This window comes from Pipistrellus hanaki (assembly GCF_964339955.1).
Source record: "Pipistrellus hanaki genome assembly, chromosome: X".
NCBI lineage: Eukaryota > Metazoa > Chordata > Mammalia > Chiroptera > Vespertilionidae > Pipistrellus > Pipistrellus hanaki.
Genome location: NC_140524.1, coordinates 35,936,495 through 36,059,181, shown reverse-complemented (window position 1 = coordinate 36,059,181; position 122,687 = coordinate 35,936,495). Strand labels below are relative to the sequence as shown.

Genomic DNA, 122,687 nt, shown 5'->3' with positions numbered 1-122,687 from the left:
GGGCTTCGGCTGGATGTAGCTTTTCATTGGCAGGGCCTATTTGTAATGACTGTCTACCACAGTTCCTGTAAGGACAATAAATATTCGTTGAGTTTGAGGGCCATAAATAAGGACTTTGTTTTGGATGGGTTCAACATTCCCATGCTTTTTTGGGGAGGGTCTGGACTAGGTGTGTATCATCACCATTTTTATTCATTATATATTTTTGCAACAGATTTCAGGTATATACATTGGCTTAATTCAACCAAAATACACCTCAGTTGGTGGGTCTCATCCATCCAGACGTGACTCTTCTTGGGAGCTGGTAACAGAAAATGTTCCCCACCCACCATATCCATGTCCTAATTCTAGACAACTGTGAATCTGTTACCTTACCTGGCAAAAGAGGTGCTGCAGATGTGATTAAATCAGAGGTTGTGAGGTGGGGAGATTTTCATGGATTATCTGGTAGATCCAATTTAATCAAAAAGGTTTTAGAAATGAAAAAGGGAGGCAGAGGGTCAGAGCGTTAGATGATGCAAGAAGGAATGTAGAGGTCTAAGTGGTATAGCAACAAGCCAAGGAATGTGGGCAGTCTCTAGAAGCTGGAAAAGGCAGGAAATAGGTTCTCCCTTAGAACCTCCCAAAGGAAGGCAGCTCTGCCTACACCTTTTTAGCCCAGTGAAACTTCTGACCTCCGGAACTCTAATATAATAAAAATAAAAAACTGTGTTGTTTTAGGTCAGCACATTTGTGGTGATTCATTACAGCAGCAATAGGAAACAAATAAAGGGCTCCAGATCTCCTCTATTCTCAGTTTAAATGGCCCTTGGTCACCCACTTTCTCTATTTAATATGTATCCTTCTGCCTCACTTTCCATCCCCTCAATCCATGCCCCCAGAAAAGAAACACGAAGAAAGTTAGTTGTGGGCTTTTTAAAAATCCAAGTACACAGTATGGCACTGACCCTTATGTTTAGAGCTGTGGTTCACCCCCCACCCCGAATATTATGTATTATTTAAATATACATTTGGCCATTTTCACATAGCCACTCCCACCAAATCCAATCTGAGGTCCTCCAAATCCACCCAGTGAGGTCAGGCTGAGATTACTAATCCTGGACTCACAGTTTAGGAAACAATGGCTCAGAGGCCAAGGATTAGAAGCCAGGTCTCTAAGCTCCCAGGCCAAGCCTCTTTCCCTTAGATGGCCCTGCCCTGGTGCCCAGCAGGGCACAGTCCTTGGGACTGCCCAGGCCCCGATAGTAGGCACGCAAGGGAGACCCGGGCCGTGGCGCGGGGATCGGGACCGGCAGGTGCTCAGGGTGAGCCGGGACGCGGTCCTGGTGATTCCAATTGGCCTGGGGGGACTAAACTCTGAGGGTCTGAGCGCCGCAGTCCTTCGCCCCGCCCCCACCGCGCTCCGGGTTCGGTTTACCTGCGGCCCGTGGGCGGGGCGGCCCTTCCCGTCTGTGCCGGCCCCGGCCTCCAGGGCGGCGGAGCCGGGAAGTGGGAGCCGGAGCTGAGGAGGCGGAGACTGGCGAGGCTGCCGCCGCCCGCCGGGCTCCGGGGCGAGGGGCTGCATGGAGCTACCGGCGCGGCTCTGCGCGCTGTGGGCGCTGCTCCTGAGCGCTGGCGGCGGCGGGGACGCGGCGCCCGCGGGTGAGTGTGGCCCCCGGACCCAGGACGGCGACCGAGGGCGGAGGGGGACGTGGCCGAGAGGCGGGCGAGGGCGCCGCGGGGCCGAGGGTCGCGAAGGGAACGGGTGCCGGGGCCCGTTCCTCGAAGCCCAGCGATCGGCGAAGGCTGCCTCCGGCTTTGGCTTCGAGGCGGGGAGTCCTGGGGCGGCGGGGTTTTCCTGATCCCGGCGGCGACGCCGGAGCGGGAGGACGGAGACTCGCTGCCGCTCTGCCCTCGCGCCGTCGGGAAGAGCCGAGGAGCCAAAACCCGCTTGCGGCGTCAGGAGGCGGCGGTTCCGGACCCGGAATGTAGCCCAGGAGTCCCGAACGGGTCGAGGGGCATGGAACCAGAGGAAATAGAGACCGAGATCCGGGCGAGGCCGGTCCGATGAAGGGGTGGGAGTGAAGGGAACCTCTGAAGGTCCCAGTCCTCTTAGAAAAAGGATGTTCGGATCACGTCCTCCTCTGGCGTTCATGAAATCCGTTGGGAAACCCGGGGCAGCATCCAGGCGGACGCTTTTTTATTATCTTTAATAACCTTTTATGTTTTGGAATAAGTTTTGATTTACAGAAAAGTTGCAAGGGAAGTATACAGAGTTCGCCGATACCCCTCACCCTGTGTGGCAACTTTTATTTAACCCTCAGAATCACGGTGAGAAGTTGGGGGCCAATGACTTCCTCAGGGACAGCTCCTGGCACCAGTGGCCTTCTGGATATTTTGGAAGATAACAGTAGCTCCAAATTTGATAGGTTTTATTTCCACATTGACACAAACCTCACAATTAGCTTATTGTATTTTCACCTTCTTGTTGTGCTTTGAAACCCAAGTTGAAATGCTGATTAGGAAACCTTGAAGTCCTCAATCGATTCAGTCAACAATGAGCAAAACAGATCAAGTCCCCACCCCGTGGAGCTTATCTGCTATTGGAAGAGTCTGAGTGGGTGTCGGATGGTGCTAAGTACTACGTAGAAAAACAAAAGCGGGGTTTGCCATTGTAAAGAGGAGTGGGAAGACCTCATTGAAAAGGTGGCGTTTGAGTAGAGAGAGACCTGAGAGAAGTTTGAAATTTGTCAGTCAGTCATTATTCAAGTGCCTGCCTTGTTTAGTACTCAGCCAGGCTCTGTACATTCACTTAGAACCCGAGGGTGTACGGCATCATCCTGGCCCACAGTGCCTCTAGTTCATTTGGGGGAGATCTGATTCCCATAATTACTTGGGGTCCATTGAAGGGAAGGGACTTGTTTAAGGTCACCCATCGCATTCGTCTCCTGATGTTCACAGTGCTACTTCACCACTCTCCCTCCTACAGACTCCCTCCCACACACACCTGAAACAACAGCTGGCCTTCTAGACAATGCTAGCACCTCCCCTCCCCAAACTTAATCAGTTTTGTCATAGGGGTTCATTGGCAACTTGATTATTTAGAATACAGAAAAATTCCCTCCAATAGAAATATTGATAGAATTGCATTACAATGTGGTGAAGAAAATAAGTCAGGGGACTTGACTTTTAGTGGTCTGACATTTCTCAGCTGTTGGACTCTGGACTAGTCGTTTCCCTTTCATTGTGCAGTGTTTTTCTATGAACTCCGTAAGTTCTAAAGGCTCTTTTTAGCTCTAATCTTGAGGGTTTAGAGAATGATTAGGTCACCAGCTTAGTTTATTCTGTTTAGAATGGTAGCCTACATTGTGACATGAATTATTGTAATAACACCAACTGGCATTTATATAGTGTTTGCTCGATGCCAGGTAGTGTTTTAAGTTTTTTACCCATCCTATTTCATTTAATCTTTACACAAAATTTATACTGCAGGTGCTAGTATCAGTCTCATTTTGTATCTGTGGAAGCTGAGGCACAGTGGGGCTACCAGCCTTGCTTGAACAACAGCTAGTAGAGTGGAGGAGCCAGGCCTCCAACCCCCACAAGCCTGATTTCAGAGGCTTTAACCACTGTATCAGTGCCTATCTGTTTAGAGATGAGGGAGTCCTTGGCTGGGAGAGGAGCAGGGTGTCTCCCAGAGTAGCAGGGTAGGACTAGTTGGGACCCATGAAAGTATGTACAGGCCACTTGTTACGGAGTGACTGTTCCTAGCTTGGAGACCCGATTTGTAATTGCCAGATTGTGTAGTCCAAATAATAAGTACTGTAGGCACTCAGAAGAGGGGAAACTGTGAGGGCTGGTAGTTTCATGGGAGAGGTAAAACTTGAGCTAGACCTTCAGAATGGGTGGAATTTGAATAGGTGGAGAAATTCCATGGGGGGTGGGGGGCAGGATGCATAGCAAGAGCAGATGCCCTGGTGTGAGAGGGTGAGAGTGTTCTTTTGTGCTCAGTGGAGGAGCCCTGCTTGGCAGGAGGGTGCTTTGGCAAAGTCAGTCCAAACAGAAGTGTTTCATTTGCCCCTGAAGGCCCTGAGTGGGGAGCAAAGTGGGAGAATTACACTGGAGGAGAAGCAAGCAGGGAGACTTCACTGGGTGAGGGAGATTGCTGGAGTGTGAAGTTATGCAGGAATCTACGGTCGTAGGTGACCAGTAGAAAGTTGTGTTGTGAACACCTTATGTCCAGGACCATGGACCCAGCAGAGCAAACTAGTGTGATTGAAATCACACAGAGAGAGATGTTGGTGCAAGAAAAAATGGAGACTTAGTTGATGAGTGAGTAGATGTAAGGGAAGGAGATAAATGACTCATATGTGATTATTGTGATTTTCTTAACTTTTCCTAAAATATGCATGCAAAACTATTAGCTAAGCAACATTATAAAGACCATTGATCCCTTTAATTCCTGATTAGAATAGGATATTGTGCTAGATTACCAGACAGATTCACTTGTGGTTTGAAATTTAGTTGGGGGAGCTACTTAAGTCCCTGTCTCCTCTCCCTCACGCTTTGCTTTCTGAAGTGATCCGTCTCTAAGAATTGGATGCATTAGATGCCCAAGGAAAGCTTATTAGGCAGAAGAGAGAGGTTGTGTCTCAAAGACCATAGGCACATATCACCTCCAGAGAAAACCAAAACAATTATTTAGAACTTTTCTTTTAAAAAATATATTTTATTGATTTTTTACAGAGAGGAAGAGAGAGGGATAGTTAGAAACATCAATCAGCTGCCTTTTGCACACCCCTTACTGGGGATGTGTCCGCAACCAAGGTACATGCCCTTGACCGGAATCTAACCTGGGACCTTTCTGTCCTCAGGCTGACGCTCTATCCATTGAGCCAAACCAGTTTCGGCAGAACTTTTTTTTTTTTTTTTTTTGTCTCTTCAAAGAGAAAGAAAGCAGCTAGCTAACATTTATTTAGCACTTGCTTTGTGCCAGGCACTGTTAGGACATTTTATCTGTGTGAAGTTATTTGAACTTTATAATAATAGTTAGGTTTTGATCATCCGCATGTTATATATGAGGAAACTGAGGCATAGAGAGGTTAAGTGACTTAGCAGTTAGTAAGTAGCAGAGCAGGCATATGAACTCAGACAGTCTGGCTCCAGAGACCATGTTCTTAGTCACTCCACTACACTGAAATTTTATTTCCTATTACCTGTGAGCTGTTGTTAGAGACCTTTACAAGAAGTATGATATGTACTTATTTATGTAGATGTCTGGATGTATTATACTCACATACACATGAATTAATATATATCCAAACATTTGGAGATTATATTTAAAGTTTCAGTGTGTGTGTGTGTGTGTGTGTGTGCATATATATATATATATATATATATATATATATATATTTGTGTGTGTGTGCATATATATATATATATATATATATATATATATAGGGTCGGCAGCTAAGTAATTGCGGATTTTTTAAAGAAAATCAAAGACAATTTTTTCATGGAACTAAATAACTTTATTCTGTAATGTATTGCCCATTTTGATCAATGACCTTTTGCCATCTTTCAGGCAGCATCATAATCCCACGTTCAAAAAACTTCTGGTTTTTATTAGCAAAAAACTGAATCAGGTACGATTTGACATCATCATCATTATTGAAATTTTTACCATTCAAGGAGTTTTGTAAAGATCGAAACAAAAAGTAATCAGATGGTGCAAGGTCAGGATTATATGGTGGATGTGGCAAAACATCCCAACCAAGCTCCATTAATTTTTGCCGAGTGACCAAAGATGTGTGTGGCCTTGCATTGTCATGATGGAATACAACACCTTTTCGATTTGTCAATTCGGGCCGCTTTTCTTCAACTGCATTGTTTAATTTCGTTAGTTGTTCAATGTAGACATCAGAATTGATCGTTCGGTTGGGTGGTAAGAGTTCAAAGTAGACAATTCCTTTGTAATCCCACCAAACTGATAACAAAACCTTCTTTTGATGAATATCAGCTTTTGATGTTGTTTGAGTTGGTTCACCTGGCCTGCTCCACGATCTTTTCCGCTTGATATTGTTGTAAACAACCCATTTTTCATTGCCAGTTATCAGTCGTTTTAAAAATGGATCATTTTCATTACGTTTCTTTAGCAAATCACAGCTGCTAATGCGTTGCGTTAACTGTGATTCTTTCAGTTCGTGAGGAACCCATGTATTGAGTTTTTGAACATAGCCAAGTTGTTTTAAGTGATTTTCAATGCATGTATGTGATACATGAAGCTTCTCTGCAATCTCACGTGTTGTACTGTGACAGTCTGAATTGATTATTGCTTTGATTAGGGCGTCATCAACTTCAACTGGACGACCAGAGCGTTTTTCATCTTTGAGTGAAAAATCACCAGAACGAAATTTGGCAAACCAATTTTGACACTGCTGTTCTTTTAAGGCTTCGTCACCATAAACAGCACATAACTTTTTATGAGCTTGCGATGCGTTTTTCCCTTTGAGGAAATAAAAAAGCAAAATATGACGAAAATGTTCCTTTTGATTTTCCATTTTTTAACGAACGCCAAACGAAAACTACAAAACAGATCAAAAAACTTTTTTTACTGATTAACAGCTGAATAGCCAACTATCAAATAACAAAATGTGTTTTACATTTGTACTACGTCTGCAAACCTAAAAATTCAACTGAAGCCATATATGTGTGAAACCCGCAATTACTTAGTTGCCGACCCAATATATTTGTGTGTGTGTGTGTGTGTGTCTTAAATCATAGGAAATAGAAAAATCTCAGGATAAATGGAAGAAATAATTAGGGGGGGGAAAGCGTAGCAGATATTCACAAGTAGCCTAAAATGCAAAAACAATGAAATCTGACTAAAGGACACTTCAAAATAGATGTGTGTGTGTGTGTGTGTGTGTGTGTGTGTGTGCGCGCGCACACGCCCGCGTGTGTTGGGGGGGGAATTCAATCTATTTGTGAGATGGAAATAGTGCAGGATATTATTCTGTTAAAACACTTAGGTTAAAGAAAGATTTTAAAAGGTCTTAAATTACTTGAAAATTGCTGTCCAATGTAATTGAACCATAAATAGGTAATGTTTTTATTATCAGGGCTTTAATTTTTGTATGGGAATGGGAGGTAGGTAGAAAGGTTGTTTTAGTGTAGTTCTGGAATCTGGAAAATAAGACAAATAATCCTAACGTAGTAGATTATTGTCTTCAGTAGGAGCAAGTTTTTATTAGAGGCTCTATATCAGACAAATGATTTGTCTTCAAAACATCATTGGCCCTATCTGGTTTGGCTCAGTGGATAGAGCATAGGCCTGCAGTCTTAAGGTTCCCAGGTTTGATTCCTATCAAGGGCACTGAGCCCCAGGAGGGGAAGTGCAGGAAGCAGCTGATCAATGATTCTCTCTCATCATTGATGTTGCCATTCTCTCTTCCCCTCCCTTTTGGAAATAAACAAACACAAAAACAAACAAATAAACAAACATCATTGATGTGATGTTAGAAGAGCCAAAACGGAATAGCTGTAAACTCCTGTAGTTACTTAAAATCCTGTTGCCTGAGCCATTGGTGCTCTCTGGCACTAGCTGGGTTAGAATGAAGTGCAATAGGAATTCCTTGTTTCCAAAAAGCCTAGCCTGTGGGCTTCTCCTCCCTACATTTGGGCCTCTGGTCTACCTTGCTGAAAGTCTAATGTACTAGAGTCAGGAAAGGGAATGAATATTGAGAGTCAAGGGCCTTTTTGGCTGAGATGTACAAAACTGACCATTGGGGAAATCCCAACTACACAGTGACTGTCCACTTGATATTTTTGGGACAAATGGAATTTTTTTGTTCAGTTAAAGAGCAAAGTAATGCTATACGTATTGCAGATCATGTAAGAGGCCCAATGCACTCCAAAGTGTTGGCATTGGACGGTGGTCAGCAAACTCATTAGTCAACAGAGCCAAATATCAACAGTACAACTATTGAAATTTCTTTTGAGAGCCAAATTTTTTAAACTTAAACTTCTTCTAATGCCACTTCTTCAAAATAGACTCGCCCAGGCTGTGGTATTTTGTGGAAGAGCCACACTCAAGGGGCCAAAGAGCCACATGTGGCTTGCGAGCCGCGGTTTGCTGACCACGGGCATAGGGTATGAAATATAACACTATAGATTGATAAATTAATATAACTGTAGTCCTTAAGTAATTAATAATTATTGTTTGCCACTTTATAGATAATTTGGGTGGTTGTTTTAAAAATTAGTTTAATAAACTTTATTTTGGAATACTTTTTTTCTTAATAAATCTTTATTGTTCAGATTATTGCAATTGTTCCTCTTTTTTCCCCCCATAGCTACCCTCCACCCGGTTCCCACCCCACCCTCTGCCCTTAACCCCCTCCCACCGTCCTCATCCATAGGTGTACAATTTTTGTCCAGTCTCTTCCCGCACCCCCCTATATCCTTTTTCCCCTGAGAATTGCCAGTCCAGTCCATTCCATTTCTATGCCCCTGATTCTATTATATTCACCAGTTTATTCTGTTCATCAGATTTTTTATTCACTTGATTATTAAATTCACTTATTGATAGATATATATTTGTTGTTCATAATTTTTATATTTATCTTTTTCTTCTTCCTCTTCTTACAGAATACCTTCAAGCATTTTATATAATACTGGTTTGGTGGTGATGAACTCCTTTAGCTTTTTCTTATCTGTGAATCTCTTTTTTTAAAAAATATATTTTATTGATTTTTTACAGAGGGGAAGGGAGAGAGATAGAGAGTTAGAAACATCGATGAGAGAGAGTCATCGATCAGCAGCCTCTTGCACACCCCCTACTGGGGATATGCCCGCAACCAAGGTATATGCCCATGCCCGGAATCGAAATCGGGACCCTTCAGTCCCCAAGCCGATGCTCTATACATTGAGCCAAACCGGTTTCGGCTGAATCTCTTTATCTAACCTTAAATTTTGAATGATAGCTTTCCTGGGTAGAGTAATCTTGGTTATAGGTTTTTGCTATTCATCACTTTGAATATTTCTTGGCACTACTGTCTGGCCTGCTTGGTTTCTGTTGAGAAATCAGCTGACAATTGTGTGGGTGCTCCTTTGCAGGTAACTGTTCTTCTCTTGCTGCTTTTAATATTCTCTCTTTGTATTTTGCTCTTGGCATTTTAATTATGATGTGTCTTGGTGTGGTCATATTTGGATTCCTTTTGTTTGGGGTTCTGTGCACTTTCTGGACTTGTAAGTCTATTTCTTTCACCAGGTGGGGGTGTCTTCAGTCATTATTTCTTCAAATAGATTTTCAGTATCTTGCTCTCTCTTCTTCTGGCACCCCCATAATTTGGATGTTGGTACACTTGAAGTTGTCCCAGAGGCTCCTTACACTATCTTCATATTTTGGTATTCTTTTACCTTTTTGCTTTTCAGGTTGGGTGTTTTTTGCTTTTTTGTATTTCAAATCTTTGACTTGATTCTTGTGATCCTCTAGTCTGCTGTTGGATCTCTGTATATTATTTTTTATTTCAGTCAGTGTATGCTTAATTTCTAGTTGGTCCATTTTCATATCCTTGAGGGTCTCGCTAAATTTATCAGCCTTTTCTAGAGAATTCTTGAAAAACCTTATAACCGTGGTTTTGAACTCTATAGCCAGTAGTTTGCTTTTTTCCATTTCTGTCATTTGTGACCTGCTTCTTTGTCTCTGCATTTTGGCTTCTTCCCTTTGTTGATAGAGTGGCTTTGTGTGCTAGGTGTCCAATATGGTCCAGTGGCTCAGCCTCTCCAGTTACCTGAGGTGGACACTCTTGGTGCACCCCTGTATGGGTTGCGTGCCCAGTCTTATTATAGTTAAGCCTCGATTATTGTTGGTATCACTGGGAGGAATTGGCCTCCAGGCCAGTTGGCTGTGAGGATCAGCTGTGTCTACGATGGGAGAACTTCTGTGCTGGAGACACCCATAGGAGGCAGGACTTGCTTCAGTGGGGCTTTGGTGCTCACTGAGTCTGCCCCCTGAGTGTGTCCTTTATGGATCTGAGGAGTTGTAATCTGGATGATCCCACTCTGACCACTGGTACAGTGGCTCTTGCATCTCCAAGGAGGTGCTAATTTAGCCTCTGCCTGAGGCCACCCCGCAGGATCTACGGAGAGATCTGCAGAATCCTCTTCTTTGGGTTTTGGAGGTGCCCAGATGAGGCCCAGCTGTGAAGCAATGCAAGCTGCTGCTGGGCCTTGGGCTTTCTTTGGATGTTCTGGGTCTCACTAACTCAGCTACAGTTTGTTAGGTGAGTTTAGATTTCAAAGGAATAGGCCATTCATATGCAAAAGCCTCTGTACGCAGCTTGGATGGGGCGGAGTCTCGGGGAGCAAACAGCAATGGCTGACTGTCAGCTCTGCCCCAAGAAGCCTGGGTTACAGTGTCCCTCATTAATTGCTGCAAGCACCTCTGAGAGAAAGCCGCCCTCAAGTTCTACCCGCTAGCCAAAATCGGTTTGGCTTAGTGGAAAGAGTGTCGGTTTGAGGACTGAAAGGTCCCAGGTTCAATTCTAGTCAAGGGCATGTACCTTGGTTGAGGGCACATCCCTGGTGGAGTGTGCAGGAGGCAGCTGGTCGATGTTTCTCTCTCATCGATGCTTCTACTAGCTCTCTATCCATCTCCTTCCTCTCTGTAAAAAAAATCAATATAATATGTTAAAAAAAAAAAAGTTCCACCCGCTTCCAGATAGTCCAGTTTCTCCCGGTATGAGCCTGTGTCCTTAGAATCTTGCCTAGAACTGGAGTTCAGAGCAGGTGGGAGTTTGTGTCTCCCTCCTCTGAGTCTCAGTGTGCTTTTCTCCTTCCTTCTAGTTGTAGAATTTCCACTCAGCCAGCCTTACTGTGGTTCTGGATGATGTCTGTTTTGTCTTTTAGTTGTAGTTTTGAAGTTGTGTGAGGCATAAGTTCAGGAGTTTACCTATGCTGCCATCTTGGTTTCTCCTCTTTGGAATAATTTTTGATTTACAGAAAGGTTGTGAAGGTAGAGGTTGTGAAGGTAGGATAAAGCATTCCTGTACCCCAGTATCTGGGGTGATGATTTTGGTAGTCCTGGCCTCAGGGGAAGTTCTCAAGGAAGTTTGAAATTATGTACCCCTGCCCCTATGTATTTCCCTGTATTTGGCAGAAGTAGTAAAATTTCTTTCCCTCATCTTAGAGCTTAGTCTAAAAATAATAGTAAATATTTAGTGTGGAGGCTTTCTCCAAATGAAAAACATTTTTAAGATACTGGTTCACAGTTTCTCCTCTTTTATTTCCTCTTCAGATTAGCTAAAGGTACAGTTCCAACTGTTTAGTGTCAGAACTCAGGGGAACAATAAAGGCTGTTAAATCTCAGTACTTGTTTGTCAGAGTTATAAATAATTGACAGATCATGTTAGCAAGCCGATGAGCCGCTTAAGCTCACTGGCAGAACTGCTGAGATGGAAGTCCCTGTATTGAGGGAGACGTGGATCCTAAGTGTGGGGAACCCAAATTCCTGAGAGACGAAAACTTAGAAATTTAAGAATATACTCTTCTCTGTATAGCAAGTAGTTAAGAAGGTGGCTTTGGAGCCACATGAATTTCTGGGTTTGCACCCAGCTCTGCCATTCACTAGCCTTTGGATATAAGACAAGTGATTCAACTTCTCTGCATCTTAGTTGCCTCATCTTTAAGAACAGGCTGATAGTCCCTGTCTTATAAGGTTGTTGTGAGGATTCAATGAGTGAATATGTGGAGAGTACTTAGAACAGTGCCTGTCTCAATAAATGTTAGATATTTCTACTCAGTTTTTTAAAATACAGTTCTATTGATTTCAAAGAGGAAGGGAGAGGGAGAGAGAGATAAAAATATCAATGATGAGAGAGCATTATTGATTGGCTGCCTCTTGTACACCCCACACTAGTGATTAAGCCCACAACCTGGGCATGTGCCTTGACCTGGAATTGAACATTGACCTCCTGGTTCATAGGTTGATACTCAGCCACTGGACCCTGCTCATTTTTCTTATTCTTGACTTCTAGGCTTCTAGGACTTGGAGGAATGAATTAAATGAACCAACCCAAATAGTGGCTGATATTAATACATTTATTTCTTATGCTTGATTTGAACAGAAATTCAGCCACCAGTGACGAATTTGAGTGTTTCAGTTGAAAACCTCTGCACAGTGATATGGACATGGAATCCTCCAGAGGGAGCCAGCCCGAATTGTAGTCTGTGGTATTTTAGTCATTTTGGCAACAAGCAGGATAAGGTAAGTTTTCTGGAACATATGGCATTAATGAGGTAAAATGAACACTATAAATTGGAGCCAAGAATAAGCCCTATTCTGATCTTACTTCAAGGTGAAAATTTGATTTTGACCTATGTCTAAATTTTAACATAACATTACAGAAACAACTGTTGAGGAAATGGAACATATGAAATGATTTGCTAATTATTTGATAAATACAATTGAGATTCTCTGATAGGAAATACTATGGTAGATATCTTTATTAGGCACTCACTAAGTAAATATGTTAAAATTGGTTCCTACCTAAACCCTTGTATCTATATAACACTTTCAATTTCTCAGGGAATTTTCACATTCACCATCTTGTTAATCACATGCATGGATAGTTATGCAAGAACTATGTAATTCGAAGCAAAGGACTGTATGGGAAGCAAAAACAAATGAGATGTTCCTAGCAGGTGGGGTTGACCAGAAGGTTTTCTGATGTCTGAAGAAAACAGGGGAACTTTCAGCCTTTCCAGTCAGATGTAGTTGACTGATTCAAGTGAATTTTTGATAACAGGATTAGTTCTTTATGATGATTTTATTCAGCAGAATTTTCTCTTGGGCTTTATTGGTTTGTAGCCCCTTCTAATTGATAAGTTCTTCAAAGCGTCATATCATCTATTCAAAGCTCTTTTATATCTTTACTAGAGGCCCAGTGCACCAAATTCATGCACTCAGGTGTGGGAGGCCCTAAGCCCAGCCTGCACCCTCTTGCAGTCTGGGAGCCCTTGGGGAGTGGCATCCTTAGTGCTGCTGTGGAGGTGGGAGAAGCTCCCGCCACCACCACTGTGCTCGCCAGCTGTAAGCACAGCTTCTGGCTGAGCAGTGTTCCCTCTGTGGGAGCTCGTCTGCCCCCTGATGGTAGTGCACATCATAGCAGCCTGTCGTTCTGTCATTCAGACTATTTGCATATTGGCCTTATATAGGTAGAGGCCCAGTGCACGAAATTCGTGCATGGGGGGGTGGAGTCTCCTCAGCCAGCCCGTACCCTCTCCAATCTGGGACCCTTGGGGGATGTCCGCCTGCTGGTTTAGGCCCGATCCCACACACAGGGATTGGGCCTAAACTGGCAGTTGGACATCCCTCTCACAATGCAGGACTCTTGGATCCTAACTGCTCACCTGCCTGCCTGCCTGATTGCTCCTAACTACCTCTGCCTGCTGGCCTGATTGCCTGTAACTGCCCTCCCCTGCTGGCCTGGTCACCCCCAACTGCCCCTTGCTAACAGCCTGGTTGCCCCCAAGTGCCTCCCTCTCCCACTGGCCTGGTCACCCTTAATTGCCCACCCCTCACTGGCCTGGCCAACCCTCACTATCCCCCCCACCAGCCTGGTCACTCCCAACTACCCCCTTCTGCCAGCCTAGTTGCCTCTCACTGCCCCCCCACCCCGCCAGCCTGGTCACTCCCAACTACCCTCCCCCCACTCACTGCCCCTCCACCCCACCAACCTGCCCATGCTGGCCTGGTTGCTCTTCACTGCCCCCCTCTGCCGGCCTGGTTACCCCTCACTGCTCTCTCTGCCAGCCTGGTCCCCCTACATAGCCTGCTGTTCAGTCGTTTGCCCCATGCAGCCTACTGTTTGGTCGTTGCATGAGGGTGTCCTGACCAATATGCATATTTCTCTATTATTAGTATAGATACCTTCTTTCAGTGGGAGTGTGAGGGGATGTTTAGGGTTGACTTTGTCCAGGATTTTGAGGCCACATAATAAGTTGTTATTAGTGACACTATTTTGGAGCTGTGAATTGTGAAATCACCAGTTCAAGCGGGTTGGTGGCAGGACAAGGCTAGGTGCTAGCTGCTGTACCACTTAACAAGGTCAGTGGCCTGGGGTAAATCACTTAACCTGAGCCTCAGTTTCTTGGTGTGTAAAGTGTGACTCTACTCACTTCCCTAATTTTGCTGGGATAAGGAAAATAATTATGTGAAGGCTTAAGAAAGTCAGGAAGTAACAGGTTTTGTCTCTTGAGGGAAATGTGCTAATTTGCCTCCCTCAACCTTTTCTTGCTGAGGTGTTAATTAAGGTTTAGGTGTTAATTGAGGTTAGTCAAAAGTATTTGCATTTTCAAAGAGGTCCTCTAAATGCAGGAGCCTGTAATATTCCTTAATTGTGAAACTTGAGTAGTTAGAGTTCTGCTTTTCACAACATGGCATCCTCTTGTTCCTAAGGAGGGGCTTTAGGCATTGGGAGTCTTTGTAGCAATTTCTGGTAGTTCAATCTTGAGAAATTCCGGAAAAGACACCTAAGTCTCCCCTAAGTATCTAGTTGAAATCCTGAGAGGTCACTTTTTTTCTAACTGTTCCCTATTTGTTAGCTTGTTAACCACATTCACCAGGTGTGAATTGGCCAGGTGAATAAAGTCCTCACTATACTCATAGGACTTTAAACTTAAAAGAAACGAGGAGGCAGTGGAACCAGAATTGGATTTGAAATTTTGTCTTTTCCCCTTTCAACTTGCTGTGTGATCTTGGGCAAGTCACTTAACCTCTCTGAGCCTCCAGTTCCTTGTTTATAAAAAGCTCGTGGGGGAATGAGCTAATAATTGTACAGTTGACCCTTAAATAACAATTTTGAACTGTACAGGTTCACTTATATGTAGATTTTAAAAAATAAATACAGTCAACCCTTAGTATGTTCCTGGTTCAAATTTGTGAGTTCACCCAACTGTGGATCAAATACAGTATTTCTGCATTCCTAACCACTGTTTCCCAGCTTTGTTTCCCAACATTGGATCAGAAATACTGTTTTCAACCTGTGGTTGGTTTAATTTGTGTATTCAAAGGGCCCACTGTAGGCTAAAATTTATATGCGGATTTTAAACTGCTAGAGGGGGTATTGATACCCCACCCTGAGTTGTTCAAGGGTCAACTGTACCTACTTCATATGAAGGGCACGTGTATTAAAAGGAGATGATATTTGTGGGTTTTGGCAGGTTACCTCACTTGGTTAGAGCATAGTCCTGATGTGCCAACGTTGTGGATTTGATCCCCAGTCAGGTCACATACAGGAATCAACCAGTGAATGCATGAGTGGGTGGAGTAGCAGATCAATGTTTCTCTCCCTTCTTTCCTATCTCTCTCAAATCAATCTATATATATAAAAGCCTAAGCGACTGTTAACAAACAGTCATTCCACACATTGACTATCAGGGGGCAGATGCTCAATGCAGGAGCTGCCCCTTTGTGGTCAGTGCACTTCCACAACCTACCTCCCATGGCCAGCCAACATCCTGTGGTCCTTCCCCCTGGCTGGCTGGCTCCAGTGGCCTCAATAGGGACTGGGAGAGATGGCTCTGAAAGGCCCCGATCACCAGCCAGGCCAAGGGACCCCACCCGTGCATGAACTCATGCATCAGGCCTCTAGGAAATAAATAAAAAAGAAAAGAATATGATGCTTTTAATGCACCTGACTACAGAATTAGTGCTCAGTAATTGTTAGCTTTTATCATTATTGCAATTGTTAGGTTGTACCATAAGCAATTTTCATTTTTAAAAATATATATTTTATTGATTTTGTACAGAGAGGAAGGGAGAGAGATAGAGTTAGAAACATGGATGAGAGAGAGTCATCGATCAGCTGCCTCTTGCACACCCCCTACTGGGGATATGCCCGCAACCAAGGTATATGCCCTTGACTGGAATTGAGCCCGGGACCTTTCAGTTCCCAAGCCGACGCTCTATCCATTGAGCCAAACCGGTTTTGGCAGCAATTTTCATTTTTATGGTGTAACCTTATATTATCATTTGATTTTGTTCCTCCCTGAAAAGACCATAAAGGGTGACCTCTGTTTAAAGTAACTTATTTCAGCCATTTGACAGCGTTGGTGGCTATCAATCCCAAATTTGTGATAAATGGATTATGTCTTCAATTAGTGCTGGGGGATTTTCTGTCTGAATCTTTTGAAGGTTATAGTCTTGAGGCTAGGAATAAATGGTGGGAGTAATTTTCCTTTTCTTTTTCTGTCCTTCAGTCCCAGCATTAACATCATCAGACAAAACTAGGGTACAAACATCCTTTGAAGCATATTGAAGAAGTGGTATTATAATCGTTTGCACATGTTAAGGGGCTGATGTGAATGTCCAAAGTTCTCAAATTGCTAAATGAGATAAACCCTGGAGGTCATTTTCAGTCCATTAAGATGAATCAAGTGTTTATAATGATTCTTTTAAAAAATTAGCTTAAGTGGCTGTCCCCCTCCACTCTTTTAGCTATCTAATAGTTTCCCAATCTGGCAAGTGAAAGAAGGATCTGGCATCAGATTTTAGATAGTATCTTTCACCACCAAGAGGTAGAAAAGTCTCACCAGGTGAATAAATGAAAAGATTGTTGTTTTGTCCAGGCATCCAGAGAGGCAGAGCTGAAACTGATACCTTGTTCGTTTTTAGAAAGGAATCTGCAACTGGGAAAGTTTTGATACAGCCAAGTGAACATTGCTCCTAATGGGAGGGATCAATTCAGGACTCTTGCCTTGATTTTTGATAAACTTTCAAAGGAGGACAGATTATTTGAAGGGTGGAGCATAATATCATACAGCAGCTAGCTACCAGTGGAATGAGTCACCATAACTGAAAGTCACATGGGAGCCATCTCACATACCTCATCCAGATCTGCTCCGAGGGCTTTAGTTCATTACCAAGAAGTGTGCTTGACTTGGCGATCACTGACAATGTGGATTCCTACTTTATTCATGCCAATCTAATATTATTTACCTTGAACTTTGAAAGATATTTTTTAAAATGATTCTATCTCCCCCCCCCCCATCTCTTTTTTAAGTCCTTTTATTATTCCTATGCCCAAAACATAAGATTCAGATTTAGATACTAAAGTATTTTTTCAATTAAAAATTCCATTATAATAAAAATATTTGTGTAATAAAACTTCTCAGCCCTCTCCCTGGAACAATATCTAATGTAATAAGAGAACTGAGATTTTCCATGATGATTCTAATTTATGGCATTTGAATGCACATTTTCCCTCTGGTTTCTTCAAGGGCAAATGCAGCTTCTAAATAAGAATTATCAAGGATCCTTGGGTCAGGGTGGCTCCTTCAGGGCTATACAAGAGGTCTTGGGATAATATTGTTTTGTTCAACATCTTTTTGTTATAATATTGATAGGATGCCATAGGAACTCAACTCTTTTATATCAATTAGCTTGTGGTAAAACTAGCTTCGTTATACATCACTGTCACTTCAAAAGTCATAGAACCTACTGATGGCATTAAGTGAGGACTTAGTGTGTAAAACTTGTGCTTAATAAAATTGTGAGCTTGGTGAAATTTGCATTTGGACCTTTCCTGCCACCATTACCAGGATCCTGGAGCGGGCTTTCCACTTCACAGGCTGAGAAACTTCATTTCCTCAGCACACAGTCACCTCTCAAGGGCCACTTCCTTCCTTTGCCATGAAAACTATAAAAGTGAAATATTATAGAAAGCCTTCTGTTGGCCTCACTGATGTGTTCCATCCCTGTTGGCAGCAACTGTATGGAATTCCAAATGATAAGTAGGCTTCTTGGCTAGGAATTAGTTGTGAAAATTTACCCCTCTAAGAATAGCAGGAGGCCCCACTGAGGGTAAGCATAGTTTTGCTGGTAGGACAGAAGTTCTCAATGTCCATGGAGCTAAATCACCCTTTCTTATCTCCCAGCCAGAATTTTCTAACAGACATTTATTTTTATTTTCTTCCAGGGCTGACCAACTAACTCCCTTTTCAGAGGGTTGTCTTGTCCAGGCTTAAGAGCTGTTCAGTCTCTATAAAGTGATTTTCTTTCATCGTTGCTATTCATGAATTCTTGATTTGTTAGCTACCTCTCACATGGCATCCTTTATGTCCTGGTTTTGGGAGTATCTCATATTTGTCCTCATGTTCACTTGGAAGCAGCCCTGTGAAATGGAAGTGTAGAGCAGTGTTTCCCAACCTTCTCTCATGATGAGAATCACCTGGTGGAGTTGTTAAAACACAGATTCCTGAATCCCAACTAAGAAGTGCTAAACTAGAATTTTTGAGAACATATAGGTAAAATTGCATACCTAACTTAGTGCTCTGTATATAAAATCTGTCTTAGAGCACTAGTTAAGTATACAATTTTACCTATATGTTCCCAAAAATTCTAGTTTAGCACTTCTTAGTTGGGATTCAGGAATCTGTGTTTTAACAACTCCACCAGGTGATTCTCATCATGAGAGAAGGTTGGGAAACACTGGTGTAGAGTAGGGGTGTCGAACTCAATCAGAGAAGGGGCCAAAATCTAAAATCCAGCCTAAATCGCGGGCCGAATGGTTTACTAGTCATAAACTGACAATGTCATAAACTGACAGCGGAGTGCAGTGATGACAGCGCGGTGCGGGCCACATTGCAAGGCCTGGCAGGCTGGATTTGGCCCGCGGGCCTTGTGTTTGACACATGTGGTGTAGAGCCTTAGGATGGAAAATAGAGTCAGCTGTGACCAATTTTCCCCTTCGTGGCCATCAGCACGTATATAAAAGGAAATGCTGTCTTCAACTTAAGTCAGAAACTATTGCAAAACAGGAAACTCCTTGGAGCTCTGATTAAAAGCAACTCCATTTTTAATAATTCCAACTCTGTCACCCTGGGAGATATTTTCCTGAGGAACCCTTTAATCTTATTATTCTGAATCATAATAACTAGATTTATGATTTATGTCTGTATGTTATCTTTAAGTTAGCTTTCTGTGGTTTCACAAAACTTATCTACTTTTCAGAATAAGAGTGTGGTATACTCAGTGCATATATCAACCATTAAAATTTCTATGGGTATGTAAGATAATAAAAATGGTCAAACAGTACAGAAAGATGTTTAATGAAAAATTTATCTTTGACCCTGAGGCCCTCTTTCTTTACTTCCCTTCCTCAGATGTGACCAGGATGACTAAGCAATCCTTTTTACCTTGATCTTGATGGCATACTGCATCTGCTTGGAATGGAATTTTGATAATATTATTGTGTTTTCCATAGAATTGCTTTTAGACAGGTAACATTTTAGTATGGTAGGATTTCTAGGTAAATGTCCTAATGTTTATACATTTAAAACATGGAAAATTGTCTTTTATCTATAACAGGGTTTCTTAATGGTGATACCACTGACATTTGGCCTAGGATAATTCTTGTTATAGGGGGAAGGGAAGGCTGTGCAGTGCTTTGTGGGATATTTAGCAGCATCTTTTGCATCTACCCACTCAATGCCAGTAGCAAGTTCCTTCAAGTTATGACAGCTGAAAGTGTTCTTAGACAATTCCAAAGGTCCCCCAGGGTTGGTGGGTGGAGAAAATCACCCCACGTCGAGATGACTTATGTATACCATTGAATAACTTTCCATTTTTTACGCATCTGGCCATGCTAATGTTTTATTACATAAGTGTATTTCTGTGTGTTTGCTGTAGCAATGCCTATTTTTATTTCCTAACCTTAGGAAATTGCTCCAGAAACTCGTCGTTCAAAAGAGGTGCCCCTGAATGAGAGGATTTGTCTGCAAGTGGGGTCCCAGTGTAGCGCCAATGAAAGTGACAATCCTAGCATTTTGGTGGAAAAGTGCATCTCACCCCCTGAAGGTAACAACTTGAAAGCAGTTTCTCTTGGTATATAGAGAATAATCCAAATTATCCATATGCTTATGTTCAGTGTCCATTAATTCATTCAGTTACAAACATTTGCTGAATGTAATAAGTTACAAGCACTTGGACTAGGTGTTAGCAACGCTATGATCAATATGAGGATGTCCCTGCCTTCAAGGTGCTCACCAACACCTTGAATAACAATGCTCAAAGAGTTATGTAGCACTTAATAATTTGGAAAATCACACACACACACACACACACACACACACACACTTTTCTTTTTTAAATATATTTTTATTGATTTCAGAGAGGAAGGGAAAGGGAGAGAGATAGAAACATGAATGATGAGAGAGAATCATTGATTGGCTGTCTCTTGCACACCCAACTCTGGAGATTGAGCCCATAATCCAGGCATGTGCCCTTGACAAGAATCAAACCTGGGACCCTTCAGTCTGAAGGTCAACACTCTATCCAATGAGCCAAACCAGCTAGGGCTACACACACACACACACACACACACACACACACACTTTTCATCAAGCCTCATAAGCTTATCTTGTGAAGTAAGCAAGGCACATATTATCCTTTTCATTTTATGAAGGAACTGAGTGAGTTGCTGTAGGTCTTGAGATTCCAGATCCAGTGCTTTAAAAAACACACAAAACATGTACTATCTTGTTCATTATAGAGAGATTAATTTGATACACATGATGTATTTGGGCAAAGATGTTAGAAAGGCAAACTGCTAGCAAGGCTCCAATTCAACATTAGCCCTAGAAAAAGCTGTCAAGTAGTCATATTGTCCCCCACCTGCCTTTGCACCCACCATCCAATATCCTTTTGGCTTTTATGTTGCAGGCAGGGAGTGCATACTAGTATATACTGCTTAAGAGCAGAGCTACCAGAGCTAAAATGCCCAAGTTTACTACTTAGTTCTGCCTGTTTCTGTGACCATAGGCAGATCACTTGGCCCTTCCTTCATTAAGTTTCCTCATCTGTAAAATGGAGATGATGATAGTACCTACTTACCATGACTGTTGAAAGGATTACCTAACTCAGTATATGTGAGGCACATAGAATAGTGCCTGGCGAAGAGTAAATGCTCTGTATGTATTACCTGTTGCTGTTACGTTGCCCCTTGTCTGTGCAGGGTGCAACTACTACCTCCAAACATTAGCACTGCATGGCATTTCTCCAGACCAGCAGTCACCAACTTTTCAGACCTCCAGACCATGCTGTCTACCTGCCTTGCACTGATGAAAATTATATGAAATAGCCCTAGCTATTGACTCAATGCATAGAACATTGGCCTGCGGACTGAAAGGTCCAGGGTTTGATTCTGGTCAAAGGTATATACCTCAGTTGTAGGCTCTGGCCCTGGCCCTGGTCCAGGTGCATGTGGGAGGCAGCTAATTGATGTGTCTCTCACATCAATATTTCTCTCTGTCTCCCCCCTCCCTTGCACTCTAAAAATCAATGGGAAAATATCCTTGGGTTAGGATTGACAAAAGAATAAGTATATGAAATCCTATATAATAAAGAGGTAATATGCAAATTGACCCCCATACTCTCATAAGATGGCTGCCTAAGACCAGGTCAGCAGGGGGACTAGTGAGGTATGACCAAACAACTGAACAGCAGGCTGTGTGGGGCAATCAGGCCAGTGGGGAGGCAGTTGGGGGCAACCAGGCCAGCAGGGGGGGGGGGTAGTAAGAAGCAACCAGGCTGGCAGGGGGTTAGTTATGAGTGACCAGGTCAGCGGGGGCAGTGCAGTTGGGGGTGACCAGGCTGGCAGCGGGGCTGTTGGGGACAATTAGGCTGGCAGGGGGGGAAGTGAGGGGGACTGGGTCGGTGGTGGGGCAGTTGGGGGTAACCAGGTTGGCAGGGGGGTCTGTTAGGGGTGACCAGGTGGGCAGGGGGGGGCAGTTGGGGGAGACCAGTCTGGCAGGGGGGCCAGTAAGGGGGAACAGGCGGGGGGGGGCAGTTAGGAATGACCAGGTTGGCAGGGAGGGGACAGTTAAGGGTGATCAGGCAGGCAGGCAGCTGAGTGATTAGGAGCCAGTGGTCCAGGATTGTGAGAGGGATGTCCGACTGCCGTTTTAAGCTTGATCCCCAGGATCTGGCCTAAACTGACAGTCAGACACTCCACAAAGGGTCCTGGATTGGAGAGGGTGCAGGCTGGGCTGAGGGGACCCCCCTACCCCTGTGCACGAATTTCATGCACTGGGTATCTAGTAATATTTATAAAATTAAAAAGTTTGGTACTGCTAGGAGGCTGGGAGCATGGTTTTTAAAACAACTTACTTTCCCTATTCTCATTTCTTTAGGAGTTTAATAAATAATCTGAAAAAAAAACCACTTTAAATTGTATTTTGACAGGAAAATGGTTGATGGCTTAGTATAGTACTACTTTAAGAATCCCTGAGGGATAAGAGGTTTGCATTTTAAACAGAGGTATTTAATATAAAGACTTGATGCTTCAACTAAAAAAAAAAAATGTTAACAGTAGAAATCTCAGATCATAAAGATTTTAAGGCTCTTAAAGTCATAACACACAATAGGGAGATACTAAGAATTATGTTATGCATACCTTTCCCTGAATTAGTTCAAGGAGAATGTTTAGTGTTTAAAACAATATGTGTCAGTATTAATCAAAAGATAAGAAGGTAAATTATAACCCAGTAAACTTTTTTTTTGTAAATCCTCACCCAAGGATATTTTTCATTTGACTTTTAAAGAGAGTGTAAGGCAGGGAGGGAATGGGAGATAGAGATAGAGATAGACATAGAGATAGAGATAGAGAGAGAGAGAGAGAGAGAGAGAGAGAGAGAGAGATTGATTTGAGAGAGACACATCTTTGGTTGCCTCCTGGGGTACTTTAACCAGCCAGGGCTAAACTTGTGTGTTTTTTAAAAATATATATATTTTTATTGATTTCAAAGAGGAAGAGAGAGTAGAAGAGAGAATCATTCCTGGCCAGGAATCAAACCATCACCTCCTGGTTCACAGGTCAGTGCTCAACCACTGAGCAATGCTGGCTGAGCTAAACTTATTTATTTTTAAAGATAGATAGTGCTCACTTTGGCAGCACGTGTACTAAAATTGCAATGATACAGAGAAGATTAACATGGCTTCTGCACAAGGATGACACACAAATTCATGACAATAAAAATATTCTAATGATGCTGCTAAGATAAATATATTTTTAATACTCCTTTTTTGGAATTTATCTTGAGAATAGATAACATATTCCTTTGAATAATTTCAGAGAAACTCAGTATTATTTTTTAAAAATGAAACTATTTATAAGAACTAAACAAATTTAATTTTGGATTCAAGTGTGGTAAATAAGTTATATGAAATTAAGCAATTTTGTGCAAAAAGTAAAGAATGTAGATAGGTTGTTTATATTTTCACATTAATTTAGGAATTCTGTAGTCATTTCTTATTATGAAAATATTATGTGACCTTTCCACTCTCCAGTTAGGGATATAAGAGGGCCCCTCAATAATAATAAAGGTATTTTCTTAGTATCGGGAGGTAAGAAAGTTGTAAGCATTTTGGATTTGGGTAAAGCAGCATGCTTCACCCCCACCATTCCCATGACCCATTTTTTTTACATGTGGACGTCTGCTGTTCTGGCACCATTTGTTGAAAAGATATCTTTTGTTTATTGGCTAGTCTGGAAAAGAAAAGAAAAGAAAAGAAAAGTCCTTACAAGGAAAGAAAGGTCCTAAACTCTTGGCTGGGTATTCTAGGCGATCCTGAGTCAGCTGTGACTGAGCTACAATGTGTTTGGCACAACCTGAGCTACATGAAGTGCACTTGGCTCCCAGGAAGGAACACAAGTCCTGACACTAACTATACTCTCTACTACTGGTAAGTATGGACAGGAGACTTATAAGAGAAGGACTGATTGTGATGGTGTTGGGAGCCTTTGGATCTAACTTAGTATTAAAAACAACAAAAAAACAACAGCAACTAATTCTTTTCGGCACACCCCAGGAGATGGGCAGTTTGCTTTACTGAAAAATGCATTTGATTTTGGTGGCTACTTTGAAAAAACTTTAAAAAAATAATTATAGATCCACAGGATGTTGCAAAAATGCACAAAGAGATCCTGCATTTCCTTCACCCAGCTTCTCCCAATGGTAACATCCTGTATAACTAGAGTACGAAATCAAAACCAGAAAATTGGCATCGGTACAAGTCCACTGGACTCATTCAATATTTACCAGTATTAAATGCACTCATGTGAGTGTTCCAGGGGTCCTCAAACTTTTTAAAGTGGGGGCCAGATCACGGTCCCTCAGAGAGCTGGAGGGCCGGACTATATGAACTACTAATTCCTACTGTAACACCTCGGCTGCGCTCACTGCCCAAAAAACCTGGCGGGCCGGATCAGACTCCTCTGCGGGCCGCATGTGGCCCGCGGGCCGTAGTTTGAAGACCCCTGGAAAACCTATGCAATTTTATCACATGTATTGATATAGAACGGTTCCATTACCACAAGGATTCCTTAAGTTTCCCTTTTATAGCCATATCCACCTCCCTTCTGCATCCCCTCCCCCTCTACGCCTTTCCCTCAAGTTTCTAACCTCTGTTCATCTCTATAATTTTGTCATTTTAAGAATGTTACTGGAATGGAATCATACAACATATAACTGTTAGAGGCTTTTAAAAAAAAACACCTAGGCATGGTATCCAAGTTGTTGTGTGTTGTGTGTATTAATAATTCATTTATTCCTTTTTATTGTTGAATAGTAGTGCATGATATGGTTGTACCAGTTGGTTTAAGCATTAATTTACTGGAGGATATCTTGGTTGTTTCTAATTTTTTGGTTATGAATGAAGCTCCTGTGAATATAACATGTCATTCTCTGGAATAAATGCCCAAGAATACAGTTGTTAGGTCCTACAGTAATTGCATATTTAGATTTATAACTATCTGCCAAACTATTTTCTAGAGTATCTGTACTATTTTTCATTCCCACCAGCAATGTATGAGTCTTTGGTGTCTAACTTTAAAAGGGAAAATTATATCATGCCCAGGATTACAAATAATTTAGCTCCCCAAAAAATAACTTATATTTGATATTTATGACTACAGCTACAAAATCTGTTAAATTTCTAAATTCATATTTAATAATTTTCTTTCCCTTAAAAGTTAGAATTATTAGCAACAGGACGAGAAAGAAAGGACCAGGTTAATCAATTTAATTCAATAAGACTTTAATTAGCACACATTGCAGGTAAAGCACTGAATGGGCAGCTGAGATAAGATACATGCCTCTTTGCTCCTATAGCTTAAACTCTTCTTTGTTCTTATCTTAGCTCATTACTTCCTCTCCACAAAGCCTTTCTTGACCTCTGAAGTCTAGCTTTATGTGCCCCATCATAGTTGTATCCCATGGTACCTTGCACTTTCCCATGTCATAGTACTCAGCACATTGTGTTGTAGTTTCCTGTTTACTTAGTGGTAGCCCTCCCCAGACTGCGGTCTCCCTTGAGAAGCAAGGACTGTGTCTTGTGCCTGACACATGGTAGGTGCATGCTCCATATATAAGTTTGAATGTTTGGTAGGAACTAAAGCGAGAGAACATTCGGAACTGGGGGGAGAGTTTAGGAGGGATAAACAACTTAGGAACATTATGGTTCAGGGCTAAAAAGAGGAGGATTGAGTAGATTTGATTCCCTAAAGAATTGCTAGTGAAAGGGCCATAGAACTAAGTCTTAAAAGGAATAGCCTGGCTCTGTTGATGTTGCAGTGAAGTCTGGAGAGAGCTGTTATTACAGGCTTTTAAGAGCTCTCAAGAGTTGGTAACATCCTTTGTTTATTTCGCTATTAACTTCTCTTGCTTTCCCTGGAATCAGTATTGGTATAATCACAGGGAAGATCTTTAAAGAATCTGTGTCTATAGAGGGGTCAGGGAAAGGAATGGGAGCTGCCTTAAAACTATGTTATTCCATAGCAAGACTATCCAGCAAAGTAACCCAGATATAGGAATTGGGGTGACACCGGAGGTAGATGGTGATGTAGTCCTTGGATTTCTTACAAGAAAAATAGGGAAGTGTCTTGGGCAATATACTAGCACAACCACTTCTTAAAGCAAATTGTGAAATGATTGCCCTCCTGGGTGAAAAAATTACAAAAGACTGGAACAACCAATCTTCTTCCAGGTTGATGCATTGTCCTGCCAAAGCTGATAACAGACGGTGCTTGGGTTGCCTTTCAGCCTGCAAACCACAATCTACCATCATTGGATGTGGCTCAAGAAGTCATCCCAAGAGAGTGATGGTTCCTTGCACCCAATGGGGCAGGGATTAGGGATGGCACTTCTTGTCATACACATTCCTGGAGTTGGTCATTAGCATGGACTCTTGTTATAATAAAGACCTGCACTGTCCAACACAGGAGCCACTAGCCTCATGCGATTATTTGCATTTTAATTTAAGTAAAATTAAAGCAAATTAAAATGTCATTGTTTAGTCTTACTAGCCAATTTCACACGTGGCTAGTGGTTCCTGTATTAGATAGTTCAGATATCAAACATTTCCATAACTCCAGAAAATTTTGTTGGCCATTGCTGATACAGATTCTATATCTTCTACCCTCACCATTCCATAACTTATTCTTTTCTGGAGCCACCCTCCCTGGGTTCAAATCTTGGCTCTCTTTCTAACTAGCAAGTGTAATTTGGGGCAAGTGCCTTCTTTCTGAGCCTCAGTTTTGTAAACTGTAAAATGGAAATAGTAATATTAGTACTACTTCTTAAGGTTGTTGTGAGGGTCGCTATTGTATGAAAAGTGTTTAGAGCCATGTCTAACCCCTAACATGTATAGATTAAGCACTCCATATATGATAGCTATATTGTATTTTATTATTCAACCCACTCCCTTGCAGATGTAGCCAGTACACATTGCTGGCCTCTTCCCCCATCTTGAAGGAATAGCACCTACTTCCTCCTCTTCTGCTCTCCCCTAGAGAGATTCTTCCAATCAGAATCACAAAAGAAAGAAACATATGGCTTATTCCTTACCAAGCATTTGAAATTGATTTAGGTATCAGTTTAAATCATGTAAAACTCTCAGACTGTTTCTCTAATCCCCAATCAAAAAATGTAGTGTCATTTTGAAGCCCCAGGGCTGTCACTTGTGACTCTGGAGAGAGAGTCTGGCATTGAAGGAGCCTGACCTTAATTGCTCCAGACTAGCCATGTCAGTGAATTTTAGGGAATTTCTTACCACATTAATCATCTCCAGAGTTGAGGAAATAGTCTTTCATTTGTCCATTCCCTTCGTATGTTTGCAGTGCAAGTCTGTGGAGGATTTCAGTGTGTGAATTTTAAAGATTTTAAAAAATATGTTTTTATTGATTTCAGAGAAAGGAAGGGAGAGGGTGAGAGAGACAGAAATATCAATGAGAAACAAACATTGATCACTTCCTTCATGCCCCCTACCAGGGACCGGACTGTAACCTCCTGGTGCATGGGATGATGCTCAACAACTGAGCCACACAGGCTGGCCAATGTGTGAATTTTTAACATGAAGCAGCTAATGCCTTCTGTCTTAGTTATCATATAATCTTTCACAGGAAGCCCCCCAAAATTGTCTATTAAAAAACAATATTGCCCAGCCAGTGTGGCTCAGTGGTTGAGCATTTACCCATGAACCAAGAGGTCACTGAGTCAATTCCCAGTTGGGGCACATGCCGGGTTTCGAGTTCAATTCCCAGTAGGGGGAGTGTAGGAGGCAGCCAATCAATGTTTTTATTGATGTTTCTATCTGTCCTTCTCCCTTCCTCTCTCTATAAAATCAACAAAAACATTATTTCTCTTTTTCTTATTTTTTCTAAATTACAACAAAAAAATAAATTTTATATATGGGGTCCATGAGAATATGTGAAATACTCAGGGTACAAAACTGAAAAAGGAATCTCAAAGATTACCCATTAGAAGAGTTCCTTTCATTATTTGAAACAAACAAAAAAATAACTTTCTACATAGTTTTCTTTAGTCATGTAACAAAAATGTCATTAGTATCTTGGTTTCTGTTTCTGGCTGTCTGTGGAAAACACTCCAGGGCTGTCTGTTCTAAAAACTAACCAAGGCAGTGAGTTTTTAAAAGACTGTTTTCATTCATGAACCACTGGGGCCTACAATTAGGAGCAAAGCCTTATATACTATTTCTTAAGGGTCAAGAGCATTTTTTATATTGAAGCATTTCTTTGCACAGCCTTTGAAGGATTAAAAATATTAGATCTGAACTTTTCTTTTTTTAAGACCTTATTTTCTTGGAGCAGTTTTAGGTTTACAACAAAATTAAGAGGAAGATACAGAAATTTCCCACATAACCTCTGCCCCTACACATGCACAGACTCCTCTATTATCAACATCCCTGACCAGAGTGGTACATTTGTTACCAATGGTGAACCTACTTTGACACATCATCACCCAAAGTTCATAGTTTATTTTGGGAGTCACTTTTTAAAAAAAAATTCTTTATTGATTATGGTATCACATAATTGTCCTTATCCCCCCATTCCCATCCCAAACCCCTCTCCACGTATGCCCACCCCTTGTTGTCCATGACCACTGGTTAGGCTTATATGCATGCACACAAGTCCTTTGGTTGATCTCTCCCCTTTGCCCCACCCCCTTCCCCTACTTTCAATCTGAGGTTTGACATTCTGATCGCTGCTTCTCTGTCTCGAGGTCTGTTTCTGCTCATCAATTTATGTTGTTCATTATTCCCCCTAGATGCGTTAGATCATGTGATACTAGGAATTCCCTTATAAGAACCAGAACTGAGACAAGCCATAATGGTTATGCTGAGAGGCAAATGATCAGTCTGTAGTGAGTTCCTTTCTGGGCCAACAGTTCTTTGTAGAGGGCTGCCTGGGAAGGCACATGGGCAATTTTTATTTTAAAATTTTCCTAAATAAATAAATAATTGCCCATGTGCCTTCCCAGGCGGCCCTCTACAGTTCTTTTGAATACCAATTTCAATGTCAAACAGTTCCTTATGTGTACATGTCAGCCATGGTATTTCAGATCTGGTTGGTGGACAAATGGTGTTGATGCAGGTCCAACCATCTTTGGTTTGGTCCTGGGCATCCTTCAGCGACACACAGCTGCTGTCTGCTAGTATGGCAAGGCTTGTCAGGGTCTTCCATCTCTGGACTGTTTCTCTTCTGTCTTCATGGAACACTCCTGTCAATTCCTCTCTGTTGCAGTAATCCACATGGTCTCGGAGTTGTTTTCTGAAAATATACAAACATATTCTCAACCAAAAGTTAATAAAGGGATATTTTCTATAAATTTGACTTGGGATCCTTTTTCTTTCTTTCTTTCTTTCTTTCTTTCTTTCTTTCTTTCTTTCTTTCTTTCTTTCTTTCTTCCTTTCCTTTCCTTTCCTTTCCTTCCCTTCCCTTCCCTTCCCTTCCCTTCCCTTCCCTTCCCTTCCCTTCCCTTCCCTTCCCTTCCCTTCCCTTCCCTTCCCTTCCCTTCCCTTCCCTTCCCTTCCCTTCCCTTCCCTTCCCTTCCCTTCCCTTCCCTTCCCTTCCCTTCCCTCCCCTCCCCTCCCCTCCCCTTCCCTTCCCTTCCCTTCCCTTTCCCTTCCCTTTCCCTTCCCTTTCCCTTCCCTTTCCCTTCCCTTTCCCTTCCCCTTCCCCTTCCCCTTCCCTTCCCTTTCCCTTTCCCTTTCCCTTTCCCTTTCCCTTTCCCTTTCCCTTTCCCTTTCCCTTTCCCTTTCCCTTTCCCTTTCCCTTTCCCTTTCCCTTTCCCTTTCCCTTTCCTTTCCTTTCCTTTCCTTTCCTTTCCTTTCCTTTCCTTTCCTTTCCTTTCCCTTTCTTTTCTTTTTTTTCTTTCCCCAAATGATTTTCCTCTGGCTTGTTTTGACACCCTGTAGGTTTTTCACGGGTATCTTGCTGTGAGCATTTCAAATGAAAGTTAATTTTCTAAAGTACAAATTTTCTAGATGTAATTTACTTGCAGGATATTTTTCCTTACATGTTATTTTTCCACTATCTATCACCCCCTTTTTTAATTTAAATATTAGGAGACTTTTGGAAATTTTATAATGTAGTCTTGATAGCTTTTACATTTTAGTTATTTGCTCTAAAATATGACTGCTTTACGTTCATTACATGTTATGCAATTTTACCATGAGATGAGCTGCCAATAAGAATTTTGTTAACACTTTAGGAACAGCTTTTTGTATAGTATAATCAATTTTTCTAGAATATTTGCTTATTTCAATTAACCAATTTAATTATCTCTGAGAAATTGACAACTTTTCAACTATCAAACTCGACACTCCATCAACAATCTTATTTTACCCTGTGTGTATTAGTGGAAAGGATTATTTGCCTTCTTGAGTAGGCCCTGAGCATTCCTGGTACTAGGCTGTCTTAGGGGTCACTCTTGCTGTTATATATGTTATGTGTTTGGATGCATGTACAATAACATGCATCCATGATTATAGTATTATGCAGAGTATTTTCCTTGCCCTAAAATTCTTTATTCTCTGCCTTTTCATCTCTTCCCCCAACCTCTGACAAACACTGATCTTTTTATAGTCTCCATAGTTTTGCCTTTTCCCAGAATGCCATATAGTTAGAGTCATACAGTATCTAGTCTTTTCAGACTGGCTTCTTTTACTTAGTAATATGAATTTAAGGTTCTTCCATGTCTTTTCATGGCTTGATAGCTCATTTCTTTTTAGGGCTAAATAATGTTTCATTTTCTGTGTGTACCACAGTTTATCCATTCACCTACTGAAGGACATTTTGGTTGCTTTCAAACTCTAAAAATGAATGTTATATGCAGAATTTGTGTAGATATAACTTTTCATGTTTTTATTGATTTCAGAGAGATGAAGGGAGAGGAAGAGAGAGATAGAAACATCAATAAGAAACATTGATCATTGCCTCCTGCAGGCCTCTACCAGGGATCAAGCCTGCTACCTTGACATATTAGTAGCTTTCCAACTCTAGCTATGAATGTTGTATGCAAGATTTTATGTGGACATAAGTTTTCAACTTGTTTAAGTACTAGAGTGTGATTGCTGGATTGTATGTTAAGATTATGTTCACTTATTAAAGAAACTTCTAAATTGTCTTCCAAAGTGATCATTTTTGCATTCCCACAAGCAATGAATGAAAGTACCTGTTGCTCCACATTCTTACAAGCATTTGGTGTCATCAGCATTCTGGATTTGGCCATTTTGATAGGTGTTTAGTGTTATATTATTGCTTTAATTTGCATTTCCCTGATGTAGAACATCTTTTCATGTGCTAACTTATCATCTGTACCCTATTTCCCTGAAAATAAGACAGTGTCTTATATTAAATTTTTGCTCCCAAAGATGCGCTAGGTCTTATTTTCAGGGGATGTCTTATTTTTCCATGAAGAAGAATACGGTACACATTTATTGTTAAATTAAAATAAAGGAAATTTATTACCTATATATGGTACGGTAGTATGGTAGTTGTCAACACAAACCAAACTGTGAATCCTACAGTATCAAGAATTTACTAATTTATTCAATGACAATCATGTCATCATCTTCTGGAACATCATCATAACAATCCAATTCCTGAATTTCCTGGTGAATTTCTTGTGACTCCATTTCTTTCAGAATCAGTGGACCAAATCTCTCATGTTTAGCAATAGCACTGTCTTTAAATGAGTACTTCTTGTCAAGGTAGCCTGCTCGCAGTGCATTTGCAATGCAACTTGTCAGTGATTTTCTCCCATGAATTCTTCACCCAAGTCACAACTTGCAGTTTAGGTTTCACAAAGTTTCCACGCTGATTTAACTCCATTTTATTTTCTTTTTCTTTTTTTAAATATATTTTATTCATTTTTTACAAAGAGGAAGGGAGAGAGAGAGCTAGAAACATCGATGAAAGAGAAACATCGACCAGCTGCCTCCCACACACCCCCCACCGGGGATGTGCCCGCAACCAAGGTACATGCCCCTGACAAGAAACGAATCTGGGACCCCCCAGTCCGCAGACCGACGCTCTATCCACTGAGCCAAATGGGTTTCTGCTCTCCATTCTATTTTCAATGTAGTCATTAATTTCCACGCACAAATTGTCTTTGAATGGCTTGTTTATTGCAATATCAAGAGTCTGGAGATAGGCCTTATTTTCGGGGGGATGCCTTATAGTTCAGTCAGAAGGAAACCTGTAAGTAGGTTTTATTTTCGGAGGATGTCTTATTTTCAGGGAAACACGGGTATATCTTTGGTGAGGTGTCTGTGAGTGTCTTTGGCCCATTTTTAGTTGGGTTATTTGTTTTTTGTTGTTGAGTTTTTAGAGTTCTTTGTGTATTTTTTGGATACTCGTCCTTTAACAGATGTGTCTTTTGCAAATATTTTCTTGCATTCTGTGGCTTGTTTTCTTATTTTCTTGATATTGTCTTGCAAAGCAGAAGTTTTTAATTTTAATGAAGTCTAGCTTATTATTTCTTTTATAGATCATACCTTTGGTGTTGTGTCTAAAAAAGTCATTATCATACCTAACTTCATTTAGGTTTTATTCTATGTTATTACATAGAAGTTTTATAGTTGTACATTTTACATTTAAGTCTGTGACCTGTTGTGAGTTTAGTTTTGTGAAGGGCATAAGGTTTGTGACTAGATTTATTTTTTATTTTTATTTTTTGCATGCGGATGTCTCGCTGTTCTGGCACCGTTTGTTGAAAAGACTAGTTTTGCTCCTTGGTATTGCCTTTGCTCCTTTGTTAAAGATCAGTTGACTGTATTTATGGGAGTAGATCTGAGTTTTATAAATCCTGATTTGCAATAGAATCCCCTGGAGAATTTCTGTTAAAATGCTGATCCCTAGGCCCTGGTCAAAGACTTCTAAATAGGATCCTCTGAGAGAGGGTTTGAGAAATCTACATTTTAAATGGCTGCAGATGATTCTGTGATAACAGGTCAAGGGTTTTGGATTCTTCATTCTTAGTCCATTATTTAAACTGCTTCCCTTTTCTGCAGAATCTTTGCACAGCTCCCATTGTGGCTGATGATGTAAAGCCAACTCTCTTCTGCCACTTACTACAAAACAGAATCCTTTGATAGCATAGACGAAAACGTATAGTGAGCACATTCTCTGTGCTTGCATTGTGCTAGGTGCTGATGATCATTGAGGAAAGGTATATGTAGAGGTTTTTGAAATGGGAAGTAATATACCAGCAGTACTCATTATAGAAGGCAGTTAAAGCCACATGGTGAAGTAAGACACTTAGAAAGCCAGTGTATTCTGGAACATAGATCTGGCAGTGATTGGAGGGAACTATTAATAATAATGAAGGTCCCAGAGGTAAGTCTAGAGAAGACGTGAAGCCTGAAGTGGGTAGGACATGAAAGTGGGTGAGGCCAATAGAAATAACACAGGAGAGAATTCAAGCTTTGCAAAGAAAGAAATAACAGAATTTAGTGGTAGAATATAGGGAAAGGAAGGGTAAAACAGAATTTCAAAGGCTGAAATTGAGGAACCCAGAGGAAATGAGCTCAGATGGTGGAAATTTGGAACATTAGAAGGAAAGGCAATTTGTCAGGGGAAAGGGGACATATGTTTTGGTCATTGAATTTGAGGCAAGAGTGGAATACTATTGTAGAATGGAGCATTTGGAAGTCTGGGACTGGATCCAAGGTGAAAGGTTAGGACTAGGCATCCCTAGCATAGAAATTCTAATCAAGGGATGGAAATTATAGGCTTGGGCTGAACAGATGTGGGACTAAGAAATAGAGAGGGATGTGCAGAGGGCTATTAACTGAATGGGAACCCGCTGAGAAGATCAAAAGGGAGAGAACAAGACAAGAAAATAAGGAGGGAGCAGAAAGTGGGACCAGAGGAGAACCATAGAATTCAGCAGATGGGATATTTTCAAGAAGCATAAAACTTTTCAACCTGCCCTCATAACACCTCGTATTCAGAAGAAGAAAAAGAACCAATACTCCTGTAGTTTCCATAGCTATAGGAACATTTGCTCTCTTAGAGTATGAAATGGAGCCAAGTAAAGTATCGTTTTAGAAAAAGCTATCTTGCCATATTGCAAATACTGCTTTTCATGGACATCTTAAGTCATTCAAAACAAAACAAAACCCAACAATGTCTGCCTTTGTTTCTTGAGTTCCTTGTTAAAAATAATGCAGAAGATTGTCTTATTTTACCTTGTAGGCACAGCAGCCTGGGAAAAATTCGTCAATGTGAAAACATCTACAGAGAAAGTCAACACATTACTTGTTCTTTTATTCTGACTACTAAAATAAAGGATCCCAGTTTCGACCAAGACAATGTTCAGGTGATGGTCAAGGATAATGCAGGAAAAATTAGACCATCCTTTCATATAGTGCCTTTAACTTCTCATGGTAAGTTTTCAAAGACCTCTATGACAGCATGGATAAAAGTGTTAATGTCCTTTGAATAGTCAGTATATATAATGGAAACAGATTATCTTTTTAAGATCTTACCAGAAAAAAGACTATGTTTATATATTTCTATTTTATATTTTTTTAAAGAAGCAAGCTTAGAAATTATTTTATTTAGTACCTATGCACATGTTTTCTCCTTGTTCACTTATGAGTACACTGGGACAGACAGCAAGCAGTTAGTTATAGAACCACGATTGGAACCCAGGCTCTCTGACTCTTAAGATCAGTTCTCTTTTACTTATAATACTTGTCAGGGTAGTGCTACAGAATAACTCTGATTGAATATAGTTCCTGAACAATCTATTTTATAGTTTGTTTTTTTTTAAAGCTTAGACTGGAGGTAGAATGATCAGGGGTGATATCCAAATTATCTAACATTCTGGGTCCGGCATTGATCAATGAGAGCAACCAGTGCAGCTGAGTATCAGCCTATTAGAAAGAGCCTCCCACTTGAAAATAAAATATCTGCTTGAGGTGCTAGCTTCTTCACTTTGGAAAAGATATATGTATATACTAGTACATTCTATTAAAGTGTTTCCTCATCTATAAAATGGGTTGCATTGTCCCTCTTGATCTCAAAAAATTGTACATCTGACCCTTGAACAGCATGGATTTGAACTGTATGGGTCCACTTATACGTGTATTTTTTTTTCAATCTGCCCAGTATTATAAATGTATTTTTCTTAGGATTTCCTTAATAATATTTTCTCTAGCTTATTTTATTATAAGAATACGGTATAAAATACATATAAAAATACAAATATGCATTACTCAACTGTATATTATCGGGAAGGCTTCTAGTTAATAGTAGGTTATTAGTTGTTAAGTTTTTAGGGAGTCAAAAGTTATATGCAGATTTTTGACTAGGGGTGACAGTGATTTTCTTAACCCTCTGTTGTTCAAGGGTCAACTGTAGAAGGTTCAAATGAATGTGAAGTGTATAAAAATATTTTGTAAATCTCTAAAGTAGACTACTGTAAGCATTATGTTTGTTTATATCTTGCAATACCCCAACAAGGAGTTCATATACTGGCTAAGTGGTATATAGAAAATGTGTAGGCAAATAATCATAAATTGACAAAAGTGCCGAAGTTTGTGAGCAGAACACTATTTGTTCTTTCAGATACTCAGGGAAGTGAATTCTAATAGTGAACCAAAGGGAGCTTAGTTTGTAGGTCCAGGGAGTGAAGTTGAGGTAACATGCCAAGTGGGATAATCTAAAGCAAAGCCCTTGTTTGTCCTCTTCCTTGCTTGGCAGGTTCTCCTCGATGGACCTTTTAAAGCTCATTTTGCTAGTTTTCTTCCTAGAGATTAGTGGTGACATAAAGGGAGATACGTCTCAGCTAGAAGGTGACATCTTCAGATTTTTTGTTAATTATTCATTCTCTTCTGTTGTGCGGTATGCATAGCTGACTCCCAAAAAACTGAATTGACTAAGCTAATTTTCTTATTTATTTTACATTGTGGTTATAATCACTTAACATTAAATTTATCATCTTAACCATTTCTAAGTGTACTACTGTTCAGCAGTTAAATATATTCACATTGTTGTGCATCAGATCTCAAGAACTTTTATCTTATAAAACTGAAACTCAATGCCCCAAAACAAATTCCCTCTCATCCCCCCCACCTCCTCTCTTGGTGTTACAGAAGACCAGAAAAAAACCAAGCCATGCTTAGAGAAAGGGAATTACATTTTACTAAGGGCAGGGCCAGAGAAAAATATGCCTTTTAAATTCTGCCCCCCCACCCCCATGGAGGAAACCTTTTCTATTTATACTTTTCCTAGTTCTTTTGTCTCCCAAAATTGGAATGAGACTTCTGGGGCTTCTGGGAAAGAAGGCCTACGTGCTGGGAAGGGGCTATGAGACCATATCTCAAGGCCTGGCCTGGTGCCAGCACTGACAACTCTGTCTGGGGCATAGTCCACGGCCTCTCTGGAATGGGAGTAGTCTTGTTTTCCTTATCATTTAAACAAGCAAGTCTTTACAGAAGCCAAAATAGCAGGGTTAAAATTTCAAACAGCAGCCAAAACTAGTTTGGCTCAGTGGATAGAGCATTGGCCTGCAGACTGAAAGGTCTCAGGTTCGATTCTGATCAAGGGCATGTACCTTGGTTGTAGCAGCTGATAGATGTTTCTGACTCTCTCTCTCTTTCTCTCTCTCTCTCTCTCTCTCTCTCTCTCTCTCTCTCTCTCTCTCTCTCTCTCCCCCCCCCCCTTCTCTCTGTAAAAATCAATAAAATATATTTTAAAAATTCAAACTGCAGTTTTTTATGTAAGATGGATGCTTCATTGGTGACCACCTTCTTACTTTCTGTTGCTATGATTATGACTACTTTGGATACTTCCTAAATGGAATCATATAGTAGTTGTTCTTCAGTGATGGGCTTATTTCACTTAGCATAATGTCCATGAGGTTCATCATTGTTGTAGCATGTGTGAAAGACTAAGCTAATGTTTAATTGTGGTCTTTGATTGGCAAAATGGGTAACATCTGGGGAAACTCCTTGCACTTGGTGCCCCTGTTACCCATTAGGTGGAGGCACATCTGGACCAGACAGTTCTTTTCTTTATGATGCAGCTGGATATCCTGATTATACCCTTGCCATATTCTAACCAGATGCATATCAGAGTTCATGCCATCTGCTAGACACCCAAAGATGTTCCTTAAATCAATTACTAGGCAATTTAGCATAACATTCCTTCATTAATCATGGCTAATCAGAAATCTAGAACTGTACTAGTCCCATGATCGACAAACTGTGGCTTGTGAGCCACATGCGGCTCTTTGGCGAGTGTGGCTCTTCCACAAAATACCACGGCCTGGGTAAGTCTATTTTGAAGAAGTGGTGTTAGAAGTAGTTTAAGTTTTAAAAATTTGGCTCTCAAAAGAAATTTCAATCATTGTACTGTTGATATTTGGCTCTGTTGACTAATGAGTTTGCCGACCGCTGTACTAGTATGTCTGATCATGGAAGGCCCTTGAAAGTATCAGCCCTATTTTGATTTAACTTTGTGACTTTTGTTATCAGTTCCCACATAGGTATCTCATCAAAGTAAACTCTGGAAGCTAATTTGTATTCTTCTATTTCTCTTTCAGTGCAACCTGATCCTCCACATATTAAACGGCTCTTCTTTCAACATGGTGACTTATACGTGGTAGGGAAGAATCCACAGCCTTTTTCTAGCGCTTGTTTATCTTATCAAGTAAAAGTCAATAACAGCCAAACTGAGACGCGTTTTAGTTTAACCGTAAGTGTTTTCTAGATTGTGTTTTTATTTGGATATTTTTTTTTCACTTGAATTTCTTATAGTATAACACATTGAAACGTCAATGAAATTTAGCTCTTAGATTTGTCACATAATTATTATGATGATAATTCCTTGTTTGAAATAGGTTGGTGGAAGGTTTGAGGGTTTATGATAGTAGTGACTGCAAGATTCATGCCATATATTAATTCATTTGCTCAAAAAATTTTATTAGCTCTGGTCCATGGCTCAGTTGGTTGAGCATCATCCTGTGCATTGCATTCCTGGTCAGGGCACATGCCCAGGTTGTGGGCTTGAACCTCGTTGGGGTGTGTGCAGCAGGCAGCTGATCAATGTTTCTCCTTCACATCAATGTTTTTCCCTCCCTCTTACTTCCTCACTCTCTAAAAATCAGTAAAAACATATTTCAAAAATTTTATTATCTACTATGTGCCATACACTATTTTTGTGTACATGACACCTGATGCAAAATTATTTTTTATCCATGAAGCTTACCTAATATAAGATAAATATGTAATTGAATAAGCTAATTTCAGGGAATGGATACTATGAAGAAAATTAAATAGGGTGATATAGTAGCGTGATGGGAGGGCCTGAGGGAATAGTAGGTAGGATAATAATTCAAAGTGGTGACATTTGAGATGCGACCAGAATGATGAGCAGGAGCTAGCCATGTGAATATCTGAGGTTGGAGGGGACAGCAAATATAAAGCCTGAGGAAGGAATGAGTGTGGCATGTGTGAAAAATAGAATGAACTCTGGATCAGGTAGATACTTGGAGGCTCTGGTATGGCCATTCAGTTTTCTTAGAGTTTGTGGCAACTAAAGTATTCAAATTTGAGTAGTTAGTATTGGTTGGATTAAATACAGTTTTATTATTCAGAATCTGGTACAAAATATGCTAATTAGAGGTCCCTGTGGGACACTGGGCATAACATCATGCGACATAACCTTAGGGCATTAGTCACAAACTGGGACTCAGACATTTTTGTTTGGGCCACAAAGTGGAGTTTTGTTTGTCTTTTTAACTTTTTATCTAGATTTAAAACTGTGGTGCCTGAAGAGTGTAGTTTCTATTAGGTGGCACCTCAAGACCACAGGGACTCAGTTGTGTGCCACCTGCCCTGGCCCTGTGCATTTGAGTTTTAGAGGTTCGAAACCAAGTTTTTTTGTATTGGCTTTTAAAGGAGCCCAGCACACATGGACAAATTCCTTGGTTCAATTGTTTTAGCTCCTCAGGGGAGTCTCAAAATACAGACTTACCATGGTTTGCCTTACGATGGCACAAAAAAATGATAACACATTTGATAGCAACTGTTCTTCAAAGTTTGAATTTTGATCTTTTCCTGGACTAGTGATATGCAGTACAATACACTCTCATGTGTAATTAATTTTAGTTCAATGCTTCAAACATTCTTCAGGCCCACTGTGCTTTTAACTGTGTACATTAATGACAACTATCCATATATCCATTGTTTTTCACTTTTGGTACAGTATTTAATAAATTATATGAGATATTCAACACTTTATTATAAAACTAGAGGCCAGTGCATGAATTCGTGCACTGGTCAGCCATCCTGCCCTGAGGGGTGGGTGGCTGGGGTGAGGGGTCATGGGCGGGGCTGGTTGGGGAGAAGGGCTGTGGATGGTTTGCTGGCTGGCCCCACACCCCTGAGGGGCCGTGGGCATTCTGGTCATTCCACTGTTCAGTCGATTTGCATAATACCCTTTTATTATATAGGATAGGCTTTTGTTAGATAATTTTGCCCCACTGTAGGTCATGTAAGTGTTCTGAGAATGTTTAATATAGGTTAGGCTAAGCTATGGTGTTCAGTACGTTAGGTGTTTCAAGTGCATTTTTTACTTTGGATATTTTCAACATATGAAGTGTTTATTGGGATGTAACGCCATCATAACTTGAAGAGCATTTCTACTTACTAAAATATGCCAGTGTTGACAGGTTAATAACTCCAAAGGGAATGATCAGGTCCACAGCTGAGCAGAGCTCTTCTGGGCATTTGCAGATGAATCTATTTCTGAAATAAAGTACCCATGATCTGGTATAGAAACTGATGTCCCCATACAATACTGCAAAGGGAAAAAGCAGAGGGCTTCCAAGTGGGGAGAGGGTGCAGCTTGCATTTCCAACTAAGTGACCTACCAGAAAACTGAAATATAATTGCTTTCTCCAGCCTTTACTGCTCTCCTGTCAAATCCAGAATACACTTGTATTCTGCTTGTATTATTCATTTAGCACTGAATTATGTCTTGATAGTTACTCTGATCACCTGTGTAGGCCTGTTCTCTCCACTAAAAATATAAGCTGCTGTAGGGAGGAGTTAGGTGTTGTTTACTTTGTGCTGTTCCTGCTATTAATAGCAGCTAATATGTATTGAGCAATTAATATGCACTAGGTATTTTTATAAGGATTTTATCTGAATTGTCTCATTAAGTCCTCAGAGTAACCCCAAGGATATAGGTCCTGTCCCCCTCTTCATTTTACAGATGAGAAAAATCAGTCTCAGAGGTTACTACTGAGATCACATTTCTAGAAAAAGTGGTAGAGTCAAGATTTCAGCAAAAGTCCAAGTTCTAAGTATTTGTTCTTAAACACTGTGAATCACATCAATACTTTAGCTTAATACTAACAGTCATTAATTATTAAGTGTTTATATGATATGCTACAGATATACTCTTCTGTGTACTTCTCATACAGTGGTTTATAATAATTCATGAAGTAGTTTACATTTTATAGAGAAACTAAGGCTCAGAGAAGTTAAGTAACATATTACAGGCCATACAGTTAATAAGTATGACTTCAAAAGTTGGTCTCCATGTATTAAACTTTGACAAAGAATACTTGGTATAACACCATTTGTGTAATCATCACTTAACACATTTTTGTTGAATTAAATTACTTTATTTTTATGAACTTCTGAAGAGAACACACATATATGGAACTTATTCATCTAAGTCAGATCTATAGTCTATGTGGAATTATAACTCTGTTTATACACTTGAGTGTAATGTACTCTCTCCTAACAGATGGTCAGCAGCTGCTTCCTCTCCTAGAATATCATCAGCTTTTGTGTGCTCTCTGATCTTGAGTTCTGCTGTTTAGACCTTTTTTCTTTTTTTTCTTTTTGCAAGACTTTTTGAGGAATTATTTTGCCTGGTGTTCCAGTTAAGAGGGAAGTAGGCTGGAACATGAATTGTGCCATCACATGAGGGATGTGGTCAGATAGAGGTAGCTCATGGCAGAATCACAAAGTAAGGAATGACTTGTCTTTGGCCACCCCCATCCCTGCAAACTATCTACTTGGTTCTATGTGCCTTTGTTTTTCTTTTCTCATAGAGGTATCTAAGCAGCTGATAAATAACACAAGAGGATTTACATTTGAACAAGAGCCCAAAGCCTTTAATTTACACAATGATTTGCTGGCTTTAGAATATATATACTAATATCTATATATATCCTGTATAATAAAGAGGTTATATGCAAATTGACCCTCATGCCCTCACACAAGATGGCTGCCTCCATGTGGTCAAAGATGGCTGCCACAAGATGGCTGGCAGGGGAGGATAGTTGTGGGTGATCAGGCCAGCAGGGATGGCAGTTAGGGGTGATCAGGCCTACAGGGGAGGGCAGTTGAGGGCAACCAGGCCAGCAGGGGAGGGCAGTTGGGGGCAACCAGGCCAGCAGAGGAGGGCATTTGGGGGCAACTGGGCTAGCAGGGGAGCAGTTAAGCGTAATCAGGCTGGCAGGGGAGTAGTTAGGGGGTAATCAGGCTAGCAGGCAGAAATGGTTAGGGGCAATCAGGCAGCAGGCAGGTGAGTGGTTAGGAGCCAGCAGTTCCAGATTGTGAAAGGGATGCCCAACTGCTGGTTTAGGCCCAATCTTAAACTGGCAGTTGGACATCCCCCGAGGGATCCCAGATTGGAGAGGGTGCAGGCTGGGCTGAGGGACACCCCTCCCTGAGTGCACAAATTTCATGCACCAGGCCTCTAGTATATTTATAAAAATATGTCTGGGAGATGGTCCAAGGAAAGGAGGACATCAGCTTGCAACCTGATCCCTCAAATGGTAGTTGACACTTGGGATTCCCCAAAAGGCCTCTAATTCCAAATGACCAGCAGTAGGGTACAGTAGTCCCTCAGTGGCTTTTTCTTTGCATCTATATGAGGTATTGAAAGAATGACCCTTCATCATTCAGCTGGCCTTTCAGCTCTTCACAAATACTGATAGGAACCATTTTAGTGAATGACATTGAATGCCAAAAATCATAAGTCATAACTATATATGTTCTGTTCTTTGTCCCATGTTTAAATATCTCTGATAGAAGTTGAATATATATATATATATATATATATATATATATATATATATATATATTAATCCTCACCTGAGGATATGTTTTTATTAATTTTAGAGGGAGAGGGAGAAAGAGAGAGAGAGAAACATGCTAAACATCAATCGGCTGCCTCCCATATGTACCCTGGTCCAGATTGAACCCGCACCCCTGAGCATGTGTCCTGATTGGGAATTGAACCTACAAACTTCTGGTGCATAGGATGATGCTCCAACTAACTGGTCCACACTGGCAAGGGAATAAAAATTGAATTATTTTTTTATATAAATGTCTAACCACTATGTTATACACCTGAAACTAATATAACATTGTATGTCAACTGTAATAAAAAATATTTTTAAAAAAGAAGACTATTTTCAAGCTTTACTGAGGTATAATTAACATGTAAAAATTATATATATATATATATATATATGTTGTACAATGTGATTATTTTTAAGGTGTACAACATGATGATTTAATATACATGCACTTTGTGAAATGATATCCACAATTAAGTTAATTAACATCCATCACTTCACAGTTACCTTTTTTGTTTGGTGTAGTGAGAACACTTAAAATCTACTCTCATAGCAAATTTCAAGTATACAATACAGTATTATTAACTACTAGAGGCTCAGTGCATGAAATTGGTGCACAGGGTGTGTGTGTCCCTCAGCCCAGCCTGTACCCTCTCCAATATGGGACATCCCTCTCACAATCCAGAACCTCTGGCTCCCAACCACTCGCCTGCCTGCCAGCCTGGTTGCCCCTAACTACTTCTGCCTGCCAGCCTGATCACCCCCTAACCACTCCCCTGCCAGTCTGATTGATGCTTAACTGCTCCCCTGCTGGCCCGATTGCCCCTAACTGCCCTACCCTGCCAGCCTGATTGACATTTAACTGCTCCCCTGCCTGCCTGATTGCCCCTAACTGCCCTCCCCTGCTGACCTGATCACCCCCTAACTGCCCTCCCCTACTCTCCATCTTGTGGCAGCCATCTTGTGTCCACATTGGGGCAGTCATCTTGTGTGTTGGAGTGATGGTCAATTTGCATATTACTCTTTTATTAGATAGGATAATCACCATGCTACCCATTAGATCTTCAGAACTTATTACTGAAATTTTATACTTTTGATGTACATCTTCCCATTTTTCATATACCCTAGCCTCTGGCAACTAGCATTCTATTCTCTGCTTCTATGAATTTGACTTTTTTAGATCCCACATATAAGTGACAGCATATAGTATTTGTATTTCTCTGTCTTATTCCACTTAGCATAATGCCCTCAAGTTTCATCGAAGTTATCACAAATAGCAGGATATTTTTTTCTCTCATACTATCTAATAAAAGAGTAATATGCAAATTAACCATACACCTGCTACACCCACAAGCCACGCCCATCAGCCAATCAGGAGTGAGTATGCAAATTAACACAACCAAGATGGCTGCCACCGTGAAGCAAGCAGGAGGCTTGGGTTTCCCTGGCAATGGAGGAAGCCAAGCTTCCTGCACACTCTGACTGTTCCTGGACTTCACTCAAGGCTACAACGTTTCAATTACAGAAGATGAATAAATCCCAACAAAATGGCTGCAGCCACAGAACAAGCAGGAAGCTTGGGTTTCCCTGGCGATGGAGGAAGTCAAGCTTTACGCCTGCCTTGGCCTGCCCTGGCCTCCGCTCAAGGCTACAAAATTTCAATTATAGAAGATAAATAAACCCAAGATACCAGGGCCTTTGCATGGGTCACCAGGGAGCATGGCCGGCCTGCAAACCACCACAGGCTCCTCGCCCAGGCCATCCTATGCCCCAAGGAAATCCTAACCCTGATCTGGGACTCCCTTCAGGGAAAACCAGCTGGCCCCCACCCATGCACTAGGCCTCTATCCTATATAATAAAAGAGTAATATGCAAATTGACCGTCACTCAAACACACAAAAAGGCCACCACAAAATGCCCAGCAGAAGAGAGCAGTTGGGAGGGACCAGGTCTGCAAGAGAGGGCAGTTGGGGGCGATTAAGCCTGCAGGGGAGGGCAGTTAGGGGTGACCAGGTTAGCAGAAGCGGGAAGTTGAGGGCAACCGGATTTGTAGGGAAGGGCAGTTGTGGGGGACCATGCCTGCAGGGGAGAGCAGTTGAGGGGGACCAGGCCTGCAGGGGAGGGCAGTTAGGGGTGACCAGGCCTGCAGGGGAGAGAAGTTAGGGGCAATCAGGCTGGCAGGGGAGCAGTTAGGCATCAACCAGGCTGGCAGGGGAGTGGTTAGGGATGATCAGGCTGGCAGGCAGAAGCAGTTAGGGGCAATCAGGAAGGCAGGCAGGCAGGCATTTGGGAACCAGCAATCCTGGATTGTGAGAGGGATGTCCAACTGCCTGTTTAGGCCTGATCCTACCGGTAACGGGCCTAAACGGGCAGTCAGACATCCTTCAAGGGGTCTCAGATTGGAGAGGGTACAGGCTGGTCTGAGGGACACATCTCCCCACTGTGCACGAATTTCATGCACCAAGCCTCTAGTATATGAATAATATTCCATAGGTGCCATTTCTTCTTTATCCAACCATTGATATACTTAGGTTGTTTCCACATCTTGGCTATGATGAATAATGCTGCAGTAAACATGGAGTGCAAATATCTCTTCAAGATCCTGATTTGTTTTTCATTGAGGTCCTGATTTCATTTCCTTTGGATATATTCACAGAAATAAAATTGCTGGATCATATGGTAGTTCTATTTTTAATTTTTTGAGGAACCTCTATACAAAAAAAAAAAAAAAGAAAGAAAAGAAAGATTCTCCTTCCATATGGATATGTAATACTGTATTCCATAGTGGCTATACTAGTTTACATTCTCACCAATAGTGCACAAGTGTCCCCTTTTCTCTATATCCTTGACAACACTTGTTATTTATTGATTTTCTTTTATAATAGCTCTTCTAATAGGTATGAGATGGTATCTCATTGTGCCTTTGTTTTGTATTTCCCAATGATTAGTGATATTGAACATTTTTTTCATGTACCTGTTGGCCAAAAGTAGACAGATTTTCATGTGTTGATTTTTTACTCAGTTTTGAAATATTTGCATTTCAGGAACTGATTATTCTTTTTACATCAGACAGCAAGTGACTTAAATTGTGTGGAGTAAAATTTTATATTATATTTCCTGTAACCTAGTTATTTTTCATACATTATACTGTCAACAAGGGAGAATGATTTCTTTTCCTCTTTTTAAAATTTGTAATTGATGTAGGAGAAAAACTACACAAGTCATTATATGCAGTTAGATGATTTTTCACAAGTGATTTTGCTAATTTCATAACTAGCACTCCAGAAGCCACATCATGACCCCTTTTGGTCACTACCCTCCCAAAGAACAACTATTATCCTGACTTCTAATCTCAGAGATTAGTTTTGTTGACTCTTTTTAAACTTTTTAAAATTGACTATAGTGAATTTATTTTTGTGTGTATCTGCCTTCTTTCACTGTGTTATGTTTATGAGATTGACTGATATTCTTGCCTGTAGTTGTAGATGGTTCATATTCATTGTATTCATTCTATTGTGCCAATATACATTTGATTTATCCCTTCTCCCATTGATGGACATTTCAGTAGTTTCTAGTTTGGAGTTTTATCGCTAGAGTTTTTATGAACATTTTCATACTTGTTTCTTGGTGCACACATGCATACATTTTGATTGGGCATATATAGGTTGTAGGATTACATCTTATTCTATCTAGTAAATAATATCATTTTCTCAAGTAATTTTGCTAATTTACACTACTAAGAGCAGAAATTGAGAGCGCTAGATCCTTTATAGCCTCATCAACAGCGGTGGCAAACTTTTTGGACCTTGCAGGCCACCGGTTGGTGGCAACCACTGCAACCACTTGGTATTTATTGTCTGGTTGGTGTGTGTATTCTTATCTTGTATATTTAATTTGAATTTCCCTGGTAATTAATAAAATTGAGTACTTTTTCATGTTTACTGACAATTTTAATATCTTCTTGTGAAATGCCTGTTCAAGTATTTTGCCAGTTTTTTCATTGACTTGTCTGTTTTTTCCTTATTAATTTGTGGGATGTATGTACATATATGTGTATTATGTATAAATGTAAATACATGTTATATAATACATATATGCAAGTCTTTTGTAAGAAATTACAAATATCTTCTCTCATTCTATGCCTTACCTTTTTATTTCCTTAACTAGAGGCCTAGTGCATGAAATTTGAGCATGGTGGGGGGAGGGCGGTGTCCCTCAGCCTAGCCTGCACCCTCTCCAATCTGGGACATCCCTCTCACAATCCAGGACTGCTGGCTCCCAACCACTTGCCTGCCTGCCTGCCTGATTGCCCTTAGTTGCTTCTGCCTACTAGCCTGATCACCCCCTAACCACTGCCATGCCAGTCTGATCGACACCTAACTGCTCCCTTACCCACCTAATTGCCCCTAACTGCCCTCTCCTGCTGGCCTGGTCACCCCTAACTGCCCTTCTCTGCAGGCCTGGTCATCCCAACTGCCCTCCCCTGCTGGCCTGGTCACTCCTAACTGCCCTTCCCTACAGGCATGGTCACCCCAACTGCCCTCCCCTGCTGGCCTGGTCACCCCCAACTTCCCTCCCTTGCAGGCCTGGTCCCTCCCAACTGCCCTCCCCTGCTGGCCATCTTGTGGCAGCCATCTTGTGTTCACATGGGGATGGCCATCTTTGACCACATAGGGGCAGTCACCTTGTGTGCTGGAATGACATTCAATTTGCATATTAGGCTTTTATTATAGAGGATAGAATATATTTTTAATGTTAATATAGATTTATAAAAAGTGTTTTCTTTATGATTAATATTTTTATCCTATTTAAGACATCTTTTTAAAAAATATTTTTATTGATTTCAGAGAGGAAGGGAGAGAGAGAAATAGAAATATCAATAATGAGAGAGAATAATCAATCATATATGAGACGATACCCAGCCAACTGAGCTATACCAGCCAGGGCAGGTTTTCTTTTAATGGAATAAAGGAAACCTTGTTAGAAATGATTAAATCATGTAAAATGTGATTTTTAAAATATTTTCAATTTACTCATTTTTATTTATTTTTTATTTTCAAGGTTGATGAATCCATATGTACTCATTCAGAGTTTGAGGGAAACACGGAGGTCAGTAAATTCAACTTTAGCTATTTGGACTTAAACACATAAGAGTAGTTGGGGATAGGGCTGGGGGAGCATAGCCTAAATTTGAACTTCTTTGTTCTGTGTATTATTGTCCATTTTTATCCAGGAGTTAAAGTCAGATAATTTGGAGTACAATTCAAGTCTTAATCATATACAGAATTTGTTCGATAATTATATTTAAGATTCAGAAGCAGAGAAAGAGAATAAACTATTAATATACTTGTGTGTTGTTGTTGTTGTTTTTTAATTTTAAGGATGGTACAATTTGTTTCCGGATTCCTGGTGTTCTTCATGATACTTTGAACACAGTCAGAATGAGAGTAAAAACAAATAAGATTTGCTATGCGGATGACAAACTGTGGAGTAATTGGAGTCCAGCGATGATTATAGGTAAGGGAACAGGATTTTATTTAAATTTAAACCACTGATGCATGGAAACTAAGCTGAAGCAGAAAATAGGATGGGAAAAGGGGTGTTCTATATTCTTAATGTCAGCCAGTGAGTATTACAATTGAAATGTATTTTCTGTTTAATTACTGTCAAATCACCCAATTTGCAATATACTAATAAGGCACTTTGAAAATCCATAATGCAAATGGTATTTTTTTCTCTTCTGTCCTGCCTCCATCTTTAGAAGGTAGGCATGATTAGATCTGCAGATTGTACAATGCTAGAGGACTTAACTTATGTGTTGGTGATAGAATCAAGAATAGAACAGTGGCCCTTGATGGCATTTAATAGACATAAACCTGTATCTAGGTTTGAAAAAATCAGTTTCATTTATTGATAGGCTGAACAAGCTATTTGCCAGACTCAAGTATAGGATTGAAATACCTGTGCTTTATGAATGTGTGTGTTGTAGGGTGCATATAGGGTTTTGTTTGACTGTAAACTCAAAGTGACTCAACATTGGGTCCTTAAGTATCCCTAAAGGAACATGCAGTTGTAGGCAGTAGCGACAGTGAAGCACCTAAAACAAAGGAACGTGGGAGGGTGGGGCACAGAGTCCTGTACACATCAGAAGTGTGCTGTATTCATGCTGGGCACCACATTTTTGCGGATGCCTATTCTTGAAAGAGGGTAATCAGGATGTTGAAGAATCTCAAAATTTAGGGAGAAAGACTTGATGAAGTAAGTGTGGGAAGTCATGATTGATGAATTCTAACATTTTAGGTATTTTCAGGTAGAAGAGGGAATAGACTACGTATGTTTTTTGAGGCTCCTTATGGGAAAAAGAGGACCAACTTTAGGACTTTCTAACAGCTATCTAACAGTCAGAGAGACAAGTTGTTAAGGTAGTCAATTCCCTATTATTTGAGTAATTGAACAATCTATGTGTCAAACATGGTTGTATTAGTTATCTATCGTTGCATAACAAATTATGCCAAAATATAGTGGCTTAAAAAAACACATATTTACTAATTCAGTTTTTTTCTGTGTGTCAGGAATCTGTGCACAGGTTAGCTAAGCAACTCTGGCTCAAGTTCTCTCATCAGGTTACAGTCAAGCTACCAGTGTGGACTAGAGCCTCATCTGAAAGCTTGACTGGGGCTAAAGAGTCCACTTCCAAGCTCACTACTAACGTTGTCATTGGAGAGCCTCAATTCCTCTCTGGCTGCTGGAGAGGAGGGGGGTTATAACAGATTGAATTATATCCCCCCAAAAGATGTGTTTCAATCCCAACTCCTGTTACCTATTATTGTGACCTTATTTGGAAATAGAGATTTGCAGATGTATTCAAATTGAAATGAGGTCATACTGGATTAGATTAAGTGCTAAAACCAATGACTAGTATTATAAGTAGAAGAGAGGATACACAAAAACACAGAGAGACACACATAGCAAAGACCATGTGAACATGGAGACAGAAATTGGAGTGCTACAGCTGCAAACCAATAAATGCCAAGGATTCTGGGACCCACCAAAATCTAGGAACAGGCAAAGAGGGATTATTCTCTAGAGCCTTCAGAGGGAGCATGTCCTTGTTGATACCTTCATTTTGGATTTTTAGCTTCCCGAACTGTTAGAGAATATATCCCTGTTGTTTTAAGCCAACCAGTGTGTAGTGATTTGCTAAAGTAATTCTAGAATATCAATACAGAGGCTTCCCTCAGTTCCTTGCTATATGGATCTCCCCATAGGGCTACATAGTATCAGCTGGCTTCCCCAATTGAGTGATTTAAGAAAGAAAGACTATATAAGAGAATACCCAGTGTGGAAACCACAGTCTTTTATAACCTGATCTTGGAAATAATATTCCATCACTGTTGCTGTTCAGTTTTTTACAAATGTGTCAATTAGTTCAGCCCATCCTCAAGGGGAGGGGTTAAATAAGGGTGTGAATACCAGGAGGCAGGGATCATTTGGGGTCATCTTAGAGGCTGCCTAAAACAATGATGCTATCTATGCCTTGATGCTTTCTAAATGTTCATGTCTTAGTGGAAAAGATAATTGAATAAATAGACATATAGTTCACGAGTTAGGTGTAACAATTAAAGACTTTGGATTTGGACAGTGCTGGATTTGAGGCTTGACTCCATCACTTACTAAACCCTTAGAGACAATCTAGTAAACTGCTCTGAACCTTGCTCTTCTCATCTGTGTAAATGGGAGACAGTATTATCTACCTCTGTAGCATAGATATACACATATAGAAGCACGTAGTATGGCATCACACATATAGTAGGTGCTCAATTAAGAACAGTAGTAGTGCTAGTTGTTGTTAGGATTATTTTAGGTATTCTAATAGTATTAAGTAACCAATACGAAAATATAGTCACTGTTAATGAGATGATGCATTTAAAAGATATAACATCTTTGTTAATAGTGTCTGAAACCTGTTGAGATATCTTGGCTTTATATAATTTGTTTTTATTTTATTTTAATCTTTAAATTCTTTGTGGATTAAGGTATTACATATGTGTCCTCATCCCCCCATAAACCCCCAAATCCCCCCCCCCAATCATGCCCTCACCTCCCTGTTGTCTATGCCCATTGGTTGGGCTTATATACATGCATACAAGTCCTTTGGTTGATCTCTCCCCCTTACTCCCACCTTCCCCTACCTTCCCTCTGAGGTTTGACAGTCTGATAGCTGCTTCTCTGTCACTGGATCTGTTTTTGTTTATCAGTTTATGTTGTTCATTATATTGCATAAATGAGTGAAATCATGTGGTATTTATCTTTCTCTGACTGGCATGTTTCACTTGGCATAATGCTCTCCAAGTCCATCCATGCTGTTGCAAATGGTAAGAATTCCTCCTTTTTTACTGCAGCACAGTATTCCATTGCATAGATATACCACAGTTTTTTAATCCACTCATCTGCTGACAGATACTTAGGCTGTTTCCAAATCTTAGCTTTGATAAATTATGCTATTATGAACAAAGGGGTGCATATATCCTATCTGATTGGTGTTTCTAGCTTCTTGGAATATATTCTTAGAAGTGGGATCACTGAGTCAAATGGGAGTTCCATTTTGTTTTTTGAGGAAACTCCATACTGTTCTCCACAGTGGCTGCATCAGTCTGCATTCCCACCAGCAGGGAAAAGAGTTCCTGTTTCTCCGCATCCTCGCCAACACTTGTCACTTGTTGATTTGTTGATGATAGCCATTCTGACAGGTGTGAGATGGTACTGCATTGTCATTTTGATTTGCATCTCTCATATAGTTAGTGACTTTGAGCATGTTTTCATAGGTCTCTTGGCCTTCCTTTTGTCTTCTTTTGAAAAGTATCTATTTAGGTCCATTGCCTGTTTTTTAATTGGGTTGTTTATCTTCCTTTTATTAAGCTGTATGAGTTCCCTGTAAATGTTGGAAATTAAACCCTTATCGGTGATAACATTGGCAAATATGTTCTCCCATACAGTGGGCTTTCTTGTTGTTTTGTTGATGGTTTCTTTTGCTGTGCAATAGCTTTTTATTTTGATGTAGTCCCATTTGTTTATTTTCTCTTTAGTTTCCATTGCTCTAGGAGCAGTATCAGTGAAGAAATTGCTTTGGCATATGTCTGAGATTTCGCTGCCTGTGGATTCCTCTAGTATTTTTATGGTTTCTCATCTTATGTTTAAGTCCTTTACCCATTTTGAGTTTATTTTTGTGTATGGTGTAAGTTGGTTGTCTAATTTCATCTTTTTGCATCTATCTGTCCAATTTTCCCAACACCATTTATTGAAGAGACCGTCTTGACTCCATTGTATGCTCTTGCCTCCTTCGTCGAATATTAATTGGGCATAGTGGTTTGGGTTGATTTCTGAGTTCTCTATTCTATTCCATTGATCTATATGTCTGTTCTTATGCCAGTACCAGGCTGTTTTAATAACAGTGGCTTTGTAATACAGCTTGAATTCTGGTATTGAGATCCCACCTACTTTGTTCTTCTTTCTTAGGATTGCTGCTGCTATTTGGGATCTTTTTTAAAATTCCAGACGAATTATTGGAATGTTTGTTCTAGGTCTGTGAAATATGCTGTTGGTATTTTAATGGGGATTGCATGGAATCTATAGATTGCTTTGGGTAGTATGGACATTTTAATGATGTTAATTGTACCAGTCCATGAACATGGTATGTTCTTCCATCTGCTTGTCTTCCTCTATCTCTTTATTCAGTGTCCTGTAGTTTTTTGCATATAGGTCTTTAACCTCTTTAATTAATTCCTATGTATCTTAATTTTTTTGGTACAATGGTACATGGGACTGCTTTTTTAGTTTCTCTTTCTATAAGTTCACTATTGGTATAAAGAAATGCCATAGATTTCTTGGCGTTAAGTTTGTATTCTGCTACATTGCCAGATTCACTTATTAAGTCTGATAACTTTTTGATGGAGTCCTTAGGGTTTTCTATGTACAGTATCATGTCATCTGGGAATAAGGAGTTTTACTTCTTTTCCAATTTGGATGCCTTTTATTTATTTATTCTTCTTGTCTGATCGCTATGGTTAGTACTTCCAGTACTATGTCAAACAGGAGTGGTGAGAGTGGGCATCCCTGTCTTGTTCCTGTTCTTAGGGAAAATGGTTTTAGTTTTTGCCCATTGAGTATGATGTTGGCTGTGGATTTGTCATATATGGCTTTTATTATGCTGAGGTATGATCCTGCTATTCCTACCTTGCTGAGAGTTTTTATCAAGAAAGGATGTTGGATTTTATCAAATGCTTTTTCTGCATCCTTAGATATGACTATGTGATTTTTATCTCTCAATTTGTTTATGTGATGTATAACATTTATTGATTTGCAGATATTGTACCATCCTTGCATCCCCGAGATAAATCCTGCTTGGTCATGATGTATGATCTTTCTGATGTATTGCTGGAATCTGATTTGCTACAATTTTGTTGAGGATTTTGGCATCTATGTTCATCAGGGATATTGGCCTATAATTCTCTTTCATTGTGTTGTCTTTATCTGGTTTTGGTATTAGGTTAATGCTGGATTCATAGAATGACCTTAGAAGTGTTCCTTCCTCTTGAATTTTTTGGAATAGTCTGAGGATAGATTTTTAGTTCTTCCTTGAATGTTTGGTAAAATTCCCTTGGGAAGCCATCTGGCCCCGGGCTTTTGTTTACTGGTGTCTTTTTGATGACTGCTTCAATTTCTTCCATAGTTATCAAGCTACTGAGATTTTTAGAATCTTCCTGAATGAGTTTTGGAAGGTTGTATTTTTCTAGAAATATATCCATTTCATCCAGGTTGTCTAGTTTGTTGGAGTACAGTTGTTCATATTATTTTCTAACAATCCTTTGTATACAGGGCTCCGCCATCTAAGACTGCCCGGTTTGTCAGCCCCGTGGAAGACCTGCAGAATCTAAGTGTCCCTAGCTCATACACACACACACACACACACACACACACACACACACACACACCGCACACATCCACATACTCCTCTATCACTCCCTCATTCTCTCACACTCTACCTTTCTGCTGGTTGCCATCTTTGCAACATTGAGAGTCAGTTTTAGATAATTTTAAGGTGTTTATTCATTCATTCATGGAATTTAGGCACTAGAGCAAGACTTCCCCCCACTATTAAGATAACAGAGGATAATTTAATTGAAGGGTTTTGGAAAATAGTTTGGGGCAGAGGGCAGAAATATATGTGACCTCACTGCTCTAACAGAGCTGTTGCTTGATTTATTTCTAAAAGAATTTTTTATTTCTCATATCTTTCTGTTTGCTTTCCATTTTCCAGGTAAGAAGACCAATCCAACACTCTATATCACCATGTTACTCATAATTCCAATCATTGTTGCAGGTGCAATCATAGTCCTTCTGCTTTATCTAAAAAGGTAAGGCAACTGCCCAGGCAGGCTTGACAGTTTCTGCTAGCCTGGTTGCTATGGTTATTACTCTGTGTGGGTGTTTGATATTTGCCTAGTGTATTAAAAGCATTTGGATTATAACTGACTTTTGGCAAAGAGGTATTATTATGTACATTTTATGGTGAGGGAAGTGTTAGTTGAGTTTCCCAGGGCTCTTCTCAGGCACTGCTTTCTTTGCATGTGTTTAGAATTGTTGCTAGGACTTTTGTTCATTCTACTCTTCCAAATGTCTAATTTATTGACAGTTAGTTGGTAACTGTTGGAGTGAAGTTTTAAAAATGGAAACTATTGTTCATTAAATGACTTGTCTGGTATGAATGGGAAGCATGCTGCTACTTAATGCTGTAGGAAGGAGCTTCACCAAGTTGAATGTAATATATGGTATTCATTCCTTGAGAATGTTTTCCCTTCTCTATCTAACTATAGGGACTAGTCTGGTGTCATTATTTGCTCTTTTAGTAAATACCTATGGTTGAAATAAGGTTATTAAGCTGAATCTAAACCAATATTTTATCATCATGTCAATATTCATCCACTGTACATTTATTGAGTGCCTATTTATGTGCCAGTCACTGTCCTCATTGCTGGCATTATAGCAGTGAACAGGACAAAGTCCCTATCTACATTCTAGGAGGATGGATATATAAATGGTGTCCCAAAAATGTATACACACTTTAAACAATTGTAAAGGCAGTGTTTATTAAAATACATTTCTTTTTCAAACATGAGCTATCAGCTGGTAAAGTATGTACGCATTTTGGGGGATTTGAGGGGATACCCTGTATAAAACAAATTATATATATTTTGAGAGAGAGAGAGAGAGAGAGAGAGAGAGAGAGAGAGAGAGAGAATAGATAGATAGATAGATAGATAGATAGATAGATAGATAGATAGATAACAAATCATAAATACTATGATTTCACATAGTGAGTAGTAAAGTTATGGGGGTGATGTGGAGAAAGGCTAGATATTCAGAGAAAGAGTATTCCAGGACAAGGGAATAATAAGTGCAAAGGCTCCAAGGCTGGGATGAGCTTTGTGTGTCTTATTGGAGTAGAGTGAGCAAGGGAGAGAGAGACAGGAGATGAGGCTGGAGAGGTAGCAGGGCTAGATCATGCAGGCCATGGCAAGAAATTAAAGTTTATCTTAAGCATAAGGGGGAAACATTAGAGAGTTTTAAGCAGGGGAGGGATGTGATCTGATTTACTGTCACAAAAGATCACTATAGTTGCTGAGTGAAGAATGGGCAAGCATGGAAGCAGCAGATTAGAAGATATGGCAGGATTTGAGGGGAACGGTGAGGGTGGCCTCGGCTATGTGTTGGCAGTGGAAATAGTAAGAACTGGTCTGATGTGAGATATATTTTGAAGATAGAATGGATAGCACTAGCTGATGATGCTTCTCTGTGGAGATGTGGGAGAAATTGAAAATTCAAACATAACTCTTAAGATTTTTGGCTTCAGCCAACTAAGTGAATGCTGGAGCCATTTACTCTGTACGTGATAGAGAAATTTATGAGGAGAGCTGGCTTTAATGTAAAGGTGAGAACTTCAGTTTTGAACATAAGTTTGAGATGCCTACTAGATGTCCAAGTAGAGGTGTTAAATAAGTAGTTGTATACATGAATCTGGAGTTTAAGAGAAGTCTGGGCTGGAGATAGAATTTTGGGAGTCCTTGGCATGTGAATGAATTTAAAGCACTAAGATGTAAAGAAAGTGCTCATAAGGTGAGGGAGATAAAGAGGACAAAAGGCTGAACGCTGTGGCACACCAATGTGTAGAGACCTCAGAGATGAGGTAATCCACCATCTCTGTGTAAAAATAGAGCAGAGAAGTAAGAAAGAGACAGAAAAAGAGGCATTTACCCTGTTTTAGGAATATGATATTATGTTTTCCAAAATTATTAATAGCAAGCTCCCATCTAATCTATGATGACTAAAGCATTATTATTAAATTATAGGGTATCACATGCACAATCATAACCATGTGAGGTGATGAATGTTAATTAGATTGATTGTAGTGCTCATTTCACAATGTATACATATATTAAAGCATCGCATTGTACATACACCTTAAATATATACAATTATTTGTCAAGTATATCGCAATAAAGCTTAAAATTTTTAAAATGGTAGGGTATGAGTAAGTCTGCCTATCCTGAAAGTCCCCTAACTCCACACATACTTGATCCTATTTGCACGTTGATTTCTCAGCTTGTTTTAGAAATTTCTTAACAACTGCTCTATCACTACAGATCATTTGCATACCATGCCTTCAGTCCAAGCCTTCTTCTTAAAAAAAAAATAATGATAAAATATATATATAAATATATATTTCTGAGAGAGGAAGGGAAAAGGAGAGATGGATAGAAACATCAATGATGAGAGAGAATCATGGATCGGCTGGCTCCTGCATGCCCCCTACTGGGGACTGAGTGTGCAACCCAGGCATGTACCCTGATGGGGATGGAACCATGACCTCCTGATTCATGGTTTGATGCTTAACCATCGAGCCACACCGGCCAGGCTGTCCAAGTCTTCTTTTAATATGCTGTATTTAAGTATGATGTTCTCATAGGGTGAAGATTTGGTAAAAAAATAAATAAATAAATAAAATAAATGTCTGTTTTTTGTTTTTTTAAAAGGCTCAAGATCATTATATTCCCTCCAATTCCTGATCCTGGCAAGATTTTTAAAGAAATGTTTGGAGACCAAAATGATGACACCCTGGTAAGCTCTGACTCCATGAGATTCAAAACAGGTGTTTTTTTGTTTTGTTTTGTTTTTGTTTGTTTGTTTGTTTTGTTTGAGGCTGTGGGATTTGTTTGAACTCTGAGATAAAATTTACCATTTTCACCATTTTTAAGTGTACGGTTCAATGGCATTAAGTACATTAATAAGTTATGCAACCATCATCACTATGTCCAGAACTTTTTCATCATCCCAAACAGAAACTGTGCTCATTAAACCATAACTCACCATTTCCCCCAGCCCCTGGTAACCTCTATTCTACTTTCTGTGTTTCTGAATTTGCCTATTCTAGATACCTCATATAAGCAGAATCCTTCATTATGTGCCCTTTTGTGTCTGGCTTCTTCCACTTAGCGTGTTTTCAAGGTTCATCCATGTCGTAGCATGTGTCAGAATTACATTTCTTTTTAAAAATATATTTTATTGCTTTTTAGAAAGAGAGGAAGGGAAAGGGATAGAGAGATAGAAGCATCGATTAGAAAGAAACATCATCGATTGGCTGCCTCCTGCATGCCCCCCACTGGGGACCAAGTTTGAAACCCAGGCATATGCCCTGACTGGAAATCAAACCAGCAACCTCTTGGTTCATGGGTCAATGCTCAACCAGTGAGCTGCACCAGCTGGGCCAGAATTACATTTCAAAATTGGTTATTTGAAATTAGATTTTGTCTAAAATATTAATGAAGAGCTTATTAAAAATGTATCTCAGTCCACACATAGCATTTAAGAAGTCTCCAGAACACTCTGTCTGTCTTATATCACTTGGCCTCATTCTCTTTCTGGGGTAGGGGACATATTTTATACAAGCCTGTGGGGGGAAGAACCTTTGTTATGCAACTAGCCTAATAAGCAAGGCTCTGACTCCTGGATAATTTTTACAGCTTGATTTGTGGAAATAGAAAAATAGGGTAAACAATTAAAATAGATTTTGCTCATGCTGTTGTCTGGAAACCTGGCCTCTGCATGGAAATACAGCAAACCACCCCAACTGTTATAGTTAGTTTGCTGCAAACTCTCATGTTATCATTTGTGGCTAAAAAACATAAGACCTTATGGGATCAAAGAGCTTTGAAGTTCCTCTGATAAATACATTCACCCAAATAAAATAATGAAGACATTAAATGAAAGAAATATCAATATTATATTATCATGTGCATCTTAAATTAGTAATATCAGGGATAAAGCAGTTAATTTGGGGAAGCAGTTTAGCATAGTAGATAATGGCCTACCCTCTGGAGTCAGATTGTCTGGATTCAAATCTCTGCTGTGGCATTTACCATCTACTTGACCTTAGGTAACTTTCTTAACTTCTCTGTGCCTTGGTTTTCCCATTTATAAACAGGAGGTAATGATACCACCTGCCTCATGGCATTGTTATGTGGATTAAATTAATTTAATACATAAAGACCACTTAGTGTGCCTGGCACATTATAGATGCTTAGTAAGTATTACTGATAATATTTTCATAATACTTTGCATTTATCTTTAGCCCCAAACAACTTTTGTAATGAGTGATTGACAGTGGCAGATAAGATATGTGGCTAGGGAAGGAAGGGCAGGGAGACTGACATGCTAGCTGAGGACAATTCATTTGGATCACTTTTCCACCAAGTCATGGTCATAGATGGTGGGTAACTCTGCCAGACCCTGGGGGACAGAGCACCACTAGGCAGGTAGGTCCAGAGTCAGCTACCTGAGAAGGAGATTGTACACTGTAATTGAGGTGAATATGTCAACCAATGGTTCTTCAACTTCAGTCGAGTCCCAATCAACTAGAACTAGTAACAACATAGAATCCTAGGCCCTAGTTCTATAAATTCTGATTCAGCAGGTCTGGGATGGGGCCCAGGAGTTTGTATATTTGATAGGAGCCCACAGATAATTTCTATCGTGGCAAGATAGTCTGTGTACTAGACTTTGAAAATCCCTGTTACCATTTATTATGTGCCTGGTCGTGTTCTGTGTGCTTTGCATACATTTCCTTATGAATGCTCATAACAACCCTGTGGTGTAGGTGCTGTTAGTACCATTTCACAGATGAGGAAATGGAGCTTCAGAAAGGTTAAGTAGCTTTACTGAGGTCGCACAGCTAGTAGGTAAAGGTTAGGTGGGATTTGACACAGGACTATCTCATTCCAGAGTCCTCTCTTTCCACTGTGCTGCATTGCCTCTTGTAAGATAGAATCTTTGTCCTCAAGAACATCACCCTCTTCAAAGAGTTCTCTATGATAGAAATAGAAGGTTGTGATAGGGGAGTTCTGAGTAAAAGATGTTGAGTCACATTATGGCTGGCCTTATATGGGAAGGTATTAGGAATGCCATTCTGACAATAGTCAGGAGGGAATGGATTAAAGAGGGGAGGCACGAGCATGTTAGCAAACTGGGAACCTAGTCCTAAATTTGCCCCATAGATGTTTTGTTTGACCAGCGTGGTGTATATTATTTTTTTTCAATTTGGAATCTTAAGCAGGGTACACACTCTCCAATTTATCTTGGGCCCTACTATTCCTAATTCCCACTGTGGTTTCACACGATGACCTCAACATGCCAAATCCCTAAAAGGCATTTGAGTTTGCTACCCCTGCTATCAGAATGAAGACCAGTCCAAAGTGCTATAACACAAATGCCCAATATCTGTGAAAACATGTTTGGACTCACTAATACACACAAGTCATGCCAACCAAAGCATAGATGAGATATAAATTTCCAGCCTAATAAATTTCTAAAAAGTGATAATAGCCAGTGTTAAACAAGAGGGTGGGGACCTGGACTTTTAATGCACTTTTGGGGATACTGTAAAATAGAATATATAATCCTTCTGGAGAACAACTTGGTAAATTGTAACAAGAATCTTTGATCTTGTAATTATACTTTTAAGAATCTATTTTAAGGAAATTATCCAGCAATGGCCAAGGAGTGTCAATGCAGCATTTGTTTCTAACATGAAAAATTAGAAATGAATAAAACATCAGCAATTGAAATTTGTTTTTATAAGTTAGGCTTTCAAAGCATTTAATGTCATAGTAAAATATTTATGATATAAAAGAAACATAAATGTGTAGTGTATTATAATCCTAATTTTAAAAAAATCTGTGAATATATACATAGAACAATGAGTGGTTAGAAATGGGTCAAAATGATCAACTCTGGCAAAGTTATTGTGGATAATATCATTCTCTCTACCTTTCTGAAATTTCCAAATTGCCTGAAATGAACATGTATTGCTTTTATGATAAAAAGAGACCCTGCATAAGTTATTAAGGCAATAGAGAGTATTGTAGTCATCCAGGTTTGAGAGATAATAGGGACTTGAACCAGAGTGGTAGCAGAGGAAATTGATGCAAGAGACATTAAAGGAAACTCATTAGACTTGGTGACTCTATGTAGGTGATGAAAGGCAGGAGAGAGTAAAAAATAATTTCAAGATCTCAAGCCTGGGTGGTAGAGTGAATGATAATAACATTAACAACAAAATCAGATCAATTATCTTTCTCAGAAATGGGAAAATTGTTTGTTTGTTTTTTCAATTTGCTGTCTAGAGGATAATATGTTGTCCCAATGAGTCAGATAATGCTGTAATTTAGTGAAGTGGATGCACTGGCAAGATGGATCACTTAAAGCATATGATTTTTTTTTTTTTTTGTGATGGTTGCAGACCATTAAATAAAATCCGTCTTTAAAATTAATAAAAATGCCAGACTTGGGATAGGGTAATAGAACAAATTTTCATGTTTCCTGTTTAACCAAATGAATAATCTTCTTTCTGTACATAGCAGTAATCTTCCCAAAGTGAACTGCATATCTAACAGAAGTACTGATTTTTTTATTTCCAGAATCATTGAATTCTAGAATGAATGTGGCCCTAGAGCTCACCTAATGAGTTAGATGTTTACATGGTTAATTATATTTCTTTAATTATAAAATTTTAAAACTCTAGATTCTAATCCTCTTCACTTGAGAGATGGGGACATTGGAGGATACAGAGAAATTTCTCAAGGATTAGTACATAGATAATTGCAGAACCTGAATGAGAAGCCATTATAACTTCAATTACTGAGTCATAATCCAAAGAAATATTCCATGCCCTTTCTAAATATGTTTTTCTCCCATACTACACCATCAATAGTCCTTAAAAAAAAAAAAAAAAAAAAAAAAAAAAAAAACTCATTTAGGCCCTACCGGGTTTGGCTCAGTGGAAAGAGCATCAGCTTGTAGACTAAAAGGTCCTGGGTTTGATTCCAGTAAGGGCACATGCCTGGGTTGCAGGCTCCATCCCCAGTAGGGGGCGTGCAGGAGGCAGCCAATCAATAATTCTATCATCATTGTTTTTATCTCTCCCTCTCCCTATCTCTCTGAAATCAATAAAAATATATTTAAAAAAAAAAACTAACATTGCTGATGATAGTTTATTTTTTAAAAAAAGTCATCTAGGTGTGGCCACAAATAAATTAAATCTGTGTCGTTTTCCTTAAGGGTTCTAGTGTTTTGATAATGTTTTGTTCATCACTGTAGTAACATTTTGGCCAACAGCATTTCTTCCTGTTCATTGCTGTTTGTCTTTTCTCTGTAACTAATTGGGCTGCTGGCCATATTGTGAGGATACACACAGGGGATTGATTGCTTCTCCTTTGCATCTTTTTCATCCATAAAAAATCATCTATTCTTCCCCTACTTTTTGGAAACCAATGATGTTTTCAGTATTGTGCCAGTTTTGCATTCCTAACTGGAAAGCAGCTTTTTAACTTGGGAGTTGACTTCAGAATAGTGCTGATTTTTTTAAAACCTCAGTATATATCTTTAAAAACTAAAAATATTATCCTGTACTAGCGGCCCTATGCACGAAATTTGTGCATTGGGCAGGGGGAGGGGTCTTCTCAGCCCAGCCTGCACCCTATATAATAAATGGCTAATATGCAAATTGACCAAATATCGGACAGAAGGGTCGCTATATTGTCCCCTGGTGATCAGTGTGCTTTCACGGGGGGAATGCAGCTCAGCCAGAGGCCTCCGTGGCAGTGCTAAGGATGTCCTGCTGCCAGCTTAGGCCCACTCCCTGCAGAGACATTTCCTTAGGGCTCCCGGACAACTTTCTATTGTGAATGTTGATCCAAAGAAGATTAGGGCATGTAATTGCTTGATTTATATACAAAAGGCCCGTGTTTGGCTTGGTGTTTAGGTGTGTGAAACCCCGCATCCGTCCCTCCCAGGCTTTCACCATAGCACTGTCTGCGTCCATGGCCATGCATATAAGCATGTAAGTTCCCTGGTTAATTTAAAAATTAGACTGACATAATTTACAGAATTAAAGAATAAGTCAAAGCCTTTCCATTTGGTCCTTTTACTATACATGGCCATAGTCATAGAAACACTGCTCAGGAAAAGGCCATGATGCTAATGTTGGGTGAAAATGAGAGTACTAAAGTTTCAGAAATGAAAACAGGTAATTGAAAAAATAAGTGGTTCCTTAGAAGCCTTTTCTGCTACGTTGTTTACCTCACTGAAACAGATTGCTTTATTCCTGTCCAATACAGCTAAGCATTGGGTCTCGTGACCAAAAACCAATGAAAGTATAATGTTCAGGGCACATTTTAAAAAATTAAAATGATTTCTTTTAAAACAATATATATGTATTATAGAGAAATTAGAAATATAGATTATCAAAAGAGAAAAATAAAATCACTCTTAATCCTAGCACCCATACATAACTGTATTTAATGTTATGTGAACAACATAGAGAAATGAAAATTTATTGGTAAATGGAATAATGGCAATACCAACAATGTAATAGTTCATGCTTATTGAACTTTTACTGTGTATCAGATACTTTTTGAGGTACCTCACTCATTAATTTATCCCCATGTACAATACCTATTATCTCCATTATACAGATGACGAAAATGAGGCATCAGGGGTATTACGTGTAACTTGCTCAAGGTTATACTGCTAGTACACAGCAGAGATAGGATACAAGTTTAACCAACTAGTATTAGAGCTGGGATCTGAACCCAGGCATTCTGATTCTCCACTCTGCACTTTTAACTAATCATATAATATGTTTTAATAAAGTGCTCATATTTCATTTTATTTGAATTTGCAGATGGGAAAGAAATAGGTGAACCTAAAGGAATTTCTGAACTTTTGACAAGTAATAATTTTTAATGATTATTGAAAGAACAATTTTTCCATGTTCTCCCCATTCTCTCTCAGCTGTCCAATGTGTAAGGCCATTATATACTATACTAGAGGTCTAGTGCATGACATTCATGCATTGGGAGGAAGGGGTCCCTCAGCCTGGCCTGCACCCTCTCACAGTCTTGGACCCCTTGGAATGTCCCCAGGGAACTGACCTTAGCTGGCAGGTGGACATTCCCCAAGGGGTCCTTAGCACTGCCGCAGAGGCTGGAGAGGCTCCCATCACCGCTGCTGCGCTCACCCATCGTGAGCCTGGCTTCTGGCTGAGCAGCGCTCCCCCTGTGGTAGCACACTGACCACCAGGGGGGCAGCTCCTGCACTGAGTATCTGCCCCCTGGTGGTCAGTGTGCATCATAGTGACTGGTCCTTCCCTTGTTCAATTTGCATATTAGTATTTTATTATATAGGATTGTCTCTCTTATAGCCCTCATCTGTGTGGGTATGTATTTGATGGTCACTACCATTCTTTATGTGTCTCCACTCATTTTGCTTGTTTAAAGCTCTAAAAGTTTTATCAGGAAGGATTTGTGGGACCAACATTCCCTAAAATACACATTGATGGAGTTTGCTGCATTAATAATTAAAAATCATTTTAGCTACATATAAAATCTATTGCTCATACATTCTTGCCATGGGTATCTTAAATGTGTCATACATTTTCTTCTGGCATAAAATGTTGCCAAAGTCTGCTGACAGTATAAGGGGGTTTTAGATGGCTTTGAAAGTTCCAGGAAGCTCCTGGCTGTACCATGCACTCCTTGCACTCAGTCACTCTTTAAAGGTACATATCCCTGTTAGTCTTAGTTGTTCATAAATTAGCTTGCTGAGGTTTGAGTGAGTTATTTCACAGTTCTCACATCTGTCAGATGCCCTGCTGATTCTTGCTGCAGACTCTTCCATAACTGTTAACATTTATCTCTTGTAGTTATCTCTAATTTGTCCCTGTCTACTCATAGTTCAGGGTTCACGGGGGAATAATTTTCATCTCATTTTGTTGTAGATTATGTCCATGGATTTTGGTTTCGCTTTCCTACTTAACTTTCTAATTTGTGGTTTTTATGGTGGCATTTAAAGATTTTAAAAACCCTGCTGCCTGGCTGGAGTGACTCAGCGGTTGAGCAATGAATCATGAGCCAGGAGGTCATGGTTCAATTCCCAGTCAGTGCACATTCCCCAGGGTGGGACGTGCAGAAGGCAGTTGTTCAATGATCCCCTCTCATAATTGATGTTTCTATCCTCCTTTCTCCTTCTCCCTTCCTGTATCTGAAATCAATGAAAACATAAAAATAAAAAAACCCCACACACACCCTGCTGCCAACCACCACTTTTATGCAAGGATTTCTCTCTAAATGATACACCACAGGCCAAATGTTGCCTGCCAGTTATTTGTGTACAGTCTGCAAACTAAGAATGCTATTATACTTTTAAACATTTGAGAAAAAATCTAAAGAAGAATCCTATCATGACACTTGAAAATGATATGAAATTGAAAATTTCAGTGTCTATAAGTAAAGTTTTGTTGGATCACAGTCACACCTATTCATTTATATGTTATCTATGACTGCATTCATGCTATGACAGCAGAGTTGAGTTACTGGGTCAGAACTATATGGCCTTCAAATCTGAAAATATTTATTATCTGGTCACTTACAGAAAAAGTTTGCCAACCCTGGTTCTATATCATACTCTTTATTGGCTAAATAGCATTCCATTGTGTAAATATGTTATAATGTACTTAACCAAGTTTCCATTATTGGGCATTAAGATGAATTCTAAATTTCATTATTATAGGCATCATTTCACAGCTAATATTAACATATATATTTTATTACATTCTTGGAATATATTGTTACAAGTAAGATTGCTGGATCAAGGAAGATTATTTGATTGATATTGACAAATTGTCATACAAAGAGTATATACAGGTTAATTATCTTTTAAGGATACTGTTTAGATGCATTACGGTGCATTTGTGTAATGAAATATTATGCAGAGATTAAAGAAGATGAAGTGGATGTATTTTACTGATGTATAAAAATATAGAATATATGCTATTAGACACTCTGGTTACATATGTAGGGAGTGATTCCTTCATAGTAAAGAAATGAGGGAACTAGAATACACATATTTAAACTTTTCATAAGAAGTATAGGTTACAACTAGGCTGTACCAGTTTATATACCTACCAGTAGTATGTCTGAATGGTTGTTTTGACATGCTTTTGCCTAAATATAATTTTTTAAAGGTCTTGCTAATTTGATAGCTGAGGAAAAGGCATCTTGTTTTAATTTTACATATCCACTTTTATATTTTTCATGTTCTTTAGCTTGAATTGATTCCTTTGTGCAGTTCTTGTTTATTGTCCATTTTCCCTGAAATATTCATCTTTTCTTTGGTGATTTGTAAAGCTTTTTTTATATATCAGATATTAATCCTTTGGCCTGTCATTTGTATCTGCTTTTGTCATTAATAATGTACAAATTTCTTTCTTTTTTATGCAATCAAATCTTTATTTTTTATGTGTAGAAATGCCTTTCCTACCTCAGATTTATATAATTGTTTTTAAATATATTTTTCTATTACTTATTTGATTTGGATTTTTATATTTCAGTCTTAAAAGTCTTGAATCCATAGGGAATTTATCCATGTAGGCTGTGAGGTAGGATTTAGCTTTATTTTTCAAATGCTTAGCCAGTTGTCTTAGTGCCATTTATTAAATAAGCCATTATTTCAAGGTTATATAATTTTTTTTAGATTTTTATTAGAAATCTGTGTATTTCTCATTTTTAAAAAAATCAGGTTTGTTGATGTGATTTGCATACAATAAAACTTACTTTTTTGATGTTTATAGTTGGAAGAGTTTTAGGAAATATATACAGTTTTATAATCATTACTATAATCAAGATATAGGACATTTCCATCATCCCCCCAGAAGCTCCCTTTTGCCCCTTTGCAGTCAATCCTCAATCCCTGACCCTATGCTCTTGCAATCACTAATCTTTTTTCTGCCCAAAAGTTTTACCTTTTTCAGAATGTGATATAAATGGAATCATGCAGTACGTAGTTTTCGAGTCTGCCTTTTTAATTACGCATTTAAGAGACATCCACATTGTTATGTGTAGCAATAGTTTATTTCTTCTTTTAAATTTTATTTTACTGTTTAAAGTATTATACATTGTAGTACTCAGAAAGGATATATGCACCCCTATGTTCATAGTTTATTTCTTTTTATTACTGAACAGTATTCCATGATATGGCTGTATCACCATTTATTTAACCATTCTCTTATTCAAGGACATTTGGGGTTGTCTTCAGTTTTTGGTTTTCATTAATAAAGCTGCTATAAACATTTTTGTAAAGATCTTTATGTGGACATATTTCTCTTGGTTAGACACGAGGGGTTGGGATTTCTGAGTCACGCAGTAAGCATATGTTTTGCTTTATAAGAAACATTCAGACTGTTCTTCATAGTGGCTGTACTATTTTACATTTCCACCAACAATGTATAAAAGATTCAGTTATCCTTGTCAGTACTTGGAATTGTCAGTATTTCTTATTTCCACCATTCTATTAGGAGTATCAGGGATAAATAATTTGTTTAGACTAATTGGGATATTTTAAGCACTGTTTCCCAACTTACCCCTCCATAGGCTTTCTATGACTGGGTGGTTTGTACTTGCTCAGTCCATCCCCAGTTGCTCAACCTGAGGTAGCTAAATGGCCATTGTTGCTGTTGTTTCTGTTTTTCTTCTTTCCATTTCCTTTCTGAGGGTTGTAGAACCATAAAACATAAAATAAGAAAAAGAGCCTAGAAATAATCTAGGGTAATGGTTGGCAAGCTATTTATTTCAAGGACCAGATAGTACAGTTGTCCATGGAGGATTGGTTCCAGGGCTCCCCCCCCCCCGCCCCCAGGTACCAAAATCTGGGATGCACAAGTTCCTTATATAAGATAGCGTAAAGCAATGCATTGGCCCTCTACATGCATGGATTATCAACCTTGGGTTGGAAATACTGTTTTTGATCCTGAATTGGTTAAATCTGTGGATGTGAAACCTGTGGATAAAGAGGGTTGAGTAAAAATATTTTGGACTTAGCAAGCCAGTTTGTCTCTGTCACAGCAACTCAACTCTGCTGTTGTAGCATGAAAGCAGACACAGACAATACAGAAGAAGTAGGTGTGGCTGTGTTCCAATAAACTTTAATAAAACCAAGTGACCTACTGGCTTTGGCTTTTAGATCATAGTTTGCTGAGCCTTGGTTTAGTCTAACAACTTTCTTTTACAGATGAAGGGACTGAGCTTAGGTTTTACCCTTTTCCTTGATTTACATGTAAAGATGGCAAGGACCAGGATATTGGTTCTCACCATAGGAGAAACACTTAAATTGAGTTCAAGATGAGCTTAACTTAGGCATAATTCCCTGCTCTAGCAGATGGTGTTACATGGAACTATTAATATAAGGTCTTTCAAAAGTTTTAACTGCATTGAAACTTTTGGGACAATTAATATTGCCATTTACTAAAATACTAGTTGACTTTTGAACCTAATATGTCTCTGGAGCAATAGTCAAATTTGAGTGTTAAGAAAATGAAGGTTAAAACACTTTAAGTAATAAAAGTATACCACCCTTTTATTCTTCTTCTTTTTAAAAAAATATATTTTATTGACTTTACACAGAGAGGAATTGAGAGGGACAGAGAGTTAGAAACGTCGATGAGAGAGAAACATCGACCAGCTGCCTCTTGCACACCCACCACTGGGGATGTGCCCGCAACCAAGGTACATGCCCTTGACCAGAATCAAACCCGGAACCTTTCAGTCCACAGGCCGACACTCTATCCACTCAGCCAAACCGGTCCCGGCCCTTTTATTCTTCTTTTAAAAAAAAACAAAAAACTTGGTTTTTAATTTTGGATATGTCTAAATTTGTTTATCTTTTAAGATGGCCATTCAATATCACATAACAACCCCATGCTTTCTTCTTTCTTTAAAGTTAATTCCTGATTGTTTTGTTTCGTTAATTGCTCAAATAGATGAAGATTCTTAGGTCAAAAAAGAAAAAAACAACACATAACAGGAAACACACACTCATGGTTCCATGCACGAAAAGCTAAAAATAAGCATTGGCTAAGAGTACTCAGGGAAAGAACATTATTTAGAAGTCATCATGTCTGTGTTCTTTCCTTTCTTCTAGCACTGGAAGAAGTATGACATCTATGAGAAGCAAACCAAAGAAGAAACCGATTCTGTCGTGCTGATAGAAAACCTGAAGAGAACCTCTCAGTGATGGGAATCACTTATTTGAACATTCAATCTGAGAACTTGTTAAATGGAAACTGAAACTACTGGACAATTTAAAAACAGGCAGCTCATAAGAGCCATACGCTTTTATGTTGAGTCATGCACCGAAAAACTAAAAATAATGGGCCCTTTGGAAAAGAGAGGGGAATTATTCTCATTCAATTGTACAAGCAGGCATCTTGTGAAGTTTTCAAACTAGGGGGCAAAGCAAAAATCGATGATACCAATAGAGTTATCAAGAGCTGAGACAACTTTCTGAGGGTTCTATGCCTGTTTTGTACTCATTTTGTCAAATGATACCAACAAATTTTATTTGTGGGGGCTTTAATTTTTTGGTGCAAATGCTAATGCCAAACTTGAGTCACAGAGACCATTTAGCAAACAAAATTGAAAAAAATATATATGTTGTTTGGTATCCCATTAAGTAATGCTTGTGGCTATCCAGAATCATCATCCCTTCAGCAGCATTTTTCTCTACTTTGAAAGGCCCAGACATTAGTGTTGGCCACGATGATGACAACTACAGAAAAAGCAGTGTCAGCTTCTTTCACCAGTACCTTTCAAAGCCATTGCAGGCTTTTAAGGGCATCAGAGACAGAAAGACTTACTGGGTATTAGTATTTGAACCACTGCATTCTCCAATGATATACTGGTTTTTCTTCACCTCTACTACTAAAATCAAGTATTTGCTATGTGTCCAGTTTGTGCTAGGCTCCTCTGTCGAAGGGTTGACAATCTGGTTGCCACTTCTCAGTTCTTAACACTTTCTTTTTCTCCACCAGTCATTTTTCAGACCTTTTAATTCCCCGTTCCCACACCTGATTTCCCCTTTTGTATTTTTCCTCATTGTAGTCTTTCACCTTTCATTGGATATTAGAATATAAATCTGCTCAGAATACCTGGAGGAGCAGGGAGTGATTTGTAAATTGTGAGTTGACTGAGAAACAATGATAAGTTTTTGCATATTTTGTAAGTTCCGTATGGGTCTGCATTTATTTGATGGTTTTCAGCATTTACTATTTCTCTATATAGTTTCTAAACAGAAAGGAGATATAATCTTCACTTAGAACTTTGCTATTTGCTTGATAAAAAGAATTAGCTGTGTTTCCCTCTTTTCCCTTTTTGCCACAAATAGTTATTAGGTTTTGTGTCTTGTACAGCTAGCCAGCATCCAAGGCTCCAATGTTTGTATGCAATTTTTGCATATGCTAGGGTTCCATTCTCACCCATCCCCACAACATATATTCCCCCGACCCCTACTTCCTCCAAATTTAAAGTATGGAAATGATATTGCCCTCCTAGTGTTTCTCTCTTTACAAAGATAGGGTTAGATTACTAGTGAGAATTTGAGAAGTTTGTATCACCAGTTCTCCAAACATCCATCCATTGGTATTAACCAGATGGTGCTACTTGTAATTCCTGCTGTTAGGGGAAGGGAGATCAGAGATCCCTGCTCTTCACAGGTTTGGGGGAAAGTAGCAACTTGCTTGCACTGCAGAAGAGGAGCACTGTGTCCCCAGCTTTTCTGAGGAAATTGGGGTTCAGAGCAATAGTATAATAGATGCCAAGCTATTGCCTCCCTGCACTTTTATTTTTGAGGTCAGATTGAGCCTGGAAGACAGGCATGGATGTTCCACTGTGTTCTACTGTTTTCTACAAAACAAAAACAAAAAACAAACAAAAAAACCCCAACACCTTGGCTTTCCTTTGTAGAAATGAAATTATATCCTAGCCAGGTCTTTTATAATTCTGGGAGGCAGAACACTGAAATGCATCACCCAAAGCCATTTTTCCTCTTACTCTATGTAGATGGCAATGCGGTGAGGGTGTGCTTTGATACTGTTTACCCAAGGAGCTAGTTATACTGATAGTCATGCATCTTGGGAGTGGGGAAATTGTATTTTTCATTCTCATTTGTTAGCAGTAAAATAGTATTATTTTGGGAGGGGTAGCAAAATAGTTGAGGGAAAAGGGGACAATGAGTATGGGATTAGCTAGCTATAGCTGTTTTTTAATTATTGAAGAGTGATCCCCAGGTCTTGGGAGCTTTTGGAGAATTTAATACAGGGTGGGGCAAAAGTAGGTTTACAGTTGTTCATATGAAAATAATATAATAATAATAATAATAATAATACAAAAATAAACTATGTTTTGTGTACTCACAACTGTAAATGTACTTTTGCACCATCCTGTACATCAGTGGGATTCTCATCACCTGGAGGAAACTAGTAGGTTCATTACTGTTTTATGTCTGACCTATATGTATCTCCCCCCCCCCACTTCCGCATACTTAAGTAAATCTACTGTAAGAATGTACATTCTTATTCTTTCATTCAGGTAAGTGTTTTCTTCATCTGGGCACTAAAGGGATATGTGAAACAATGTTAACATTTTTTGTAATGCCTTCAACTAGGGGTCATTGTGTTTAACTTCTTATAGGAAAGTTTGAATAAAATAAAGATTGTCTTTTTATATGTCACTCAAATGTTTTCCTTTGGTATTATTTTGGGGAAAGAATTATGAATAGTGGGTGGCAGAAAAAAATGGAGTTAAATGAATAAATGTGAAAATTTCTCAGCTATTTTATCTTACAATCATTTATCATAAGCTTCCCTGCTGTTCTCAGTATGGCTGTGTTTTCTGATAAGGCCATGCACTTAGTTTAATATTAGTACAGCCTTTGAAAGCAGTACCTAAAGGGATGTATTTGATAATGATGGTTGTGATAATTAAGGGAAATAGAAAACTGATCTTTTCTAATATGAAGCTTAAAATAGAATACAATATACTTAAGGAAGCTGTCATGGTACACATGAAGGCGGGGGACCCCCTAGTTACAAATTAATCACATTAGCAGATTAGATTTGAGACTAAGAAAATCAGTTCTCAATAGCTGTGTTCTTAAGATATGGTGATGTAGTTTCATGTTTTCTATAAATACAGTAAAAATGGTTTGAATGTTACAGAGGATTTTTTTCTCATTTATGTTGATCTCTAGGGGTGGGTCTTGAGCCAGACCACAGTGTGTTAATTACACTGAATTTCCATAGAATCCCAACCAAAGGATGTGTGTAGGGGATACTGATCTTAGTCAGGTTAGTTCTATTATCTAGGATGCTCCAAGAAGATTCTAGAAATCTACTTCCAGATTGGCATAGCTTTGTTTTTAACAGAAAGCCTCCTTTTAATTCTTAGTATACCAAAACACGGAGTACTATGATAGAAAACATTGAACTATAAAGATCCTTGTATATATGAGATCCATGGAAACAAATTACTCTAGGCACAAACACAGTCACCTTATCTCAGAGGGAAAGGAGCCAAAAATGAGCTAAGCACATTGATTTCCAAAGTCTCTTTCCTTTTATTAATTTATTTTTTGAAATATATTTTACTGATTTTTCACAGAGAGGTAGGGAGAGGGATAGAGAGAAACATCGATGAGGGAGAAACATCCATCAGCTGCCTCCTGCACACTCCTTACTGGGAATGTGCTTGCAACCAAGGTACATGCCACTGACTGGAATCAAACCTGGGATCCCTCAGTCCTTGAGCCTACGCTTTATCCACTGAGCCAAACCGCCAGGGCAGTCTCTTTCCTTTTAAACCCTAATTATATCAGCAACAGCTATTTTTTTAAAAATACTGTAGCTAAACCTTGGCATGATTTTACTTCAAGGGAGGAGTTTTACTGACATTGGATGTGCTAGCTGTTTTTTATATCAGTCCCCAAGATGATTTCTTCCAGAAGGTTCTTTGGCCCCTTTCCTAATGGCCACTCTTTTCATTTACTAGCAATAGCAATAGGAACATATTACACTCCTAGTTTACTACATTTATTAGGTAAACCATTATATAAAAAGAGAAAATTAATAGTTATTGAGTGGCTGCTGTGTGCCAAGTTACATGTATTATTTTACTAAATCTTCATGTGAGTCCCATGAGATAGATTGCATTATTATCTTCATTTTATAGATGAAGAAGCAGAGAAACTGATTGATGTATGAGTGCAAGATCACACAGCTAGTAACTGATTGAAATGGAATTGGAAAATGTCAGCCCAGATTTTGACATTTTGACTTATATAATACGGCCCTATCTCTCATCATTGATTTTTTTCTCTCTCTTCCCTTCCTCTCTGAAATCAATAAAAATATATATTTTAAAAAATATTATGCAAGTAAAAAACAACAAAACCTTCTTAATAAAAAATGATTAATTTGTGCATTCATTCTTCTATGACCCAGGCAATGCGTTAGGTACTAGGAACTTAGTGAATAAGATTCAGCTTAGTATCAGGTGGTTAGCCAGGAAGGTGCTACTTTGTTCAGGGGAAATCTAGATTAGAATTTAGGAGTTCCAAATGACCTTAGACAGGTATTTCTTCCTGTCTGCATCTGCTTTCCCACCTATAAAATTCAGAGGCCATAAGTTGTGGAGCTCATTTAGAAGTGAGGATCTTTCTGTACAATGGGCAGGTTCCTTCCTCTCTCTGGGGGCATCTGTCGAAAATAAGGTTGGACTAGATTAGCTCTATTTTTGACATCCAGCAAAAATTAAGGTGACTTCTGTTTTACACATCAAGACAATACATACATAGTCATCTCCTACTCTTGCTGCATGAAGGAGCTAGCTATTAGCAGTAAACTGCCAAAAATAAGCAGAGTAGGTCCTTTGATAAGGGTAATTGATACATTGGATGAGTGCTGTGGTCCATCCAAATCAGAATCTCCAAAAGAACCCAGCCATGGTTGTGCCTAACCAATATTTCTTAAGCTTTCTGGATCTTAGGTCATTTTGCCTAGAAACACAAAAATTGCTTTTGTATAATATAGATTGCTTGTTTAATGACTAAATTTGATACATTACCTAAAATACAGTCCATTTGATCTTAATACTTGTAAATTTGGTCATTGAATTTACTTGTTTTTATTTGATCAAAACAAAACATACATAGTTTAAAAAGTCAGATTACTACAGTGCTTATAGAAAAACAGCAATCTTGCCCAACCAGCATAGCTCCGTGGTTGAGAATTGACCTATGAACCAAGAGGTAGGTAATGGTTTGATTCCCAGTCAGGCCACATGCCCGGGTTGCAGACTCGAGCCCCAGTGTGGGGTATGCAGGAGGCACCTGATCAATGATTCTCTTTCATCATTGATGTTTCTATCTCTCCTTTCCTCTCCAAAATCAGTTATATATATTTTACAGGTTTGAATGTGTGTTTTTTTTAATTTCTTTTTTTTAATTTCTTTATTGATTAAGGTATCATCACATAATTGTCCTCATCCCCCCCATTCCCATCTCAAACCCCTCCCCATGCATGCCTCCACCCCCCTGTTATCCATGACCTCTGGTTAGGCTTATATGCATGCATACAAGTCCTTTGGTAGATTTCTCCCCCTTATCCCCAACCTCCCCTACCTTCTCTCTGAGGTTTGACAGTCTGATTGATCCTTCCCTGCCTCCAGGTCTGTTTTTGTTCATCAGTTTATGTTGTTCATTATTTCCCCTAAATGAGTGAGATCATGTGATACTAGAAATACACTTATAAGAACCAAAAATGAGACAAGCAATAATGGTTATGCTGAGAGGCAAATTAATCAATCTGTAGTGAGTTTCTTTCTGGGCCAACAGTTCTTTTGAGTCCCAATTTCAATGTCAAGCAGTTCCTTATGTGTACATGTCAGCAATGATATTTCAGTTCTGGATGGTGGACAAATGGTGGTAAAGCAGGTCCGACCCTCTCTGGTTTGGTCCTGGGCAACCTGCAGCAACACAAACCTGCTGATTGCTAACATCACAAGGGGTTGTCAGCTTAATTTCTTTATTGATTAAGGTATTACATATGTGTCCTTATTCCCCCATTTTACCCCCCACTCCCATTTATGCACCTACCCCTCTGTTGTCTGTATCCATTGATTAGGCTTATATGCATGCATAAGTCCCTTGGTTGATATCTCCCTCTTACCCCCACCGTTCCCTATCTTCCCTGAGATTTGATGTTCTGATTGATGTTTCTCTGTCTCTGGATCTGTTTTTGTTCATCAGTTTATGTTGTTCATTATAAAAATATATTTAAATTAAAAAAATAAAAAAAGCATTCCCCTGCCCCACCTATCCTTAGTTCTGATCCTTGATTCCAGAAAAAATGTCCATGCCCAGAAAAAAATTGCCAGGATCTGTAAAAATGTTACTTTAATGGAAAATGGGACTTTGCAAATGTGATTAAGATTGCAGACCTTGCCGGGAGTGGCCAGGCCCAGAGCAGCTGGGCACAGAGCATCCGGGCCTGGAACAGCCAGGTCGGGAGCAGCCAGGCCCGAAGTGGCAGCATCCAGGCCCGGAGCGGCAGCAACCGGGCCCCAGGCAGCAGCGGCCAGACCCGGAGCAGCTGGTTGTGGAGCGGACCGGAGCAACAGAGGCCAGGCCCGGAGCAGCCCGGCCCGAAACAGCTCGCTCCTCACCTGCCCATGCCCAGGGCTGCTTCTCAGACATGGCTGGAAACTTTTGGGGGAACTTGAGGGTCTGCTGAATCAAGTGATGAAGGCTTAGATCTGGATGTGTTGAGTTGTTGTAGCGCTTGGTGTTGATCTGTGAGTGCCTTGTGTGGGGTCTGGATGAGGTTGGTTGATCTATTTGGAAGTGTCTTTTGTGTGAAGTGTATCTTTGGGCATGTGGAGGTATTATTGATTTGAGAAAATGCTAAGTAACTGATTTACTACCTGAAAAATTTAAAGTTCTGAGAGTTTAAGGTCTCTTGCCAAAAAGAGGTTTTAAAGCTAACACCTTAATTTTAATGGAGAAAGGGGAGGACAAGCCCTTCCCACACAGAACAGGTAATCGAATTCCAGCCAGCAGCTATCTTTAAACAATGTGTTCATTTACATTTGAATGGCTATGCCTTTTGATAGCCTAAGGGCAAGTTTACATGTAAACAAGTTTGCTTCTCAGTTCCCAGGGCAGAAAAAACAAGGTTTAAAATTATTAGATTTTAAAATTTATTCTCAAAAATATAAAAGTTTATTAATTAAAAAAAAACAAGGAAATTAAAAAACATGATGAACAATATTAACTTGATTATAATAGAATCAGAGATACGGGAGGGAGTAGACTGACAATTCTCTGGGAAAAGGAGAGTGGTGGATGTGGGAAAAGTCTGAACATAAACTGTGCACCTATGGATGAGGACAATAGCGGGTGGGGAAAAGGCAGAGAGTGGGGTGGGAACGTGGTGGAGGGGGGAAGAAATGAGGAACCTTTGTAATAATATGAACAATAAAGATTGATTTAAAAAAAAAGATTGCAGACCTTGAAATGGAGAGATTATCCTGGGTTATTTAGGTGAACCCAATTTAATCACTTGAACTCATAAAAGCAGAGAAATTTCTCTGACTTGAAGCAGAAAAGGATGAGAGATTCAAAGTATTGAAAAGACTCATTGGTGATTCTGAAGATGGCAACTGGCAGGAAGGTAGGGAGGGAGAGAATATGAGAAAATGAGGGAGCAATAGAAGAATGTGTGGATGTGTGTGGTGTGTGTGTGTGTATGAGCTAAGGACAGTTAGATCCTATAGGTCTTCCAAGGGGCTGGCAAACCAAGCAGTCTTAGACTGCAGAGTCCTGCTACCACTGCAGACACTCTGGTGGAGGGGTGTGGGCAGCGTGGGCACAGAGACCAGGCCATTTTGAAAAAACAGAGCTTCTTGAGACTAGGATACTGGCTTTAGCACCACCCAGTCTGGTCTCAGATCCAAACCAGGACCCTGGAATTAGTGAGTTAGAAGATAAGATAGAGAAACAAGCTCAATCTGAACAGCAACTAGAGAAAAAAAAAATTAAAAAGCAGGAGGGGAACCTAAGGGAGCTTTGGGACAACATGAAATGAAGTAACATACATATAATAGGGCTGCCAGAAGGACAAAAAGAGCAGCAAGGATTAGAAAATCTATTTGAAGAAATAATGACAGAAAACTTCCTGGATATGAGGAAGAAAAAAAGTTACACAAGTACAGGGAGTCCCAAGCAAGATGAATCTCAAGAGACCCACACCAAGACACATAATAATTACAAGGGCAAATGTTAATGACAAAGAGAGAATCTTAAAGGCTGCAAGAGATCCCCCATCAGACTACCAAATGATTTCTCAACAGAAACAAATCAAGCTAGAAGGGAATGGAAGGAGATATGCAAAGTGATGCAAAGCAAAGGACTGAATCCAAGAATATTCTATCAAGCAAGACTATAAATCAAAATTGAAGAAGAAATCAGGAGATTTGCAGAGAGAAAAAAAAGGCTAAGGGAGTTTACTACTATCAAGCCAGCAATGTAAGAAATGCTAAAAGGAATGCTTTAAAAAGAAGAAATAGAAAGGGAAGAAGGAACACAGGCATAAAGTACAGAAATGGCTAGAAAGTAATACCTATCAATAATAACATTAAACGTAAATGGATTAAATGTTCCAATCAAAAGACATCAAGTGATTGAATGGATAAGAAAACATGACTCATATATATGCTGTCTATAGGAGACCCACCTCAGAACAAGGGACTCATACAGACTGAAAATGAAGGGATGGAAAAATACCTATCAGGCAGATAGAAATGAAAAATAAAAAAGCTGGGGTAGCAATACTTATATCTGACAAAAATAGACCTCAAAGTGAAGACCGTAACGAGATAATAAAGGCCACTTTATTATAATTACTATAATAATTCTAAAGGGATGGCTAAAGAAGAGGATATCACTCTGGTAAACATTTATGCACCCAATGCAGGAGCACCCAAATACATAAAACAACCTCTGGAAGATATCAGGGGAGATATTGACAGCAACACAATCATAGTAGGAGATTTCAATACCCCATTAATATCACTGGATAAATCCTCTAGAGTCTAGACAAAAAATTAGCAAAGAAACGTCAATCTTAAATGACTCACTAGATCAGACGGACTTAATTGACATCTTTGGAACAATCTTCCCCAAAACTACAGAATATACATTCTTCTTAATAGTATATGAGACTTTTATAAAGATAGACCACAAATTGGGACACAGGCAAAGTCTCTCCAAATTCAAGAGGATTGAAATCATATCGAGCATCTTCTCAGATCACAATGGCATAAAATTAGAAATCAATTACAATAAAAACAATCAAAAAAAATTCAAACACTTGGAGGCTGAATAGCACACTATTAAACAATGAGTGGTTTACCAAAGAGATCAAAGAAGAAATAAAACACATCTGGAAAATGAAAACACAACAATCCAAAATCTTTGTGACACAGTGAAAGCAGTCCTAAGAGGGAAGTTCATAGCATTACAGGCCTACATTAAAAAAAAATGTTAAGAGGAATCAGATCCTGCCAATAACCAGAATGAGCCTGGATGCCGAGTCTGTCCCAGTGCCTCCAGGTAGGAGCCTAGGCTTATCAACTCCCTAGGTTTGGCAGAAAACTCAGTCATTTATTTTTTTCTTAATTGAATTTTTATTGGCGAGATTGAGAAGATAAAATCTATTTGAAAAAAATGCATGCAAAATATTATGTGCACAAACTTAATATTTTAATATTTTTTTGCATTGACTACATTAGTATATATATATATATATATATATATATATATATATATATATATATATAAATACATTTAAATATATTTTTTATTGATTTCAGAGAGAAAGGGTGAGAGCGTGAGAGATAGAAACATCAATGATGAGAGAGAATCATGGATTGGCTGTCTCCTACACACTCAATTCTGGAGATCAAGCCAGCAACCCTGGGCATGAACTGTGACTTCCTGGTTCTTACACTCAACCACTGAGCAACACCGGCTGGGCTGCAATTGTATATATTGGGTCGGCAACTAGGTAATTGCGGATTTTTTAAAGAAAATCAAAGACAATTTTTTCATGGAACTAAATAACTTTATTCTGTAATGTATTGCCCATTTTGATCAATGACCTTTTGCCATCTTTCAGGCAGCATCATAATCCCACGTTCAAAAAACTTCTGGTTTTTATTAGCAAAAAACTGAATCAGGTACGATTTGACATCATCATCATTATTGAAATTTTTACCATTCAAGGAGTTTTGTAAAGATCGAAACAAAAAGTAATCAGATGGTGCAAGGTCAGGACTATATGGTGGATGTGGCAAAACATCCCAACCAAGCTCCATTAATTTTTGCCGAGTGACCAAAGATGTGTGTGGCCTTGCATTGTCATGATGGAATACAACACCTTTTCGATTTGTCAATTCGGGCCACTTTTCTTCAACTGCATTGTTTAATTTCGTTAGTTGTTCAATGTAGACATCAGAATTGATCGTTCGGTTGGGTGGTAAGAGTTCAAAGTAGACAATTCCTTTGTAATCCCACCAAACTGATAACAAAACCTTCTTTTGATGAATATCAGCTTTTGATGTTGTTTGAGTTGGTTCACCTGGCCTGCTCCACGATCTTTTCCGCTTGATATTGTTGTAAACAACCCATTTTTCATCGCCAGTTATCAGTCGTTTTAAAAATGGATCATTTTCATTACGTTTCTTTAGCAAATCGCAGCTGCTAATGCGTTGCGTTAACTGTGATTCTTTCAGTTCGTGAGGAACCCATGTATCGAGTTTTTGAACATAGCCAAGTTGTTTTAAGTGATTTTCAATGCATGTATGTGATACATGAAGCTTCTCTGCAATCTCACGTGTTGTACTGTGACAGTCTGAATTGATTATTGCTTTGATTAGGGCGTCATCAACTTCAACTGGACGACCAGAGCGTTTTTCATCTTTGAGTGAAAAATCACCAGAACGAAATTTGGCAAACCAATTTTGACACTGCCGTTCTTTTAAGGCTTCGTCACCATAAACAGCACATAACTTTTTATGAGCTTGCGATGCGTTTTCCCTTTGCGGAAATAAAAAAGCAAAATATGACGAAAATGTTCCTTTTGATTTTCCATTTTTCAATGAACGCCAAAAGAAAACTACAAAACAGATCAAAAAACTTTTTTTACTGATTAACAGCTGAATAGCCAACTATCAAATAACAAAATGTGTTTTACATTTGTACTACGTCTGCAAACCTAAAAATTCAACTGAAGCCATATATGTGTGAAACCCGCAATTACTTAGCTGCCGATCCAATATTTAGTATCTGAGCAAAGAAGCAGTATTTGGTATGGTTTTATAAAGTGAAAATAGCATTTGATTTGACCACATCTATGTTAGGTGAGAAATGTGAAAGAGTGAGAAATGAATAATCTATTTACAAAAGCATCTTTATTAGTGTGGAAAGAAATGCAATTTGGATTGGGCTGGATTTCTGACAGCACAGAAATGTGAGATAATACATTTGTGTTATTTTAAACTACTTTTAAACCTTTTTAGCTGTTTTCTTTAGTATATTACTCTTTACTTCTCAATAACACCGTTATACTTAATGATATTTTTATTTAGGACTATAAAAGATGAGGAACTAGCTTTCTTATCCAACACACACACACATACACACACACACACCACATGAATTCACACTTCTCTTCCACAAACACAAAACTCTTGGTTAAAATATTCAATATTTGCATTATACCATATAATTATTGCTCACAGTTGATTCTGTAGAGGGCCATTAATTATATTTATTTTCCGCAAATTGTCTATTTTTTGGTTTGATTTGTTCTTCTATGTACTTGTCATGACTTCAGTCCCAAACTTTTGACAGAATCATAAAACTCCATTCAGTATGGTCAAATATATTAGGTAATCTAGAGTTCCATTTCTTTATTTTGGAGGCAAACCTCACCCTCCTGATTCATTCTGGAATGTTTGCCCTTTAGACTTGCCATCCGGCTGTCATCCTGGGAATTCCCCTTTGCTCCTCTTCTGTGTTAGATTCTCTTTCCTAGATCTCAGGTTGTCCTCTTTCTTGTTTTAATGTCTTAGTTTTGCTGAACAACACTCTGAACTAATTTCCTTAGAAAAATTGCATGAAAAGTAATTTTAATAAAACCCTCTGAATGCATATATTTTCACATGTGGCTAACATTTTCACTAGGTGAAGAATTCCTAATTATAAACAATTTCCTTTCAGAATTTTGAAAGCATTATTCCAATATGTTCTTGCTTCCAGTGTTGCTTTTTGAGAAGGATGATTCCCTATTGATTTCTAGTTTTCTGTGTGTAACTCTTTTTTTCTGCAATATTCAAAATTCTTTTGGTCTATAGTGTTTTAAAATCTAACAATGATATGCCTTCTTGTGCATCTTCTTTAACTTACTGTGTTGAGCTTGTGAGCCCTTTCAATCTAAAAACTCATCCTTTATTTTTGAGACATTATCTTATATTATCCTATCTAATAAAGAGGGACTATGCTAATTGACCATCACTTCATCACAAAGATGGCTGTACCCACAGCTGAGGCCAAGTTCCCATAAGGAGCCTTAATGAGCAATCAGCAGGGACCTGAGGCTATGCCCTCCCCCACTCCCATGGGGCTTGACAGGGGACCTCAAGGTACACCCCCAGTGCTGGGTCGGGGGAACTCAGGCTACACCCCTGCCCAGCGGGGCTTGACAGGGAATTTAGGTCATGTCCCCCACCTGGTGGGGCTTGATGGAGGACCTCAAGGCACACATCCTCACCTCGGTCTGAGCTGAGGGACCTCAGGCCATGCCCCCTTTCCTGGAACTGGGCCAGAGGACCTGAGACTATGCCCCCTGCCCGGCGGGGCCTGACAAGGGCCGGGTCTGGATCTAGCTCAATGAGAGGGGGCCGGTTGGATCTGGGTCTCAAGTGATTTTGAGGTGCATGTGGATGGGCGGGGATTTGACTCTGGGTCCTGCGACATGCCCCAGACTCTGACACGAGGGAGATTTTCATATACATTTTACTAATTTTCTTTCATCTCTGACACTTCTATTATAGAGAAAGGGAAAATAGCAATAGTAAATTATTTCCTCTAATTAATCCCCTTTTAATGTGCATGAATTTTCTGCACAAGGTCATTAGTTTCTTATACAACATTAGCCTTTCTATTTTCTCTCATTTTCAAATTCCTATTAGCTGGATATTGGATGTTCTGAACTTATTCTCTAATTTTCGCATCTTTCTCTTAAGTTCCATTTAATCGTCTTTTGATTCTATTTTTTGGGAGGGTTCCTTTCCTTAATCTTAACTTTCCTTAATTTGAGCCTCAGTTTTCATCTGTAAAATGGTAATAACAGGACCTTCCTCATAGGGTTATTACATGATATCATTGAAATAAACCATGTAAAGTGAATGTAAAGTAATGTAAACCATGTAAAGTAAATGGTAGCTATGATTGCACACTGTTATTTTAGCACCATTTCCTTTTTCCTTCTTCTGTGAAAATGACAATCTTTGTGGCAGCAATATATCTACCTTTTACAATATTATACTATTAACCTTTTTTGAACTGACGTTGTAATGAAATATTATTTTCCAATTGCACTGTTTTTAGGAGGCAAGTTTTATTGTATAAATCTATTTAGCGGTATTAGAATGTTAGAATTTGAATCTCAACTTTTTCATGCGTCTAAAAACAAAATAAAAAAATAAAAGTAGTTTTTCCCCCCTTCTATTTTTTAAAATTTCTCAGGGAACAAAAAGATTCACTCTCTCCCCCCACCCTAGGGTAGATAAAAACTGGAAAAATAATGCTAGAAAGCTGCTCTTGACAGTACCAGTAAAATAGCTGCTTTGAAGCCCAAACTAACCATTTTCTCTGGATGGGAGAGCAGTGCACACCTTTAATGTATGAGGACTAATGTACATTCTGCTATGCGGCCCAAAATAAGGCTGAGCAGTACTTAGGGCCACTGAGGAGGCTAACAGCCTAATTGATAAATCTCAGTCCCAAGAGGAGGCCTGGATTAGCTGTGAACTTCACAGCCAAGAGCTGCTATGCCTGCACATAGGGCCCCATGGAAACCAGAACTAAAATTACAGATGAGGAAGGTTTCTATTTATTTGTTTGTTCATATTTCAGTATGAAAATGAGCACTATTTGTTCATTTTTTTTCAACCAGGGATGATATTAAAACTATACAACATGGGTGTCAACCAATCAGATCTGATGTTAGCTGTAATTTCTTGGTGAGGATCATACTAGTATGTATCAATCCAGGATTCAACAGGTAGTTAAGTGCCTACCCTGTGCCTTCACTGTACAATGCTGGGCAAGTCCACTTCTTTCTCTTAGTTTTAGTTTTCTCACTTGTGGAAAAAGGAGTACATGCTCTACAGGGGCCCCTTCAGGTCTAACAATCAATAAAATAGTATTTTTTTTTTTTTTTTTTTAGAAATTGAAGCAGATATTGAAAAAGAGCTGCTGACACAAAACTTGTAGATTTGAAAATATGGGGGGGAGAAAATGATTTATGAATTATAGTTTGATTTGAGAATTGGACTAAAAATACTATCTAATAAAAGAGTAATATGCAAATTAACCATTATTCTGTGACACCAACAAGCCTATCAGGAGCATGTATGCAAATTAACCCAAGATGGCTGCCGCCACAGAGAGAGCAGGAGGAAGCCAAGCGTTCCGCACACCCTGACTGGCCTAAGCTTCTGCTTAAGGCTATAAAGTTTCAATTGTAGAAGATAAATAAATCCCAGATACCAGAGCCTCCACTTGGGTCACCAGGGGGTGTGGCTGGCCTGCAAATCACCTCACCCAGGCCGCCTCTTGCCCCAAGGGAACCCCTACCCTGATCTGGGACACCCTTTAGGGCAAACTAGCTGGCCCCCACCGATGCACAAGGCCTCTATCCTATCTAATAAAAGAGTAATATGCAGATTGACCATCACTCCAACACACAAGATGGCTGCCCCCATGTGGTCAAAGATCTTGCCCCCATGTGGACACAAGATGGCCACCACAAAATGGCCAGCAGGGAATGGCAGTTGGGAGGGACCAGGCCTGCAAGGGAGGGTAGTTGGGGGCGATCAAGCCTGCAGGGGAAGGCAGTTAGGGGTGACCAGGCTGGCAAAGGAGGGAAGTTGGGGGTGACCGGGCCTGCAGAGGAGGGTAATTAGGGGTGACCAGGACTGCAGGGGAGGGCAGTTTGGGGTGACCAGGCCTGCAGGGAAGGGCAGTTAGGGGTAAACAGGTTGGCAGGGGAGCAGTTAGGAATCAATCAGGCTGGCAGGGGAGTGGTTAGGAGGTGATCAGGCTGGCAGGCAGAAGCACTTAGGGGCAATCAGGAAGGCAGGCAGGCGAGCAGTTGGGAGCCAGCAGTCCTCTATTGTGAGAGGGATGTCCGACTGCCCAAAACAGGCAGTTGGAGATCCTTTGAGGGGTCCCAGATTGGAGAGGGTGCAGGCTGGGCTGAAGGACACCCCCTTCCCGTGCATGAATTTCATGCACTGGGACTCTAGTGAATTATAAATATCTCCTCTCCTTGATGTTTTACAGCTTTGCCATTCAAACTGCACCCCAGCAACTCCACCAACATGAATACAAAATATGCCTTCCCCCTTCCTGATCTATTACTATCTTTTAGCAGCTACTTTAAGTGGTGTGTCCATTCTGGCAAGAGTCCATGTTCTAGGACTTTCTGAACTTCCTCTGTTCTCAGTCTTGTTCTGACTCATCTCTTCTTCCTTTTTTCCTCTGCCTTCTTATAATACATTTGGTCAGTTCATCCTTGCTAATGTAGTCAAGGAAGGCTAAGATGTTTGTGGGTTATTATTCCTGGATAAGGTTCATATTACAAGGAGCCTCCCAAACCATGCTACCAATTTCATGATGGATTTTGGAAAATCTTTTATTATGGAACAGTTCAAACATAAAAGTAGAGAGACTGTTACAGTGAATGACCACATATCCATCATCTAGCTTCAACAATAATCAGTATGTTCAATCTTGTTTCATTTATATTTCCACCCATTTTTTACCTCCCAATAAATGATTTTGAAGCAAATCCCAGACATCATTTCATCTGTAAATATGTCTATAAACATTTGTAGAAACTAAGGACCCCCTTTTATTAAAAAACTAGAGGGTCAGTGCATAAAATTCGTACATAGATAGGGTCCCTAGGCCTGGTCAATGATCGGGGCTGATCAGGGCCTTCCGACTGCTGGCCAGAGCCTTCCTTTGTTCTGTGCTGCCTCCTGATGGTCAGCACATGTCATAGTGACTATTGAACTCCCAGTCTCCTGGTCAAAGTCTCGAGGGGGCAATTTGCATACTAGGCTTTTATAGATAGATAGATAGATAGATAGATAGATAGATAGATAATTGCAATACCTTATTACACTTAAAAAAAAAAATCTTGCCCAACCCTGTTTGGCTCAGTGGATAGCCATTGGGTCCCAGGTTCGATTCCTGCTCAAAGGCACATATCTCATACATTGGTTGCAAACTCAATCCCAGCACTTGGTTGGGGCATGTATGAGAAGCAACCAATTGATGTGTTTCTCTCACATCAATGTTTCTCTCTCAGTCTGTCCCCCTCCCTTCCATTTTCTTTAAAAATCGATGAGAAAATATCCTCAGATGAGGATTAACAAAAATCTTCATTGTTTTTTGTTTTTAATCTTTATTGTTGAAAGTATTACATATGTCCCCTTTCCTCCCATTGTCCTCTTCTAGCCCGCCTTCACCCTCCACCTCCTCCCCCACCCCAGGCCTTCATCACCCTATTGTCTGTGTCCATGGGTTATACATATATGCATACAAGTTCTTTAGTTGATTTCTTCTGACCCATCCACCCTCCCCACCTTCCCTCTGAAATTTGACAGTTTGTTCCATTCTTCTATGTCTCTGGGTCTATTTTGTTCATCAGTTTATGTTGGTCAGTAGACTCCACGTATTAGTGAGATCACGTGATGCTTGCCTTTCTCTGACTGACTTATTTCACTTAGCATAATACTCTTTTTTTTAATGAGAAGGTAATGTTTTGTGCATGTGTGAGATATATATATATATATATATATATATATATATATATATATATATATATTCTATAGATTTTTTTAACAGAGAGGAAGGGAAAAGAATAGAGAATCAGAAACATCAATGAGAGAGAAATATCAATCAGCTGCTTCCTACACATGGCCCACTGGGGATGTGCCCTTAACAAAGGTCCATGCCCTTGACTGGAATCGAAGCCGGGACCCCTCAGTCCACAGGCAGATGCTCTATCCACTGAGCCAAACCAGTCAGGACAGCATAATACTCTTTTAAAAATTCACAGTAATTGCTTAATATTATAAAACTAGTGACCCAATGCACGAAATTCGTGCACATTAAAAGGGGATTAATTAGAGGAAATAATTCAATATTGCTATTTGCCCTTTCTCTATAATAGAAGCGTCAGAGATGAAAGAAAATTAGTAAAATGTATATGAAAACCTCCTTCCTGTCAGAGTCTGGGGCTCACCATGGGACCCAGAGTCAAGTCCCTGCCCACCTGCATGCACCTCAAAATCGCGTTAGACCCAGTCCTGGTGTGCCCCCACCTCAATGGGCTTGATCCAGACCCAGCCAGTGCCACCCTTGTCAAGCTTCACTGGACAGGGTACGTAGCCTCAGGTCCCCTGGCCTGGCTCCAGGATGGGGAGCGTGGCCTGAGGTCCCCAGTCCAGACTGGGTTGGGGGGGCATGCCTTAAGGTCCTCCATCAAGCCCCACCAGGTGGGGGACACAGCCTCAGGTCTCCCATCAAGCCCCACTAGGCAGGGGAGGGGGGTGTAGCCTCAGGTCTCCCGGCCCAGCACTGGGAGGAGGGCGCAGCCTCAGGTCCCCCAATGTGATATTGAAAGAGCACTTCAACATAGGTTAAGACCAAAATGTTGCAAATTCTTTATGACATTTTTCAATATATTGAAAATTGGAAATCAGGATGGAAAAGCAGGCTTATGACTAAATGTTAGATTGAGAAAAATTATGGGTGGTTAGACATGTGCTCTTTAAACCTGCTGAGTATATACTTAGTCATGTAGCTTTTGGTAAGTTGCTGCCTTGAATACCATTGGGAAATATTGATTTACACCATGTGAGTATCACCAACCAGATATAGTGGATATATTGGAGCCAGTAGCAGCATTCCTGCTTATTCTACTTTACTTTTTAATTTATTCATTCAAGAAGGCTTTAAACGAGTATAGATTGTGTGCAAGATGCTGTAATGGATTAAAGAAGACTAAGACATGTTTTCTGACTTATTGTTTCTTATAGTCCATGGCAGGGATGAAAATTTTGTTTCATCTTGTGGATCAGATCTGCCCGGGGTACTGTTTTGAGAATGATCTTGAGATTGAGTTTGTGTTTAGTAGGAAGACAGCTAAGATTTATTAGTGATGTCTCTTATTGGGTGCTTATAGGGCAGAGGTTCCCAAACTTGTTTGTGCCGTAGACCCCTTGCCATGTTTTTCGGTTTGGGATAGACCCCCTACTTACCTGATATTGATTTTTTTGTAAATTTCTAACTGTAGTGAAGTTTAGTGTTAAAAACTTGAAATAAAAACACATGTTAAGTTTTATACATTTATTTATTGAATTTAAATTAAAACTACTCAAAATAAAATTTTGTATCTGTTATATAAAATATACGTAACATAAAATTTAATAAAAAATAATGTACCTACTTTTCTCCGGCATTCTCAAACAAAATAACACTGATTCACTATAATTTGTATGATAAACTACCAGTTTATATTTTTTTAAATGTTTTCTCAGCACTTTCCTATTCAAGATTCAGGAAACGAATGAACGTATTTTTCTCACATTCATATTTATAGAGTGATGAATTGAACACGTCGGTGCAAGTTCGCGAAGCTTTGAGACAAAAATTGGCAAGAATGTTTACTGCGCGTATGCTTGTAACAAGATGATACTGGTATATCATTATGTGCAGGTTTTTATCCTACAACTTACACAATTTTATAAACATATATAATAAATTTTTTACTTCATAGGTACTTTTATAAATAATTTATATGTTTTTATATTATAAGATAATATGATGTAAGTAAATAGGTACTATCAGTGTAAGTTGAGATCCACTATTGTGGACCCCCATTTTCATTTCATGGACCCCCAAATTTTTTTTCGCTGACGTAGACCCCTTGCAGGTTGTCATAGACCCCTGAGGGTCGATATAGACCACTTTGGGAATCACTGTTATAGGGGGATGACTTGAAGCATTTGTTTCACAGGTTGCCATCCTGGGCTAAGGAATGGAGGGAGATATTCATGCATACAAATCATAATCTGCAAGGCAGAATGTTAAAAATTAGAGCTGTGCCCTAGCTGGGTTGGCTCAGTGGGTATAGCATCAGCCTATGGGCTAAAGGGTCCCGAGTTTGATTCTGCTCGAGGACACATGCCCCAGTTTAGGGCTTGATCCCCAGTGGGGGGCATGCAGGAGGCAGCTGATCAATGACTCTCACCGATGTTTCTGTCTCTCTCTCCCTTCTTCTCTGAAATCAATAAAAAAATATTTTAAAAATATATAGCTATAAAAGAGATCCAAATAAAGTGTTGTAGATAGGCAGTATAAAGAATGATGGGGGCTGTCACGGCTGGGAGGAGACCCATAAAAAATTCTTGAAGGTGCTAGTTGATCTGTTCCTTGAATTATAAATACAATCTAACTAGATTTACAAAAGGAGACATTCTTATCATTGGAGGAGTTTGAGTAAAAGCATAGATTGTGGTGGCAAGATGGATTCTGAGAGAAAGATGATGGAGATAAGCAGATGAGTTAGGAGCTTTGTCAGGAACTGGTGAGTATCTGCTGTACCAGACAAATTGGAGAGAAGGGTGTAGATCTGGAATATTTTCGAGGTGACTTCACCATGTATAAGAGATGAATGGATAGGAAATGTTCAAGATGATGTTGAGAAGCAAAGGCTTTAGGGGGGTGAGGATGAAGTAGATGAAAAATATGAATTCTGTTTTGGACATGTTGACTATGGATTGTTTGAGGGGGCTATTGGGTCATGATTTCCAACAGGGTTGGGAGGTACTCCCAATGAGAGGAGAGCAACTATAAGAGTCAGCTACCAGGAAAGACATATGAAATCACTCCCAGAAGAAGACACATTACAAAGCCTTCTCATAACAGGATGAAGAAAACCCAAATCCAAGCGTGCTATGGGGCAGTTATGGGATGGCAAGCAAGACATTGTCAAGGCAAAGCACTTATTAGGAACTTGTAGCTTAAGAGTAACACACTGCTGCCACCTAGGGGCTGCATGTAAAAATGCAACGGCAACATTGTGAAACCCCTTCTCTCAAAAGCCTTTTATAATTTTCCCTTGAACTCTTTTTAGCCTAGCTCTATTTTTCTGTCCCCAGTGAAACCATGGAGGCATGTGTTTTGTAGTATCCTTTCTTTGTAGAAAGAAGGATTTAAACCTTAACACCAGACTACTTCCCGTCAGCTATGCATGGTTAAACTGAATTGAGATCTTTCATGCTGCCCTACTGCCCTTCAGCTACTGAGCAAGGGTCTGACCTGGAGCACAACTCCATGCTGGATGCACCAAACCCCTGGTTTTGATTTCACTGGCTGTCTCTGACTTTTGATACTAGAATATCCTACTTTCTACCTTTGGAGGCACCACTTATTCATTGATGTTTTCTTGGTCAACCTCCTTTTCTGGAGTGGAACTGAATATTCATATTTTTGTTCAGTCATTCAACAAACGTTTATTGAATGTGCTAAGTACTGAGGTTACATTGGAGAGCAAAAACAAGGGTAGCAAAAACTTCTGAGAATGTGACATGTAAGTTGAAATTTGAAGGGTTCGTAGGAATTCGCTAGGAATGAACTTCTCTAAAAAAAAAAAAAAAAAGGCATGCAATCCACAAGGCCAGGAAATGAAGAAGCCACCCTTCAGGTTTCTCTGTCTTCTAGGCTGATAGTGCAGTAGAGAATTTCAACAGTTTACACAGACAGTTTATAAGAGAATCCTTGTTTGTTTGTTTGTTTGTTTTAATTTTTAAAATGTATTGATTTTTTTAGAGGGTGGGAGAGAGAGAGAAACATCAATTTGTTGTTCACTTATTTATGCATTCAATCTTGGTGTATCAGCACAGTGCTCTAACGAACTGAGCTATCTGGTCAGGGCCAGGCCAATCCTTAATCCTGAGTTGGAATGTCCATTAAAGTGAAAGGTGTGTGTGTTAAATAAAAATAATAATACAACAACAACAATAAAAAGTCAGGATACATAGATATAGAGAACCAAAAAAAAAAAAATAACTCCAGATTAGACTGCTTCTTTTGGAAAGGAATAAATATTAATAAATGGAAATACTAGTTTTCTTGAAGTCTTGAAATCTGTGTTTTTGGTTTCTTTTTTCTTTTTTTTTCTAAGAATTGAATTAATTTTTACAATCTTCATATACATTCATTTCATCTGGAAAGTAATGTTTTAAATATCCTAACAACTTGAACCTGAACCAAATCAACATATCAAAATCTATCTGAACTTCAGATTCCTCATTGAAAAAATAGAAATAATAACAGCTATATCCTGGTGCTTTTGGAGACATAATGAGTTAACACTTGCAAAGCACTTAAACCAGTTCCTGGTCCATAATAAGCACATAATGTATGTTAATATTGTTATTTCAGGGCTGATATGATTATAAAACATATCAGGGCAAATACAGGCTGATGGAATATCTTCAATGCCATGGAAAAGGCTGGTTACTCCAACTACACAAAGGACAAACCCTTACACTAGAAATGGTAAGTGATAAAAAGAAACCCAGTACACTGCATGGAAGTTACCTGGTTTGCAGAAGTACACAAAGAGAGAAGCTTATTATATAGCTCATGCTCATAAGGGACCTCCTCTTCCTTCATTCCTAACAGGTAATCTAGTCTCTACCCAAATACTTCCAGAAACAGGGGGTTTCCTATTTTTGGAGAAAGGTAATTTCATTTATTGGTAGATAATTCTAATTTCCAGATCAATCTTTACATTGGATAGTCCAAAATCATTTTCCTCATATGTACACTTCTTAATCTTCCTTCTGCCCTGAGGAACCAAACAGAACCAAAAATCTTCCCTCACAATTGGAAAAATTGGAATAAGGACTATAGGCTGCACTAGTGTATCACTGTCAAGCTTTCTGAATTTGATAACTGTACTGTGGTTATCCATGAGAATGTCTTTGTCCTGGGAAATTATGCTGTGAATATTAAGGAGAAAAGTGCCATGATGTATGCAACATACCTTCAAATAGTTCAGGAAAAAGAGAACATTAATGTATCAGTAGTGACAAAGAGAGTGATAGAAATAGAGAACCAAAAAACAACTTATAGATAAGACAAATGACACAATATTTAAAATTGGTGGGATCTGGATAGATGGTATATGAAAATTATTTGTAATATTCTCTTTTTTCCTTTCTTTGTAGTATTTTTGCAACTATTCTGTAACTGAAATTATTTCAAAATAAAAAGTTAATTTAAAAATCCCCCCTCTTTCATAAGACAGTTCTCCAAAAGCTTGAGAAAACAATTACCAATTTTTATTATATTTTTCTCCCTTCCTTCCTTCCTTCCTTCCTTCCTTCCTTCCTTCCTTCCTTCCTTCCTTCCTTCCTTCCTTCCTTCCTCAACAAATATTGATTGAGCATCTGCTTTGTGCCATCTGTTTTTGTGGAAATTAGGGGCACTTAGGGAAGACCAAATGTAATCAAATTATTACACAAATAGTTCTATTCTTTCTTTGATAAAATTACAATGGAAGAATGGGGTGAGTAGTGTGAGAAAACCTACCATAAGTTCCTAAACCTAACAATTGGCCGTAGCCTAAGGTTGTAAGGATGCAAAGGGGAGTGAGCCAGACAGATTAGCACTCCTTTATGAAAAATCTGTTGGCTAAGGGAAAGGATTTGTGGGCCCAGGTGAGCAGCTTTGGACAAGCAGTTGACAAGTTGTTCCATCTGCTCCCTTAAAAGTCACAGAGTGTTGAAAAGAGATTACCTGGATTTGAATGACAGCTGCTGTGTCCCAGCGATGTAATTGTGAAACACATAGAAGAGCTTCAGTGCCTGGTGCAGTTTGGAATCAATCAAGGGTAAGAGTCCTTAGCTGACTTCTCAGAATGTTTTGGATTTCCTTAGGAACCAGGCCCCAGGTTCTCCTCTGCCAGTGCTCCTGACCCCATCAATCACAGCCACGCCTGACGGCACAGCTATGGCAGCTGGGCCCCTTGGCACAAATTTCAAACTTGGGTTTGTGTTGGACTAGAAGAGTCCTGGGGACAGAAATTCTAATAGGAGCCATGCCAGTTTCTGCAGCAGGATTTGCCTTACAGCCTAGATGAGAAAACTTAAGCTTCAGAGCCATCAACATGTACTTTTTTCTGAGAAAAATAGCCCATTAAATATTTGAAGAGCAAGCTGAGGGTGTGCATGTAAAGCCAAGTGCTGAGAATATAAGTCCTTAATGAACAGCAGTCATCCTTGTCATGATTGGTGCCAAATGGGCCCGGTAAGGGAAAATGGTAGCATGAAGATGTTGGATATTTAATACCTACAGGGCACCTCTCTGTCAAAGGACAAGGGGAAGAGCTCCAGGTGGAAAGATACAATTTACTTTTGCCTGTCTCATAGTTTTGCTTTTATCACATGCACCTAGTATTCTAAAAGCCAGTACTCAAAATCTAGTACACAGTTTATTCATTCATCCAATGAATGAATTGAGTACTTGCTATGTACCAGACACTATTCCAAATGCCAGGGATATTCACATAAAGGAAATAAGTAAATACAAACCTCACATTTCTATAAACCATGAGAGATTTCTCAGAGCTTTCATATACATGAGTTAATTTGATTCTCATGACAATCAAATGAGATAGACACTACTGTGATTTATCTCCATTTTATAGATGAGGAAAATAATATACTCAGAGATTAATGAATTGTTCCAAGAGTGGCAGAGCTGACATTTGAGCCCAGGCCTCCAGGCTGCATGTTAGTGCTTCCTTCATTGCACAGGTAGCCGCCAACCTTATCTACTCTCCAGTCTCCCTTTTCCAGTTGGGCACCCAGGGTTTCCCAGCCTGCCTTCTGCCTCTGCACTCCACCATCCTCCCTCTCATGTTCTAGATCTGGTTTATGCTGCAGCAATCCAGTCCGTCAGTCAGTCAGCAAGGATTTTTCCAAGTACTCAGCACTGTTACTTCACAGTAAATAGATTCCAAAGGACCACTTGGGCCTCAATCACCTCAGCGGATCAAGACAAGCTGGGAGGGGCTAGTCTCTCTTTCCTGGCGCAGCAATTGTGCAAATGTGGTTGGACATTTAGCTGGGTCCCTCTGTGGTGGTGATCTGGCGGGGGGAGGGGGCAAGCACTCTCCTATGTTCAGAGACCTGGGGCAGAGCGAGAAGAACTTGTCAAATAACATTTTTGGATGTCAGGGCCCTCATCAGAAGTTTGGCACTGGGCTCCCTCAGATTTGGTGGCCTGTGCTCTCCTATAGTTAAAACACCACCACCACCACCCCCACCTCCGGAAATCCTACCACTGTTTCAGGTTTTAGCCAGATTGCTAGATTGTTGCAATTAAAGCAACTTCTAGGGTCACCTATTTTGCAGAACAGAAGATATTTAGGTCTGCTCTGAAATGATACACTTGCACTGTATGAACTCCAGAATACAAAGCACTCAGGCTTTGGACAGATATTCATATTAAGACATATAAATAACTCAACAAAGCAGTGTTGTTGTTTTTTTTCAAAATTATTTGAATCTTGCCGAAACCGGTTTGGCTCAATGGATAGAGCGTCGGCTTGGGGACTGAAGGGCCCCGGGTTCGATTCCGGTCAAGGGCATGTACCTTGTTTGTGGGCATATCCCCGGTAAGGGGTGTGCAAGAGGTAGCTGATCGATGATTCTCTCTCATAGATGTTTCTAGCTCTCTATCTCTCTCCCTTCCTCTCTATACAAAATCAATAAAATATAAAAAAAAATATATTTGAATCCCTTGTAGATTAATGGTCTGGTCAACTCCATGCCAATACAGTGCTGGGGGAAGTGCAAGGGCTTAAAGTAGATGGACCTTTTTCCAAAAAATGACCTCACCTCTTCTAGGCTGAGCAATTTAAGGCTTCATACTTCACCTCTCTGAGTCTCAATTTCTATTAAATGTAACAATCCATAGGATAGGTTTGAGAACTGAGGGAGTTGGCATATGTAAAGCACCTGACACAATACCTAGCACATTGGAATATTCAATAAATATTTATTCCTTTCAACCTCTTTTTGGGCTAATTGAAGAGGCAGAACCAGTCTGAAAGACTGAGAAGTAAAAAATGTAGTTGTTTAAAAATGCAATTTTAATATTTTCATGTATCTACACAAATAGAAAATAAAACAATAGCAGATATACAAGAGGAACTCAGAATTAATTTAATATATCTTATAAAGAGCTGTAGAAAGAAGTAATAACAGATGATAGTTATTAAGCAGTTATCTGTCAAAAACCAAGACTTTACAAGGACTATCCCCTTTAATTTTCACAATAACAGTTGAGCTAGTGTGATTATAAACTTTGTTCACAGATGTGGAAACTGAGGCACAGGAGGATTAAGAACCTAAGAACTAAGTGGCAGATGCAGAATTCAAACCGAGTTTGTTGGGGGGCTGAGCTTGTGTACTTCACCACTATTACCCCATCTTTTTAAAAAAATTTCTTTATTGATTAAGGTATCACATATTTGTCCTCAACCCCCCATTCCAATCCTCCACCCCCCCCACTCATGCCTCACCCCCTTATTGTCCTCTACCACTGGTTAGGCTCATATGTATGCAAATAAGTCCTTTGGTTGGTCTCTCCCTTTTATCCCCATCTTTTTAAATATATATATTTTTATTGATTTCAAAGAGGAAGAGAGAGGGAGAGATAAATAAAAACATCAATGATGAGAATCATTGATCGGTTGGCTCCTGCACGCCCCCCACTGGGGATTGAGCCTGGAACCTGGGCATGTGCCCTGACCAGGAACCAAATCCTGGCCTCCAGGTTCACAGGTCAATGCTCAACCACTGAGGCACACTGGCCAGGCTGCCCCATCTTTTTTTAAAGTATAAAACAAACACAGCCTTTAATTATAGTATGCATCATTTTCCCTTAAGTCTAATGAATGCAATACTGCGTCAGAAAAAAGTGTCAACTATAATTTTGTCCAGGGATCCAACATTTATTCTTTATCTCTCCCAGAAAGTCAAAGTATGAATACATATTATCAAATAGTCAAATACAGATGAAACATATGGAAGCGGTTACTCTTAATATTGGTTTGCAGGGCCAGATAATTGAACATACTTTATGAATGTATAATCGGTGAAAAAGGTCATATAAATATTTTTAAAGAAATTAATTAAGGGTAACAAAACATTCAGTGAACAACTACATACAATCTTACACACTACTCCAATATTTTACAAAGAGATTTTTAATGAAATATACAAATTGGATGAATTATTTTATTATTTTATTTTTTTTCTATTTTTTATTAAGGTATTATATGTGTACATATCTTATCATTGCCCCCCCACTCCCATACATGCCCTCACCCTCCAGTGTTTTGTGTCCATTGGTTATGCTTATATGCATACATACAAGCCCACCTCTCCCTAACCTTCCCGCATGAAACAAACTGGATGAATTATTTTAATTATAATTATTTAAAAAACAATTTTTGTTAAGTGATACCATTTTGGATCTCAATGGTAAGGTCTCACTGAATAATCATAGTGTTTAAAATAATATAACTATACATTAAATGCTTTCAACCACAACCTTTTAATTTAATACAAGGAATACTACACTGATACAAAGTATTTATATTTCTCCTTATTCTCATAATATACTATTGTTGAAAGTAAATTTTTCTTACTCAATAGAAAGAATGCAAAAAAAAGTATTATAACCTGATATTGGTTACTACTATTACTATTACCTCATCTTTAGTGCTTAGCTAAACCAACCCAAATAAGCACTTCTTTTAGAAAGTCGAACCTTCTACCCAGCCCCCTCTACTATACTCCTTCTCCACCCCTACTCTCTCTTTTAATCTCATGGACACTATTTTAGCAACCCTTTTCTGTAAATATCTGAAATAACTAGCTTGGCTCAGTCCAACATTTTAACAAGTCCACCTAAACTTATGTGACTGAGTTTAATTTTATTGTTTTGTTGAAAATAGAACATACGTGTTGCCAAAACCGGTTTGGCTCAATGGATAGAGCGTCGGCTTGGGGACTGGAAGGTCCTGGGTTCGATTCCGGTCAAGGGCATGTAGCTTGGTTGCGGGCATATCCCCAGTAGGGGGTGTGCAAGAGGCAGTTGATCGATGACTCTCTCCCATTGATGTTTCTAACTCTCTATCTCTCTCCCTTCCTCTCTGTACAAAATCAATAAAATATATTTTAAAAAAATAGAACATATGTGCATAAAGCATGCATGTACATTTTAACACAAGTTGAAAACCCAACCATGTAACCATTAATCAAGATCAGAAATAAAACATTAGGGCATTACAAAAGCCTTGTGTAGGTCTCTTTTCAATCAAAACTCCTCCCTCACCAGCAGGGTAACCACTCTCCTGACTTTATGGTAATAATTTCTTGCTTTGTTTTAACTTCATCATCTCTGTATGCATGTCTGAACAATGTAGTTTAGTCTCACCTGTGTTTGATCTTTATATAAATGGATCCATATCAGAAGTATTCTTTTTTATAAAAGAGCTTTATTGTGATACTAGAAGCCTGATTCATGAAATTCGTGCAAGGGGCTCGGCCCTCACAGCCCTGGCTGACTTGGCCAACCCTCACAGCCTCACCCGGCCCTCACAGCCCCTCGCAGCCTCTGTGGCTTGCCTTGGTCTCACAGCCCCGACTTTGTCCAGAGGTCATCCGGAAGGACGTCAGGAAGGTTGTTCAGCTGTCTGGTCTAATTAGCATACTACTCTTTTATTATTATAGATAGTGCACTTTCATAAAATTCATCATTTTTTTACATATAAACATTTTATTTTGGAAAAGTTTTATTTTTTAATTTTATTTTTTAATTATAGTTTACATTCAATATTATTTTAGATTAGTTTCAGGTGTATAACACAGTGATTAGACAATTATATAATTTACAAAGAGATCCCTCTGATAATTCAGGTATGCACCTGGCACCTTACATAATTACTACTCTACATCCCATGACTATTTTGTAGCTATGCAATTGTACTTTTTCCTTAAATTTTTATTTTTTTGTTGAAGTTATTGGAGTGACATTGGCTAATAAAACCGTACACATTTCAAATGCACAACTCTATAACACATTATCTGCTTACTGCATTGTGTGATTATTATCCACAGTCAAGTCTCTTTCTGCTACCATTCATCCCCTCTTTGCCCTCTTCCACCTCCCTTCACTCCCCTTTCCTTCTGGCAATCTGTGTCTTTTATCTCCCCCCTCTTAATCTCTTTACCTTGACTCTTACGGTAGATACTGAGAACAGACGGACAGTATCCGGGAGAGGGGTTGCGGGTTTGGGCAAGACCGGTGAAGGGATTTTGGAATAGTTTTAGATTTACAGGAACATTGTAACAGAAGTACAGAGAAATTTCTGATGTAGGAGTCTTGCATTTCTTTTAAAAATTTCATTCATAAATATTTTATTTGTGATGCTCTTATAAAGTGGAATTGTTTTTAAATTACATTTTGGATTGTTCATTGCTAGTGTATAGAAATACAACTGAACTTTTATATATTAATCTTGTATCTTATAATCATGCTGAACTAATTTATTCATTCCAGCAGTTTTTTAGTGATTTCCTTAGGAATTTCAACATGTAAAATCATACCATCTCCAGAGAAAATCTTACTTCTTTCTTTCCAATCTGGATGCCATTTACTTACTTTTCATGTCTAATTTCTGTCTAATGTTGAAAAGAAATGTCAAAAGAGAAAATTCTCAACTTATTTTTTATTGCTCTCTATGTCATTTCTGTTCCTACCTTTATGATTTGGTTTTCCTAATTTTTTGTGCTTATCTTGTTTTCTTATATCTTGAGGTGAATGCTAAATTCACAAAATTTTGGCCTTTCATCATTGATAAGAGATACTTTTTCCTTCTAAGCACTGCTTTAGCTGCATTCCCAAGTGTTGATATGAGCATTTTCATTATTGTTCTGCCACAAATATTTTCAATTCCACTATCATTTTTCTTCGACACCTTAGTTCCTTCAGTGTGTCTTGATTTTGAGATATACAGGTATTATCCAGTTATCTTTTAGGTATTAATTTATAAATTATTTGAATTTTTTATTTCAATTTATTTTAAATATATTTTTTTGATTTCAGAGAGGAATGGAGATGGAGAGAGAGATAACATCAATGATGAGAATCATTGATTGGCTGCCTCCTGCATGCTCCACACTGGGGATTGAGCCTGCAATCTGGACATATGCCCTGACTTGGAATTGAATCGTGACCTCCTAGTTCATAGGTAGACACTCAACTACTGAACCATGCCAGCCAAGCCAGATTTAATTTTTTAAAAATGTGTTGAAACTTGCTATTTGGCATAGTACGTGCTCAAATTTTATAAGCATTTGTATGTATATTCCATAGTTGTTGGTTAGTTCAAGTTATTAATCATATTGTTCAAAAATTCTATATTCTTAGAGACTTTTTTTGCCTCCTTGATCAGCTCCTCCTAGAAGTATGGTAAGACCTCTCTATATATAATGAAATATATACTCTGATTACATATTTATTTCTCCCTTTAGTAAGTTAATTTTTACTTTATATATTTATAAGTACAAGGTCATTCCTGGTGAATTGAACCATTTATCATCTATACTACTAAAAGAGGAAGATACAAATTGACTGTACCTTCACGATGCCCACCAGCCAATCAGGAGTGAGTATGCAAAGATGGAAGGTTAATTTGCATATTCAGGCGCCCAGCTGCTGAGGTTGGGCAGCATGCTTGCATCGTCATGGTGATGATGCAAGTGTTCCACACTGCCCCAGCAGCTCCAGGCGTCTGGGAAGCATGGGAAGGCAAAAAGGTGGCTCTGGGCTGGAGCAAAGGCAGAAAGGCAGCTCCTGGCCAGAGGAAAGGCAGTGCCAGCAGCCAGGGGAAGGAAGGCCCATTCTTGCACAAATCTTTGTGCATCAGGCCTCTAGTTGTGAAATGTGTCTCTAATAATGCTTTGCTTTTAAGTGTATTTTGTCTGATATGAATACAGCTATACAAGTTTTCTGTCACATATATTATTTGTATGATTTATCAACCTATCTGTATTCTTATATTTTGGATTTGTCTCTCTTAAATAGGGGTGCATTTATTGATCTTACTAGACAATATTTGTTTTTTTAATCTGATCATGTACCTCATAAACATCTAATAAAATTATTGATATATTTGAGACTCAAGCTATAATTTTATTTTGTGCTTATATTGGTCCAACCTCTATTTCTTTCACCTCTTCTTGAATTTTTTTTTTTTATTGAGAATTAAAAAAAATTTTTTCCCAATTATTTTCCCTCTCTACTAGTTTGGAGATTTATACCCTGTTACTATTATTTTAATAGTTAATACTATTAATTCCTACATACAAAATTGCCTTATCAAAGTGTACATTTAATAAATACTCAGATCACTTCCGTTATGATACAAGGCCCTTAGAAAAGTTCAACTCCATTTATGTCCTTCCTAACATCTTTTCTTATTGTACAATACTTCATTTATTTTTTTAAAAAAAAAACCAGAATAAACTATGGCTGGTTTGGCTCAGTGGATAGAGCATTGACCTGGGGCTCAAAGAGTCCCAGGTTCAATTCTGGTCAAGGGCACATACCTTGCTTGTAGGCTCCTCCCTGGCCAGGGCCCTGGTTGGAGTTCGTGTGGGAGGCAACCAGTTGATGTGTTTCTCTTACATTGATACTTCTCTGTCTTTCCCTCTCTCTTCCACTCTCTCTAAAAATCAATGGAAAAATATCCTCGGGTGAGGATTAAAAAATAACAATAAAGAAAAAGTTACTAAAAACAAAACAAAAAACCCAGAATAGATGTTTTTATAAATCCTTCTTCAGTCAACATTCACTTACATTGCCCATGCATTCTTACTTTCCTTGTTCTTTTTTTTAATTTTTTTTTATTTTATTGATTTTTTTTTTTACAGAGAGGAAGGGAGAGAGATAGAGAGTTAGAAACATTGATGAGAGAGAAACATCGACCAGCTGCCTCCTGCACACCCCCTACCGGGGATATGCCCGCAACCAAGATACATGCCCTTGACCGGAATCGAACCCGGGACCTTTCAGTCTGCAGACCGACACTCTACCACTGAGCCAAACCAGTTTCGGCTACTTTCTTTGTTCTTTATTCCTTCTAGGTTTTCATTCTTCTAAGATCATTTTCCTCCTGAAGTACATCCTTTAGAATTTCCATTAGTTCAGTCTATTGGTGATAAACTCTTTTAGATTTGTCTAAAATTATATTTCTAATGAACAACATAAACTGATGAACAAAAAAAAAAAATCAGAGATAGAGAAGCATCAATCCAACCATCAAACCTCAAAGGGAAGACAGGGAAGAGTGGGAGGGAAGGGGATAAATCAACCAAAGGACTTGTATGCATGCATATAAGCCTAACCAATTGACACAGGCACTAGGGGTAAAGGCACAAGTGGGAGGGGCAATGGGGGGATAAGGGCACATGTGTAATACCTTAATGCAGTGGTCGGCAAACTGCAGCTCGCGAGCCACATGAGGCTCTTTGGCCCCTTGAGTGTGGTTCTTCCACAAAATACCTTGGCCTGGGCGAGTTTATTTTGAAGAAGTGGTATTAGAAGAAGTTTAAATTTTAAAATTTTGGCTCTCAAAAGAAATTTCTATCGTTGAACTGTTGATATTTGGCTCTGTTGATTAATGAGTTTGCTGACCACTGCTTTAATAAATAAAGAGAAAAAGTGTGGTGATTACAGGGGTATGGGTGGAGGTGGTATAGGGCATAGAGCGGATAAAAGGTGATGAAAAAAATTTAATTTAAAATTTGAAAAAAGTGTATTTGTTTCACTCTCTTGTTGAATATTTTAATGAAAGATGCTGTCCTTGGGTTATGAGGTTAGTGTGGCCAGGATCTCCCATAAGTATCCCCATCTGGGTTCTGGCTTCCAATGAGCCTAAGCCCTAGTGTGAAGAGCCTGCATGGCCTCAGCTCCTTCAGTCAGAGAACAATTTCTATCTCATTAGGGTTGCCAGAGATGCTTAAAAGAGATAACGGATGGAAAATTCCTGGCACAGAGGAGTAAGGCAACCAAAGCTAGCTATTTGTATTTCAACTGAAAGCTATAATTTCTAAACTTCAGATTTTTAAGGTGACTAAGTGAAAATGAGGAGGTTAGGTGGGTTCTAATCCAGTCTGACTGGGGTGCTTATAAGAAGAGGAAATTTAGACATCAAGAGTGGGCACACAGAGGAAAGACCTTGTAAAGAGACAGCAAGAGGGTGGCCATCTGCAAACCAAGGAGAGATGCCCCAGAAGAAACCAATCCTGTAGGCAACTTTAACTGGATACTAGCCTCCAGAACTTCAAAAAAAGTAATTCCTATTGTTTAAGCCCCACAGTCTATGGTACTTTGTCATGGCAGCCCGACCTAAGACATGGAGCCACATGGCCCATTCACCCCAGACAACTCTGCGTAGTGTTTTCATTGAGTTGTTCCTTGTCTGGGTCTATTAATGCCAAGTCCAGCACAGGCAAAGTTTTTTAAGAGCTCAACGAATAACCACCTAGAAACTTATCCTTGAACCAGTAAATGGAAGACCTGTATTATGGCAGAAAACTGTAGTTCAGAGCTCTAGTAAAACTGTGTTTAATTTCTCAAACTCTTTCCTCAAGTACAAATTGAAGGAGGAATATACTAATGAAGAAATATCACAGGGGATTGGTTTTTAACAATTATTGAGCCACTGACCCATTTTAAAATTGACAAAGCTATGGATTCAGAAAAATGCAATTTGCATTAGTTTCCTTTTGCTGCAGTGACAAATTACCACAAACTTGGTGTCTGGAAAGAAGAGACATTTGTTTTTTCATAGTTCTGGAGACCAGAAGTTAAATATCAGTTCCTCTGTACTGAATTGAAGGTGTGGGCAGAGTTGTACTTTGCTCCTTGCCTCTTATGGTTTCTGGTGGTTGTCAGCATTCCTTTGCTTGTGGCCACACCGCTCCATTCTCTGCCTCTGTCTTCACATCCCTTTCTCCTTTTCTGTGTGTCAGCTCTCTTGTACTCTTTATAACGACACCTGTGATTGCATTTAGGGCCCATTCAGATAATCCAGGACAATCTCTCCACGTCCAAATCCTCAGTCACATCTGCCAAGGCTCTTTTACTTTATAAGGTGACATTTACAGGCTCCAGGGATTAGGACTTGATATATTTAGGTGGCCATTATTCAGCCTCCTACAGATTCCAAATTCTTCCCATACAACTTCAGGAAGATCATGGACACAGGTAAGAACATATGTTCTAGAGATGCATTTCACCACAGATATACTATGAACATTGGAGACAGGTGCATTTACTTACCATCTTCTATACACCTCAGGATCAACTACAGTGGTGGTTAAAAACCTAAAATCTAAAATCATACCCCATTCCTTTGCATCCCCTCATCTCATCAGAATCCCCCAGAAGCCAGATCCAGTAATCTACACTTCTAACAAGCTCCCCCAAATTATTCTGTTGCAGTCAGCCTTGTACCCATAGTTTAGTGAGTAATTGGTTAACAGCTTGGGTGCCTAAGTCTTCTCGCTGTTAACTGGATATATAGCCACATCCTTCACAGTAAAAGATGTCTGTGCAAGCCTATTTGCATTAAGAAAACTCTAGTGTTCTTACAGTTACCCCCCTTCCCACCACACAAAGGTGAAGTACTTCTATTATTTATTTGTTTTCGATTCCACATTGTGTTTAATGCACTTGCCCTCAAGACACGGAATTTAGTCAAGGGAGAAAGAGGGAGAAAGGAAGAGTAGCAAATTTGCAGTCCATGCAACTAAACTGCACTTGAAGCCCAGCAGACTTGTGGCCCAGTGCCTTGTAACCACCCCCACCCCCACCCCCACTCCCTGCTCCGGTATAATTTGCCTAGGATGGAGGTTGTGCTGGGAGTCGTACAGCCCACCAACACACACACACACACACACACACACACACACACACACACACACACACACACACACACGCTTCTTTGATTGGCCGCTCCAGCCCGCGCGTCACGCTCTTTTGTCTCAGAGGACTGAGGATAAAAGCAGCTGCTGCTGCCCTGGGAACCATGCTGACCGAAATCTACTCCCCCTAGCCGGGTGGCAGTGCAGAACAGTTCAGTTCCAGCAGCCCCGAGTAGCTTAGCGGCCCAAGAAGCGTCCATCCTTTCCCACTGCAGGGCCACAGAGGCCAAAGCCTACATCCAGAGCTGTCTGGCCGCTGCCCACCCGCGGAACATAGGTAAATAAAGGGGGCGCGATTGACAGGAGGGGAAAGAGGAGGGAAAGTCACACTGGGAATGGGCGGCTCCCCGCCTGGAAAATCCAGATTTAGGAGGCTGGGCAAGGAACATTCAAGGCCTGACTGCGCTGAGGGGGGAGGTGGGGTGCCACGGAATGCTATTAGTGGGTAGGGTTTGCCTGGATTGAGAAGGGGGAGTTTTCAGAGAGGTTGGGGAGGCAAGGGAAGAGAATCGCAAGCTGTCTATCTTGCATCTCCTCATCTCATCCTGGTGAGGGATATATGGGTGTCCCTGTGCATGTCCAACTCCTATTCCCTTTCTCGGTGGCAGGCCATCTAAGAGGAATCTGGACTTGAATTCTGTGCGGCTGATTGCAGAGCTGGTAGGCCGAAGACTTACAAGGGGAACTGTAATTGGAAGGGGCAGGGTCGCTTTGGCTTGTATTCAAATGGCCAGCTTGGCTACAGTGGAGGGAGCAAAAGGGTGTGGGACGAGAAGGGAGGGAGCAGGATGAGGGATGGGGCTGTTTCTGACCCTTCCTTTCCCTGCCCTTCCTGACGAAGGCTCAGTCTTGAGGCCCAGAAGTCCGGGATCAAGGACCCCCAGTGGACAAAGATCGACTGTACCTGGAGACAAGCTTTCTCATGGAGGCCACCAGTTGCAGAGGCTGATAGTGAAATAAAGGCACACGCTTGTTCCTGAGCTCCTGTAAGAATCTGAGAGATAAAGGGTGGGGCGAGAGGCACTTTGAGAGGGAATGTGGTTGAGACCTGAGACCATGAGGTAAATGAGATCTGACCACTGTGCTCTATTTTGAGAGCCCAACATCAGCTCCATACACGATTACACTTAGAATTAGAAGCAACAGTTGCTGTTGCTCTTGAAAGACTGGAGGAATGGATGTGGCTGTCCAAAGCTCCCCGCTAACAGGGAGACACCGGCTGGCTCCCTGAGGTTGTAACTGCCAGTCTCCTGGAGGATATTTTTAGGACAGCAGGCAGATGGCAGATATAAAATGTACTGAGGATATTCAGGAAGGGAGAGAAAACAGCTGCAGCCCTATTAATCTCCTCTTACACATCCCTCCTGGTTTTTTTTTTTTTTCTTTTTTTTTCTTCTTCTTCTTTTTTACAGGGGGAAGGCAGAGGCTCCCGACACGCCTGCAGATTAGTCTCTTCCAAAAAGCCCAAACATCTTGATAATATTCAGATACCCGATCATCATCTGTCATGGCTAGCATCATTTCACACATGGGTAATAGCCGGCGGCAGAACACACGCTTGCCGCCTTGGGCCCATTCTATGCTGAGGTCCCTGGGTAGGAGTCTTGGTCCTTTAATGGCCAACTTGGCAGAAAGAAACATGAAGTTGTTCTCAGGGAGGGGGGTGCCAGCCCAGGGGGAAGAAACCTTTGAAAACTGGCTAATCCAAGTCAATGGGGTCCTGCCAGAGTGGAATATGTCTGAAGAAGAAAAGCTCAAGCGCCTGATGAAAACCCTTAGGGGCCCTGCCCGGGAGGTCATGCATTTGCTCCAGGCAGCCAACCCCAACCTAAGTGTGGCAGATTTCTTGCACGCAATGAAATTGGTGTTTGGGGAGACTGAAACCAATGTGAGTGCCCATGGTAAATTTTTTAACACCGTGCAGGCCCAAGGGGAGAAAGCCTCCCTGTATGTGATCCGTTTAGAGGTGCAGCTCCAGAATGCTATTCAGGCAGGGATCATAGCTGCGAAAGATGCAAACCAGACTCGCCTGCACCAGCTCCTTTTAGGGGCTGAGCTGAATGGGGACCTGCGCTACAGGCTGAAGCATCTTCTCAGGATGTATGCAAATGAGCAGGAGCGTCTTCCCAATTTTCTGGAGTTAATCAAGATGATAAGGGAGGAGGAGGATTGGGATGACACTTTTATTAATTGGAAGCGGGCCAGGAGATCTGAGTCAATGGTGGAGAGGGCAACCAGTCCAGTGGCATTTCAGGGGTCCCTACGGATAGTAATCGGCAGTGCTGACTGCAACGTGATAGAGATAGATGACACCCTGGATGACTCAGATGAAGATGTGATCCTGGTGGAATCTCAGGACCCTCCACTTTCATCCTCTGGTTCTCCTCCCCCCAAAAGCAGAACCAGACCCCAGGATCAAGTGGTAGTCATTGATTCCCCCAATAGTTCCCAGGCTCAATCTCCTTCCACCAGTGGGGGTTCTGGAGATAAAAATGATGGTCCTGGGAATATTTGTAGAGCCAGGAAGCGAAAATACACAACCCATTCTTCATATTGTGGCAAGGAGGACCACTCAAAGGAAACATGTGACAAGAGCAACAAGGCTGAGATGTTTGAAAATCTGGTCATGACCCTGCAGGAGCTGACACATACAAAGGAGGAGGGGTCAAGAGAGGCTCCTGACCAATCTGATGACCCTTCTGAGCTATAGTGAGGTGCTAGCCTTCAGCCTTAAATGAACCGTTAAGCTATATTCAGAGCCTAGTGATAGGAAAACTGAGGGAGGGGGTCTCTAATTGCATGAATTAATCCCCATAGCAGCTTTTTTTAGGGTTCAGGAGAAAGGGTCTTGGATACAAGCACAGTGGAGAAAGATGGCCTGTCTTCTGTCCTTGCTCCCCACCCCCACCTCTGCTGCCTAAGGGTCTGTTTTCTGTGTGTGCTCATTTCCTTGATGGCTTTATTCTCTTTGTGAAAGTGATATAATTCACTGTTAAATCTTCAAACAACAAAAAAGTACAAAAAGTCAAGTACAAATTAGTCCAAATCTTCTACCCTTATATAACCATTGTCAACCCTTTGATGACTATCCTTCTAGATACTTCCATATACCTATAATATGTATTCAGATAGATATATGTACAGATAAAAGTGTCAAATATTAGTGCTGTTCTATAGCCTGTATTTTTTCACCAAACAATTTGTTGTGGGCTTCTTTCTATGTCAATAAATATATATCAGCGTCTATTTTAATGTTTCTGTTGTATTATTTTAAGAAGTAAAGGAAAAGGAAATAAGAGAAATATGGTAAAAAGCTATAAAGGGGTTTTTAGCAATCTCATTTTGCAGGCACAGCAAAGGGAAGAAGAAATAAGCTGAAATATTCCCCAAAGGTAAATAGAGACTCCTTCTACATTGACTTGTCCCTTAGATCAGAGCCAAACTATGGCACCCACTAGTTGACAATGCTTCAATGATTTCTGTAATGTATCCAGAGGAGTCTTATGGCCGGGGAGTCTGGTGCTGCGAGTATAACCCCAAATGGGAAGTCTAGAGGCTTCGATCCTTGTCCCTTTGAGGAGGGGCAGCTCTTCCTCTTTTGGGTGGATTTCTTAGATTACTGCTGCTGCTCCTAGCTAACATCATGGTCACAACCAGCAATCTCTCCTGAGATGGATTTCTCCTGGTTTTGTGTGTCTCTAGGAACTGTCTCCTTCTCCCATTTGTCAACGGCACCACTATCCTTGCAGATCGCTCAGTACCAGCCAATTACCCCCCTCACAAATCACTTTTCTGAGCAACAGTTGGCAGCTAAGAGCAAGGGGAACTCATCTCAGAGGGACACATAGGCTCACCAGTGTGTGGAGGGAAGGAGCTATGACTGAGGTCTGAGGAGTCCTTTATAATCCAGATAACTCTGAAATCCTGTCACTACTAGGAATCTCAGAGGCAGCATAAAAAGGAGCAGAGAGAGTGGGGCTGGGTTTCCACCTCACCCTGAAGGAATGGATGGATCCCCAGATGTAGCATTTCATCTCAAAATGGAACTCACAACTTATTATGGCCTCACAACTGCTCCCATAGGTATGGGCCTTTGCACCATCCGCATTTTACAGTCTAGGACACTGAGTCACACATAGCAATAGTAATTTGCCTAAGACAGAGATTAAGGAAATCAAACATCAGATTTGCTCCTCCCCAGAGCCGGAGATCAACTGCTGTTCTGTAAAGGTAATGACATCCCCTATTACCTCCTTTCTAAGGTAATGAGTATAAAATATCTGATCCTTCTACTGGCTTCATGCTGGATACAGGTTTATAAATTGTCACAGTTATGACCTAAAGTCTGCACAGTAGGATAGTCTCAGTCTCATTTCTTTAAAAAACAAACAAAGTTTTTATTGATTCCAGAGAGAGGAAGAGAGAGAGATAGAAACATCAATGAGAGAGAAACATAATAGATCACTGTCTACTGCATGCCTCCTACTAGGGATTGAGTCTGAAACCTGGGAATTTGCCTTGACCAGGAATCAAAGAGAGACCTTCAGGTGCATGGTTGATGCTCAACCATTGGGCAACACTGTTGGGGCATGGACTCATTTATTCTATTGAACAAATAGAAAAAAAATTATCAATTTAAGAAACTTTCTTCTCAAAGCCTGAAATCATCTTCTCCTCATATTTATTCTTATAATCTTATATGCAATTTCTGAGGTAAGATACTAAAAGTAACAAACTGTTGATAAGGATATGGGCAGTCTCTCTCCCACAGTGCAGGTAGAACTGAGAATTGACACATTCTTTCTGGAAGGCCAACTATGCAATTTTTCAAAGGTTGAAATATGAAACCCCAGTTTAAGTTTCTGAAATTGATGTCAAGAAAATAACTGGACATACAGATGATACATTATAGAATTGTACACCTGAAACCTATATACTTTTATTAACTAATGTCACTCCAATAAATTAAATACAAAAGTTTAAAAAAGGAAATAACTAAACAAGTGTAACATTTTTTATGAATAAAAGATGCTTACCCTAGCATTTTTTTTATTTTTTATTTTTGGTAATAGTGGAAAACTGGAAACAATTTTAAAGACTTTGAATAAAGTTTGGCCAAAAAAAGTAGGCTCCAGATTAGGAATGGAATGCCACATTTAAAATGATGGGTGTGTTGCTGAAACTGGTTTGGCTCAGTGGATAGAGCTTCAGCCTGCGGACTGAAAGGTCCCAGGTTCGATTCCGGTCAAGGGCATGTATCTTGATTGTGGGCACATCCCCAGTGGGGGCTGTGCAAGAGGCAGCTGATTGATGACTCTCTCTCATCGATGTTTCTAACTCTCTATCCCTCTCTCTTCCTCTCTGTAAAAAATCAATAAAATATATAAATAAATAAATAAATAAATAAATAAATAAATAAATAAATAAAATGCTGGGTGTGCCTTCAGATCATTGGGCCCAATCAGACAAATGAAATGTGACCCCTCTAGACAAAGAGCTTAAAAGACCACCAGTCCAGCAGGTCATCTGTGTTATGTTTGATTCCCAACATGCTCTTCTATCATCCCAGTCCTCCCCTTCATCAGGCAAAATACTTGCCAAACTTTTAGTATCATCTCCCTTAGTACACTCTTAGGCCAGCATTCTCTGATTCTCACTAGAGGTCATCCCTTATGTCTTAAGTCATTTTGTTGTAACTGGTTGTATAATTATCTCTCTTCCCACTAGGCTTATATCTTTGGTGCCTAGCACAGGGCTGTTTGGATGTCTTGGTACAGAATTCAGGCACATTTTCATCTCACATGTTTGCACAGGCTATTGTTAATGTTCTCCCAGATGTTCCTTTGCCTTGATCTCTCATCACATTAATCAAGTATTTGCTCAAATATCGCCTTCTCAGTAAGACTGACCCTGCACAGCCAATTTAAAACTGCCTACTTAGCCCTGGCTGGTTTGGCCCAGTGGATATAGTGTCAACCTGGGGACTGAAGGGCCCCAGGTTTGATTCCAGTCAAGGCACATGCCTGGGTTGCCAGCTCAGTCCCCAGTAGGGTACATGCAGAAGGCAGCCAATCAATGATTCTTATCATTGATGTTTCAATATCTCTCTCTCCCTCTTCCTTCCTCTCTGAAATCAATAAAAAATATTAAAAATTAAATAAGAATAAAACTGTATACCTAGCCACTAGCACTCCCATTCCTCCTTTCCTGCTCTATTTTTTCCATCATGTGTATCATCTATTATACTACACTAGAGGCCTGGTGCATGAAATTCATGCACTCAGGGGGTCCCTCAGCTTGGCTTGTACCCTCTTGCAGTCCAGGGAGAGCGGGCCTAAGCCAGCAGTAGGACAGCCCTAGTGCTGCTGCGGAGGCAGAAGAGGCTTCTGCCACTGCCACTGTGCTTGCCAGCTGTGAGCCTGGTTTCTGGCTGAGTGGCACTCCCCCTTTGGGACTGGACTGGGCCGAAACCACCTCTCTGACATCCCCCAAGGGGATCCCTGATTGTGAGAGGGTGCAGGCCAGGTCAAGGGACCCTAATGGTGTACAATTGGGGCCAGGGAGGAATGCAGAAGGTTGGTCAGTGAAGGAGAGATAGCAGGAGGACTCCATGGCATATACAGCCCATCTAGCTCAGTCCCAATCAGCTTGACCCCAGCAGCAAGCTAACCTACTGGTTGGAGCTTCAGCCCCCGGTTGTCAGTCCATGTCATAGCCAGCGGTTGAGTGGGCTTAGCATATCATTAGCATATTACACTTTGATTGGTTGAATGGCTGAACAGTCCACCAGACACTTAGCGTATTAGGCTTTTATTATATACAACTAGGGGCCCAGTGCATGAATTAATGTACCTTGAAAGGAACTGTGGGCTGCAAGGTTGTGATGGGCACAGGATTGGGTCTCACTCAGTCCATCCTCCATACCCCACCTGGCCCCTCTTGCAGTGGTCCCTGGTTCCCTGTTTGCCAGCAGCCCTGTTCTTGCTGCTGCTGCTCCCATGTGCTGACAGCACTGTCCCCACTTGCACTCGTTGATAGTGTGGAGCAATTGGGGCCAGCACCAGTAGCAGGTGCGAGCAGTGGCTGCTGCCCTGATTATACCTCAGGAGCAGGGGGAGGGGGAGAAGCCTTCAGGGGCGATTGGGGTGAGCAGCCACTGCTCACATCTGCTGACAGTGCCAAGTGATTGGGGCTGGTGTCAGGCCCTGCCAGCGGGTGCGAGCGGGGCTGGTGCTGGCAGCAGGTGTGAGTGCCCAATGGGACTGCAGCACGTGGGAGCAAAGAATTTTCAGTAACCACTGGAGGTTCACCCAGATGACAGCGACTGGCACCCTGCATTGGGCTGGCGTCCCCGCTCACCTGCTCCACTATCTCGCCATGGCCGATGCCTGCCATGTTTCATGCATGCCCTCTGGTGGTCAGCACACATCATAGTGATTGGTTGTTCTGTCTGCCGTTCAGTCTACTTGCATATTAGGGTTTTATAGAGAGAGATAATTTATTGATTTATTATATCATTTGTATCTCTCTCTACTAGAACACAATCTCAACAGAGGCAGACATTTTAGTCTTCCCAGTTCCTCTTTGGATCCCCAGCTTCTAGAGCACTGTATAGAACATAAGCTGGCTCTGAATAAATGTTTGTGGCTGGAATGAATGAAGTGCCTGCTGCATAGTAGGCAAACGGCAGCCTTCATTATTGCTGCTCTCCTGGAACAGGTGCTGCTAGAGAGGAAATAGTTAATGAGAAAACAGTTCACAATGCTGAACCACCATCCACCTAGCTGATGAGATCAGAAACCTGGGAGACATTATAGATCAACTAGAGGCCTGTTGCACAAAATTAGTGCACAGGGGTCTGTGTCCCTCAGCCTAGACTGCACCCTTTCCAATCTGGACTGCTGGCTCCCAACCGCTTGCCTGTCTGCCTGCCTGATTTCTCCTAACCACTTCTGCCTGCCAGCCTGATCACCCCCAAACCACTCCCCTGCCAGCCTGATCAATCTAACTGCTCCCCTGCCAGCCCAATTGCCCCTAACTGCCCTCCCCTGCCAGCCTGGTCACCCCTAACTATCCTCCCCTGCAGGCCTGGTTACCCCCAACTGCCCTCCCCTGCTGACCTGATCACCCACAACTGCCCTCCCTTGCTGGCCATTTTGTGATGGACCTATTGTGTGTTGGAGTGATGGTCAATTTGCATATCACCTCTTTATTATATAGGATTGCTTGCTTCTCCCTCTCCAGGGCTGTCACATTATCTGGACCATTCACTCCTAGCATGGCAGAAAGTGAGAGATTGGCTTCTTTGTGCTTTAATCATGTCATATTACCAAAACTTATATTTAGGTGTTTCAAACTCCAAGTCACTCCACATGCATTTGTAAATATTAAAAAGAACTGCCCTTAAAATAGGGAGGTTTCAGTTACTGTTTGCTCTTTTCCATCTATTTAAGAATAATGGAGAGTAATGATAATGAATATTTTTAATTCCCATGTATTAAACATATAAAAAATATAGTAAGAATTATTAACCTAATTTTAGAGGACATAAGTGAGTCTCAGTAAGGGATAGCAACAGGACTAAGGTTATATAACCAAAAGACAGGTTAGCACCAAAGTCTGTGAACTTTCCATTATATATTTCAAGTAAAAATATTGACATTACTGAGAAAATCTGTATTACAATGGTGTGATGTTTCTCCTTTTTCCGTGTCCCACACGGAAAAAACGACAGGTTCCTGAGGGGAGGATCTGAGGATTAAGAAATTAGAGGAAGAAAAAGACAAGAGGCAGAAATAGATTTATAAAGCTGGGAGCTAGGTGGGTGCCATCTTTCTGATGGAGAGACAGTCACACCACAGACAACACAACATATTTATTGGCTTCCAAAGGGGTGTTTAAGGTCAAAAGGAGTTTCGGGTGTGCCCAGATCCTATTCATCAAAATCTGGGTAAGCTCCTTATTTTTTGGTACAAGATTTAGCATATCAAGACCTGGGTGAGTCAAGGTCTTATTTGTTCCTCATTCCAAGCACATGGATTAAGAAATCAGTACTGATAACAGGATTCTGCCAGTGCCCTCGGGCTCAGCTGATAAGAATTAAAAGAATGTCCATGTGCCTTCTCAGGCGGCTCTCTACACAATGGGAGATCAATTATTAGGAAAAGGGTAATTGGGGAAGGGGTAATAGGCAGATATGAATATTTGATAGTTTCCTGTTTGTCAAACATATGTTAAAGCTGTTTGAACTTTTATAAGTAAAATATTGTAACTTGAATTTTACTTGAAGGAATGTTATGGAGGTTGATTTTAAATATTCTGGATGGACCAAGACCTAAGTCAGCACAGGAAAACAACTTCATATAAAAGTAGAGTACTTAGGATATCACGAATCTATGTAAAAGATTTATATGGTTAACATTTAAATAGTCATAAAAATATACAGAACAAAAAAATAAACTGTAGGTAAACACTAAACATTTTGGCATATTCCTCTTAAATCTTTTCCCCCTAATTTTGCAGTGAATATATATATATATATATATATATATATATATATATATATATATATATATTACTTTATTGAGTTTAACTTTCTATTGTTTTATATTTTACATGGTTATGAAATTTTTGTTCTTTTTCTATTAATACATATAATACTTTAAAGATCAGAAAATAAAAGTTGTGTGGAAAAAGAAGATTAAGGGGGAGGATAAAGTCTGAGCAAATATAAAAACATACCCCCCCAAAAGGACTACAAGAAATAAACACTGTTGTTACTGGCTGATAAATACTGACCATTAATTGTGGTAACTATGATTATTTTCATAAGCAAAAGAATTGGTAGAAACATATCTGAAAATAAAATAATGAGGGACATTAATATAAAATCTGAAATACCTTGGAAGAAAAAATGATAAAACTCTCTCTAGTTCACTATCAGATTTGAATGAAAGGAGTGACCTCAAGGTTAGCTACAGGATGGTGGGTGTGGCAGCTGAGGTGGAGAGGAAGACATCACCATAAAACCACCCAAGTCCCAGCCACATCACAGGTTGACCCAATTACAAGCAGGGACCCTTTTTCACACTAGGTTTAAAATTATATGCACTAGCTCAATGGGAATAAAACAAATGTGGTGACAGCCATGACAGGGTTGAGACAGGGGACATTTGGAACATAGAGGACCCTATAATCCAGCTGATCAGGAATGGCTTCTTATAGGGGTTGATGTATGGGCCATAGGATTAGTATCCTTAGCAAATGGGAGCTCAGGTCATGGGTTCAGAGCTTCAACTAATGTGAAACCTCTGTACCTCACCATTGCTATCTGAGAGTCGCAACCAAGGTACATAGGTTCAAGAGGCTTCAGAGGAGCATACTGTTTCCAAGTTAAAGATCTTGAGCTGTGGTAGTGAGGTTTTAGCCTGCCCTGAATCTCTGTAAGGCCTTCAAAACTGCCAAATGCTGGCTTCCAAATATTACCTACACACCTACTGATATGACAAAACTGAATTTACTGCTTATCGCAGTAAAGGAGAACCCCTTTACTCAAAGTTATGGCAATGTTTCATGGAGGAATGGAAAGGTCAGAATTTACTGATAAGTGAAAGCTTGATTTAAGGCAGAGAGTCTGTCAACATGGGAACTTGATTAGAGTTGGGTAAGGATCATGATATGAACAGCCTAGGTTTGTGAAAGCAGCAAGGGGAGGATTTGGGGGAGAGGGATTTAAGTAATTTTAAGTAAGCTGTTAATGCTTTCCATTGAAGAGTTGATGGATCTTTTGGGGATATTCTTATAATGAAGAAACTACCTGGACAAAAGAATCCTGGAAAATGCCAGTAATGACAGTTGTCTAGTAAAGTAATGTTTATGTATGGTAGATAGTAAGGGATGGTTATGTCTCTATGTCCAGGCTGAGTGTGGGGAGACTGTTTCGATTCTCATAGATACATTTTAATGAATATTTAACCTTAAGTATGTGTTTATTTTGTGGTGTCAAAATCCTTTAGTTTCCCTGAATCCCAAGGAAGATGCCACCTACATTAGGAGTGTGCTAAACTCTGAGAAACAAATTAAATCACTAGCTTTCTCCAGTCTGGTCAACCCTTTAGGTAGATTATTTTCTTTAATATTTACCAATACCTTGTGAAGTAGGCACCATTATTATTCCTAATTTATAGAGGAGGAAACTGAGGCTCAGGGAGGTAATACCTAGCTCACATTCACGAGGCTACAAATACATTTTTTCTTTCTTTCAGGAACTCCAAGAAAAACCACCCTCAACAAAACTGCCTCATTTTGTTCCAGTTTTTGCAGAAGGGAGCTGGGATCCAGGTTCATGATAATTTGGCAATTTTGTCCTCTTCGGGGTCCTTTCCCTGGGGAGAAAGGGAGGAAAAGGTAGAAGCCTGAGCCCTTTACCTACTCCAGTTTGAGTCTAGGTCAGCTTTCCTCCGCCTCGAGAGGCCACCTAGGTCCCAGGGGCATGGCCATTTCGGCCACAGGGTCCTCGGCCAGGACAGTGTTACCCTGCAGAACAGAAGCCGCTGGTTTCCCGCCAACCCGTCTGCACATGCCCCGACCAACTGGTGTCCCCGCAGTGCGGGGAGAGCTGCGAGGCCATCGCCAGTGCAGGGTGGGAGGAGGTGGGGTATGGGAGCGGGGCTGGGGGCGTGGGCACGTGACCCAGGGGTCCCGCGCTGGGTCGTGGGGTTATCGCATGCTGGAGTCCTGCAGGGCTAGAGCCAGCTCAGACTGCTTTGCAAATTCCACCACCTTCTCCTTCCCCAAAAGGTGGGGCTGCAGCGGCAAACAAGAAAACAAGATAAGCCCGGCGACTCTGACAGTAGCAGCCTGAGTTTCGGACAAGAGGTGGTCCTGGGAGCCCACATCTGACCCCCACTTTGTGGCAGTTTTTGCCCTTCCCACAATGCAGAGAAGGAGGGCCTGGTTCTGGCCTTTCGCCTAGCTCAAAAAGGTTCATTTACAGCCTCCTGCACCTTCCCACCGCCCTTGGAAAGGTGGGCTTTCCCCTGGGGTACCACCAGGGAACTGGCCTAGGGAGTGGAGTTTGTACCGCTTATTCTAGAAGAACACCTTTGCCTAACAAGCACTGACCAAATTTCCCTCCCACCCAACATTTTCACGGATATGCCTGGATAGAAAAATTCACCTGGTTATGCATAGGGCTCGAGAGTTGCAAGTAGTGAATTTGTTACCTGACTAGTTTATTACTTGGATTAGGGGCCCTAGGCATGCTCACACCTAAACTGACAGAGAGGCTATGGATTATCCAGATTATACACAAGCTTCACCTAACCTGAAACACATTGAACACATCAAGACATTTTACAGCTTCACAGAGAGAAGCTGACTTTGATTTCCATCAGCACAACCCCAATCACCAACTGGCAAAAATGCTTCAGAAACTTTCACAATTCTTACCAAGTCTTGTAAGGGGGCTAGTCCAACTGGGGGGGAGGGGTTTCAGAAAGTAAATAATGTAATTGATTAAGGGAATTTTAAGAGCCTTATATTTTGCATACCATAAAACGAACTCATTTAAAATGTACAGTTGATTTTAGTAAATTCACAATTGTGGGCCATCACCACAATCCAGTTTTAGAACATTTCCATCATCCCCCCAAATTCCCTAAACCTGCTTACAGTTAATCTCTCCTATCTCTATCCCTAACAACCACTCATCTGCCTTGCGACTCTATGTAGTTGCTTTTTCTGCTCAATTAATATGAATGGAATCATACAATATGTCATCTTTCGTGACTGGTTTCTTTCACTTAGCATGATGTTTTCCAGGTCTATCCAATTTGTACCATGTATTAGTACTTCATTCCTTTTTATGGCCAAATAATATTTCCTGGTATGGATATACTACATTTATTTATCCATTTATTAGTTGGACATTTGAGTTGTTGCCACTGTTTGGTTATTTGAGTAATCCTATTGTCAGCATTTGTGTAGACTTATGTTTTCAATTCTCTTGATTTCACTGACCTTTGTGGGTGCTCCCCTACTATCCTTAGCAGACCTGTATCATAACACTTAGCACATTAACTAGTGAACTTGGATTCATTCTGTCTTTCCACTAGAGAGGGCAAGAAACATGTTCATATAGGAGTGGGATTCCTGGGTCATATGGTAATTGTATGTTTAACTTTTTTAGGAACTTCCAGGCTGTTTTCCAAAGTGGCTGCACCATTTAAAATTCCCATTGGTAAATGTATGAAGGTTCCAATTTCTGCACATCCTCACCAACACTTATTTTGTCTGCTATCTCATTGTGATGTCTAATTTGCCTAGACTGAATGGTATTTGGTTTAGATAGTTTCACTTCACTTTAATGAATACCTTTTTAAATATTTGAGTCTATGATCTGAAATGAATAATAAATAGTTCCTTCTTGCAAGGAGTTCATAGTTCCTTCAGAGAGACATATAGGGAAACAATATAGTACAGTGTGTTAAGTGCTCTGATGGAGCAGAGTACAGACAATATGGGGAGCAGAGAAAAGGGACCCATAAAATAGGTTGAGGGAAGGATGGAGGAAAGTATTAAAGAACACTTTTCTAGAAGAGGTTCTAATGTGCTTCTGGTTTTTGGGTATTTTTAAATCAAAACTATACATGTACATAATTTTAAAAAAACAAAGAATTCTACAAGGTGTGCTATTAAAAAAATAAAATGAGTCCCCAACTTTCCTCCCCATTCCCTGCTCCCCCCCAAAACAATCACTTTCCATTCTTTTAACTCTTTGGATATTTACCTTTTTATCTTTAAATAGAACAGCATGTTTTTTAATTGAGAGAGGGCCTTCCTGCTGCCAGCTGGGGCCTCCATTCCTTGGCTGCCAGCTAACTGGCCAGGGCCTTCCTTCGTTCTGAACTGCCCCCTAGTGGTCAGCGCACATCATAGTGAGGGATCAAACACCTGGTCTTGCGATCAAACTCCTGGTCTCCCAGTGAAACTCCCAAGGGTACAATTTTCATATTAGGTATTTTATATATATATATATATGTTTGGATTTCATCAATAAAAAAATTATGGCCGAAACCGGTTTGGCTCAGTGGATAGAGCGTCGGCTTGGGGACTGAAAGGTCCCGGGTTCGATTCCGGTCAAGGGCATGTACCTTGGTTGCGGGCATATCCCCAGTAGGGGGTGTGCAAGAGGCAGCTGATGGATGACTCTCTCTCATCGATGTTTCTAACTCTCTATCTCTCTCCCTTTCTCTCTGTACAAAATCAATAAAATATATTTAAAAAATAAATAAATAAAAATAAAAAATAAAAATTAAGGATCTCAGGTTCCATTCCTGGTCAGGGGTGGGTACTTGGGATGTGGGTTCATTACCCACTTCTGTCAGGACTCATGAGAGAAGCAACCAGTCAATATGTCTCTCATATCGGTGTCTCTCTCTCTCTCTCTCTCTTTCTCCCTCCATCCATCCATCCCCCCCCTCCTCTTCCCCTTCCCTCCCTCCTACTCTCTCAAAAAAGCTATGCAGAAAATGTCCTTGGGTGAGGATTAATAAAAACAGACCAAAAACATTTATGGAATACACACACACACACACACACACACACACCCCTCCTGGATTTTGCTTCTTGGCTCAGAAAGCCTAAATATTTACTATCTGAACTTCATAGAAAAAGTTTTCCAACTCCAGTTTAATAGAATAAACAGAGGAATGGAAAGCAATTTCATGTTCTTGCTGTGTGACTTTGGGAAGTCATTCACTTCTCTGGCCTTGATTTTAACTATTTACAAAATGGAGATAAAAGGTAATGGGTGGATGAGATAAACTCTACAGTGAAATGGCTCCCATCCCCTACGTTTTTAATTAATTGTGCAAATATTTATTGATATGCTACTATCAATATGTAGCAAGAATTATTACAGGCATTGGGAATGAACAGGAAACAAAATTCCTGTCCTGAAAATTATTACTATTCTAAATGAAAAGGTACTTAAGATGCAATGTATGCTCTCAAATTAGACCCTGATTTGAACAAATGGGCTTTATAGGACATTTTGGGGAAAAGCAAGGGAATATGGATATTAGATGAAAATATTAGTGGATATTAGATGAAAACTTATTAACATGGAATGGTGGAGGTTATTAACTGAAAAACGCATTATGTACATTACCTCATTTTTGTAGAAATGTATTGGTCCGGTGCACTGGAGAGGGGGTCCCTCAGCCCGGCCTGCCCCCTCTCATAGTCCGGGAGCCCTCAGGGGCAGGAGGTGACCTAGCAATCAGGAAGGCGATGCCCCCATCACACCTCTGCTGCTGCCACTTCTGGCAGTGCAAGCCTCAGCTGGCCCTTGTTACCTGAGCCTCAGGCAGCCCTGGGTGGCTGGGCAGCTGCCATTCAAGGCTTGCCTACATCTTGGGCCAGCCCTGTGTGGCTGGGGGTTTGAGGGGACTAAGGGACTGTGGAGGTAGGCACCCTGGCAGGGCTGAGGGGACTGGGCACTGCCATCTTTTGGCTATTGGCGCTGCCATATTTCAGGGTGGGGCAGTCAATTAGCATATTTTCTCTTTATTAGATAGGATATATGCTAGAGGCCAGGTGCATGAAAATTCATGCACTTGGGGGGGGGGGTTCTCAGCCCTGCCTGTGCCCTTTCTCAGTCCAGACCTCCTTGGGGGATGTCTGACTGATGGTTTAGGACTGCTCCCCGAGGGATTGGGCCTAAAGTGGCAGTCAGATATCCCTCTGGCAGCCTGGGAGCCCTCGGGGGATGTCCTTAGTGCTGTCATGGAGGTGGGAGAGGCTCCCGAACCACTACTATGCTAGCCAGCCATGAGCCGGCTTCTGGCTGAGTGGTGCTCCTCCTATGGAAGCACACTGACCACCAGGGGCCAGCTCCTGCATTGAGCATCTGCCCCCTGGTAGTCCGTACTCTTCATAGAGACCGGTCATCCTGGTCAGATGTGGTTAGGGTCAATTTGCATATTACCCTTGTATTATAAAGAATATATATATATATATATATATATATATATATATATATATATATATATACAATATATATATCCTTTATATATATATGGAAGAATATGTACTAAGCTATTAACAGTGGTAATTTCTGGGTGGTGGGATTATAATATTTCTAATTATTTTTGTTTTATAATTTTCTACAATATATACTGCTTTTGTAAAAAAAAAAAAATATTCTAATTTAAAAAAAATTCTCTCTTCATGGAACTTACATGCTAGTTCTTCTTGTAAGTACTAATATTGCCAAATTTGTTTCCTGAAGGAGTACATGTAAGAATGGAGAGTGCTCTTTCCCCCTTGCAGTTAACAAAGGATCAAGGCATTCTCTGTGAAATAGCTGTAAACTGATGCTTCTGGCATTTCCCTTGGAGTTTTACTGGTAAGTAGAACTTTCTTATACCCAAGGCTTTAGAATGGGTTGGGATTTTGTAGAGTGGTCAGCATTTGCACTGCAATAATGCAGTTTAGTTGTGACAGAGATTATGTATGATCTAGAAAACCAAAAAATATTCACTATCAGCCCTTAAAGAAAAAGTTGGTAGACCCTTGTTCTAGGCTTACTATAACACTGTCTCAGTAGGCATGCCTTGGAGGGACAATGCACACCTTACAGTTAAATTAACAAACTTATGTTCTGATTTATCAACTTCATTTCCTCCTGAGCTCTATTACCATCTGTCAATATTCCCAGTTTCAAATGACTCTGGGTTACTTACAAAATTGGATTTCTTATCCTGCAAAGCTAAGGTGAGGCCAATCATGGAAAAACAAGAAAGTTATTAAGGTAAATTATAGCCGGTGAGTCCTATCAATAATAACTAATTGGTGTTCCACTTATTTAGCTTTCTACTTATGCTTCAAATTTAGTTCAAGTGCTTCCTCTTCTCAGAAGCCTCCTCTCACTCCACCTGATTTCACCGTCCTGTACCTGTGCACCGTAGCACCCTTCCTAGCCTCTGCCATAACACTTAGCCCATTGCTCTGTAAGCTTGGATTTATCTCTGGTCTCCACTAGAGAAGGCAGTGGGTGTAACCATGTTAGATTTTTCTCTGGTATATCCCCTGAACCTATCATGTATTTCTCTGAACTTTCATTTTCTTATTGGTAAAATGAAGATAATAATAATAGTAGTAGCTATCTCGTAGGGTTGTAGGGAGAATTAAATGCATGTGTATTGGCTATTCAGTGAGTACTTGTTGAATGACTGAGTGAATTACATATAGGAAGTTGTTTGGATTATATTGGAAATTGTGAAAGTCTGCACCAGCAGTACCTAAAGTTAATAGGGGACTGTTTTGTTTACCCTGTTTATACCAGCAGCACTTTTATCTTACATTGCTCATCCAGACTGGGCAGCATTCATTTATTCTGCCTGCACATATTAAGTCCTAGAATATTCTGCTTCTATGCTAGATATTAGGGACATCACAGAATATATACAGTCTCCACCATCATGGAGATTAAATTCTAGTGAGAAAAATAAGTTAATAAACAAGTGAAGTGATACATAAAAATATATTACAGACTTATCCATGATAAAGAAAATAGAGTAATTGAGACAGGCTGCTACTTACCTGGTGATCATGGATAACTTCTTTAAAGAGGTGACTTTGAGATGAGACTGGAAGAATGAGTCAACTAAGAGAGGAACTGGGGAAAGAATATTTGGGGCAGAGGAAAGGCCTTGAAGCCACAAAGGATTTGGCATGTTCAAAAATGGAAAGAGGCAAAGAGGCTAGAAGGGTAAAGAGGCTGTGCTCATTCTAAAAGTACAGGTAAACTGTTTTAGAAGAATGACATGATCTCTCATTCTGTGTTTTTAAAAACTTAAAAAAAAAATCTCAGTGTGGTAGACAGAATAATACCTTCCCCCACAAGATATCCATGTACCTGTGAAATATGTTACCTCATATGACAACTGGGACTTTGAAAATGGCATTAAGGATCATGACAGGAAATTATCCTGGTGGGTCCTTATAAGAGGAAGACAGAAGGACTAGAGTCAGAAGATGGAAGTGTGATGGTGGAAGTGGGAGTCGTAGAGATTTGAAGATGCTCTGCTGAAGATAGATGAAGAGGCCATAAACCAAGGAATGTAGGCAGCTCTTAGAGGCTGAAAACGATAACGGAACATATTTACCCCCAAAGCCCCAAGGATGCAGGCCTGTTGGAATTTGACTTCAGCCTGTGAGACCCATTGTGAAGTTCTGACCTTCAGAATTGTAATATAGACCAGTGGTGTTTTAAACAAGTAAGTTTGTGGTGATTTGTTACAGTAGCCAATACTCCCTGTGTGGAAAGATAAACCCAAAAATAATGAGATTAAGTAATTTACTGGGGTGGATAGGAACAGGGTGGAAAGAATAAGAGAATGAGAATTGGATAGAAGGAATGGGAAAGTGACATTTTTCTGAGTTCACTTTTTATATTTAGTTCTAACTTATAGAATTATGTTAATATTTCACATACTAAAGTTTTTAAAATCAATATGGATGAAAGGAGGACCCAAAAGAAATACAAATACAAACAAAGGCACTAACTGTATTAAAAATGAATAATAGCCACAATGAAGGGGTGGGGGAAAACCCCCACTACCCAAGTATTGTGGACTAAATTGTATCCTCTCAATTCTTATGTTGAAGCCCCAACCCCTGATGTGACTGTATTTGGCAATAGGGACTTTAAGGATATAACTAAGGTTAAATGAGGTCAAAGCATTGTGTCCTAATCCAGTATGACCAGTGTTCATATAATGAAAGGAAGGGTTATATGAGAGCACAGTGAGAAGTTGGCCATCTGCAAGACAAGAGAGGCCTCAGGAGAAACTAAACCCATTGACACTTTGGTCTTGAACTTCAAGTTTTCAGAATTGTGAGAAATACATTTCATTTTTCAAGCCATCCATCTGGTATTTAGTTATGTTGATCTGAAGAGACTAATGTAATAAGTAACTTTGGAAAAGAATGTTTTGACTATATACTCCAAGGTGGTGGTTCTCAAACTTTAGCATGCATCAGAGTCACCTGGTTGCTGGACCCCACCTCCAGAATTTTTGATTGAATAGGTCTAAGGTGAAGCTTAAGAATTTGCATTTTTAGCCGGGACCGGTTTGGCTCAGTGGATAGAGCGTCGGCCTGCGGACTGAAAGGTCCCGGGTTCGATTCCGGGCAAGGGCATGTACCTTGGTTGCGGGCACATCCCCAGTAGGCGGTGTGCAAGAGGCAGCTGATCGATGATTCTCTCTCATTGATGTTTCTAACTCTCTATCTCTCTCTTCCTCTCTGTGAAAAATCAATAAAATATCTTTTAAAAAAAAAGAATTTGCATTTTTAACAAGTTCCCAGGTGATGCTGATGCTGCTGGTCCAGGGACTACCCTTTGAGAACCACTGTTCTAAGGTTAAAGACAAAATAAATTTGTATACAGGTACTATACTCTTAGTAGGTTTGTTTTCTACAGGGATATAAATTTTAAAAAATATATATTTTATTGATTTCTTACAGAGAGGAAAGGAGAGGGGTAGAGAGTCAGAAACATCGATGAGAGAGAAACATTGATCAGCTGCCTCTTGCACACCCCCTACTGAGGATGTGCCCACAACCAAGGTCCATGCCCTTGACCGGAATCGAACCCAGGACCCGTCAGTCCGCAGGCCGACGCTCTATCCACTGAGCCAAACCGGTTTCGGCTACAGGGGTATAAATTAGCAATTCTGAATCTACTTTATGTATATTCTACTGTTGAGCAAATAAGTAAATGTATTGTGAATAATGAATGCCAGATTTTATTCTGTCAGGAGTTACACATAAGGGAAGATGGAAGACTGATGGTAATCAGAGGTATACCACAACCCCCTACATTCCCACAGAGAAAGTTATAGAAATAGTTGTTTGTGTTGCTTCCATTTCCTCCTTAGTTATCAGCCTGTTGAGATTTTTTTTATTCTCCTTGGTTGAGTTTTGGGAGGTTGTATGTTTTTAGGAATATGTCCATTTCTTCCAGGTTGTCTAGTTTGTTAGAATAGAGTTGTTCATAGTATTTTTTTTTTTTTTAACAATCCTTTGTATTTTTGGGGGGTCTGATGTTATTTCACCTCTTTCATTTCTGATTTTGTTTATTTGGGTCCTCTCTCTTTGCTTCTTGGTGAGCTTGGCTAGAATTTCATCAATCTTGTTTATCCTTTCAAAGAACCGGCTCTTGGTTTCATTGTTCTTCTGTGTGTGTGTTTTTTTGTTGTTGTTGTTTTTTTGGTCCCTATGTCATTTATTTCTTCTCTGATCTTTATTATGTACTTCCTTCTGCTCAATCTGGGCTTTTCTTGTTGCTCACGTTCTAATTCTTTAAGTTCTAGAATTAGGTAATTTATTACCATTTTTTCTTGTTTTTTTTAGGTAGGCCTGTAGAGCTATAAACTTCCCTCTCAGGACTGCTTTCACTGTGTCCCATAGGTTTTGGATTGTTGTGTTTTCATTGTCATTCATATCCAGGATGTTTTTTAATTTCTTCTTTGATTTCTTTGGTAATCCAGTCATTGTTTAATAGCATGTTATTGAGCCTCCAGTTGTTTGAATTTTTTAATTGTTTTTATTGTAGTTTATTTCTAATATTATGCCATTGTGGTCTTAGAAGATGCTTGATATGATTTCAATGTTTTTGAATTTGGAGAGACTTTGCCTGTGCCCCAATATGTGGTCTATCTTTGAAAATGTCCCATGTGCACTTGAGAAGAATGTATATTCTGTATCTTTGGGGTGAAATGTTCTGCA

The 122,687-nt window shown here is 39.9% G+C and overlaps 2 protein-coding genes across 4 annotated transcripts; both read left to right on the top strand.

The window, feature by feature from the left end:
- Nucleotides 1–1,219: 1,219 nt before the first annotated feature.
- IL13RA1 (interleukin 13 receptor subunit alpha 1) lies at nucleotides 1,220–70,125 on the top strand. Of its 2 annotated transcripts, none has more exons than XM_084870395.1 (11): nucleotides 1,220–1,641; nucleotides 12,108–12,247; nucleotides 19,702–19,840; nucleotides 23,605–23,725; nucleotides 34,041–34,231; nucleotides 37,396–37,547; nucleotides 47,017–47,064; nucleotides 47,337–47,472; nucleotides 53,273–53,369; nucleotides 56,046–56,130; nucleotides 67,540–70,125. In XM_084870395.1, exons 1-11 carry the CDS (start codon nucleotides 1,563–1,565, stop codon nucleotides 67,630–67,632), a joined length of 1,281 nt encoding a protein of 426 aa, XP_084726521.1. In that variant the 5' UTR covers nucleotides 1,220–1,562; the 3' UTR covers nucleotides 67,633–70,125. The 2 variants fall into 2 exon arrangements, with proteins under 2 accessions (XP_084726521.1, XP_084726522.1); XM_084870396.1 differs by having other exon boundaries at nucleotides 1,226–1,641; nucleotides 56,046–56,161.
- A 31,867-nt stretch (nucleotides 70,126–101,992) lies between these two features.
- Nucleotides 101,993–105,137, top strand: ZCCHC12 (zinc finger CCHC-type containing 12). Of its 2 annotated transcripts, XM_084870400.1 has the most exons (4): nucleotides 101,993–102,165; nucleotides 102,497–102,548; nucleotides 102,730–102,874; nucleotides 103,301–105,137. In XM_084870400.1, exon 4 carries the CDS (start codon nucleotides 103,396–103,398, stop codon nucleotides 104,596–104,598), a length of 1,203 nt encoding a protein of 400 aa, XP_084726526.1. In that variant the 5' UTR covers nucleotides 101,993–102,165; nucleotides 102,497–102,548; nucleotides 102,730–102,874; nucleotides 103,301–103,395; the 3' UTR covers nucleotides 104,599–105,137. The 2 variants fall into 2 exon arrangements, with proteins under 2 accessions (XP_084726526.1, XP_084726525.1); XM_084870399.1 differs by lacking the exon at nucleotides 102,497–102,548 and having other exon boundaries at nucleotides 102,006–102,165; nucleotides 103,301–105,126.
- Nucleotides 105,138–122,687: the final 17,550 nt, after the last annotated feature.

Excerpts from the sequence above, each read along its gene's own strand:
- IL13RA1 (XM_084870395.1), top strand. The coding sequence starts at position 1,563 with ATGGAGCTACCGGCGCGGCTCTGCGCGCTGTGGGCGCTGCTCCTGAGC. Across the intron at positions 34,232-37,395 it reads AGTGCCTTTAACTTCTCATG|TGCAACCTGATCCTCCACAT; the intron begins GTAAGTTTTCAA and ends TTTCTCTTTCAG. Across the intron at positions 47,065-47,336 it reads AGTTTGAGGGAAACACGGAG|GATGGTACAATTTGTTTCCG; the intron begins GTCAGTAAATTC and ends TTTAATTTTAAG.
- ZCCHC12 (XM_084870400.1), top strand. The coding sequence starts at position 103,396 with ATGGCTAGCATCATTTCACACATGGGTAATAGCCGGCGGCAGAACACA.